The sequence below is a fragment of the Petromyzon marinus genome (assembly GCF_048934315.1).
Source record: "Petromyzon marinus isolate PM22_M1 ecotype Great Lakes invasive population chromosome 84 unlocalized genomic scaffold, UKy_Petmar_22M1.pri1.0 chr84_unloc.4, whole genome shotgun sequence".
NCBI lineage: Eukaryota > Metazoa > Chordata > Hyperoartia > Petromyzontiformes > Petromyzontidae > Petromyzon > Petromyzon marinus.
The window spans coordinates 1,075,753-1,219,931 of record NW_027422641.1 but is presented as its reverse complement, the minus strand read 5'-3'; the positions used below and the strand labels follow the sequence as shown (position 1 = coordinate 1,219,931).

At 46.8% G+C, this 144,179-nt stretch overlaps 5 protein-coding genes across 10 annotated transcripts in view; 4 read left to right on the top strand and 1 right to left on the bottom strand.

The window, feature by feature from the left end:
* LOC142908486 (ribonuclease inhibitor-like) overlaps positions 1-6,652 on the top strand; it is a 223,359-nt gene extending 216,707 nt beyond the window's left edge. For 2 of the 3 annotated variants that reach the window (XM_076059195.1, XM_076059196.1), the window contains 5 exons: positions 538-624; positions 2,610-2,693; positions 3,267-3,353; positions 5,150-5,233; positions 6,018-6,652. In XM_076059195.1, coding sequence (XP_075915310.1) covers positions 538-624; positions 2,610-2,693; positions 3,267-3,353; positions 5,150-5,233; positions 6,018-6,099 — 424 coding nt within the window. In that variant the 3' untranslated portion in view covers positions 6,100-6,652. The remainder of the gene's footprint in view (positions 1-537; positions 625-2,609; positions 2,694-3,266; positions 3,354-5,149; positions 5,234-6,017) is intronic. The other variant, XM_076059197.1, reaches the window with a different exon arrangement.
* A 27,890-nt stretch (positions 6,653-34,542) lies between these two features.
* On the top strand, positions 34,543-41,287 carry LOC142908481 (uncharacterized). Its single transcript, XM_076059187.1, has 2 exons — positions 34,543-34,789; positions 37,969-41,287. Exons 1-2 carry the CDS (start codon positions 34,603-34,605, stop codon positions 38,622-38,624), a joined length of 843 nt encoding a protein of 280 aa, XP_075915302.1. The 5' UTR covers positions 34,543-34,602; the 3' UTR covers positions 38,625-41,287.
* Positions 41,288-63,027: 21,740 nt separating this feature from the next.
* LOC142908480 (uncharacterized) lies at positions 63,028-68,847 on the top strand. Its single transcript, XM_076059186.1, has 2 exons — positions 63,028-63,294; positions 66,339-68,847. The coding sequence occupies exons 1-2, from the start codon at positions 63,111-63,113 to the stop codon at positions 66,989-66,991; spliced, it is 837 nt and encodes a 278-aa protein (XP_075915301.1). The 5' UTR covers positions 63,028-63,110; the 3' UTR covers positions 66,992-68,847.
* A 30,253-nt stretch (positions 68,848-99,100) lies between these two features.
* On the bottom strand, positions 99,101-103,597 carry LOC142908479 (uncharacterized). The gene is made up of 2 exons (XM_076059185.1): positions 103,344-103,597; positions 99,101-101,654 (listed from the first exon to the last, which is right to left on the bottom strand). The coding sequence occupies exons 1-2, from the start codon at positions 103,528-103,530 to the stop codon at positions 100,999-101,001; spliced, it is 843 nt and encodes a 280-aa protein (XP_075915300.1). The 5' UTR covers positions 103,531-103,597; the 3' UTR covers positions 99,101-100,998.
* Positions 103,598-104,012: 415 nt separating this feature from the next.
* LOC142908487 (NACHT, LRR and PYD domains-containing protein 3-like) lies at positions 104,013-139,558 on the top strand. 4 transcript variants are annotated; one of them, XM_076059199.1, is made up of 8 exons: positions 106,484-106,576; positions 107,499-107,594; positions 119,038-119,423; positions 123,152-124,826; positions 135,500-135,583; positions 136,151-136,237; positions 138,054-138,137; positions 138,924-139,558. In XM_076059199.1, the coding sequence occupies exons 3-8, from the start codon at positions 119,060-119,062 to the stop codon at positions 139,003-139,005; spliced, it is 2,376 nt and encodes a 791-aa protein (XP_075915314.1). In that variant the 5' UTR covers positions 106,484-106,576; positions 107,499-107,594; positions 119,038-119,059; the 3' UTR covers positions 139,006-139,558. The 4 variants fall into 4 exon arrangements, 2 of the variants coding, with proteins under 2 accessions (XP_075915314.1, XP_075915315.1); XR_012931806.1 differs by lacking the exons at positions 119,038-119,423; positions 123,152-124,826 and adding an exon at positions 104,013-104,071; XM_076059200.1 differs by lacking the exons at positions 106,484-106,576; positions 107,499-107,594; positions 119,038-119,423 and adding an exon at positions 122,868-122,932.
* Positions 139,559-144,179: the final 4,621 nt, after the last annotated feature.

Sequence of the window (144,179 nt, the reverse complement as noted above, 5' to 3'; positions counted from 1 at the left end):
GATCTCCCGTTGCTGTTTGCTGGTCCTTGTCGTAGCGGTGTTTATTTATTTATTTCAGTTACTATTTTTAAAATATCGGCAAATATTATTATTGATTTTAATTGTGGAAAAATGGCCGTATACAACACCACCCACCACACCCCTCGCGTGCCGTTCCGGCCTTCATAGGTGCTCGCTAACAGCACTTGCCCCTACAGTCTGTTAAGGCTACACGGGGGATCTTTGTCTTTTTTGTAAGATGAGGTCTTGCAAAACAACACCCTTATGAACACAAACACGTTTCAGATTATAAAGGTACAGTGCAGTATGAATGAATGGATGATTGTGAGTAAACTCCTTTTTGTGAATGCCACCTATGATATATAAAATGTCTAACACAGAAGCATTGAACAATGAGCAGCTTTGCTCATGAACGTGTGTGCTCTGGTCATGTTCACCACCATTGTGGGTGTCCCTCACTCACCGCGTGTTTGGCTCCGCGGTTCCCGTGGGCTCAGTGAGTCAGCGCTGTCCCTTCTCCCGTCCACCCGGGTTTAGGCTGAGTGAGAACGAGATCAGAGACAGCGGACTCCGACTTTTAGCCGACGGGATGTTGGGGAGAGAAGGGAGGTTGGAGACGTTAGTGTGAGTAATTTCCTGATGCACACACACTCATATAGGTACACCTAAACAAATATATACACATATACGGACACAAAACACAAATATACTCACTATACCATAATAATGTATTTAAACGTCGATTATAACTTATTTTATATGCACTCATCAATTAAGTTATTAGCCACACTTATTACAACACTGTTAACCACTTAAATAACAATACAATTACATATTGACTTAAAGCTTTCGTGACTGCAGGAATTCATACTCTTTAGGTCTTTCGGTAAAGTCATGTAGATAGAAAATAATATTTGATTATTTTTCTATCTACGTGACTTTACCGAAAGACCCAAAGAATAACAATACAATTACCATTGTCACATTACCTACTATAACCAATGATATTTTTCAAATATATTGTGTTAATACAGTAGATCATCGATTATCCAGCAGCATCGGAGGGGAGGGGTACTGGATTTTCAAAAAACACCAGATGATCACATCATTATTTAAAATAGCTTGTTTTTGCACATTCTTGAATAAGATTATGTTTTTAGGTGTTCTGCATATATATTGACTGTTTCAAATAGTTTACGATATAAAAATCGCTTAACTAAATATACAAAGACAAAATAAATATCTTGCTGTAAATAGTGACTATTTACTGTACCGCACTCAGCACTCCAATATCGAAGACTCTGCATGGGGTGATGTGCGTACAACGCTCTTGTTCAGCAACTTGTGTTAGACATCGACTTGTGTTTGACAACTTGTGTTTGACAACAACTTGTGTTTGACAACAACTTGTGTTAGACATCGACTTGTGTTTGACAACTTGTGTTTGACAACTTGTGTTTGACAACAACAACATGTGTTTGACAACAACATGTTTTTGACAACGCCAGCTTGTGTTTGACAACAACTACTTGTGTTTGACAACAACAACTTGTGGTTGACAACAACAACTTGTGTTTGTGTTTGACAATCGCCGGACTGATGCAGCCTTCAGACCGGTGCTCTGGCGAACGCCGAACTGCACGCAATTTTCGCCGGATCAAGCTGTATATTTACTCTTTCTATTACTGTAGTTGTTAGTCATGAAAATGTATATAAGTGCAGTATTTTCATTGTTTAAGTTATTGTATGTAGTGTATAATGTACTGTATATATTTTTTGATGCGGAAATGGGAGGATGTTCTGAGGAAATTAGGAATGAGAGGCTACTGGAACAGTTGTAGTGGAAATGCCGATATGCAGGCCAGGTGCTAAGTTACCTTGTGCCAGACAGTTGTCACTGGGGGTTTCCTTTAATTACATTGTGATGAGATGTTAAATGAAACGCTTTCATATGTGACCGCTTACAGAATGATGCAATATCGAAGATAAATCATGATTATTTGATCTATATATACATACACAGAGATTCTACAGATAACTTTTAGCAGACTTTTGGTCTATACTGTTCGGGAACACCTAATGAAGACCAGAACGGCACATGAGGGGTGGGAGGCCAGCACCACACTCAGCCAACTGATGTTTACTTACTACACCAGGTACTAATTTATGGCTGAGTCGACCTATGTGAGGTCCGCGGCCGTTTTAGATATTCATCAATGAAGTTAGCCGTAAGCGGCAATCGAGCCATGTTTGTGGCTCACTGTGCTAACCACTGCACCACTACTTCCCACGTGCATGCACACAAATATGCATGCACTAAGATACACATGTACCAAACACGCATAGAGATGGACTTACACAAATGCACACATAGTAGACATTCACACACACATCACATTCAACCCAAAAATCTAAACAGCAGTTGCTATTTGCAAGCTCCTATTAAAGTTGACACGAGGTTAATTTGTGCAGTCTCCACAAACACGACCCTCAACCACTATCCCATCAACCACCACCACCTCTCACCATCCCTCACCATCCCCCACTCTGTGCCCCGACCCTCCACCTATCCCCTCTGCCCCGACTAACCACCTCTTCTCTTCCTGCAGTCTGTATCTTTGTTCACTGACGGACAAGTCGGGTTCCTCTCTCAGTGTCATCCTCAAGGCCAACACAGGTTTGAAGATTCTCAGGTAAGCTCTGCTGTTCGTTTCTCACTTGTGCTCTGTGCACTAACTGCTAATTATTGGTGCAACGCGTTGTGAAGTAAACATTTGAATGTGAACACATTTAATCTTGCTGTCCTGCTTAATCGAGTCCACTTTAAAAAATGTTTACTGTAATCTTAACACATTTGTTTAGTTTAACACATAGGTTAAAGCAATATTCATATTCACAACATTGTTAGCAGATACATTAATTGAAAACATCTTCCTGTGTTCTCGATGAAAATGTACTTCACTTGTGTGTGATCCTCTCTTGTAACTTTGTGTTTATATAAACACAAACACTTCATATTATAAAGGTACAGTGCAGTATAATTGAATGGATGATCGTGAGTAAACTGATATTTGTGAATGCCACCTATTATATATAAAATGTCTAACAGAAGCATTAAACAATGAGCAGCTTTGCTCGTGAACGTGTGTGCTGTGATCACGTGCACCGCCATTGTGAGTGTCCCTCACTCACCGCGTGTTTCACTCCGCGGTTCCCGTGGGCTCAGTGAGTCAGCGCTGTCCCTTCTCCCGTCCACCCGGGTTTAGGCTGCGTCGCAACGAGATCGGAGACAGCGGCCTCCGACTTTTAGCAGACGGTATGTTGGAGAGAGAAGGGAGGTTGGAGACGTTAGCGTGAGTAATGTCCTGATGCACACACACTTATATAAGTACACCTAAACAAATATATACACATATACAGACACAAAACACCAAGATATTCAGTATAGCATAATAATGTTGTATTTTAACGTCGATTATAACTTAATTTTTTATGCACTTATCAATTAAGTTATTAGCCACACTTATTACAGCACTGTTAACCACTATTAAATAACAATACAATTACAATTGTCACATAACCAACTCTAACCAATGATATTGTTTTAAATTATATTATGTTAATATATTAGATCATCGATTATCCGGCAGCCAGATTTTCAAACACAACCAGATAATCGCATAATTATTTAAAATAGCTTATTTTTGCATATTCTTAAATACGATTATATTTTGATTTAAAGCTTTCGTGACTGCAGTAATTCATATTTTTAGCTCTTTCAGTAAAGTCACGTTGAAGGGAAACAATAAAATAATAAAATATATATAAAACAATATATTTTATTGCTTTATATATTTTATTATTTATTGTTTCCCTTCAACGTGACTTTACCGAAAGAGCTAAAAATACGATTATATTTTTAGGTGTTCTGTATATATATTTCATGTTATTAAATAGTTTGCGATCTAAAAATCGCTAAAAGTAAATATACAAAGACAAAATGAATATCCTACTGTAAAAAGTGACTATTTACTCTTCTTGGTTCTTTCGGTAAAGTCACGTAGAATGGAAATAATAAAATAATAAAAATAAAACATTATAAAATTATCACGACGTTTTGGCCACAACATTTACTAACCGCACTCACCACTCCAATATCAAAGACTCTGCATGGGGTGATGTGTGTACTATGCTCTTGTTAAACAACTTGTGTTTGACAACAACAACTTGTGTTTGTCAATAGTTGGACTGATGCAGCCTTCAGACCGGTGCTCTGGTGAATGCCGAATTCCACTCTATGACTAGTTATTAGTCATGAAACATTTATATACGTGCAGTATTTTCATTGTTTAAGTTGTTGTATGTAGTGTGTAATGAACTGTATATATTGTTTGACACTGAAATAAAGCATAGCTGCTTGTTTTGTCACGCACTTTGTGCCGATCGCCGGACTGGTTCAGCCTTTGGAGCGGTTTTACCGGTTTCATCGGATGTTGGAACCCAGATAGGCACGCTCTTGATATAATCAATGATCATCTGTATTTAATGTCATAGATTACAATTAAGAATTTTATATAATGAACGGCTGCAATCTTGACATTAATTGCCCACCCATACGTTTACATTAATAACACCACAACCTGACTCTTATTAAAGCCATAAATCACCAATGGCTCTTATTCGCCAACCCGATACATTTGAACATTATTTGATCCTTACCCAATATACAGTTTAAACTAGCCTTTGCCTCGTGATGGGTTACGTGGACATCTGTGAAAAAGAGCTTTTTAGTTTTTCAGATTCTCAAATATAAATAAATATTCAGATTTATATTCTGGCTCCTCTGCCTGTATCTAGTGGCCTTGCATGGACAAACGCGATTTTTAATACAAAATATTGCAGACCTCGCCAAATGCGGTGGGTTATGTTCCTGTAAAATGCCGTGTTGGACAAAGCCACATTAAACAATTAATAGACAAATAGGATTGCGTTCCTGGGTCCGAAATGATTACTCCCTCTGTTTAGCTGATTCTACGAGATTTCCACCCTTATTGTACTAAAAGGTGTTGAGCTTCTCTCCATTTCTTGTGAGTGTGTACACTTTTATTTTCCAGTTTCACCCCACTCAGTGCCTCTTCTCTCCCTGTAGTCTGATAGAGTGCTCACTGACGGACAAATCGATCCCAGCTCTCCATGACATCATGATCACCAACAAAGCATTGAGGAAGCTCGGGTAAGTTATGCAGCTTGTGTCTCATACGCGCTCTGATTGTTGCTACAAACAAAACAACTTAGATTCGTCAGTAACACTGTGGCCTTAGCAGGAGAAAATATGGAAAAGGCAACGTTTTGGAAATGGACCTTCACAGCATGTTTGTGTGCTATGAGAGCCATTGCCAGAAGTGGAGAGTAGTGGAGTGTATTCCAGTGCATTTAATATTCTCTTTGGTTCTTTCGGTAAAGTCATGTAAAAAATAAAATCAAATAATAATAGAATAGACGTTCCGATTGCAACACAAGCAACCATCATCAGGTAAGAATGAAAAAAAATAGCAAACTTAGAAACACAATGCAACACAACACAGAACCGAACAGCACAACAGCCAACACCCCACCTGGCTGACCCCGCTCCTCCAAATAAATCACAATATTCATTATCAGACCAATGAACATGACCAAACGACTGGAAATGCGCCTGATCTTAAATCTGCAAGATAAGCAGGCTTTAGCCTGGAGTGCTGAGACGGGTGACCACCGCACATGACCACAGGAGTTATAGGCAGCAGAGCTAAGTTGCAGACAACAGACTGCAGTGTGCAGCACAATCCACCGTTGTACTTCACTACGATCCTAGATCTGCAGTCCTTGCCATCACAGGCCTGCACTGACCCGCGTGGTAAAGTATGGTGAAGCAGCTCTCATGGCATGGGGAGACCTTCATCCAGCATGGTTGTTGTGGGGGCTGCGTGGGTCTTTGTGTGAACCCGCGTCAGCGTGAACCTCTCTCTGTGCTGCAGGGTGGATGGCAATCGCTTCAGTGAGGAAGGGAAGCAGGAGTTGAGGAACAGATGGACTCACCGAGGAGGCCTGGATATTTAGATATAAGCTGAGAGGCCGTGCTGGCCCTGCAGCAGATGGAGCTGGTCCACGCACGACTTGAACAGCAGCCCGGCTCATTTTACCTCCACCGCTCCGATCGTCGACCCTGACTCTGAGACGACAATGAGCTGGGAGCTTTCTCTGTGAGCTCCACATGGAGCCAAGGGTGAACGCGACTCCAAGATGCTGATGAGTGTGGTGATTCCAATAATGTGTAATAATGTGTAAGTGGATTTATGAATATGTGGTATAGGGAAGCGATGTTGGTGGCATGTGGAAGGGGTGTCGGTGGCTTTTAAATGGTCTGGCAGCTCACCATTGTTTCACTGAGTAGGAATGTTTGTCATGAATGTGCGTACATAGGGGTGTGTATCACACTCATGCAGATATCCTCGTCTATTTATGTATGACTTCAATATTCACCCTCTATCTTTTTTATATTCATGCATTTTAACTTTCAGTTGCGCTATGATCGGTCTAAAAATAATCTTCCAAGCCGACTTCAGATATAAGAAATGTACTAACGATTGTTATAAAGTTGTTTTACTCTGAATTCTCTTTCATTGCTCTAATTGATTAGTTTTCGATTTTGGTGCCTCGGATCACACTTGCAATTGAAACTATCCAGGTTAAAAACCTGGCTAAACAAATACACTTGATATTTCTTATCTTTGATTATACACATCTGTATACCAAATAACAGCACTTCAGCCTCGAAATGCTTAACAACGTATCAATAATTCAATTTTAATGTATACATTTATTGGCAGACTGTCATTGTCTGGATGTGGTCTGGGAATGTTTATTGCTGTTGTTTTACTGCCTTTCCCAAGCTTGGGAACTGATGCAATTTGAACTTGCATACTTTTAGGTATTTGTTTAAGTAACGCCATGGTGGTGTGATGTCATCTTCCTCGCCTGGTATGCAAGAGTTCAGGGGTTGGATTTCGACCCTGACACCTGCTGTATAGTTGGAGTCTGCATGTTCTCTCCGTGGTCACTTGTTTTTTTTTTCCTCTGGGTTCTCCAGTTTTTCTCTCCATATTTAGAAACATCCGTTTACATGTATTTGCTGCTATAAATTTTCACGTGATAATCCACTTCCTCGAGCTATTATTAGTGGCTTGCTTCTGAAAAATTAGATAATAGCTCTGGGCCTTTCCTGGTAAGATAAAAAAAAGAGTTTAGTTTCATTTGTATATTTTAAGTGATTTGTTCACCTTTACTTTACTGTGCACTCTTATCGTGTTGTATTGTATTGGTTGTTGTAACTTTTGTCCTGTCTCTACTGCACTCATTGCATTACTCCAGTATAAATGTTCAGATTCTGCTATTAAGTGTAGATTTATATTTATATACTCAGCCTTAACTGAGTATCCATCGCAGTGTGTAAACATCAGCACTGGGGAGACAAAGGTGGCCGAGCGTGGCACTGGCCACACCACACCCTCGTGTGCCATGTCAGCCTGAATAGGTGCTAACTAACTGGACTTTCCCATACAGCTTGTGGAGGCTACATGGGGAATCTGTGTATGTTTCCTCGTGTGTGTGTGTGTACTGTATATGGGAGATCTGTGTTGTACTTGTGTGTGGGGGTAGCCGTGGTTTAGATGGTGATGATGAAACACGGGAACAGAGAAGAGACTCCCAGCGACTCCACTCCTCCGCTCCCAGTGTCAGCGCGTTGAGCTTTTGATGCAGGAGGTTTAGGAAATGTCCATTTGTCTGACTCCACTTGCTTCTCTTGCTTGTCAAGCATTCTAACTTCTCGCATGGACTACGTGCTGGAGAATACAAACTCGGTGTAACTCACAAGAGGACTCTCCTGGTTACTCATGCGGCGTTGCCATTTAAATATTTCAATGTTATTGAATAGTTTTGATATTGTGCGCAATGCTATCATCGACCGTACTAATGGTGTCACGAGACTAATAACATAATGTTTGGATATCTCACGGTGCAGTGCAAGCATTTGTGTTCGATAGCGGCCCACAAAAGTGGATATCACAGAGCTACCAGTCAAATGCATTCCACTAACACTCGGTTTCAGACAGACCCATAAACTGAGATATCCGCAGACTCACATTTAGATATAAAGACTCATATAGACACAAAAAGACAAACAGAGAAATGTACTCACACTGAGCTAGAGACTTACAGGGATGCATAGACTCACACAAGGCACACAGTCTCGCTTCGACAAACACACTCACAAAGAGACTCATATCAACTCAAAGCTACAGACTCACGAAAACGTCCAGAGAATCATACAGAGAGCCCCCCCCCCCCCCAACTAGCACCGCCCACTCTACCACTAGGGATGCCCATTCCATCATGAGACCCGCACACTCCCCAACGAGGCCCGCCTACTCCCTCACTTAGCCCAACCCACTTCATCACTAACCCAGCCCACTACCATTAAGATCTGCCAATTTCACAGCTTGCCACGCCCACTATACCACTAATCCCTCCCACTATTATCCCACTCCTAGTTAATTTTCTGATCTTTAACCGTCTGGACCACTGTTATTCTCGTCGTCTTGGTCTCCCTGAATCAACCCTCACTCTCCTCCACAAATACAAAATTCTTCCGCACAAGTTATTTTCAATCTGCCATTTATTTTTTTACATTTTGCCTCTCCTACTTCAACTTCACTGGCTTCCCGTTCACTACCGCTGCCTTTTAAAATGCCTGATGCTCATCTTCAAATCTTTCTAGGGCCTTGCCCTACCTCATCTTGCCCCTCATCTCCTTCCATGTGCCCTCTCGTCCTCTCCGTTCCCAATCTTCCCTGTCCCTCCATCTCCCTACGCCCAATCCTTCTCTCTGGACACCTCCACTGGAATAACTTTCCCCAGCACATTAAGCAGTCCCCCTCCTTAACCTCATTCTGTTCCTCTCTTAAAGCCTCACCGCTTCTCCATTTCCCATTCTCTACCCCTCCCTCCCCTATCATTTTGTCTTCTGTTTTCAGATGGCTGATGTAGATGCAGAGTAACAACTACAATTTCACATTCAGGTGGTCAAGCCAGATAACCACGTCAAGAGTAGCGCAGTGTGTCATTGTCATGTGGATCGGACATTGCTTCATTGTATGTTGATTGGTCTGTTCTGGATGACCACAGTTGAACACTGGAGAGTTTTTAATTTTCCATTTGTGCATCAGCTATCTGCATCTGCCATGGTTTGTGCAGTGGATGCGGTTTAGGGTGGACCATGAGCTTCTTGGAAGATCAAACCCAGGGATCTGCCTTGGGCCTTTCACAAGGTGTTCGTTAACATCTCGCCACCAGATGAAGTGAACACCACTACGGTGTGCTCGGGATGGGTGTTCAGTCGTGATAATTTTAATCCATTCTATCTCACACCTGCCCACCGTGTCGTGGCAGTTTTTCTGTTTTTCCTGCATTGCATTTTTTATTTTAGAAAATATTTAATCTGGAAAATCCATTGCGATAGAATATCTTACGTGCAACGGTGCAAAGGAATATCAGGTGGAGCAGTTGCAGTGCTTAGATGCACCACACGACAAACCCATGGCCTGAAAGCAGTCGAGTGAAGAAGAATCAGTCCTGCCCCCCCTCGCTTCACCAACCCATACAGGGCGTAATGGTGAAATATAGAAAAAAAGCATTTACTCGTTGGTTCTATTCGGTAAAGTCACGTAGGTAAAAAAGAAAATAACAAAAATCACGACGTTTCGGCCACAACACAAGTGGCCTTTCAGGTGAAGGGACCGTGCTGTCATGAGGACAGCGTTGGAGTGAAGACAGCCAAGCCCAGGTCGCGTCCTTTAAGCTATGTGGGAGGAAGCAAAACGCTTGACAAAGGAATTCGCATAAAAATGAGTATGATGTACGTAGGAGGTGCATGGGCCATGATGGACCAGGAGCGGGTGGGGACCATGACGGACCAGCAGCGACCGAATTCGCGAGCACAAATCAGATTTGAAACACGGCAGAACGAATTCTGCCGTAGCTGACCACTGTTACAACGCTGTGGGTGATCACGATATAGTTTTCTCCGATACCAAGGTTCTCTGCAAACCCACGGGTTTTTATCAGAGATTTGTCCACGAGGCAATTCAGATTTACAAACACAGACACAATTTCAACCGAGAGGATGATTTCAAATTAAGCAATCATTGGAAAGATGTTCTAAATCAAACCACACATTAAACAAATTTTCAATGGTACAGTAATTTTTTCTTCAAGTAGTGGTATTCCAAACTTTCACAGCTGCATATTTCACTCCACACACTCACTCCACTCACTCACTCACTCCGCTCACTCACTCACTCCACTCACTCACTCCACTCACTCACTCCACTCACTCCACTCACTCACTCCACTCACTCCACTCACTCACTCCACTCACTCCACTCACTCCACTCACTCCACTCACTCACTCCACTCACTCACTCACTCCACTCACTCCACTCACTAACTCCACTCACTCACTCTACTCCCACCCCCCCCCCCGCTGCTGGTCTGTCATGGTCCCCACCCGCTCCTGGTCCATCATGGCCCATGCACCTCCTACGTACATCATGCTCATTTTTATGCTAATTCCTTTGTCAAGCGTTTTGCTTCCTCCCACATAGCTTAAAGGACACGACCTGGGCTTGGCTGTTTTCACTCCAACGCTGTCCTCATGACAGCACGGTCCCTTCACCTGATGAAGGCCACTTGTGTTGTGGCCGAAACGTCGCGATTTTTGTTATTTTCTTTTTTACCTACGTGACTTTACCGAATAGAACCAAAGAGTATGGATCCTTGCAGTCACGAAAGCTTCAAATCTAGAATTGATAACCTCTACGGGGAGGGCTTTCACCTATCTGTTAGCGCTTTCAACAGACAACGGGACAATAAGTCAAAGCTCATCGAGACGCTGACCTTCCTCAAAAGATGCCGCGACAACAAGGTAATACCCATCGCTTTCACACTAACATCTGCTGCTGTATCCTCACCGAATTCTAAACAGATTCTGTTTAAGGCCAGCCTATCTTTTATCTCAGAGAGGATAAGACTACTCCGTTTTGACTCGATACTTTAGACAAGACTCTCCTACAAGCTCATTTAACGCTAACACAAAAATGTCACCTGCTGATTGGAACCACGTAGACAACATGACTGCTTCTTCTGCCGATTCACTTTCAGTCAAATACAAAGCTAACTTGATTTCTAAATTCAACCACCTATCGAAGAAGAACCCAGTCCCACATATAACAAAACTAGACGTTAACAAAATCGTCATTAATCAGAGTAGCACCCCGATTTCGGACAATCTGAAAACAGTACTGGCTAGAGGGCTAAATTTTGCTGTCACCCCGAAACATTCCTGTAGATATCATCTTTCAGGTCGATGCGGCCCTTAAAGGCATAGGACACATCCAAGCAGACGTTGCGAGAGCTGAAATATCCACTATTCCTAAGAATGCTAAGAAATGTTGATTTAAAGCTTTCGTGACTGCAGTAATTCATATTCTTAGCTCTTTCGGTAAAGTCACATTGAAGGGAAACAATAAAATAATAAAATATATATAAAACAAGAAAAAAATTCTCACGACGTTTCGACCATAACACAAACCATCGTCATCAGGTGTGTCGGTTTGCATACATTTATTTATTTTTAAACGGTGTATTTTAAACGGTGTTCTTTGTAAGCCATCTGGCTACCATGAGAGATTCGTTCATGAGGCTATCCACATATACAAGCACAGAGACAATTTCAACCGAGAAAATGGATTCTGGCTTAGCAATCATTGGAAAGATTTGATAAACCATTTCAGGTCTTAATTGATTGTTCACGCTTACAGTGGCTTTCAGACAGCATACATTAATTTTTCGTCTCCCCCCTCCTCTTTTCAGAACATAGATGGACTAGTCCTTCTAAATAAACTGCCAAATCGCTGCACGTGGCGCTGACGTTTTTTATAAATATATAAATGCACCGTTTAAAAATAAATAAATTTATGCAAACCGACACACCCTGATGACGACCGTTTGTGTTATGGTCGAAACGTGAGAATTTTTTTTATTGTTTTATATATATTTTATTACTTTATTGTTTCCCTTCAACGTGACTTTACCGAAAGAGCTAAGAATAATGCTAAGAAACCCATTAGCAACACAAGCAAAAATGAACGCTCTGAACTCGCGAATTTAAAAACCAGAAGTGATATAGTCATCCTCTCAGCCGACAAAGGCAACGCTACTGTAATTATGGATAAAGATTCGTACAACAACAAAATCCAGAACCTACTCAACGATGGAAGTTACTCAAACATTAAAAATGACCCTACTAATAGCCTAACGAAAAAACCAACAAGATCATCACAAGTTCGACCTCCCTAATCGAACCAACTAAACGTCCCTCCTTAAAACCTTCTGCTGCAAGACCCCCTAGATTCTATGGTCTCCCCAAGATTCATAAAGAAGGCACTCCACTACAACCCATCGTATCCACGATCAACTCCCCTACCTATAAGCTAGCATGTTTTCTGTCAGATACCTTGCTACCTTTCACTGGCAAGACCTCAGCAGTACTTAACTCAGCTCATTTGGTCTCTATGGTCAAAGACGTTGTACTGTCCCCTGACGATATCCTTGTCAAGCTTCGATGTGGTCTCCCTGTTCACCAAGGTCCCGGTACCTGATACCATTGAAATAATTGAAAATTTGGTCCAACATGGACTAGACCCCGATACACCTGCGCTGATTAGACACTGCCTCACCAATACCTACCTACTTTACTTGGAATGGCAGCTTCTACAAACAAAAATGAGGGTATCCCCATGGGTTCTCCATTATCATCAGTGATAGCCAATGTTTTCATGGAGAAATTTGAATCAGACGCCATCCAGACTTCCACCCTCAGACCTTCCCTGTGGAAGAGATATGTGGATGACACTTTCGTCATTTGGCCACATGGCCTCCCAGCTTTGAACCTTTTCCTACACCACATCAATTCTAGACATCCCGCCATCAAATTCACCATGGAAGTGGAGAAAGATGGCAAGCTACCATTCTTGGATGTTCTGTTTGAGAGGAGACCTGATGGCTCACTGGGGCATTCGGTCTACAGGAAACCCACCCACACAGATTCCTACTTGAAACCTGATTCCCACCACCACCCAGCTCAAAATAATTATCTCATCAAAACGTTATACCACAGGGCACATTGCATTTCGGACCAACACCACCTGACCAGTGAATTAAAACATGTACACCTGGCCCTCAAGAGAAACGGATACTCTGACCATACCATCCGCCAAGCTGTTTCTCCCTCCATACAGAAACAACCACTTGATACTCCGGTCAAAACCATCACTCTACCATATATAGCAGGCGTTACTAAAAAGATCTCCAAAATTCCAAACAAACACAAGATCCTGGTCCGGTTCAATACAGTGCACAAAATCCGTGACCTGATCCCATCCGTGAAGGATGTCATTCCTGACTTACAGTACCCCGCGGTTTACAAATTGAGCTGCACTTGTGGTGATTGCTATATCGGGGAGACGAAGCGACATGTCTGACAGAATTCGCGAGCACAAATCAGATTTGAAACACGGCAGAACGAATTATTCTGCCGTAGCTGACCACTGTTACAATGCTGTGGGTGATCACGATGTAGTTTTCTCCGATACCAAGGTTATCTGCAAACCCACGGGTTTTTATCAGAGATTTGTCCACGAGGCAATTCAGATTTACAAACACAGACACAATTTCAACCAAGAGGATGGTTTCAAATTAAGCAATCATTGGAAAGATGTTCTAAAACACTCACTCCACTCACTCACTCCACTCACTCACTCCACTCACTCACTCCACTCACTCACTCCACTCACTCACTCACTTCACTCACTCCACTCACTAACTCCACTCACTCACTCTACTCCCCCCCCCCCCCCCCCGCTGCTGGTCTGTCATGGTCCCCACCCGCTCCTGGTCCATCATGGCCCATGCACCTCCTACGTACATCATGCTCATTTTTATGCTAATTCCTTTGTCAAGCGTTTTGCTTCCTCCCACATAGCTTAAAGGACATGACCTGGGCTTGGCTGTTTTCACTCCAACGCTGTCCTCATGACAGCACGGTCCCTTCACCTGATGAAGGCCACTTGTGTTGTGGCCGAAACGTCGCGATTTTTGTTATTTTCTTTTTTACCTACGTGACTTTACCGAATAGAACCAAAGAGTATGGATCCTTGCAGTCACGAAAGCTTCAAATCTAGAATTGATAACCTCTACGGGGAGGGCTTTCACCTATCTGTTAGCGCTTTCAACAGACAACGGGACAATAAGTCAAAGCTCATCGAGACGCTGACCTTCCTCAAAAGATGCCGCGACAACAAGGTAATACCCATCGCTTTCACACTAACATCTGCTGCTGTATCCTCACCGAATTCTAAACAGATTCTGTTTAAGGCCAGCCTATATTTTATCTCAGAGAGGATAAGACTACTCCGTTTTGACTCGATACTTTAGACAAGACTCTCCTACAAGCTCATTTAACGCTAACACAAAAATGTCACCTGCTGATTGGAACCACGTAGACAACATGACTGCTTCTTCTGCCGATTCACTTTCAGTCAAATACAAAGCTAACTTGATTTCTAAATTCAACCACCTATCGAAGAAGAACCCAGTCCCACATATAACAAAACTAGACGTTAACAAAATCGTCATTAATCAGAGTAGCACCCCGATTTCGGACAATCTGAAAACAGTACTGGCTAGAGGGCTAAATTTTGCTGTCACCCCGAAACATTCCTGTAGATATCATCTTTCAGGTCGATGCGGCCCTTAAAGGCATAGGACACATCCAAGCAGACGTTGCGAGAGCTGAAATATCCACTATTCCTAAGAATGCTAAGAAATGTTGATTTAAAGCTTTCGTGACTGCAGTAATTCATATTCTTAGCTCTTTCGGTAAAGTCACATTGAAGGGAAACAATAAAATAATAAAATATATATAAAACAAGAAAAAAATTCTCACGACGTTTCGACCATAACACAAACCATCGTCATCAGGTGTGTCGGTTTGCATACATTTATTTATTTTTAAACGGTGTATTTTAAACGGTGTTCTTTGTAAGCCATCTGGCTACCATGAGAGATTCGTTCATGAGGCTATCCACATATACAAGCACAGAGACAATTTCAACCGAGAAAATGGATTCTGGCTTAGCAATCATTGGAAAGATTTGATAAACCATTTCAGGTCTTAATTGATTGTTCACGCTTACAGTGGCTTTCAGACAGCATACATTAATTTTTCGTCTCCCCCCTCCTCTTTTCAGAACATAGATGGACTAGTCCTTCTAAATAAACTGCCAAATCGCTGCACGTGGCGCTGACGTTTTTTATAAATATATAAATGCACCGTTTAAAAATAAATAAATTTATGCAAACCGACACACCCTGATGACGACCGTTTGTGTTATGGTCGAAACGTGAGAATTTTTTGTATTGTTTTATATATATTTTATTACTTTATTGTTTCCCTTCAACGTGACTTTACCGAAAGAGCTAAGAATAATGCTAAGAAACCCATTAGCAACACAAGCAAAAATGAACGCTCTGAACTCGCGAATTTAAAAACCAGAAGTGATATAGTCATCCTCTCAGCCGACAAAGGCAACGCTACTGTAATTATGGATAAAGATTCGTACAACAACAAAATCCAGAACCTACTCAACGATGGAAGTTACTCAAACATTAAAAATGACCCTACTAATAGCCTAACTATAAAAACCAACAAGATCATCACAAGTTCGACCTCCCTAATCGAACCAACTAAACGTCCCTCCTTAAAACCTTCTGCTGCAAGACCCCCTAGATTCTATGGTCTCCCCAAGATTCATAAAGAAGGCACTCCACTACAACCCATCGTATCCACGATCAACTCCCCTACCTATAAGCTAGCATGTTTTCTGTCAGATACCTTGCTACCTTTCACTGGCAAGACCTCAGCAGTACTTAACTCAGCTCATTTGGTCTCTATGGTCAAAGACGTTGTACTGTCCCCTGACGATATCCTTGTCAAGCTTCGATGTGGTCTCCCTGTTCACCAAGGTCCCGGTACCTGATACCATTGAAATAATTGAAAATTTGGTCCAACATGGACTAGACCCCGATACACCTGCACTGATTAGACACTGCCTCACCAATACCTACCTACTTTACTTGGAATGGCAGCTTCTACAAACAAAATGAGGGTATCCCCATGGGTTCTCCATTATCACCAGTGATAGCCAATGTTTTCATGGAGAAATTTGAATCAGACGCCATCCAGACTTCCACCCTCAGACCTTCCCTGTGGAAGAGATATGTGGATGACACTTTCGTCATTTGGCCACATGGCCTCCCAGCTTTGAACCTTTTCCTACACCACATCAATTCTAGACATCCCGCCATCAAATTCACCATGGAAGTGGAGAAAGATGGCAAGCTACCATTCTTGGATGTTCTGTTTGAGAGGAGACCTGATGGCTCACTGGGGCATTCGGTCTACAGGAAACCCACCCACACAGATTCCTACTTGAAACCTGATTCCCACCACCACCCAGCTCAAAATCATTATCTCATCAAAACGTTATACCACAGGGCACATTGCATTTCGGACCAACACCACCTGACCAGTGAATTAAAACATGTACACCTGGCCCTCAAGAGAAACGGATACTCTGACCATACCATCCGCCAAGCTGTTTCTCCCTCCATACAGAAACAACCACTTGATACTCCGGTCAAAACCATCACTCTACCATATATAGCAGGCGTTACTAAAAAGATCTCCAAAATTCCAAACAAACACAAGATCCTGGTCCGGTTCAATACAGTGCACAAAATCCGTGACCTGATCCCATCCGTGAAGGATGTCGTTCCTGACTTACAGTACCCCGCGGTTTACAAATTGAGCTGCACTTGTGGTGATTGCTATATCGGGGAGACGAAGCGGCATGTCTGACAGAATTCGCGAGCACAAATCAGATTTGAAACACGGCAGAACGAATTATTCTGCCGTAGCTGACCACTGTTACAATGCTGTGGGTGATCACGATGTAGTTTTCTCCGATACCAAGGTTCTCTGCAAACCCACGGGTTTTTATCAGAGATTTGTCCACGAGGCAATTCAGATTTACAAACACAGACACAATTTCAACCAAGAGGATGGTTTCAAATTAAGCAATCATTGGAAAGATGTTCTAAAACACTCACTCCACTCACTCACTCCACTCACTCACTCCACTCACTCACTCCACTCACTCACTCCACTCACTCACTCACTCCACTCACTCCACTCACTAACTCCACTCACTCACTCTACTCCCCCCCCCCCCCCGCTGCTGGTCTGTCATGGTCCCCACCCGCTCCTGGTCCATCATGGCCCATGCACCTCCTACGTACATCATGCTCATTTTTATGCTAATTCCTTTGTCAAGCGTTTTGCTTCCTCCCACATAGCTTAAAGGACATGACCTGGGCTTGGCTGTTTTCACTCCAACGCTGTCCTCATGACAGCACGGTCCCTTCACCTGATGAAGGCCACTTGTGTTGTGGCCGAAACGTCGCGATTTTTGTTATTTTCTTTTTTACCTACGTGACTTTACCGAATAGAACCAAAGAGTATGGATCCTTGCAATCACGAAAGCTTCAAATCTAGAATTGATAACCTCTACGGGGAGGGCTTTCACCTATCTGTTAGCGCTTTCAACAGACAACGGGACAATAAGTCAAAGCTCATCGAGACGCTGACCTTCCTCAAAAGATGCCGCGACAACAAGGTAATACCCATCGCTTTCACACTAACATCTGCTGCTGTATCCTCACCGAATTCTAAACAGATTCTGTTTAAGGCCAGCCTATATTTTATCTCAGAGAGGATAAGACTACTCCGTTTTGACTCGATACTTTAGACAAGACTCTCCTACAAGCTCATTTAACGCTAACACAAAAATGTCACCTGCTGATTGGAACCACGTAGACAACATGACTGCTTCTTCTGCCGATTCACTTTCAGTCAAATACAAAGCTAACTTGATTTCTAAATTCAACCACCTATCGAAGAAGAACCCAGTCCCACATATAACAAAACTAGACGTTAACAAAATCGTCATTAATCAGAGTAGCACCCCGATTTCGGACAATCTGAAAACAGTACTGGCTAGAGGGCTAAATTTTGCTGTCACCCCGAAACATTCCTGTAGATATCATCTTTCAGGTCGATGCGGCCCTTAAAGGCATAGGACACATCCAAGCAGACGTTGCGAGAGCTGAAATATCCACTATTCCTAAGAATGCTAAGAAATGTTGATTTAAAGCTTTCGTGACTGCAGTAATTCATATTCTTAGCTCTTTCGGTAAAGTCACATTGAAGGGAAACAATAAAATAATAAAATATATATAAAACAAGAAAAAAATTCTCACGACGTTTCGACCATAACACAAACCATCGTCATCAGGTGTGTCGGTTTGCATACATTTATTTATTTTTAAACGGTGTATTTTAAACGGTGTTCTTTGTAAGCCATCTGGCTACCATGAGAGATTCGTTCATGAGGCTATCCACATATACAAGCACAGAGACAATTTCAACCGAGAAAATGGATTCTGGCTTAGCAATCATTGGAAAGATTTGATAAACCATTTCAGGTCTTAATTGATTGTTCACGCTTACAGTGGCTTTCAGACAGCATACATTAATTTTTCGTCTCCCCCCTCCTCTTTTCAGAACATAGATGGACTAGTCCTTCTAAATAAACTGCCAAATCGCTGCACGTGGCGCTGACGTTTTTTATAAATATATAAATGCACCGTTTAAAAATAAATAAATTTATGCAAACCGACACACCCTGATGACGACCGTTTGTGTTATGGTCGAAACGTGAGAATTTTTTTTATTGTTTTATATATATTTTATTACTTTATTGTTTCCCTTCAACGTGACTTTACCGAAAGAGCTAAGAATAATGCTAAGAAACCCATTAGCAACACAAGCAAAAATGAACGCTCTGAACTCGCGAATTTAAAAACCAGAAGTGATATAGTCATCCTCTCAGCCGACAAAGGCAACGCTACTGTAATTATGGATAAAGATTCGTACAACAACAAAATCCAGAACCTACTCAACGATGGAAGTTACTCAAACATTAAAAATGACCCTACTAATAGCCTAACTATAAAAACCAACAAGATCATCACAAGTTCGACCTCCCTAATCGAACCAACTAAACGTCCCTCCTTAAAACCTTCTGCTGCAAGACCCCCTAGATTATATGGTCTCCCCAAGATTCATAAAGAAGGCACTCCACTACAACCCATCGTATCCACGATCAACTCCCCTACCTATAAGCTAGCATGTTTTCTGTCAGATACCTTGCTACCTTTCACTGGCAAGACCTCAGCAGTACTTAACTCAGCTCATTTGGTCTCTATGGTCAAAGACGTTGTACTGTCCCCTGACGATATCCTTGTCAAGCTTCGATGTGGTCTCCCTGTTCACCAAGGTCCCGGTACCTGATACCATTGAAATAATTGAAAATTTGGTCCAACATGGACTAGACCCCGATACACCTGCGCTGATTAGACACTGCCTCACCAATACCTACCTACTTTACTTGGAATGGCAGCTTCTACAAACAAAATGAGGGTATCCCCATGGGTTCTCCATTATCACCAGTGATAGCCAATGTTTTCATGGAGAAATTTGAATCAGACGCCATCCAGACTTCCACCCTCAGACCTTCCCTGTGGAAGAGATATGTGGATGACACTTTCGTCATTTGGCCACATGGCCTCCCAGCTTTGAACCTTTTCCTACACCACATCAATTCTAGACATCCCGCCATCAAATTCACCATGGAAGTGGAGAAAGATGGCAAGCTACCATTCTTGGATGTTCTGTTTGAGAGGAGACCTGATGGCTCACTGGGGCATTCGGTCTACAGGAAACCCACCCACACAGATTCCTACTTGAAACCTGATTCCCACCACCACCCAGCTCAAAATAATTATCTCATCAAAACGTTATACCACAGGGCACATTGCATTTCGGACCAACACCACCTGACCAGTGAATTAAAACATGTACACCTGGCCCTCAAGAGAAACGGATACTCTGACCATACCATCCGCCAAGCTGTTTCTCCCTCCATACAGAAACAACCACTTGATACTCCGGTCAAAACCATCACTCTACCATATATAGCAGGCGTTACTAAAAAGATCTCCAAAATTCCAAACAAACACAAGATCCTGGTCCGGTTCAATACAGTGCACAAAATCCGTGACCTGATCCCATCCGTGAAGGATGTCGTTCCTGACTTACAGTACCCCGTGGTTTACAAATTGAGCTGCACTTGTGGTGATTGCTATATCGGGGAGACGAAGCGACATGTCTGACAGAATTCGCGAGCACAAATCAGATTTGAAACACGGCAGAACGAATTATTCTGCCGTAGCTGACCACTGTTACAATGCTGTGGGTGATCACGATGTAGTTTTCTCCGATACCAAGGTTCTCTGCAAACCCACGGGTTTTTATCAGAGATTTGTCCACGAGGCAATTCAGATTTACAAACACAGACACAATTTCAACCAAGAGGATGGTTTCAAATTAAGCAATCATTGGAAAGATGTTCTAAAACACTCACTCCACTCACTCACTCCACTCACTCACTCCACTCACTCACTCACTCACTCCACTCACTCACTCCATCCACTCACTCACTCCATCCACTCACTCCACTCACTCACTCCACTCACTCACTCCACTCCACTCACTCCACTCACTCACTCTACTCCCCCCCCCCCCCCCCGCTGCTGGTCCATCATGGCCCATGCACCTCCTACGTACATCATGCTCATTTTTATGCTAATTCCTTGGCCAAGCGTTTTGCTTCCACACAGCTTAAATGACGCGACCTGGGCTTGGCTGTTTTCACTCCAACGCTGTCCTAATGACAGCTCGGTCCCTTCACCTGATGAAGGCAACTTGTGTTGTGGTCGAAACGTCGTGATTTTTGTTATTTTCTTTTTTACCTACGTGACTTTACCGAATTGAACCAAAGAGTATGGATCCTTGCAGTCACGAAAGCTTCAAATCTAGAAAAAAAAGCATTACTACAGATAATACATAGGAAGGCCTTTATCTAGCAGTACAGCAAGTGGGTCTGTGAATTCCATCTGGTTGCAGAACTGTGAGTGTTATTCTCTCATGTGCAAGGTGGAGTTTCTCCCGGTACTCCGGTTCCCTCCCACACAAAGCCAAACACCTGTTTCATGGAAATAGTCAGCCGTCCCAGGGCAGGCTTAAAAAAATTAGTCTTGGGATGCCAGTGATGTTATCGCAGATAGATGGACAACATTGTTATTATCATATTTGAAATTCTCTCTCTCTGCTAAGAGCACTCTTTCCCTCTCCTCCACACAAAAAGCTGAGACAAAGAACCCCTAATAGCCATACAGGCTCTAGAGTCAAGTGCTCTTTGGGACAATGGCTCAGCCTATTTCTTATCTCGTAACACCCATGTCCCCAAAATGCAGCTCTCCCTTGAGCGCCGTCTTTAGCAAATACACTCGGCTCCACATTCTCATTTACTGCATCAATCCATCTCTTTTCCAGCCTGTGTGATGTCCGTTTATAATCCTCTATCTGCCCCAACATAAGCTACTTGAGCATGTGGAGGCTGCGTATGTTGGATAGATGACCCAGTCAACTCAAGCATTGCCCGTTGGAAGAGCTCACGTGATGTGAGCTCACAATCCAGCCTGGTTAAACCCAGGATGGATGGGCATAAGTAGGAGAGGGGGACGATGCCAACCCCAACTGCAAGCGATGATGAAATTATTTATTACAACTTTCATCAGCTGGCTGAAACCAGGCCACTGTCGGTTTTAATGGGGTCCGAGATGGACACCCACCACCAGAGTGGAAGACTCTCAAGCACATCTTCCTGTGACCAAGCCACCATTACCTGACTCCCGATAATGGGAGGTGAGCCCACCGTTACTTGAGATTCGCAGCTTCCCACACCGCATTGTTTTATTCAAAAGAAGAGCCACTCCCTGTTTTGCAGTTTCCAATCCCATGTTTAGGACTGTCCATGCCTCAGTGGTTGGTACTATGCAACCTACGACTAAAATGGACATCCAGAACGCAAATGAGAAGAGGCACTCGAGAACAAGGAGACGAGGAAGTATGAAGAGGAAATCTTCAGCAGAATCAGGGGGGGAAAATTTAAAAACCTTAGTATAGCAGGGAGAGAGATCGCGGAGACACGGACTTTGGAGACAACTCGGTGTTTATTTACCAGCTTCACATTCCCTATTGCCATACTAAAACTGAAGGGCCTTTGCTATTGATGCCCGTAGGGTCTGGAATGCTATTGCCAATAAACTGCAACTTGAATCACTACCTATGAGATCTTCACTCAAAACTGCTCTAGAGGAGTTGTACAACCCTAGCTGCCACTGCTATTCAGTGGCCTAAAATATGGCTCTAGATTTTGGTGTTATAATTAATTTATGTAGTTTATTGTAAAAAATTCGGTCACAGTCCCTATGATCACTGTTACATTGGATTTATGGGTTTTATTTTGGTGATTTCGAAAAGGTTTTTTTTTGTTTTGGCCATGTTTTTGTTTATTGTAGTACGGAGTTGACTGATGGCCTTAATCTTAGTTGTCTTGTGGTTGTTGTTATTTTGACTTGCATCCCACTGGGATTTTTGCGCACAGCGTTGGTGTACGGTGCTATTTCAGGAATATTTTGATATTTTTTTCCTGTATTTTTTGTTTGCACAGTCACATAATCACTTTAAGACGTTTTCTTGTTCATGTTTTTTGTTTGTTGCGGTTGCACCCGATTCAAGAGCCGAATGGCTCACAGGGCTATACCAAATAAATGAACTATGAACTTATTATTGGTACTTACAGCACACACGGCGTCGCTAGGCAACCGAGCGCGAGGAAAGGGGGGGGTAGAGATGGTGTTTCTTCATTTGAGTTTAGAAAAAAGTTGATTTGCAACTTGCAGCAACAAAAACATCATCGTCAACATAATGACTCATTCCTATTGGATTCCAGTTATGGTGGTTGCTTTGGTGACGGTGGTTACTACGATGATTGCTGTGGTGATGGTGGTTTGCTGCTAGAGTGAATGTGGTTTCTATGCTGTGATTGCAACTATGTTGATGGTGATTGCTGTATTGTAGTTGCCATATTGGTGGCTGTGGTGATGGTGGTTGTTGCTAGACTGATTGTGGTTGCTACGCTATGGTTGCTGACAGTGATGGTGGTAACTACGGTGATTACTGTGGTGATGGTGGTTGCTGCTATGGCGATGGAAGTTGCTATAATCATGGCGGTCTCTATGGTGACCATCGCGGTGATGTTGGTTGCCGCGATTGCTACGGCGGTTGCCGTGGAGATGCACGCAGTGGTCCTGGCAGTGGGGCAGATCCAGGAGCTCTTGGGCGAAAGACTCCTGGGTGCGAGTCCAGGACAAGACGCGAGACTCTCCGCTGGAGAACTCCGCCTTGAGAGATTCACAGTTACGCGATCAGAGCTGCCTCAACGCATCCAGGGGGTCCTGAGAGAGACACGGAGACTCGGGGACTCGCACAGAGACGCACGCAAAGACTCGCAAATAAACTCACCTCATGATTCACAGACTCGCACAGAGACACGGAGACACACGGAGGCTTACACAGAGACTCACAGAGACTCAGCTTCACGAGCAGCGCTGCCATTCGCTCACAACTCGCCCACCCGCTCACCCACTCACCCTCACACTCACCCACCAGCCAGTTACCCATTCACCACCCAGCCATTCACCTACCCCTTCACCACCCACCCACTCAACCGCCCGCTCACCCACTCGCTCACCCAGCCGCTCATCCACTCGCTCACCCAGCCACTCACTACCTAACCGCTCACCCCCTAACCCACCCACCACTCATCCACCTACCCGCTCACCCACTCACCACTGGCTCACCAACTCGCTCGCCGATTTGCTCACCACTCACTCGTCCACCCATTCACTCGCTCACCCACGCTCTCAACTACTCACCCACTCACCATCCACCCATTCCTTCATTCATTCACACACTCACCACCCACCCACTCACCAACCCATCTGCTCACCTACCCAACTGCTCACCCACCCACCCGCTCACCCACCCACCCGCTCACTCGCCCACTCACCCGCTCACTCACCCACCCTCTCACACACCTGCCATCTGCTTATCCACCCACCTGCTCACCCACCCGCTCACTCGCTCACTCACCCACCTACTCACACACTCACCATCTGCTTACCCACCCGCTCACCCACTCACTCACACTCTCACCCACCCGCCTGCCCACCCGCCCACCAACCATACCCGCTTACCAACCCAAGTGCTCAACCACTCACCTGCTCACTCACCCACCCACTCACACACCTGCCACCCGCTCAACCACCCATTCGCTCACCCACTCACTCACACACCCACCCAACCACTCACCACCCACCCACTCACCACCCACCTGCTCACCCACCCATCCATACACATTCACCCGCTCACTCACCCGCTCTTGGGAGGATAGACTTTTAGTTAGTAAAACATCTGTAAACAAATCAGGATTACTTGTTTTACAGATGATAAAATAGATCAGTAGACAGGGGCTGTATGCGTTTCTACGTTGTAATTTATATTCTGCACAAAGGCGACTCCACAGCAGCTGTGGCGAGGCAAGGCCGGCGATCACGAGAGCCAGATGACAGCAGATAACTCGAGAGAAGCACGCGTTATCGTCTAGCTGTGGGTGTGCTCAACTGCGCGTGTTTGTGGCTAAATGCGAGAATGTGGATCAGTGTGTTATTAAATTACGAGGCTGCAATAAGATCCTTGTATGTATGTCGACCTTCTGTTGCACCGTGCTTAGCCAACCGTGATAATCGGACATTACTCAATTGTATTTTACATCGAGCAATCAGCACCCCTACGTGCAGAGCAAAGCCGCTTGCAGGTGAAATGCTGAGTCGCCTTCTTATTGTGCAAAAAAAAAAGTTGCCACTGGGGGTGCCCTTTAGAAGTGCAAAGGGGATTGCATTCCTCGCAAACCACGTGGCCCAGCTTTGCCCTTGAGAGGCAGTCGCGCCATGCAGGCGTCCCAGTGTCAGCGCTGTCACCACCGTCACCACCATCACCATCGTCACCACCGTCACTATCATCACCACCCACACCATTGTTACCACCGTCACCACTTTCAGCATCGTTACCACCGTCACCAACGTCACCACCCACACCATCGTTACCACCATCACCCTCCACGTGTAGGATTCACGGAATTTGAAGGGACGGGGAGTAATATTAGATGAAAAATCATACATAGGTGTGCAGCATGCATGCACCCACGCTCTCCAACTTATCTAGACCAACAGCTCAGAAAAACTGAATTTGTGACCAAGTTGTCGTTTAGACCGGCGGTCCCCAACCTTTTTGGCACCAGGGACCGGTTTCGTGGAAGACATTTTTTTACGGACTGGAGGGGGGGTCATCATTGGGCCTTTCCTCCTTTTCAAAGAAACTCTCCAGCGACGTTTGTTTTTTGCTCATTTTGGCGAGGGTTAGCTTGTGGGATTTATACCAAAACTGTGACTGAGACAAGTGCGCAGTGCGGGAGAGAGGCGCGGACGGAAGTGGTAAATACAATAATGGGCAGGCCACGCGCAGACTATAATAAGTTACGGATTCCGACTTCTCATAAGGAGCGCGCAACCTAGATCCCTGGCATGCGCAGTTGACAGTAGGGTTCGCGCGCCTATGAGAATCTAATGCCGCCGCTGATCTGACAGGAGGCGGATCTCAGACGCTAATGCAAGCGATGGGGAGCGGCTGTAAATACAGATGAAGCTTCACTCGCTCACCCACCGCTCGCCTCCTGCTGTGCGGCCCGGTTCCTAACAGGCCACGGACCGGTACCGGTCCGCGGCCCGGGGGTTGGCGACCCCTGGTTTAGACCACAGACTCAAAGCGTTGAGAACACGTGGCCGTCCCAGCAACAGGCAGCAGTGAGACAAAGACAACTGTGGACCGGTTTTGTCTAATTAGGACTCATTAGTGCAGGACGGTAATCAATACTTTCTCTTGCCATATGCCTCTGGCAGCCCCATATATGGAGATGACCTTTACACTATGGTGACCCCATAGACAGTTGTCTAAAGGTAACAGTAATCAAATCTGTAAATGATGAGAAAACCAATCACAACAAATATAAATTATGCAGGCTGGAAACAATCGATTTCACAATGGTATCAGTGAAAATAGTATACTTGTTTTTTTTACGGTAAAGTCACGTTTACACGTTCAGATACAAAAACACTCCGCATGAACCCTCCCCGAGCGAATCTAAGTAATTAAAATAAAACAAAAACAGCACCATGCATTACTTCTCTACTTTGTAGTCGCGAAAGTCTAGTGTGACAAGTCTTGATCAAATCGTGTTTATGCATATACACGTGCCTGAGTAAACATTTTAACGATGATAATCCTCTACAATTGAAAAAAACATCGCATTAAGAAGATCTGTGTGTGGGAATATTTACAAGGCCTAAAAGTTGCACAGCGCATACGACTTAGGGGTCTACAGCTGTACGCACTGCCGTGCAGTTGAAATCCTTTAAATTGTGAGAAAAAATCACACGCGGACAGAGTTATTTGTGGTTGGCGCACTGCTTTATGAACCACATATGTATTAGACAGTCACCCACAGAAGTGGATATAACAGAGCTACCTCTAATTACAAATGTAATTTTCTTCTTGAATTCCCTGCATCTGCCCTCATTCCCCTCCACCAAATAAAAAAATCTTCTGCACGAGTTATTTTCAATCTCCCCTTTAATTCTCACACTTTGCCTCTCCTCCTTCAACTCCAATGGCTTCTCATTCACTACCGCTGTCTTTTAAAATACCTGTCGCTGGTCTTTAAACCTCTCCATGGACTTCCATGTCCTCTCTCGTCCTCTTTGTTCCCAATTTTCTGTCTCTGTCCCTCCTCTTTGTGCCAAATCTCATTTATGGTCCCTCTACTTAATCTTCCTCCATTCCTCCCTTAAAGCCCCACCTCTTCTCCATTGCCCATTCTCTACCTCTTCTCTCCCCTTAAGCCTCCACTCCTTCTCGTCCCTACTCTTCTCCGATCCCATTACTGTCTATCGCTGTCACTTATTCCTCAAACTTTGTACACCCATGCCATCTAAATCATTCCATTCTGTCACTGCCTTGTGCTTGTTATGTCAAGAGAGAAGGCACTCTATAAATATACACCAAAGCCACCACCGTCACCAAGAAAAGGAACAGATTTATTTGTTGGGTCTGGAAGTGGCCAAAGTGCAAGTCGGCCATGAAAAAATTTTACATTTAAAATTACACCGCTACCAATTAAAACATTAAACACAAACACAAAGGTTGTCTTTATAACCTCAACGGACTCTTGAGGCAAGTGCTTTTAGCGAGCAACTATGAAAGCCAGCATGGTACACAATGGGGAGGGTGGCCAGCACCATGCCTGGCCGCCTTTATCTCCTGAGTAGTGATGTTTACACACCGCACCAGGTACTCATTGGAGGCTGAGTCGACCTCGGGTTAGCCCAAAACCACTTTAGTTCATCGGTACTGGTGTTTCCAAGTTCATAGCGCAATACGCGAAACACTATACAATTACGGGATAATAAGCATACCCACACAGGCTTGTGCATGTGTGGGTGGGTTATTTATACAGCAGTATGCAGCATGGCAGTCAGTCGGCACCTTCCGCAATGCACGTTTGTTATTCATGAGGGTGCACATCCTGATGTATTCATTGGATGATCACCCGAAGCCACCGTGTGAGCTGAGAGTTTCTCGATCTTACCGGGTACTCGATAGAGCTGAGAAATGCACTGCGGTCAATACTCAGAGTCATCATTTAGAGGTAGAGACCCAGAGATGAAGAGAATCCTTAGCAGCCCGTACATATTAATGGATAGCAGTGATGGTCCCAGCTGCTGACTTGTACACCAGGGGTGAAGAATTGAGACAAGGCTGTGGTCCCAAGATAATTTCACTCCTTCCATTTGTTTTGTATTGAGTGGCATCCTGACGGGCACAACACGGTTCAGACGCGGCCACCAGCTCAAAAAACACGTACAGAACAAACCCTGCGCAGAGAAGCATGCAGAGACGCGTGCTCGAAATCACACCAAGACAGAGGAACGTGCAGATGAGAGAACATACACAGAGGTAAGATCCCTCCTCATGTTGACCATGATGAGAAGGAAAAAGCAACACGCAGATGAAAACGTTTCTGGAAGTGACGATGGCTGATGATCAAGAGTAACTTGGAGGGGAGGAGGTGGGAAGCTCATGCACAGGAGGTGCTGGGGCCGATTGTCACAGCGCAGGCGTCACGAGAAGTGACGTTGGTTTGGGGAGGCCTTCATCAAACAGTGGATTTACCACTGGTGATGATGCCCATAATGATGATGAATGCATGGGCAGTCCACTCACATTCGTGCATAATCAGGTGCACGTCCACTCCCCTAGTCACCCCTCCACTAATCTCACTCCCCGAGTCACCCCTCCACTCACCTCACCCCCATTCCCCGAGTCACTCTCACCTCGACTTCTCCACTCTATCGCCAGTCGCCCTGAAGAGGCCCAACTCCGGAGCCTCCCCCAGTGCCACGTTCACTCTCAGCACGAACATCGTGCGGTGCCACCCCCTCCTCTGCTGCATCCCTCCAACTCTTCCTCCGCCATTGCGAGAATCGGCTCCACGAAGGGTCCCACGCTGTCCCCGTCCCTCAATAGACTCGTGTCCTTTGTTGATGAAGGCCATTTAATAAAATAATGATAATTAATTATGCACACACACAGGTCACCAAAGTAGCCTCAATAGACATGTTAGGGCAAGTTGTGGAGTCTTGTGCTGTGGAACACACGAGGGGGTGGTATGTATTTTGTATGTTGAACTTCTTTTGCACGGTACGTAGCCAACCGTGCTAATCGGAGGTGCAGGGGAAGGGCAACAAAGTAAGCATAAAAAGTAGTTCTAAAGAAATGAGTTTTCAATCTAGATGTAAAAGTGCACAGCTCCAGTGGCTTCTAATATCAGAAGGAAGAGCGTTCGAGACGGCCGCAGAAGCGCTTCTGAAAGTGCGATGCAGCGACCGTCTTTGTTCGATGGTTCGCCAAAATCTGCTGTGGGGATGTGATGTGGCCAACACCATGCACGCGGCCACCTTTGTCTCTCCAAATTGCTGATGTTTATTATAGACTGCACCAAGTACTCTTTAGAGGGTGAGTCGACCGAGGGAAGGTCCAGGACTGGGTCATACAGACACACACAGAAAAAGATGCCCTATGTCAAATCCAGAGGCTTCTAAGAAAATGGAGGTGTAAGACAGACACAGCTATTACATGGATGAAGGTGTAATACAGATATTTGTGTTAAGGTGGTGCTGCTCACCTGAGAACAATAACAAAAAATCCCACCACTCATTCATCTGTTTAATCTTTGATTGGAAAACGCTGGGCGAGACCTGCGACATTCGAGTGAGCTCACCTACTCGCTCACAAACACACAACACTCAACCCAGTCAATCAACATGTTACACACCCTAAATATGACCCGCCTTGTCCTGGGGAAGACCTGCAACATGCTACTGAGCTCACCTCTTCACTCACCTACACACCCACTATTGCTATGTCATCCACACACCCACACACTCGCTTATCTTAACAGACCTCAATAATTGACATTTAGCTCCTGAAGATATTGCTACATGCAATAAAACGCGAGTGTGTGAGTAATTGAGTGATTGATTGAATGTTTAAGTGAGCGTCTGGTTGCATGAATGAGTGAGCATGTGAGTGCGTGTGAGTGTGTAAGGTGAACGGTAGTGTATCGGCGAATGTGCTGTGCTACAAATCTGGTGATCCGAGTTCAAATCTCGCTCACCAGTCTTTGGGTCTCTGTGTAAGTTTTTACCTCTCTGTAAGTCTATGGGTCTCTGTGTAAGTCTATACCTCTCTGTAAGTCTATGCGTCTCTGTGAGTCTACGGGTCTGGTAAGTTTACTGGTCTCTGTGTGAGTCCATGGGTCTCAATGTGAGTTCATGGGTATCTGTTATCATCATCTGTGTTTGAATGAGTCGATGGCTCTGTGTGATTGACTCCAAGTCTCTCTGTTCGAGTGAGTTTATGGCTTTCTGTGCGAGTCTATGTCTACGTGACTTTACCGAAATAACCAAAGAGTAATTCCTGCAGTCACGAAAGTGCCAAATCAAGTTTGAGTCTATGTCTCTCTGTGTAAGTGAGTACAACATATCCTTGCTTAACGAGGGGGTTGCGTTGTCAAAAATTGCTGCTTAAAGCTATTTTACGTCAAGCAGAAAACTTTTCTACAAGGAAAAACGGTAAAGGGGGAGGCTCCGTTTTAGCACAATGTAACTTTTATTATTATTTTTAATTGAGAGTACAGTACACTGTTTTCTATGTTTATTTTAAATGTGTTGTGTATATGTAGAAGATCTATCTTATAATCTTTATTTATACTGGAGGAATCTAAAAAGCCCTTTTTCACAGATTTCCAGTTGGGGTGGTACAGAAAGTTACAAGAACAAACGATGCAAAAACACAATCGAAGTGAAAAGTATAGGAAAGGTAAGCAATCACAAAAAAATAAAAATAAACTATTTTTTATCTTACCTAGTAAAGCCCTCTAAGCTATTAGCTTCTATTTCAGAAGCGAACTGGCCACAAATGATAGATGAATGAAGTAGCTTATGACGTGGACATTTATAGCAGCCAAATAATAATAAAAAAATTGTGTTACATTCATCAATATACATACAAAGGACGTGAAAGGGAGATATGATGAGTGAAAACTATAAGGGAGTGAGTGAGATGACACTACACACAGATGCTGGAACAAAGGCTGAGGAAGAGGATGACACGCCACGTAACACAGTGCGCACCGGTACAGCATCAGCTCCCAGCAATACAGAACAATGCTGCCAACACCCACACCACTCATAAGAGCAGTCCGTCATGTGCTACTCGAGTTATAGTGGGTGTGATGTGCGCTAAGCGAAACACATTACATAAAAGACGAGGATGTACTGCATATAGTCCTCTACGTCAGTGAGTCTATGTCTCTCTGTGTGAATCTGTGCGAGTGACTCTGTGGTTCTCTGTGTGGGTTAATCAATGGTTCTCTGTTTGAGTGAGTCTATGTGTCTCCATGTGAGTGAGTCTATGGCTCTGTGTCAGTGAGACGTTGGCTCTCTGTGTGAGTGCTCTCTCTGAGTGAGTCTATGGCTCTCTGTGGGAGTAAGTGGGTCTCTAAGGCCACCACCATCTTGCTCCCTGCCCAGTGCGTCCACCTGGTTGAGCTGCAGAAGTCTATTGTCCACCGCTCCAGACCGCACAGATATCCGACGTCCACCTACAGCACAAACACCGGCAGATTCTTAAACCTTGTGGTGGAAGTAAGGACACGGGAGGGGTAATAGTCAACCACCATTACCACCATTAATACCACCATTACAACTACCAAAATCACCGCTATCGTTAACACCACCATCAATATCACCACCTCCACCACAACGATCACAATCAAAATTACAATCACAATACTCTTTGGTTATTTCGGTAAAGTCATGTAGGTAGAAAAAATAATAGATCACGACGTTTCGATCGCAACACAAGCAACCATCATCAGGTGAAAAAATATAGCGAGAAAGCTGCTGAAACACGAAGTTATTTTGGCTTGAGATAAGCTCAGCCCAAGGGTAAGTGGGAAGGAGCTAGAGGTAGAATTTGCATGTAAATACAACACCACATCGTGGAAAAGGAAAGAGAGACACAGACACCGAGAGACATCCACACACAGAGAGAGGCACACACAAAGAGACACACGAGAGACGCATATAGAGAAAAACACACCGGCAGAGAGAGACACCCACACAGACAGATGCAGAGAGAGATAGACACAAAGGGAATTACATAATTGCCCATCAATTACTATGGTGTGACAATGCCAATTACCAATGTCAAAGGGAACATCAATGAATGGTAAATGTGGGGTAATATCCCCAGAAGAGCATGTAGACTACATTAAAAAAATAAAATAATCAGGCAATATAATATCACATATGGGTTCAGTTTAAAGTTTACTTATGACAAATAATACTGAAATAATTGTGCTCCATAGATTATCTTAATGGCCAAGTTACATAACCATCACGGAATCACTTAAGCTGACCATTTTAAAAGACATTAATTGCAAGATGTTGAGCAAAGGAAATTGTTTGGAAGTTCATCTCACACTAAGTACATGTTACTATAAATCTAAATCTGCATAGTTCTCGATCAGCAAAGTCGCAAACATGTTTTACCACAAGCAAGGAGTTCGGTGTAAAGCTGTTAAGCAAATTAACCACTGCACACGGTTGTAAAGCTCTCTGCCTCAAAGACAGCACTCTACCAAGTGTCACGACGCAGCTGCACACGCCGCATGACAATAGGCGGAGTGAGTGAATCTAAGTAGACACTGACCCTGTCAAAGGGGATCCCATGTCTAGAGTATTTGTGGCTGGTGCTACACATTTCTATGTGATTAGCCATTTCGCTGATCTATCATTTGTGGACAGGTCGCTTCTGGAAAACAGCCACATAGCTCAGTGGGTCTCACCTGGTAAAATAAAAATAGTTTATAGAGTTCGTTCTGCCTCAACGCGTGTTTTCATAACGCCATTTGGATATAGCACGATGGATGTATTAGGGAACACGTTTTATAACACGGATGCTAAGTGGATATAACGCGATTGAGTCAACAGAACCACGTCGCGCGAGTAGGAATGTGCGGTTGTACGGCTGCCTGGGCACAGCGTCACACGAGGCATTGGGATGCTGCTGGATGCTTCCTGATGCTCCCCACGCGCCTCAGTCTTTGTTCAGCCGACACACGCATCTCACGCTGTTATCACGGACTGTGCTTTACCCTGTATTAGTCATTGTAACGAGGGAGTTTACACAACGCGGTGTTATTCAGCAACGCAACTGCCGCGTTATAGAACACTGCAGTAAATATTGTCGCGGTGTGGAAGGAGCAATGAACGTCATCTTGTGGCATGGAAAGGCATCGCAGCCCTAGCGAGCAGCCAGAGACAAAGCCTGCACGCACGGCAAAGTTGTGATTGACCCGGGGACTATTAGCAAGTGACACGTATGGACTAATGGTTACTCTAAATGACGATGTTGACGATGGTTATAACGTGCTACAAATATGCAAAACGCACATCGCATTAGCTCTGACAAATAGCGGACTTTTTTAAAGTTATCGTTTACAATGGTTAATTTGTATATCATGCCAAGTGAGTAATTTGCGTGTGGACCCTGACAGCGGCACTCAATGTCCAACTCTTGCGAATGCTCTCAGGGGATCTTTACCGTGCGCTGCGTTCACTCACTCAGCCCCAATCTCCCTGTCGTGAACTCACCACTCACCCACTCACTCACCTCACCCTTCAACTCACTCACCCTCCTCACCTATTAATTCTCCTCATTAACTCACTCACCCTGCAATCCCCCCCCCTCCATCACCCGGCACTCACCGCCTGTCCGTGACCACCTCTCCCGTGCCTACAACCACAAACACCACCACCACCTCTCCCGTGCCTACAACCACCACCACCACCTCTCCCGTGCCTACAACCACAAACACCACCACCACCTCTCCCGTGCCTACAACCACAAACACCACCACCACCTCTCCCGTGCCTACAACCACAAACACCACCACCACCTCTCCCGTGCCTACAACCACAAACACCACCACCACCTCTCCCGTGCCTACAACCACAAACACCACCACCACCTCTCCCGTGCCTACAACCACAAACACCACCACCACCACCTCCTGCTGCTGCTGCTGTCGCGGTCTCCGCGTGGCGCCGCGGGTCCAGGGGGAGGCCTCGCGGCCCAAGAGCGGCGCCACGGCTCCCCCCCCTCCCGCCCCTGGCCCCTCCCCCTCGTCCCTCCTGGCCCCTCCCCCTCGTCCTTCCTGGCCCCTCCCCCTCGTCCCTCCTGGCCCCTCCCCCTCGTCAATCCTCCTCCCGTTCGTGACGTGGAGTGAACTCAGCCCCGCCCCCCCCGCCCCCACCGCCCCCCCCCCTGCGCGGCCCCGCTGCCCATTGCAAGAATGGCGGGAAGCGGTCGCGGGGCCTACCGCGCGCCGCCTCTCGCGTGATTGGCTCGCTTCGCGTCACGTGGGGAAGGCGGAAGAAGAGTATGGGGGAGGAGCTGCGCGGTAAGGGGCGGGGCCGTGGAGTCACGTGGTGGGCAATGATTGCCAATAAGTGGGCAGGGATGGCTGTACGTCACATCCGGTGATATAGGACACGCCCCTTCGTGACGTGCCTCACACTTCCTTCCGTCCCGCGTGCCGTCAACACGAGCTCAGCATGGCGCTGTTGACCGTTGGCGTTCCGCTGTTGGCCATGCTTGGGATGGAGATCTTCATTTATCTTCGTTTTAAGCTTTCCATCTCATACTTTTACCGCGAGACCACGACGCTGCAAACGGAGAGGATGGGCCTGCAGAATGTGGAGCTCTGTCAGAAGAACAAGACCATGGAAGTGGAGAAAGATGGTAAGCTACCATTTTCTTTGGTTCTTTCGGTAAAGTCACGTAGAATGAGAATAAAATAATAAATTGATAAAATAAAATAACACAATAATATTCTCACGACGTTTCGGCCACAATACAAGCGGCCTTCATCAGGTGAAGGGGACGAGACTGTCTGGAGGACAGCGCTGGAGTGAGAAAGCCACGCTGAGATCGCGATCTTTAAGCTGTGTGAGAAGAAACAAAGCGCCTTGACAAAGGAATTAACATATAATTTAGCATTGAAATGGCTGAGTGATTAGCTTGTGACTGGTCACAGAAAAGGCTATGTTAAAGTTAAAGCATACACATCCGCAAAGGCACCCCTTGACAAAGGAATTAGCGTAGAATTTAGCATTGAAATAGCTGAGTGATTAGCTTGTAACTGGTCACAGAAATAGCTATGTTAAAGTCAGAGCATATACATTCACCGAGTCACCTAGTACAAATCAAACAGGAGAATTTAGCATTGAAATAACTAGGCGAATTTAGCATTGATATAACTGAGTGATTAGCTTGTGACTGGTCACAGAAATGGCTATGTTGAAGTTAAGGCCTACACATCTGAGCTATTCACAGTAACTGGGTATACAATATATAATGAATACTATATACTGAACCAATAAAAAACACAAAAATTTAAATTACCTCAATGTTATCAATAAACTCTATATTCTCCAATCAGCTAAGCTACCAACAATAAGTCGTTATATATCACAATGCTATATGGCGAAAAATGGGTGGATTCTTACCCTCAACTTTAGCACCACGGATAGCTACGGGTCCCGTTCAGACGGACGAGTTCATCGATGGTCGGAACAGAGGAGGGGGAGAGAGACAGCTGCGAGGCGCTGTTATACTCCATGTTGTAAACCATACCATTAACCACGGTTAAGCTATCCGTGTTGCTAAAGTTGAGGGTAAGAATCCACCCATTTTTCGCCATATAGCATTGTGATATATAACGACTTATTGTTGGTAGCTTAGCTGATTGGAGAATATAGAGTTTATTGATAACATTGAGGTAATTTATATTTTAGTATTTTTTTTGGTTCATGATATAGTATTAATTATATATTGTATTGTATACCCAGTTACAGTGAATAGCTCAGATGTGTAGGCCTTAACTTCAACAGCCATTTCTGTGACCAGTCACAAGCTAATCACTCAGTTATTTCAATGCTAAATTCGCCTAGTTCAATGCTAAATTCTCCTGTTTGATTTGTACTAGGTGCCTCGGTGAATGTATATGCTCTGACTTTAACATAGCTATTTCTGTGACCAGTTACAAGCTAATCATTCAGCTATTTCAATGCTAAATTCTATGCTAATTCCTTTGTCAAGGAGTGCTTCTGCGGATGTGTATACTTTAACTTAGCTATTTCAATGCTAAATTCTATGCTAATTCCTTTGTCAAGGGGTGCCTTTGCGGATGTGTATGCTTTAACTTTAATATAGCCTTTTCTGTGACCAGTCACAAGCTAATCACTCAGCCATTTCAATGCTAAATTAAATGCTAATTCCTTTGTCAGGCGCTTTGTTTCTTCTCACACAGCTTAAAGGTCGTGATCTCAGCGTGGCTTTCTCACTCCAGCGCTGTCCTCCAGACAGTCTCGTCCCCTTCACCTGATGAAGGCCGCTTGTGTTGTGGCCGAAACGTCGTGAGAATATTATTGTGTTATTTTATTTTATCAATTTATTATTTTATTCTCATTCTACGTGACTTTACCGAAAGAACCAAAGAAGATGAATCCTTGCAGTCACGAAAACTTTAAATCGAAATTTTAGCTACCATTCTTAGATGTTCTGTTTGAGAGGAGACCTGATGGCTCATTGGGGCATTCTGTCTACAGGAAACCCACCCACACAGATTCCTACTTGAAACCTGATTCCCACCACCACCCAGCCCAAAAGAATTCTCTCATCAAAACTTCATACCATAGGGCTCATTGCATTTCGGACCAACACCACCTGACCAGTGAATTAAAACATGTGCACCTGGCCCTCAAAAGGAATGGTTACTCTGACCGTACCATCTGCCAAGCTGTTTCTCCCTCCATACAGAAACAACCACTTGATACTCCGGCCAAAACCATCACACTACCATATATAGCAGGCGTTACTAAAAAGATTTCAAAAATTCTAAACAAACACAAGATCCAGGTCCGGTTCAATACAGTACACAAAATTCGTGATCTGATCCCATCCGTGAAGGATGGCATTCCTGACTTACAGTACCCCGGGGTTTACAAATTGAGTTGTACCTGCGGTGATTGCTATATCGGGGAGACAAAGCGACATGTCTCTGACCGAATTCGCGAGCACAAATCAGATTTGAAACACAGCAAAACGAATTCTTTGCTGATCACTGTTACAACCATGTGGGTGATCACGATATAATTTTCTCCGATACCAAGGTTCTTTGCAAACCCACGGGTTTTTATCAGAGATTTGTTCACGAGGCAATTCAGATCTACAAACACAGACACAATTTCAACCGAGAAGTTGGTTTCAAATTAAGCAACCATTGGAAAGATGTTCTAAATCGAACTAAACATAAACTCATTTCTGTGGTACAGTATATTTTTCAAGTAGTGGTACCCCAAACTTTCGCAGCTCTCAGCTCCCCCCCCCTCCCGCTCCTGGCCCCTCCCCCTCGTTCCTCCTGGCCCCTCCCCCTCATCCCTCCTGGCCCCTCCCCCTCGTCCCTCCTCCCGACTCGCGACGTGGAGTGAACTCGCCCCCGCCCCCCGCGCCCCACCCTGAGCGGCCCCGCCGCCCATTGCAAGAATGGCGGGAAGCGGACGCGGGGCCGACCGCGCGCCGCCTCTCGCGTGATTGGCTCGCTTCGCGTCACGTGGGGAAGGCGGAAGAAGAGTATGGGGGAGGAGCTGTGTGGTTAGGGGCAGGGCCGTGGAGTCACGTGGTGGGCAATGATTGACAATAAGTGGGCAGAGATGGCTGTTACGTCATAGTGTACGTCACATCCGGTAATGACGTCACGATAAATAACACGCCCCTTCGTGACGTGTCTCACACTTGCTTATGTCCCGCGTGCCGTCAACTCGAACTGAGCATGGTGCTGCTGATCGTTGGCGTTCTGGTCTTGGCCATGCTTGGGATGGGGATCTTCATATATCTTCTTTTTACGCTTTCCATTTCAGACTTTGACCATGAGACCACGACGCTGTCTACGGAGAGGATGGGCCTGCAGAATGTGGAGCTCTGTCAGAAGAGCAAGATGCTCCGTCTGGAGCTACAGCATCAGCTGGAGGAGTTCATGGAGAACCGAGAGACTCTCCAGAGAGAGATCAGGAGCCTGGTTCAACAGCTTAAAGAGCGCCAGTTGGAGCTGGAGCCCACGAGAGTGCCTTGCAGGGAGAGCAAGTCTCTGCATGCGGATTTTCTCCGAGACTGCAATGCAGCACAGCGGCAAATGTCGCTGCGCTGTGAAAACGAAGATCTCCGGAGGTCGCTGCACGCCCACCTGAGGAAGTTGAACTTCCTGAATCCGCAGAGAGGGCAGGAACAGTTTAGGCTGCGCGGGAAGCTGGTGCGTCACGAGGACATGTGGCATGGGGAAAAGAGGCTGCAAGAAGAGAACCTGCATCTCCGTAGCCAGCTGAAAGAGCTAATATGGACCGTGTCTCAAATGTACAATGATGCCACCACCACCGACGCCACTTCCACCGCCGCTGCCACAGCTTCCACCACCGCAACCGTTTCCACCACCACTTCTGCCACCACCACCAAGCCCAAGAAGATGAAGAGATTTAGCCATTGGTTCCGAAAATTGCTGAAGCGCAAGTCGGCCATTTAAAAATATTGGGGAAATTGTGAAAATGACACCACCCTAATTAAAACATTACTCAGAAAGACAAACATACCCCATAGAACATCAACAAAGTCATATATAAGACAAAATATCGTACATTTGCATGCAACACTCTAATAAATACTGTATTGTGAGCAAAACATAAAGTTACTTAAATGGAAAAAAAATCTGTTATTGTCACTTACCTTTAGTCCGGATGCCGGTCTGCTTGTCGGGAGGGGGCGTAATGAGTCCCTGCACACACGGGGGCGGTGGGAGGGGGGTGAACGTCCATACACACACAACAGCGACAATCATCCGCTGTATAGCCTTACCAGAATGTTGGGGCAAGCGCCTATGAAGCTCTGAATGGCACACGGGGTGAATGGCCAGCACCCTGCCCGGCTGCCTCTCTTTATCTCTCCATACACGAGACTCACAGGCGTGCATGCGTCCGTGCACACACGCACAACAACAACGCAACAACCGTCGTTCACCCCTAAGTGGCGGTGACATCACCACAGCACTTGTGCCATGCTCGGTGCATTTTGAGGCCACGTGAAGTGTCGAAGGCTGGCTGGCAGGAGGTCATGTAATAGACGCAGGTGCCATGGATTGACTTAGGAAGATGATGGGCAGATGCAACAGCCGTGCTCCCCACTGTGCCAACTTTATTTGTGTCAGTTGTTTGGCGCTCTGCTCGTTGTTTTGAGCCTCGCTCCTCTGCCCTATGCTGTTGCTGGAGGGCAACTGCCTCCACTTCCCCAGCAGCACCTTTCATGAACCTCCTCCACAGAAGCCGATCATGACACTGCTGATACCAGTCATCAATAAGTCCAATCAGCTCCACATCCTTCTGCACCACATCAGTCCATCTCTTCTCTATTCTGTACCACGCCCATTTAGCACCATCTATCCAGCCAAATTGAAGCTGCTTGGGGATGCCGTGACTGCATACGGACTGCATGACACAACGCAGCCTCGCTTGCTGGAGGAGCCCACAGATGGGCATTTGTCCAGATATTCTAGGAATCTGTGAGCTTACAAAGTCCAGTCTGGTTAAACCCTGAATAGATCGTGGGCAAGCTAACCTTAATGTTCCTTTCGAGAGAGATAAAGGAGAGTATAACTGTGGCCGAGAAGACATGAAGATTTTTATGGAGTGACATGCCAGGTAGCTTCCACACTGTGTTGAGCAGCTGATGAAAATATAATGCTGCTCGAATTATTTTAAATGAGACCTCGGCTCCCAAAACGGAGTTGATCATCAGCACACTGCCCACTCCACTCTCTCCTCAGGTGCCCCAAATACATGAGGAATTGAGGAAGGGGAGCATTTTTATGATGTCAAATACCCAGGGAGGTGATTTGTTTTCGTGGGGCTGATGGTAACGGCCCATATTTTAGTAGCATGCTTCATGTTTAGCTGTAGTGTCTCCAACTTCTCCTCAGAGTGGGCAGTAATCACCAGATCATCCGCATTCATAATATGGTTTAACAATAGAGAGCCATACCATGACCGGCTCAGGCATCGATCAGCCTCCCATTATATCTATACCAGATAAATTCTACTGGTACATCCATGGAAATCGTCTCAAACAACGTAGTCAAAGAAAATGTTCAGTCGTGTAGGGGCCAGAGGACATCCATGTCACACATTACTCACACATTCTATCATCCCTTAGCTCCATTACGTCGATTTCCCATGAAACAGCAGTTGTCTTTATATTGTTTATATATGCTTTATCGAAAGAAGAAAATAGTATATTTGCTTTAATTACTGTAACTCTGTGTTTTATTTAGCTTTGGTAATTTGGGTGATCCAGGTCTCTCTTGCAAATGAGACTCATCATGGTCGCTTTAGTTCTCGCCTTGCTCAACTCAATAAACTGGTACTCACTCACTCCATTATGAACTCACCCACTTCCTTAAATCTATGACTCACGTAAATACTCCCTCTCTCTCCTCATGAGTCATATATTTACCTGATCACACAATCACCCGATCATTCACTGTGTCAACCTCACGCACTTTTTCATGCTCTCAAGAATGACCCACCCATTCTATCACTACATTAATCACCATCCCCTTCCCTCATTGACCCACTGGTAAAATTAAAATACTCGACAGCAACAACACGTGAGATTGTACTCAGGCTTACACTCACATGTGTAAAGAAGCTCCTTTGCAGGTTCCATTTGATAGATGATTTATTTCACGATAACGTATTTACAACGCAAGAGTACGACTCACACGAACCTTCCCCCGTACAGTAACCTGTACCTGTTTCAACCCATCTCCACTGCCCCCACTATAAACTTTGCCATCCAAGAGAAGTGAAGTAGAAGACAATAGAGTCTGCTGAGAGAATCTACCGGGGAAAACTGCTGGAAGTTACCAGGGCGTGGCCGTGCGGGTATATAAGGGGGAGCGTGGCCCACAAATGGGGTGATGCCTTGGGGACTGAAGAACAACTGCAGGTGGACGACATCGGGGCCGACTGTTGGAAATCAACATGGTGGAAACCATCAAGAAAGACTGTTCGAGATTAATCTACTCTATTAGAAACCACCGGGACTGCAGATAGTCATAGCCTTGTGCAACGTATGAGTCGTACTCTCACCTTGTAAATATGTTATCGTCGGGAATAAATAATCTAGAAAATTAAACCTGCGAAGGAGCTTCTTTACACAAGTAAGAATGCAGGACATGCTTTATCAGCAGGCTGTTGTTTTTGTCTACAACAGACCTATGCACACGATCTTGAAAATGGCATTTGATTAGGATTGTCACCTTCAACCCATTCTGAAATCGTCCAACTACCAAAACCCTTGTCTGCATTATACCTAAAACTTGACCAACGTGGCAATGTTATTTTCTCATTTTATTGACAGTAAACAAAAAACATGGCATAGTTTTTAATTTCCCTGTTAACTTGTACATACGAGTGGAACGGTGGCACAATGGTTTGTGCATTGCACTATGAATCAGGCCACTTGAGTTTGATTCTCGGTTATAGTTAACATCAAACAAACTGGCCATGAGCCTTTTCGTTATCAACCCACGTTGAGAAGCATGATGGCGTATGGTGAAACAATCTCCATGACTGATCCAGTATGGGAAGACTTCACCCATGACAATGGTTATACATTTATTATTGTTTTTGTTGTATATTACCACCAAAGGAGTAACTTCATACCTGTTAGCCAGCCTATATATACTCATAGATAAACTTTCGCCTAAACACCACCATTGGGATGAAGCTGACTTGGTATCTTCCATACTCTTTGGTTCTTTTGGTAAAGTCACGTAGGTATAAAATAAAATAAATCACGACGTTTCGGGTGCAACACAAGCGTCCGTCATGAGATGGCAAAGCATGATCTGCTGTTGAGGCAGAATGTTTAAAAGAGTTTGAAATGGGTGTAGCCAAAGGGCCATAAATAAGTGGGCGGGGCCAGTGATGTTAATGTGAGAAATTAGCATGTAAATGTAAGAACGGAGAGCGGCCTCCTCGTAGAGGGCATCAAAGTGGCTATGTTAATGTGAGAGATTAGCATGTTAAAGTAATATCGAAGAGTGGTGGAATCCAAAGGCATGAGAGTGCAATCCAAAGGACATGTGAGCATGAGAGATCTAAGAGAGAGGCATAGAGAGAGACACAAAGAGTCGGAAATAACAGCTGATATAGGCAGGTAGGATGGAAATATCAGAATCATAAAGAAGGTACACCACTCTGTGCTATCGCCTCCACCAAAGAGTATGAATCCCTGCATTCATGAAAGCTTTAATTTAAGATTATTCTAGCAGACTTTACCGTCTTGTACCTCGAACCTTCCCTCGTACGGTACCATGCACCTGTTTCCACCCATCTCCACTGACACCACTATAACTTTTGCCATGTACAGTACCCTACATCACCCTCTTCTGCCCATAAAAATATCTGTCCCGGCTAAAACTCTAATTTAACAGGTCCCTGCAGGGTGGGCTGGTAGGAACATTGGACTTTTGCGCAATTTTATTTTTACACCCCAATAGCACGAGATTTCACTTCGTTAAAGTATTGAAAGGGGACGGACGGACGGACGCATTAATCTATTGCAAGCTGGTACACTCATCTATTGCAGGCTGGTACACTCAGTTTACAACTTCGTTCCTACCAGTAATAGGGAACTCTATGTGGACATCAATGGGATCGCACACGGGATTCAATGATGTGGGCATGGAGTACAAAACATTTAACCTCTGGGTTAATGCTTAACATAGCCGCTTGAATCAAGGGGGGGAAGACATTACAACCCAACTTGACCATTCAGTATCATCACCAAACTCTTACGTGGGCTGCCCTATTGAAGGTGTACATTCTTAGGCAAACAATACGCAACATCATTAGCCCTACATTTACAACAAGCCATCAATATGTACTGTAGGTGTGGTCGAGCAGCACATTCGACCCGGTGACACTCCTTCTCGGCACCTCTCGAAATTAGTCCGTCGGCCTCCCTCATCGTGGCCATCTTCATTCCGGTCGATCCTGAGAGGAGAGTGCGGGGGCAGTATTTCTGTGAGGAGGATGCTCCCCTCCCTGGCATTCGTCACGACGCCCCTGGACACGGCCTTTTTGAGCCTGAACGATCCCTTGTGACGTCAGTTCTCTATATGGTTTAGGCCGACTCGGATTAACCACCCATCTCTGGCGTCCCATTTGGATGCGAACACTTTGCGGGCAGAGGATTTTAACAATTCCACTGGGCTTTGCAAAGGATGGTGTAGTTTGGCGGATTTTCTAACCCGGACCTCAGGACAGTGTAACCAGGCCCGATCAACCTGTTCAAAGGGTACAGGCGTCTCCGTTCTTTTCCGCAACCGTTTGTTTGCTATTTGCGATCTGCCTGACTCTGCTATCGCGGCTTCACGAGCTTCACAGAGCTTTTTTAGTGGCAGTCTGAGGGAGGTTGGCGACGACACAACTTTAGCAGGGAAAGCCACCAATTGGTCCTCAATAGGTGGCTCAGGGTCTCTCCCATAAATCAAAAAGAAGGGGAAGAGACCGGCCGATGAATGTGGCACTCTACAATATGCCCCTAGGACCCCTGGGATGTGCAAGTCTCAGTCCATCTGATCACCATTTACAACATGGCACAACATTGCGGACAGCGTGCGGTTAAGCCTATCTACTTGTCCATCACACTGCAGGTGGTACGGTGGCGTTCGAATTTTCTTAGTACCCACGATATTACAAACCTCTCGCAACAGATTAGTAGAAAAATTCTGACCCTGGCCTGTTAGACGTTTCTCAGTGGGGCCCTTGTCCAATACATAGCCATGGAGAAAGGCTTCTGCTATTATTGCAGCCGTTTGGTCATGTATTGGCCATGCAACGAGCCAGTGTGTGCAATACTCTATCCCCTCGAGCAAATATTTTTTATCCTTGCTGTTTTAGGAAATGCACCCAGGATATCCAACGTTACTAGTTCGTTTACCCTCACCACTGCGATCGACTGCAGTGGAGGCTGTATAGGATGGGGAGCAGGTTTCCTTTTTGCACACTCCTGACAATGATTACCCGCTCGCGTACATCTTTTGACATCACTGGCCAAAAATATCGAGCCTGCAGTGTGAGCAATGTGTTTCGGTGGCCCAAGTGCATTTGTTGTTTGGCGTGCACTTCTAGTAGCAACTGTTTTTGCAAGGGTTTTTGCACCAAAAGGCAACAACGCTGCATCTTCATGTCCCACCTCATCAGGAGTCCTCACCATGGGATGAATGGCTCCCCCTTTTGACCAGTTTGAGCACATTCAGCTGCCTGTGCAGCCAATGACTAGAATTTCATCCTATTTTTGCAATCGGATTCATTCGGTCCTTATCAGCCCAAGATCATGATCTGCGGGTGATACATCATTTTCTATCGTTGCTGTGTTTATTTACATCACCTGTCTCGGCGAGTCAGGGAGGGTCGGTTTACACCATGCTGTTCCTGTCGCTGCTGCTACGACCGATCTCACTAACTTTTTCCACTTAGCCCGAGATGTTGGCCCAATTTTCCCTGTTGTTTCACTCCAGGTCGATGTGATCGAGTGGTGTGCTAGTGATGTTGGTGATGAGGGTTTTGGAAATGAGGTGCACGTGTGATCTGGCTGGGTGTACAGGCGACACGCCTGGGTGTTTCTTGGTTGTCTCGGGATGACTTCCCCTCGGCAACCTCTCGCGATGTGGCCCGGCCTCCCGCAGTGGTAGCAGTATATCACCGCATGGTCCTGGATTCCTCCGTGGTTGTGCCATGGTCGCTGATGCTGTAGTTGACACCTTGAATCGTTGAACCCCTGGATGGCAACAGCCATCTCTTCCAAGGTCGCCTGCAGATCACCCTCCGTGCTGGGTATTGCGGCGGTCCCTGTTGTTGCTGTCCCTGTTGGCTCCGTTGGTCCTCCTGCTCCTCCATTCTCCATCACCCTTGTCACATGGGCTGCTACTTCACATGGTGCCCTGGGATCTGTGTGTGCCCAGAGGCATTTAGCAAACTACATTGAAGTTTGCTCCCTCTCTGGCACAATCGGCAATGTAATGCCACTTTGATAGAGAAGAGTTTGTAGCCGCTCCACCACTAGCACGTTTCAGGTCGTCATGTCCATCGTTGAAAATGCCACATCTGCAACCGCTTGCAAGGTACTTCTATAAGCCATCAGTGGCTCGCTCTCTCCTCTTCTCCAGGCCGAACATTGCTGCCTTGTGCTGGACGCAGGACAGAAAACATCGGCCATCCCTTGACAACCGTGTTGGGTTGTGGCAGGTTGATTTTCCGGGATCATAAAGAAGGCCAATAGTGCTCTGTCATCCAACACCGTAGGCAGCAATCGTAGCACTTAGTCGTCAATCAATCGGCTGACTCTGACAGCTGCTTCAAATCTTTTGATGAATGCAATCCAATCGCCTCCCGTATTTTTCTGCATGGTGGTTAAGGTCTGTTGAACAGCTTCTAGTTGTGGTTGAGTCATTTGATTGGTTCCCGCCTGCTGCTCGACGGGGGGAAGCGATGGCTGCTGCCCTATGGCGCTTTCTCCTCGCCATTGCGGTCCATGGTGGAGATGGATCTGGCTTAAGCCGTGCACTACCTGTTCCTTCCTTTTCTCTTTTCTTCATCATCGAAATTATCAGTCGATCCACCACTGAGGTAAGGTGGTCCAACCTGTCCAACAGCTGCCGCCAATTTTCTTTGTTCGGCGATGCTGGTTCTTGGGTCTTTGGCGGAGCATCCACTTCCATCGGGAACTTGGCTGCCAACGGGGTCCGGCTCTCACTCCCGCCATTTGCCGAGTTTGAAAAACCTGGAGCGCTTAGGGTTGATAACTCGTTCTCTGCAGGAGCTCTTCGGCGGGTCTTCCTTCTTGAACTTGTAGACTGTATCCCACCACTGCAACCAGAAGCTTCTTTGCAGGTTCCATTTTTGAGAAGAGAGTGCAACTCACACGCTTCACAAGGGTATGGCTATCTGCAGCCCCAGTGTTTTCCACTACATTCATCTCGAACAGTCTTTCTTAATGGTTTCCACCATGTAGATATCCAACAGTCAGCCCCGATGTCAGCCACCTGCAGTCGTCCTTCATTCTCCGAGCTAGCGCCCCAATTGTGGGCCTCGCTCCCCATTTTCTACCTACTCAGCCTCGCCCTGGCAGCTTCCAGCAGTTTTCCCTGGTACATTCTTCCAGCAGACTCAACTGTCTTCTACTTCCTTTCTCTTAGATGGCAAAGGTTATAGTGGTGTCAGTGTTGATGGGTGGAAACAGGTGCAGGGTACTGTACGAGGGAAGGTTCATGTGAGTCGTACTTTTGCGTTGTAAATACGTTATCGTCAAATAAATCATCTAGAAAATCTAACCTGCGAAGGAGCTTCTTTAAACACGTGAGTGTTAGACTGCATATTTCCATTTTACCAGTGGGTCAATGAGGAAAGCGGATGGTGAGTAAGGTAGTGAGTGATGGGATGAGTAGGTCATTGGTGAGATTGTGAAATAGTGCATGAGTGATGTTGGCACAGTGAATGATCAGGTGATTGCCTGGGTTATCAGGTCAATATATGACTCGTGAGGAAGGAGAGGACGTATTTATGTGAGTCATAAAGTAAGGGAAGTGGGTGAGTTCATAATGGAGTGAGTAAGTAGTAATTTATTTAGTTAAAACAGGCGAAAACTAAAGAGACTAGGATGATTCTCATTTGCAAGAGAGACCTGGATCACCAAAATAACAAAAGCTAAATAAAAACACAGAGTTACTGTAATGAAAAGCATATATAAACAATAGAAAAACAACTGCTGTGTCTCATGGGAAATCGATATAATGGAGTTAAGGGATGATAGAATATGTGAGTAATGTGCGACATGGATGTCCTCTGGCCCCAACACGACTTAACATATTTCTTTGACTACTTAGTAATGAGACGATTTCCATGGATGTACCAGGAGAATTTATATCTGGTATAGATATAATGGGAGGCTGATCGATGCACGAGTCCGGTCATGGTATGGCTCTCTATTGTTAAACCATATTATGAATGCGGATGATCTGGTGATTACTGCCCACTCTAAGGAGGAGTTGGAGACACTCCATCTAAACACGGAACATGCTACTAAAATATGGGCCGTTACCATAAGCCCCACCAAAACAAATCACCTCCCTGGGTATTTACATCATCAAAATGTTCCCCTCCCTCAATTCCCCATGTATTTTGAGGGAGTTGTGGAGACAGTGGAGATATTTCCATACTTTGGCAGTGTGCTGATGACCAACTCTGTTTTGGGAGCCGAGGTCTCACTTCGATTAATTCGAGCGGCATTATATTTTCATCAGCTGCGTAACATTGTATGGAAGCTACCTGATCTGTTACTCCATACAAACCTTCATGTCTTCTGGACCACAGTTATGCCTTCCCTTATTTCTCTCTATAGGATTATCTGCAATGGTTTGAAACATTCGGTCTAGCCTGCCTACGATCTATCCAGGGTTTAACCAGACTGGACTGTGTGAGGAGGCCAAAATATCCTGAAATATCTGGACAAAGGCTCATCAGCGGGCCCTTCCGACAAGTCAGGCTCCATTGGCTGGGTCATGAAGTCTATATGCACTGTCACCGCATCCCCAAGCAGCTTCAATTTGGGCAGATAGATCATGCTAAACAGGCGCGGCATGGGCTACAGAAGAGATGGACTGATGTGGTACAGAAGGATGTGGAGCTGATTGAACTTGCTGATGACTGGTAGCAGCAGTGTCGCGATAGGCCTATGTGGAGGAGGTTCATGAAAGACTCTACTGGGGAGGTGGAGGCAGTTGCCCTCCAGCAATAGCGTAGGGCAGCGGAGCGACACTCATAACAATGAGCAGAGCGTTATACGACTGAAACACTGAAAGTTGGCACAGTGGGGAGCACGGCTTTGGCATCTGCCCGTCATCACCTTAAGTCAACCCATGGTACCTGTGTCTATTCATGACTTCCTGCCAGCAAGCCTTCGACACTTCAAGTGACCTCAAAATGCACCAAGCACCGCACAAGCGCTGTGGTGATGTTACTGCCACTTAGGGGCAAACGGCGATTATTGTCTTTTTGTTGTGCGTGTGTGCACGGACGCATATACCCCTGTGAGTGTGTGTGTGGAGAGAGATAGTGCAATGGTGAACACTGTCTACCATCCCACCGATCCCAGTTCGATTCCCACTCACGACCAACACCTTTAACGATTATATTAATGGTTGCTGGGCTTTCCGTCGATCAACTCAGCCTCAAATAAGTGCCTGGTGTGGTGTGTAAATATCACCACTGGGGAGACAAAGGCAGCCGGGCGTGGTGCTGTCCACGCACCCCCTCGTGCGACATTCCAGCCTTCATAGGCGCTGCTGACTAACAGCACTTGCCCCAATATTCTGGTTAGGCTATTCGGGGGATGACTGCCGCTGTTGTGTGTGTGTGTGCTTGCGGGCGTTCACCCCCAACCCCCCCGTGTGCCGTTATGGGGACTCATTATGCCCCCTCTCGACAAACGGGCCCACATCCAGACTCAAGGTAAGTGACAAAAAAACATATTTTTTTCTATTTACGTAACTTTATTTTTTGTTTACCATACAGTATTTATTACAGTATTATTTGCAAATGTATAATATTCCGTGTTATGACTTTAACAATGCTTCCAATTTTTTGTTAAACCGTAATACATTTTACAACACTTCCAGTATGTGAATTTAAATACAGTACACTATTTTATTCAGACTTATGAACTGTTCGACTTACTAACGATTCTCTGTAATGGAATCCAAAAGTTGTACTATTCATTAACAACACCTCCCATTGGTATGGTTGACTACATGTGATGCAAAATAAGTTAAACATAGATAAATATATATTGTACAACTTTCCCCAACAGTGTGTTGAGGCTACATGGGGGACCTTTGTGTTTGTGCTTGTGATTGTATTGTGGAGGCCTTCTTAGGTGCTGCTCCTTGCTAATAGCACTTGCCCCAATAGTCTCTTGATTCTATACGGGGAACGTTTGTCTTTGTGAATAATGTTTTAATTGGGGCGGTGTCATTTTCAAAATTGCCCCAATGTTTTTAAATGGTCGACTTGCGTTTCAGCCATTTTCGGACCCAATTAATACATCTCTTCATTTCTTGAGCTTGGTGGCGGTGGTGGCAGCTGTGGCAGCGGCGGTGGCAGTGGCGTTGGTGGTGGCATCTTTATAAATTTGAGAACTGGCGCATTTCAGCTCTTTCAGCTGTCTACTGAGATGCCGGCACTCTTTGCGCATCTTCTCTTCGCCGTGCCACTTTTCCTCGTGACGCGCCAGCTTCCCGCGCAGCCTAAACTGCTTCTGCCCTCTCTGTGGATTCAGGAAGTTCAACTCCCTCAGGTGGATGCGCAGCGACCTACGGAGACCTTCCTTTTTACAGCGCAGCGACATTTGCCGCTGTGCTGCATTGCAGTCTCGGAGAAAATCCGCACGGAGAGACGCACGCTCGCAGCAAGGCACTCTCGTGGACTCCAGCTCCAACTGGTGCTCTTTAAGCTGTTGAACCAGGCCCCTGTTCTCTCTCTGGAGAGTCTCTCGGTTATCCATCAACTCCTCCTGCTGCTGCTGTAGCTTCAGATGGGGCGTCTTGTTCTTCTGACAGAGCTCCACATTCTGCTGGCCCATCATCTCCCTTTGCAGCGTCGTGGTCTCGCGGTGAAAGTCTGAGATGGAAAGCGTAAAACGAAGATAAATGAAGATCCCCATCCCAAGCAGGGCCAAGAGCAGAACGCCAACGATCAGCAGCGCCATGCTCAGCTAGTGTTGACGGCACGCGGGACAGAAGCAAGTGTGAGACACGTGACGAAGGAGCGTTATTTATATTAACGTAATTACCGGATGTGACGTACACTTTGACGTAACAGTCATCCCTGCCCACTTATTGTCAATCATTGCCAACCACGTGACTCCACGGCCCCGCCCCTAATCGCGCAGCTCCTCCCCCATACTCTTCTTCCGCCTGCCCCACGTGACGCGAAGCGAGCCAATCACGCGAGAGGCGGCGCGCGGTCGGCCCCGCGACCGCTTCCCGCCATTCTTGCAATGGGCGGCGGGGGCGCGCAGGGTGGGGGGGGGCGGTGGGGGCGGGGCCGAGTTCACTCCACGTCGCGAGCGGGAGGAGAGACGAAGGGGAGGGGCCAGGAGGGACGAGGGGGAGGGGCCAGGAGGGACGAGGGGGAGGGGCCAGGAGAGACGAGGGGGAGGGGCCAGGAGGGACGAGGGGGAGGGGCCAGGAGGGACGAGGGGGAGGGGCCAGGAGGGACGAGGGGGAGGGGCCAGGAGCGGGAGGGGGGGAGCCGTGGCGCCGCTCTTGGGCCGCGAGGCCTCCCCCTGGGCCCGCGGCGCCACGCGGAGACCGCGACAGCAGCAGGAGGTGGTGGTGGTGGTGTTTGTGGTTGTAGGCACGGGAGAGGTGGTGGTGGTGTTTGTGGTTGTAGGCACGGGAGAGGTGGTGGTGGTGTTTGTGGTTGTAGGCACGGGAGAGGTGGTGGTGGTGTTTGTGTTTGTAGGCACGGGAGAGGTGGTGGTGGTGTTTGTGGTTGTAGGCACGGGAGAGGTGGTGGTGGTGTTTGTGGTTGTAGGCACGGGAGAGGTGGTGGTGGTGTTTGTGGTTGTAGGCACGGGAGAGGTGGTGGTGGTGTTTGTGGTTGTAGGCACGGGAGAGGTGGTGGTGGTGTTTGTGGTTGTAGGCACGGGAGAGGTGGTGGTGGTGTTTGTGGTTGTAGGCACGGGAGAGGTGGTCACGGACAGGCGGTGAGTGCCGGGTGATGGAGGGGGGTGAGGGAGTGGATTGCAGGGTGAGTGAGTTAATGAGGAGAATTAATAGGTGAGGAGGGTGAGTGAGTTGAAGGGTGAGGTGAGTGAGTGGGTGAGTGGTGAGTTCACGACAGGGAGATTGGGGCTGAGTGAGTGAACGCAGCGCACGGTAAAGATCCCCTGAGAGCATTCGCAAGAGTTGGACATTGAGTGCCGCTGTCAGGGTCCACACGCAAATTACTCACTTGGCATGATATACAAATTAACCATTGTAAACGATAACTTTAAAAAAAGTCCGCTATTTGTCAGAGCTAATGCGATGTGCGTTTACCATATTTGTAGCACGTTATAACCAACGTCAACATCGTCATTTAGAGTAACCATTAGTCCATACGTGTCACTTGCTAATAGTCCCCGGGTCAATCACAACTTTGCCGTGCGTGCAGGCTTTGTCTCTGGCTGCTCGCTAGGGCTGCGATGCCTTTCCATGCCACAAGATGACGTTCATTGCTCCTTCCACACCGCGACAATATTTACTGCAGTGTTCTATAACGCGGTAGTTGCGTTGCTGAATAACACCGCGTTGTGTAAATTCCCTCGTTACAATGACTAATACAGGGTAAAGCACAGTCCGTGATAACAGCGTGAGATGCGTGTGTCGGCTGAACAAAGACTGAGGCGCGTGGGGAGCATCAGGAAGCATCCAGCAGCATCCCAATGCCTCATGTGACGCTGTGCCCAGGCAGCCGTACAACCGCACATTCCTACTCGCGCGACGTGGTTCTGTTAACTCAATCGCGTTATATCCACTTAGCATCCGCGTTATAAAACGTGTTCCCTAATACATCCATCGTGCCATATCCAAATGGCGTTATGAAAACACGCGTTGAGGCAGAACGAACTCTATAAACTATTTTTATTTTACCAGGTGAGACCCACTGAGCTATGTGGCTGTTTTCCAGAAGCGACCTTTCCACAAATGATAGATCAGCTAAATGGCTAATCACGTTAGAAATGTGTAGCACCAGCCACAAATACTCTAGACATGGGATCCCCTTTGACAGGGTCAGTGTCTCCTTAGATTCACTCACTCTGCCTATTGTCACGCGGCGTGCGCAGCTGCGTCGTGACTCTTGGTAGAGTGCTGTCTTTGAGCCAGAGAGCTTTACAACCGTGTGCAGTGGTTAATTTGCTTAACAGCTTTACACCGAACTCCTTGCTTGTGTTAAAACATGTTTGCGACTTTGCTGGTCGAGAACTATGCAGATTTAGATTTATAGTAACATGTACTTGGTGTGAGATGAACTTCCAAACAATTTCCTTTGCTCAACATCTTGGAATTAATGTATTTTTAAATGGTCAGCTTAAGTGATTCCGTGATGTTTATGTAACTTGGCCATTAAGAATATCTATGGAGCACAATTATTTCAGTATTATTTGTCATAAGTAAACTTTAAACTGAACCCATATGTGATATTATATTGCCTGATTTTTTTTTTTAATGTAGTCTACATGCTCTTCTGGGGATATTACCCCACATTTACCATTCATTGATGTTCCCTTTGACATTGGTAATTGGCATTGTCACACCATAGTAATTCATGGGCAATTATGTAATTCTCTCTGTGTATATCTCTCTCTGCATCTGTCTGTGTGGGTATCTCTCTGCCGGTGTGTTCTTCTCTATATGCATCTCTCGTGTGTCTCTTTGTGTGTGCCTCTCTCTGTGTGTGGATGCCTCTCGGTGTCTGTGTCTCTCTTTCCTTTTCCACGATGTGGTGTTGTATTTACATGCAAATTCTACCTCTAGCCCCGCCCACTTACCCTTGGGCTGAGCTTATCTCAAGCCAATATAACTTCGTGTTTCAGCAGCTTTCTCGCTATATTTTTTCACCTGATGATGGTTGCTTGTGTTGCGATAGAAACGTCGTGATCTATTATTTTTTTCTACCTACGTGACTTTACCGAAAGAACCAAAGAGTATTGTGATTGTAATTTTGATAGTGATCGTTGTGGTGGAGGTGGTGATATTGATGGTGGTGTTAACGATAGCGGTGATTTTGGTGGTTGTAATGGTGGTTGACTATTACCCCTCTCGTGTCCTTACTTCCACCACCAGGTTTAAGAATCTGCTGGTGTCTGTGCTGGAGGTGGACGTCGGATATCTGTGCGGTCTGGAGCGGTGGACAATAGACTTCTGCAGCTCAACCAGGTGGACGCACTGGGCAGGCGGCAAGATGGTGGTGGCCTTAGAGACCCACTTACTCCCACAGAGAGCCATAGACTCACTCACAGAGTACACTCACACAGAGAGCCAAAGTCTCACTGACACAGAGCCATAGGCTCACTCACATGGAGACACATAGACTCACTCACACAGAGAACCATTGATTAACTCATTGTTTTTTTCGGTAAAGTCACGTATGTAGAAATACCATAAAATATTAAAAGAAATCAATAAATCAATCTTCATCAGGTGTAAAAACAAATAGCACATAGGGTGACATCAACGCAACACATAGAGAGCGTTAAACTGCACGGAGGTAAATACAACAAGATGAGAGACGAGAATTCAACAAACCTAAGAAAAATTTACGTGATGCAATACCAGTCGGCCAACGACACAGTTAGACACTTGCCTGGCAGACCACGAATTTCAGAAGAGTGCTAAATTTCGTGTTCATCCTCTGGGTTGAACATACCAGCATAGACAGAGTGAACAAATACGAGGTACAAGATAGCAGAAATACATATACAGGGACACAAGAGGTAAGAAGAGGAAAGACGGACAGAGAAGCAAGAAAAAAGGGGCCAGAGGGATGAACAGACAGAGGCTTAAAATAAGTAGCAGAGGTGGGGGGAGGGGGAGGGGCCGAAGAAAGCAAGGGGCACGGCAGCAGCAGAAGAGGGAGGGGCAGGAAAATGTAAGGGGGCGCAATTAGTTTAGTACAGAATTGTAAAGGTAACTGGTCCGTATAAGTGTGTTAATAAAGAATTAAAGCTTTCGTGACTGCATAAATTACTCATTGTTTTTTTCGGTAAAGTCACGTATGTAGAAATACCATAAAATTATATTAAAATAAATCGATCACGACGTTTCTACCGCAACACAAGCGATCTTGTCTTGCAAGATCTTGTGTTGCAAGATCGCTTGTGTTGCGGTCGAAACGTTGAGACTTTGGCTCTCTGTGTGAGTGTACTCTGTGAGTGAGTCTATGGCTCTCTGTCGGATTAATTGGGTCTCTAAGGCCACCACCATCTTGCCCCCTGCCCAGTGCGTCCACCTGGTTGAGCTGCAGAAGTCTATTGTCCACCGCTCCAGACCGCACAGATATCCGACGTCCACCTCCAGCACACACACCAGCAGATTCTGTCTCGGTAAGTGGGCTGGGAGGCGGCTCACGATGGCCGGTAGGATTATGGTGGTAAAGACAGATATATTACCATCCCTAAACTACTTGGCGCAGGTTTTCCCGCCAGGTGGGAGGGAGGCTAAGGCCTTGACCTCGGCGATTTTCAGGTTTATCTGGGGGGGAGGGATGGAGAGGGTGAGGAGGGCCGTGGTGTGTCTGCAGGTCCGGAATGGGGGGAGGGGTGCCCCAAATGTGGGGTATACCCTGCAATCGACTTTTGTCTGCAATGCGCTGCGGCTGTTCTTCTCTACGGAGCCGCGGGGCAAGGCAGCGTGTTATATGAGGTATCGACTGAATTACGGGTTGCGGGGGCTCGGGATGACTGGGATAGGAAGGAGCACTCCTTTGGACTGGCGGGGGCGCTGGGTCAGCGACGTGGTGGGGAGCTACGTCGGGCAGCACGGCCTGAACTGGTGGGGGGGCCGGTGGGCTCCCAGGGAGGTGCGGGCTGCGGCGGAGAAGGAGGAGGCCTGTGACGAGGTGGCCGGTGCGAGGAGGGAGATGCACGGGAAGATTTGGAGGAATGTGTTGTCGGCAGCGCTCACGAAGGAGCAGAGGGACCTGTCATGGCTGGCTGTCCGGGACAGGTTGGAGACGCGGGGTAACTTGTACAGCCGCCAAATGGCGCATACCCCCAAGTGCCTGAGGGGCTGCAACGTGGACGAAACTGCAGCGCATGTGATGGTGGCGTGCCCTTTTGCCCAGGAGGTCTGGAGGAGGAGTAAGCCGTTGCTGGCCCGTTTCGCGCTGTCGAGGGTGACGGCATGGGACGTCATGTGGGGAGAGCTGCGGGGGGTGGGGAGGGAGGACAGGGACCAGGTGTGGGCTGTAATAGGAGCGACGAAGGAGGCACTGTGGAACGCGCGAAAGAAGGAGCTGGAGGGGTCCCCGATGTCCCCGTTGGAGACATGTTATGTTGCGAGGAGATTGTTGGAAAGGGTGGTGGAGGTGGACCGGGTGAAAATGGGGCGCGATGCCGCAAGGGAACGATGGAAGTGGCCGCTACCCAGGGTGGGCTAGGGCGGTCGGGGGGGGGGGGGCAGGGTTGACTCCGGTCCAGAGGATGGGTCGGTGGCCGAGCGGGGCCTTTATGGTGCGAGCGAAGGGGCGGCCCCTCGGTTTTTGCTTTGTTTTGTTTTTGTTGTCTCCGCTGAGATACTGAATAAAATTTTAAAAACCATAATTACCAGCGAAACGTAGTACCCAAACTGTAAATGTTGTGGATTCACTCTTCAACACACCGGTGGGCTAAAGTAGTGAATTATTTGTCTTTTGTCAATGTGACACTTTTTTTGCTGATTGGCCATGTCGGGTGGTGGAGGGTTACGACACATTTAAAAATAACGCGATCTAACCCAAAAACCTTTATTATGAATAATATTGGTCGCGAAAGCCTACGTGTTAAACTGAGAGGCAACTTAGTTTGTAAACACCCGGGTACTGTATGTCTGGAATCGCATCTTTTACAGAAGGAACCAGATCACGGATTTTATGTACTGTGTTGAATCGGACCTGGATCTTGTTTTTATTCAGGATTTTGGAGATCTTTTTTGTGACCCCCGCAATGTAAGGTAAGGTGATGGTTTTGAATGGCTCCTCAAGCGGATCCTTCTTCATGACTGGAGTGATGACTTTGCGGATTGTGTAGTCGGAGTAACCATTACCTTTGAGAGCTTGGTGTACGTGCTTGAGTTCACTGGCAATGTGTTCCTGGTCGGAAATGCATTGGGCTCTATGGTATAGAGTCTTGATGAGGGAGTTCTTCTAGGATGGATGGTGGTGGGAATCCGGTTTTAAGGTAGCATCCGCATGGGTAGGTTTCCTGTAGACAGAGTGGCTCATTGAACCATCAGGTCTCCTTTTAATTAGGACATCCAAAAAGGGTAGCTTGCCTTCTTTTTCGACTTCCATGGTAAATCTGATGGCTGGGTGTATGGAATTGATGTGGTCGAGGAATTGGCCTAGAGCAGGCAGGCCATGTGGGCAGATGACAAAAGTGTCATCCACGTACCTCTTCCATAAGGTCGGGCGTAGAGTGGCAGTCTGGATGGCGTCAGTTTCAATTTTTTCCATGAACACGTTGGCTACAACCGGAGATAGGGGGGAGCCCATTGGGGTGCCCTCAGTTTGTTTGTAGAAAGTTCCATTCCAGGTGAAGTATGTGTTGGTTAAGCAGTGTCTCACCAGGGGTGGTACATCAGTATACAGTCCTTGATGAACCAAGTCTTCAATGATTGTGATGGTGTCAAGTACAGGAACTTTGGTGAATAAGGAAGCCACATCAAAACTGGCAAGCAGGTCGTCTGGGGATAGGGAAATACCCTTGATTGTCGATACCAGGTGAGTAGAGTTTAGTACTGCAGAGGTGGTTTTTCCAGTAAAAGGTCGCAGGATATCAGACAGAAAACGAGCCAGTTTGTAGGTGGGGGAGTTGATAGGGGAGACGATGGGACGAAGGGTGTATCTTCTTTATGTATATTTGGAAGGCCATATAATCTTGGTGGTCTGGCCACAGAAGGTGGATTTACCACTGGTGATGATGCAGATAATGATGATGAATGCATGGGTAGTCCACTCACATTCGTGCATAATCAGGTGCACGCCCACTCCCCTAGTCACCCCTCCACTAATCTCACTCCCCGAGTCACCCCTCGACTCACCTCACCCCCATTCCCCGAGTCACTCTCACCTCGACTTCTCCACTCTATCGCCAGTCGCCCTGAGGAGGCCCAACTCCGGAGCCTCTCCTAGTGCCACGTTCACTCTCAGCATGAACATCGTGCGGTGCCACCCCCTCCTCTGCTGCATCCCTCCAACTCTTCCTCCGCCGTTGTGAGAATCAGCTCCACGAAGGGCCCCACGCTGTCCCCGTCCCTCAATGGACTCGTGTCCTTTGTTGATGAAGGCCATTTCATTAAATAATGAGAATTATGCACCCACACAGGTCACCAAAGTAGCCTCAATAGACGTGTTAAGGCAAGTTGTGGATCCTTGTGCTGTGGAACACACGAGGGGGTGGTATGTATTTTGTATGCTGAACTTCTTTGGCACGGAACGTAGCCAACTGTGCTAATCGGAGGTGCAGGGGAAGGACATCAAACTCAGCACAAAAAGTAGTTCTAAAGAAATTAGTTTTCAATCAAGATGTAAAGGTGCACAGCTCCAGTGGCTTCCTGATATCAGAAGGAAGAGCGTTCGAGACGGCCGCAGAAGCTCTTCTGAAAGCGCGATGCAGCGACCGTCTTTGTTTGATGGTTCACCAAAATCCGCTGTGGGGATGTGATGTGGCCAACACCATGCACGCGGCCACCTTTGTCTCTCCCAATTGCTGATGTTTATTATAGACACTGCACCAGGTACTCTTTAGAGGGTGAGTCGACCGAGGGAAGGTCCAGGACTGGGTCACACAGACACACACACACAGAAATGATGCCCTATGTCAAATCCAGAGGCTTCTAAGAAAATGGAGGTGTAAGACGGACACAGCTATTACATGGATGAAGGTGTAATACAGATATTTGTGTTAAGGTGGTGCTGCTCACCTGAAAACAATAACAAAAATCCCACCACTCATTCATCTGTTTAATCTTTGATTGGAAAACGCTGGGCGAGACCTGCGACATTCGAGTGAGCTCACCTACTCGCTCACAAACACACAACACTCAACCCAGTCAATCAACATGTTACACACCCTAAATATGACCCGCCTTGTCCTGGGGAAGACCTGCAACATGCTACTGAGCTCACCTCTTCACTCACCTACTCACCCACTATTGCTATGTCATCCACACACCCACACACTCGCTTATCTTAACAGACCTCAATAATTGACATTTAGCTCCTGAAGATATTGCTACATGTAATAAAACGCGAATGTGTGAGTGATTGAGTGATTGATTGAATGTGTAAGTGAGCGTCTGGTTGCGTGAATGAGTGAGCATGTGAGTGCGTGTGTGAGTGTGTAAGGTGAACGGTAGTGTATCGGCGAATGTGCTGTGCTACAAATCTGGTGATCCGAGTTCAAATCTCGCTCACCAGTCTATGGGTCTCTGTGTAAGTCTTTACCTCTCTGTAAGTCTATGGGTCTCTGTGTAAGTCTATACCTCTCTGTAAGTCTATGTGTCTCTGTGAGTCTACGGGTCTGGTAAGTTTACTGGTCTCTGTGTGAGTCCATGGGTCTCAATGTGAGTTCATGGGTATCTGTTATCATCATCTGTGTTTGAATGAGTCGATGGCTCTGTGTGATTGACTCCAAGTCTCTCTGTTCGAGTGAGTTTATGGCTTTCTGTGCGAGTCTATGTCTACGTGACTTTACCGAAATAACCAAAGAGTAATTCCTGCAGTCACGAAAGTGCCAAATCAAGTTTGAGTCTATGTCTCTCTGTGTAAGTGAGTACAACATATCCTTGCTTAACGCGGGGGTTGCGTTGTCGAAAATTGCTGCTTAAAGCTATTTTACGTCAAGCAGAAAACTTTTCTACAAGGAAAAACGGTAAAGGGGGAGGCTCCGTTTTAGCACAATATAACTTTTATTATTATTTTTAATTGAGAGTACAGTACACTGTTTTCTATGTTTATTTTAAATGTGTTGTGTATATGTAGAAGATCTATATTATAATCTTTATTTATACTGGAGGAATCTAAAAAGCCCTTTTTCACAGATTTCCAGTTGGGGTGGTACAGAAAGTTACAAGAACAAACGATGCAAAAACACAATCGAAGTGAAAAGTATAGGAAAGGTAAGCAAATCACAAAAAAATGAAAATAAACTATTTTTATCTTACCTAGTAAAGCCCTCTAAGCTATTAGCTTCTATTTCAGAAGCGAACTGGCCACAAATTATAGATGAATGAAGTAGCTTATGACGTGGCAATTTATAGCAGCCAAATAATAATAAAAAAATGTTACATTCATCAATATACATACAAAGGACATGAAATGGAGATATGATGAGTGAAAACTATAAGGGAGTGAGTGAGATGACACTACACACAGATGTTGGAACAAAGGCTGAGGAAGAGGATGACACGCCACGTAACACAGTGCGCACCGGTACAGCAACAGCTCCCAGCAATACAGAACAACGCTGCCAACACCCACACCACTCATAAGAGCAGTCCGTCATGTGCTACTCGAGTTATAGTGGGTGTGGTGTGCGCTAAGCGAAACACATTACATAAAAGACGAGGATGTACTGCATATAGTCCTCTACGTCAGTGAGTCTATGTCTCTCTGTGTGAGTCTGTGCGAGTGACTCTGTGGTTCTCTGTGTGGGTTAATCAATGGTTCTCTGTTTGAGTGAGTCTATGTGTCTCCATGTGAGTGAGTCTATGGCTCTGTGTCAGTGAGACTTTGGCTCTCTGTGTGAGTGCTCTCTCTGAGTGAGTCTATGGCTCTCTGTGGGAGTAAGTGGGTCTCTAAGGCCACCACCATCTTGCTCCCTGCCCAGTGCGTCCACCTGGTTGAGCTGCAGGAGTCTATTGTCCACCGCTCCAGACCGCGCAGATATCCAGACGTCCACCTCCAGCACAGACACCGGCAGATTTCTTAAACCTGGTGGTGGAAGTAAGGACATGAGAGGGGTAATAGTCAACCACCATTACCACCATCAATACCACCATTACAACCACCAAAATCACTGCTATCGTTAACACCACCATCAATATCACCACCTCCACCACAACGATCACTATCAAAATCACAATCACAATACTCTTTGGTTCTTTCGGTAAAGTCACGTAGGTAGAAAAAAATAATAGATCACGACGTTTCGATCGCAACACAAGCAACCATCATCAGGTGAAAAAATATAGCGAGAAAGCTGCTGAAACACGAAGTTATATTGGCTTGAGATAAGCTCAGCCCAAGGGTAAGTGGGTGGGGCTAGAGGTAGAATTTGCATGTAAATACAACACCACATCGTGGAAAAGGAAAGAGAGAGACAGACACCGAGAGACATCCACACACAGAGAGAGGCACACACAAAGAGACACACGAGAGACGCATATAGAGAAAAACACACCGGCAGAGAGAGACACCCACACAGGTAGATGCAGAGAGAGATAGACACAGAGAGAATTACATAATTGCCCATGAATTACTATGGTGTGGCAATGCCAATTACCAATGTCAAAGGGAACATCAATGAATGGTAAATGTGGGGTAATATCCCCAGAAGAGCATGTAGACTACATTAAAAATTAAAATAATCAGGCTATATAATATCACATATGGGTTCAGTTTAAAGTTTACTCATGAAAAATAATCCTGAAATAATTATGCACCATAGATAATCTTAATGGTCAAGTTACATAAACATCACGGAATCACTTAAGCTGACCATTTAAAAAGACATTAATTCCAAGATGTTGAGCAAAGGAAATTGTTTGGAAGTTCATCTCACACCAAGTACATGTTACTATAAATCTAAATCCGCATAGTTCTCGATCAGCAAAGTGGCAAACATGTCTTACCACAAGCAAGGAGTTCGGTGTAAAGCTGTTAAGCAAATTAACCACTGCACACGGTTTTAAAGTTCTCTGCCTCAAAGACAGCACTCTACCAAGTGTCACGACGCAGCTGCGCACGCCGCATGACAATAGGCGGAGTGAGTGAATCTAAGGAGACACTGACCCTGTCAAAGGGGATCCCATGTCTAGAGTATTTGTGGCTGGTGCTACACATTTCTAACGTGATTAGCCATTTAGCTGATCTATCATTTGTGGAAAGGTCGCTTCTGGAAAACAGCCACATAGCTCAGTGGGTCTCACCTGGTAAAATAAAAATAGTTTATAGAGTTCGTTCTGCCTTAACGCGTGTTTTCATAACGCCATTTGGATATAGCACGATGAATGTATTAGGGAACACGTTTTATGACAAGGATGCTAAGTGGATATAACGCGATTGAGTCAACAGAACCACGTCGCGCGAGTAGGAATGTGCGGTTGTACGGATGCCTGGGCACAGCGTCACACGAGGCATTGGGATGCTGCTGGATGCTTCCTGATGCTCCCCACGCGCCTCAGTCTTTGTTCAGCCGACACACGCATCTCACGCTGTTATCACGGACTGTGCTTTACCCTGTATTAGTCATTGTAACGAGGGAGTTTACACAACGCGGTGTTATTCAGCAACGCAACTACCGCGTTATAGAACACTGCAGTAAATATTGTCGCGGTGTGGAAGGAGCAATGAACGTCATCTTGTGGCATGGAAAGGCATCGCAGCCCTAGCGAGCAGCCAGAGACAAAGCCTGCACGCACGGCAAAGTTGTGATTGACCCGGGGACTATTAGCAAGTGACACGTATGGACTAATGGTTACTCTAAATGACGATGTTGACGTTGGTTATAACGTGCTACAAATATGGTAAACGCACATCGCATTAGCTCTGACAAATAGCGGACTTTTTTTAAAGTTATCGTTTACAATGGTTAATTTGTATATCATGCCAAGTGAGTAATTTGCGTGTGGACCCTGACAGCGGCACTCAATGTCCAACTCTTGCGAATGCTCTCAGGGGATCTTTACCGTGCGCTGCGTTCACTCACTCAGCCCCAATCTCCCTGTCGTGAACTCACCACTCACCCACTCACTCACCTCACCCTTCAACTCACTCACCCTCCTCACCTATTAATTCTCCTCATTAACTCACTCACCCTGCAATCCACTCCCTCACCCCCCTCCATCACCCGGCACTCACCGCCTGTCCGTGACCACCTCTCCCGTGCCTACAACCACAAACACCACCACCACCTCTCCCGTGCCTACAACCACAAACACCACCACCTCTCCCGTGCCTACAACCACAAACACCACCACCACCTCTCCCGTGCCTACAACCACAAACACCACCACCACCTCTCCCGTGCCTACAAACACAAACACCACCACCACCTCTCCCGTGCCTACAACCACAAACACCACCACCACCTCTCCCGTGCCTACAACCACAAACACCACCACCACCTCTCCCGTGCCTACAAACACAAACACCACCACCACCTCTCCCGTGCCTACAACCACAAACACCACCACCACCTCTCCCGTGCCTACAAACACAAACACCACCACCACCTCTCCCGTGCCTACAACCACAAACACCACCACCACCTCTCCCGTGCCTACAACCACAAACACCACCACCACCTCTCCCGTGCCTACAACCACAAACACAAACACCACCACCTCTCCCGTGCCTACAACCACAAACACCACCACCACCTCCTGCTGCTGCTGCTGTCGCGGTCTCCGCGTGGCGCCGCGGGTCCAGGGGGAGGCCTCGCGGCCCAAGAGCGGCGCCACGGCTCCCCCCCTCCCGCTCCTGGCCCCTCCCCCTCGTCCCTCCTGGCCCCTCCCCCTCGTCCTTCCTGGCCCCTCCCCCTCGTCCCTCCTGGCCCCTCCCCCTCGTCAATCCTCCTCCCGTTCGCGACGTGGAGTGAACTCAGCCCCGCCCCCCCCGCCCCAACCGCCCCCCCCCCTGCGCGGCCCCGCTGCCCATTGCAAGAATGGCGGGAAGCGGTCGCGGGGCCTACCGCGCGCCGCCTCTCGCGTGATTGGCTCGCTTCGCGTCACGTGGGGAAGGCGGAAGAAGAGTATGGGGGAGGAGCTGCGCGGTAAGGGGCGGGGCCGTGGAGTCACGTGGTGGGCAATGATTGCCAATAAGTGGGCAGGGATGGCTGTACGTCACATCCGGTGATATAGGACACGCCCCTTCGTGACGTCCCTCACACTTCCTTCCGTCCTGCGTGCCGTCAACACGAGCTGATCATGGCCCTGCTGACCGTTGGCGTTCTGTTAGCCATGCTTGGGATGGAGATCTTCATTTATCTTCGTTTTAAGCTTTCCATCTCATACTTTTACCGCGAGACCACGACGCTGCAAACGGAGAGGATGGGCCTGCAGAATGTGGAGCTCTGTCAGAAGAACAAGACCATGGAAGTGGAGAAAGATGGTAAGCTACCATTTTCTTTGGTTCTTTCGGTAAAGTCACGTAGAATGAGAATAAAATAATAAATTGATAAAATAAAATAACACAATAATATTCTCACGACGTTTCGGCCACAATACAAGCGGCCTTCATCAGGTGAAGGGGACGAGACTGTCTGGAGGACAGCGCTGGAGTGAGAAAGCCACGCTGAGATCGCAAAGGCACCCCTTGACAAAGGAATTAGCATACAATTTAGCATTGAAATAGCTGAGTGATTAGCTTGTAACTGGTCACAGAAATAGCTATGTTAAAGTCAGAGCATATACATTCACCGAGGCACCTAGTACAAATCAAACAGGAGAATTTAGCATTGAAATAACTAGGCGAATTTAGCATTGAAATAACTGAGTGATTAGCTTGTGACTGGTCACAGAAATGGCTATGTTGAAGTTAAGGCCTACACATCTGAGCTATTCACAGTAACTGGGTATACAATACAATATATAATGAATACTATATACTGAACCAATAAAAAATACAAACATTTAAATTACCTCAATGTTATCAATAAACTCTATATTCTCCATTCAGCTAAGCTACCAACAATAAGTTGTTATATATCACAATGCTATATGGCGAAAAATGGGTGGATTCTTACCCTCAACTTTAGCAACACGGATAGCTACGGGTCCCGTTCAGACGGATGAGTTCATCGATGGTCGGAACACAGGAGGGGGAGAGAGACAGCTGCGAGGCGCTGTTATACTCCATGTTGTAAACCATACCATTAACCACGGTTAAGCTATCCGTGTTGCTAAAGTTGAGGGTAAGAATCCACCCATTTTTCGCCATATAGCATTGTGATATATAACGACTTATTGTTGGTAGCTTAGCTGATTGGAGAATATAGAGTTTATTGATAACATTGAGGTAATTTATATTTTAGTATTTTTTATTGGTTCATGATATAGTATTCATTATATATTGTATTGTATACCCAGTTACTGTGAATAGCTCATATGTGTAGGCCTTAACTTCAACATAGCCATTTCTGTGACCAGTCACAAGCTAATCACTCAGTTATTTCAATGCTAAATTCGCCTAGTTATTTCAATGCTAAATTCTCCTGTTTGATTTGTACTAAGTGCCTCGGTGAATGTATATGCTCTGACTTTAACATAGCTATTTCTGTGACCAGTTACAAGCTAATCATTCAGCTATTTCAATGCTAAATTCTATGCTAATTCCTTTGTCAAGGAGTGCCTCTGCGGATGTGTATACTTTAACTTAGCTATTTCAATGCTAAGTTCTATGCTAATTCCTTTGTCAAGGGGTGCCTTTGCGGATGTGTATGCTTTAACTTTAATATAGCCTTTTCTGTGACCAGTCACAAGCTAATCACTCAGCCATTTCAATGCTAAATTAAATGCTAATTCCTTTGTCAAGGCACTTTGTTTCTTCTCACACAGCTTAAAGGTCGTGATCTCAGCGTGGCTTTCTCACTCCAGCGCTGTCCTCCAGACAGTCTCGTCCCCTTCACCTGATGAAGGCCGCTTGTGTTGTGGCCGAAACGTCGTGAGAATATTATTGTGTTATTTTATTTTATCAATTTATTATTTTATTCTCATTCTACGTGACTTTACCGAAAGAACCAAAGAAGATGAATCCTTGCAGTCACGCAAACTTTAAATCGAAATTTAAGCTACCATTCTTAGATGTTCTGTTTGAGAGGAGACCTGATGGCTCATTGGGGTATTCTGTCTACAGGAAACCCACCCACACAGATTCCTACTTGAAACCTGATTCCCACCACCACCCAGCCCAAAATAATTATCTCATCAAAACTTCATACCATAGGGCTCATTGCATTTCGGACCAACACCACCTGACCAGTGAATTAAAACATGTACACCTGGCCCTCAAAAGGAATGGTTACTCTGACCGTACCATCCGCCAAGCTGTTTCTCCCTCGATACAGAAACAACCATTTGATACTCCGGCCAAAACCATCACACTACCATATATAGCAGGCGTTACTAAAAAGATTTCCAAAATTCTAAACAAACACAAGATCCAGGTCCAGTTCAATACATTACACAAAATTCGTGATCTGATCCCATCCGTGAAGGATGGCATTCCTGACTTACAGTACCCCGGGGTTTACAAATTGAGTTGTACCTGCGGTGATTGCTATATAGGGGAGACAAAGCGACATGTCTCTGACCGAATTCGCGAGCACAAATCAGATTTGAAACACAGCAAAACGAATTCTTTGCTGATCACTGTTACAACGCTGTGGGTGATCACGATATAATTTTCTCCGATACCAAGGTTCTTTGCAAACCCACGGGTTTTTATCAGAGATTTGTTCACGAGGCAATTCAGATCTACAAACACAGACACAATTTCAACCGAGAAGTTGGTTTCAAATTAAGCAACCATTGGAAAGATGTTCTAAATCGAACTAAACATAAACTAATTTCTGTGGTACAGTATATTTTTCAAGTAGTGGTACCCCAAACTTTCGCAGCTCTCAGCTCCCCCCCCTCCCGCTCCTGGCCCCTCCCCCTCGTCCCTCCTGGCCCCTCGTCCCTCCTGGCCCCTCCCCCTCGTCCCTCCCGACTCGCGACGTGGAGTGAACTCGCCCCCGCCCCCCGCGCCCCACCCTGAGCGGCCCCGCCGCCCATTGCAAGAATGGCGGGAAGCGGACGCGGGGCCGACCGCGCGCCGCCTCTCGCGTGATTGGCTCGCTTCGCGTCACGTGGGGAAGGCGGAAGAAGAGTATGGGGGAGGAGCTGCGTGGTTAGGGGCAGGGCCGTGGAGTCACGTGGTGGGCAATGATTGACAATAAGTGGGCAGGGATGGCTGTTACATCATAGTGTACGTCACATCCGGTAATGACGTCACGATAAATAACACACCCCTTCGTGACGTGTCTCACACTTGCTTCTGTCCGCGTGCCGTCAACTCGAGCTGAGCATGGTGCTGCTGTTCGTTGGCGTTCTGGTCTTGGCCATGCTTGGGATAGGGGATCTTCATATATCTTCTTTTTACGCTTTCCATTTCAGACTTTGACCATGAGACCACGACACTGTCTACGGAGAGGATGGGCCTGCAGAATGTGGAGCTCTGTCAGAAGAGCAAGATGCTCCGTCTGGAGCTACAGCATCAGCTGGAGGAGTTCATGGAGAACCGAGAGACTCTCCAGAGAGAGATCAGGAGCCTGGTTCAACAGCTTAAAGAGCGCCAGTTGGAGCTGGAGCCCACGAGAGTGCCTTGCAGGGAGAGCAAGTCTCTCCATGCGGATTTTCTCCGAGACTGCAATGCAGCACAGCGGCAAATGTCGCTGCGCTGTGAAAACGAAGATCTCCGGAGGTCGCTGCATGCCCACCTGAGGAAGTTGAACTTCCTGAATCCGCAGAGAGGGCAGGAACAGTTTAGGCTGCGCGGGAAGCTGGTGCGTCACGAGGACATGTGGCATGGGGAAAAGAGGCTGCAAGAAGAGAACCTGCATCTCCGTAGCCAGCTGAAAGAGCTAATATGGACCGTGTCTCAAATGTACAATGCCACCACCACCGACGCCACTTCCACCGCCGCTGCCACAGCTTCCACCACCGCAACCGTTTCCACCACCACTTCTGCCACCACCACCAAGCCCAAGAAGATGAAGAGATTTAGCCATTGGTTCCGAAAATTGCTGAAGCGCAAGTCGGCCATTTAAAAATATTGGGAAAATTGTGAAAATGACACCACCCTAATTAAAACATTACTCAGAAAGACAAACATACCCCATAGAACATCAACAAAGTCATATATAAGACAAAATATCGTACATTTGCATGCAACACTCTAATAAATACTGTATTGTGAGCAAAACATAAAGTTACTTAAATGGAAAAAAAATCTGTTATTGTCACTTACCTTTAGTCCGGATGCCGGTCTGCTTGTCGGGAGGGGGCGTAATGAGTCCCTGCACACACGGGGGCGGTGGGAGGGGGGTGAACGTCCATACACACACACAACAGCGACAATCATCCGCTGTATAGCCTTACCAGAATGTTGGGGCAAGCGCCTATGAAGCTCTGAATGGCACACGGGGTGAATGGCCAGCACCCCGCCCGGCTGCCTCTTTATCTCTCCATACACGAGACTCACAGGCGTACATGCGTCCGTGCACACACGCACAACAACAACGCAACAACCGTCGTTCACCCCTAAGTGGCGGTGACATCACCACAGCACTTGTGCCATGCTCGGTGCATTTTGAGGCCACGTGAAGTGTCGAAGGCTGGCTGGCAGGAGGTCATGTAATAGACGCAGGTGCCATGGATTGACTTAGGAAGATGATGGGCAGATGCAACAGCCGTGCTCCCCACTGTGCCAACTTTATTTGTGTCAGTTGTTTGGCGCTCTGCTCGTTGTTTTGAGCCTCGCTCCTCTGCCCTATGCCGTTGCTGGAGGGCAACTGCCTCCACCTCCCCAGCAGCGCCTTTCATGAACCTCCTCCACAGAAGCCGATCGTGACACTGCTGATACCAGTCATCAATAAGACCAATCAGCTCCACATCCTTCTGCACCACATCAGTCCATCTCTTCTCTACCCCGTACCACGCCCATTTAGCACCATCTATCCAGCCAAATTGAAGCTGCTTGGGGATGCCGTGACTGCATACGGACTGCATGACACAATCAACGCAGCCTCGCTTGCTGGAGGAGCCCACAGATGGGCATTTGTCCAGATATTCTAGGAATCTGTGAGCTTACAAAGTCCAGTCTGGTTAAACCCTGAATAGATCGTGGGCAAGCTAACCTTAATGTTCCTTTCGAGAGAGATAAGGGAGGGTATAACTGTGGCCGAGAAGACATGAAGATTTTTATGGAGTGACATGCCAGGTAGCTTCCACACTGTTGAGCAGCTGATGAAAATATAATGCTGCTCGAATTATTTTAAATGAGACCTCGGCTCCCAAAACGGACTTGATCATCAGCACACTGCCCACTCCACTCTCTCCTCAGGTGCCCCAAATACATGAGGAATTGAGGAAGGGAGCATTTTTATGATGTAAAATACCCAGGGAGGTGATTTGTCTTCGTGGGGCTGATGGTCACGGCCCATATTTTAGTAGCATGCTTCATGTTTAGCTGTAGTGTCTCCAACTTCTCCTTAGAGTGGGCAGTAATCACCAGATCATCCGCATTCATAATGTGGTTTAACAATAGAGAGCCATACCATGACCGGCTCAGGCATCGATCAGCCTCCCATTATATCTATACCAGATAAATTCTACTGGTACATCCATGGAAATCGTCTCAAACTACGTAGTCAAAGAAAATGTTCAGTCGTGTAGGGGGCAGAGGACATCCATGTCGCACATTACTCACATTCTATCATCCCTTAGCTCCATTACGTCGATTTTTCATGAGACAGCAGTTGTCTTTCTATTGTTTATATATGCTTTATCGAAAGAAGAAAATAGTATATTTGCTTTAATTACTGTAACTCTGTGTTTTATTTAGCTTTGGTAATTTGGGTGATCCAGGTCTCTCTTGCAAATGAAACTCATCCTGGTCGCTTTAGTTCTCGCCTTGTTCAAAGAGTGGAGGAGTGGGTGGAGAGTGGAGGAGTGGGTGGAGAGTGGAGGAGTGGGTGGAGAGTGGAGAGTGGCTGGAGAGTGGAGAGTGGAGGAGTGGGTGGAGAGTGGAGAGTGGAGGAGTGGGTGGAGAGTGGAGGAGTGGGTGGAGAGTGGAGAGTGGAGGAGTGGGTGGAGAGTGGAGGAGTGGGTGGAGAGTGGAGAGTGGAGGAGTGGGTGGAGAGTGGACAGTGGAGAGTGGAGGAGTGGGTGGAGAGTGGAGAGTGGAGGAGTGGGTGGAGAGTGGAGAGTGGAGGAGTGGGTGGAGAGTGGAGGAGTGGGTGGAGAGTGGAGGAGTGGGTGGAGAGTGGAGAGTGGAGGAGTGGGTTGAGAGTGGAGAGTGGAGGAGTGGGTGGAGAGTGGAGGAGTGGGTGGAGAGTGGAGAGTGGAGGAGTGGGTGGAAAGTGGAGAGTGGAGGAGTGGGTGGAGAGTGGAGAGTGGAGGAGTGGGTGGAGAGTGGAGAGTGGAGGAGTGGGTGGAGAGTGGAGAGTGGAGGAGTGGGTGGAGAGTGGAGAGTGGAGGAGTGGGTGGAGAGTGGAGGAGTGGGTGGAGAGTTGAGAGTGGAGGAGTGGGTGGAGAGTGGAGAGTGGAGGAGTGGGTGGAGAGTGGAGGAGTGGGTGGAGAGTGGAGAGTGGAGGAGTGGGTGGAGAGTGGAGGAGTGGGTGGAGAGTGGAGGAGTGGGTGGAGAGTGGAGAGTGGAGGAGTGGCTGGAGAGTGGAGAGTGGAGGAGTGGGTGGAGAGTGGAGAGTGGAGGAGTGGGTGGAGAGTGGAGAGTGGAGGAGTGGGTGGAGGAGTGGGTGGAGAGTGGAGAGTGGAGGAGTGGGTGGAGAGTGGAGGAGTGGCTGGAGAGTGGAGAGTGGAGGAGTGGGTGGAGAGTGGAGGAGTGGGTGGAGAGTGGAGAGTGGAGGAGTGGGTGGAGAGTGGAGGGTGGAGGAGTGGGTGGAGAGTGGAGGGTGGAAGAGTGGAGGAGTGGGTGGAGAGTGGAGGAGTGGGTGGAGAGTGGAGAGTGGAGGAGTGGGTGGAGAGTGGAGGAGTGGGTGGAGAGTGGAGAGTGGAGGAGTGGGTGGAGAGTGGAGGAGTGGGTGGAGAGTGGAGAGTGGAGGAGTGTGTGGAGAGTGGAGAGTGGAGGAGTGGGTGGAGAGTGGACAGTGGAGAGTGGAGGAGTGGGTGGAGAGTGGAGAGTGGAGGAGTGGGTGGAGAGTGGAGAGTGGAGGAGTTGGTGGAGAGTGGAGGAGTTGGTGGAGAGTGGAGGAGTGGGTGGAGAGTGGAGAGTGGAGGAGTGGGTGGAGAGTGGAGAGTGGAGGAGTGGGTGGAGAGTGGAGGAGTGGGTGGAGAGTGGAGGAGTGGGTGGGTGGAGAGTGGAGCAGTGGGTGGGTGGAGAGTGGAGGAGTGGGTGGGTGGAGAGTGGAGGAGTGGCTGGGTGGAGAGTGGAGGAGTGGGTGGGTGGAGAGTGGAGGAGTGGGTGGGTGGAGAGTGGAGGAGTGGGTGGGTGGAGAGTGGAGGAGTGGGTGGGTGGAGAGTGGAGGAGTGGGTGGAGAGTGGAGGAGTGGGTGGAGAGTGGAGGAGTGGGTGGAGAGTGGAGAGTGGAGGAGTGGGTTGAGAGTGGAGAGTGGAGGAGTGGGTGGAGAGTGGAGGAGTGGGTGGAGAGTGGAGAGTGGAGGAGTGGGTGGAAAGTGGAGAGTGGAGGAGTGGGTGGAGAGTGGAGAGTGGAGGAGTGGGTGGAGAGTGGAGAGTGGAGGAGTGGGTGGAGAGTGGAGAGTGGAGGAGTGGGTGGAGAGTGGAGAGTGGAGGAGTGGGTGGAGAGTGGAGGAGTGGGTGGAGAGTTGAGAGTGGAGGAGTGGGTGGAGAGTGGAGAGTGGAGGAGTGGGTGGAGAGTGGAGGAGTGGGTGGAGAGTGGAGAGTGGAGGAGTGGGTGGAGAGTGGAGGAGTGGGTGGAGAGTGGAGGAGTGGGTGGAGAGTGGAGAGTGGAGGAGTGGCTGGAGAGTGGAGAGTGGAGGAGTGGGTGGAGAGTGGAGAGTGGAGGAGTGGGTGGAGAGTGGAGAGTGGAGGAGTGGGTGGAGGAGTGGGTGGAGAGTGGAGAGTGGAGGAGTGGCTGGAGAGTGGAGAGTGGAGGAGTGGGTGGAGAGTGGAGAGTGGAGGAGTGGCTGGAGAGTGGAGAGTGGAGGAGTGGGTGGAGAGTGGAGGAGTGGGTGGAGAGTGGAGAGTGGAGGAGTGGGTGGAGAGTGGAGGGTGGAGGAGTGGGTGGAGAGTGGAGGGTGGAAGAGTGGAGGAGTGGGTGGAGAGTGGAGGAGTGGGTGGAGAGTGGAGAGTGGAGGAGTGGGTGGAGAGTGGAGGAGTGGGTGGAGAGTGGAGAGTGGAGGAGTGGGTGGAGAGTGGAGGAGTGGGTGGAGAGTGGAGAGTGGAGGAGTGTGTGGAGAGTGGAGAGTGGAGGAGTGGGTGGAGAGTGGACAGTGGAGAGTGGAGGAGTGGGTGGAGAGTGGAGAGTGGAGGAGTGGGTGGAGAGTGGAGAGTGGAGGAGTTGGTGGAGAGTGGAGGAGTTGGTGGAGAGTGGAGGAGTGGGTGGAGAGTGGAGAGTGGAGGAGTGGGTGGAGAGTGGAGAGTGGAGGAGTGGGTGGAGAGTGGAGGAGTGGGTGGAGAGTGGAGGAGTGGGTGGGTGGAGAGTGGAGCAGTGGGTGGGTGGAGAGTGGAGGAGTGGGTGGGTGGAGAGTGGAGGAGTGGCTGGGTGGAGAGTGGAGGAGTGGGTGGGTGGAGAGTGGAGGAGTGGGTGGGTGGAGAGTGGAGGAGTGGGTGGGTGGAGAGTGGAGGAGTGGGTGGGTGGAGAGTGGAGGAGTGGGTGGGTGGAGAGTGGAGGAGTGGGTGGAGAGTGGAGGAGTGGGTGGAGAGTGGAGGAGTGGGTGGAGAGTGGAGTGGGTGGAGAGTGGAGTGGGTGGAGAGTGAGTGGGTGGAGTGAGTGGAGAGATATAAGCAGCTGTGAAAGTTTGGGATACCACTACTTGAAAAAAAAATACTGTACCATTGAAAATTAGTTTAATGTTTGTCTCTGACCGAATTCGCGTGCACAAATCAGATTTGAAACACGGCAGAACGAATTCTGCCATAGCTGTGGGTGATCACGATATAGTTTTCTCCGATACCAAGATTCTCTGCAAACCCACGGGTTTTTATCAGAGATTTGTCCACGAGGCAATTCAGATTTACAAACACAGACACAATTTCAACCGAGAGGATGGTTTCAAATTAAGCAATCATTGGAAAGATGTTCTAAATCAAACCACACATTAAACTAATTTTCAATGGTACAGTAATTTTTTTTCTTCAAGTAGTGGTATTCCAAACTTTCACAGCTGCTTATTTCACTCCACACACTCACTCCGTTCACTCACTCCACTCACTCACTCCACTCACCCCACTAACTCACTCCACTCACTCACTCCACTCACTCCACTCACTCCACTCACTAACTCCACTCACTCACTCTACTCCCCCCCCCCCCTGCTGCTGGTCCGTCATGGCCCCCACCCGCTCCTGGTCCATCATGGCCCATGCACCTCCTACGTACATCATGCTCATTTTTATGCTAATTCCTTTGTCAAGCGTTTTGCTTCCTCCCATATAGCTTAAAGGACGCGACCTGGGCTTGGCTGTTTTCACTCCAACGCTGTCCTCATGACAGCACGGTCCCTTCACCTGATGAAGGCCACTTGTGTTGTGGCCGAAACGTCGTGATTTTTGTTATTTTCTTTTTTACCTACGTGACTTTACCGAATAGAACCAAAGAGTATGGATCCTTGCAGCCACGAAAGCTTCAAATCTAGAATTGATAACCTCTACGGGGAGGGCTTTCACCTATCTGTTAGAGCTTTCAACAGACAACGGGACAATAAGTCAAAGCTCATCGAGACGCTGACCTTCCTCAAAAGATTCCGCGAAAACAAGGTAATACCCATCGCTTTCACACTAACATCTGCTGCTGTATCCTCACCGAATTCTAAACAGATTCTGTTTAAGGCCAGCCTATCTTTAATCTCAGAGAGGATAAGACTACTCCGTTTTGACTCGATACTTTAGACAGGACTCTCCTACAAGCTCATTTAACGCTAACACAAAAAATGTCACCTGCTGATTGGAACCACGTAGACAACATGACTGCTTCTTCTGCCGATTCACTTTCAGTCAAATACAAAGCTAACCTGATTTATTAATTCAACCACCTATCGAAGAAGAACCCAGTCCCACATATAACAAAACTAGACGTTAACAAAATCGTCATTAATCAGAGTAGCACCCCGATTTCGGACAATCTGAAAACAGTACTGGCTAGAGGGCTAAATTTTGCTGTCACCCCGAAACATATTCCTGTAGATATCATCTCTCAGGTCGATGCGGCCCTTAAAGGCATAGGACATATCCAAGCATACGTTGCGAGAGCTGAAATAGCCACTATTCTTAAGAATGCTAAGAAATTTTGATTGAAAGCTTTCGTGCCTGCAGTAATTCATATTCTTAGCTCTTTCGGTAAAGTCACGTTGAAGGGAAACAATAAAATATATAAAACAATAAAAAAAATCTCACGACGTTTCGACCATAACACAAACCGTCGTCATCAGGTGTGTTGGTTTGCATCAATTTATTTATTTTTAAACGGTGTATTTTAAACGGTGTTCTTTGTAAGCCATCTGGCTACCATGAGAGATTCGTTCATGAGGCTATCCACATATACAAGCACAGAGACAATTTCAACCGAGAAAATGGATTATGGCTTAGCAATCATTGGAAAGATTTGATAAACCATTTCAGGTCTTAATTGATTGTTCACGCTTACAGTGGCTTTCAGACAGCATACATTAATTTTTCGTCTCCCCCCTCCTCTTTTCAGAACATAGATGGACTACTCCTTCTAAATAAACTGCTAAATCGCTGCGCGTGGCGCTGACGTTTTTTTATAAATATATAAATGCACCGTTTAAAAATAAATAAATTTATGCAAACCGCCACCCCTGATGACGACCGTTTGTGTTATGGTCAAAACGTCGTGAGAATTTTTTATTGTTATATATATTTTATTATTTATTGTTTCCCTTCAACGTGACTTTACCGAAAGAGCTAAGAATAATGCTAAGAAACCCATTAGCAACATAGGCAAAAATGAACGCTCTGAACTCGCGAATTTAAAAACCAGAAGTGATATAGTCATCCTCTCAGCCGACAAAGGCAACGCTACTGTAATTATAGATAAAGATTGTACAACAACAAAATCCAGAACCTACTCAACGATTGAAGTTACTCAAACATTAAAAATGACCCTACTAATAGCCTAACTATAAAAACCAACAAGATCATCACAAGTTCGACCTCCCTAATCGAACCAACTAAACGTCCCTCCTTAAAACCTTCTGCTGCAAGACCCCCTAGATTCTATGGTCTCCCCAAGATTCATAAAGAATGCACTCCGCTACAACCCATCGTATCCACGATCAACTCCCCTACCTATAAGCTAGATCGTTTTCTGTCAGATACCTTGCTACCTTTCACTGGCAAGACCTCCTCAGCAGTACTTAACTCAGCACATTTGGTCTCTATGGTCAAAGACGTTGTACTGTCCCCTGACGATATCCTTGTCAAGCTTCGGTGTGGTCTCTCTGTTCACCAAGGTCCCGGTACCTGATACTATTGAAATAATTGAAAATTTGGTCCAACATGGACTAGACCCCGATACACCTGCGCTGATTAGACACTGCCTCACCAATACCTACCTACTTTACTTGGAATGGCAGCTTCTACAAACAAAATGAGGGTACCCCCATGGGTTCTCCCTTATCACCAGTGATAGCCAATGTTTTCATGGAGAAATTTGAATCAGACGCCATCCAGACTTCCACCCTCAGACCTTCCCTGTGGAAGAGATATGTGGATGACACTTTCGTCATTTGGCCTCATGGCCTCCCAGCTTTGAACCTTTTTCTACACCACATCAATTCTAGACATCCCGCCATCAAATTCACCATGGAAGTGGAGAAAAATGGCAAGCTACCATTCTTGGATGTTCTGTTTGAGAGGAGACCTGATGGCTCACTGGGGCATTCTGTCTAGAGGAAACCCACCCACACAGATTCCTACTTGAAACCTGATTCCCACCACCACCCAGATCAAAATAATTATCTCATCAAAACGTTATACCACAGGGCACATTGCATTTCGGACCAACAACACCTGACCAGTGAATTAAAACATGTACACCTGTCCCTCAAGAGAAACGGATACTCTGACCATACCATCCGCCAAGCTGTTTCTCCCTCCATACAGAAACAACCACTTGATACTCCGGTCAAAACCATCACTCTACCATATATAGCAGGCGTTACTAAAAAGTTCTCCAAAATTCCAAACAAACACAAGATCCTGGTCCGGTTCAATACAGTGCACAAAATCCGTGACCTGATCCCATCCGTGAAGGATGTCGTTCCTGACTTACAGTACCCCGCGGTTTACAAATTGAGCTGCACTTGTGGTGATTGCTATATCGGGGAGACGAAGCGACATGTCTGACAGAATTCGCGAGTACAAATCAGATTTGAAACACGGCAGAACGCATTATTCTGCCGTAGCTGACCACTGTTACAATGCTGTGGGTGATCACGATATAGTTTTCTCCGATACCAAGGTTCTCTGCAAACCCACGGGTTTTTATCAGAGATTTGTCCACGAGGCAATTCAGATTTACAAACACAGACACAATTTCAACCAAGAGGATGGTTTCAAATTAAGCAATCATTGGAAAGATGTTCTAAATCACTCACTCCACTCACTCACTCCACTCACTCACTCACTCCACTTACTCACTCACTCCACTCACTCACTCACTCCACTCACTCACTCACTACACTCACTCACTCACTCTACTCCCCCCCTCCCCCCCCACGGTGCTGGTCCATCATGGCCCATGCACCTCCTACGTACATCATGCTCATTTTTATGCTAATTCCTTTGTCAAGCGTTTTTCTTCCTCCCACACAGCTTAAATGACGCGACCTGGGCTTGGCTGTTTTCACTCCAACGCTGTCCTCATGACAGCACGGTCCCTTCACCTGATGAAGGCCACTTGTGTTGTGGCCGAAACGTCGTGATTTTTGTTATTTTCTTTTTTACCTACGTGACTTTACCGAATTGAACCAAAGAGTATGGATCCTTGCAGTCACGAAAGCTTCAAATCTAGAAAAAAAGCATTACTACAGATAATACATAGGAAGGCCTTTATCTAGCAGTACAGCAAGTGGGTCTGTGAATTCCATCTGGTTGCAGAACTGTGAGTGTTATTCTCTCATGTGCAAGGTGGAGTTTCTCCCGGTACTCTGGTTCCCTCCCACACAAAGCCAAACACCTGTTTCATGGAAATGGTCAGCCGTTCCAGGGCAGGCTTAAAAAAAAGTCTTGGGATGCCGGTGATGTTATCGCAGATAGATGGACAACATTGTTATTATCATATTTGAAATTCTCTCTCTCTGCTAAGAGCACTCTTTCCCTCTCCTCCACACAAAAAGCTGAGACAAAGAACCCCTAATAGCCATACAGGCTCTAGAGTCAAGTGCTCTTTGGGAAAATGGCTCAGCCTATTTCTTATCTCGTAACACCCATGTCCCCAAAATGCAGCTCTCCCCTGAGCGCCGTCTTTAGCAAATACACTCGGCTCCACATTCTACTTTACTGCATCAATCCATCTCTTTTCCAGCCTGTGTGATGTCCGTTTATAACTCTCTATCTGCCCCAACATAAGCTACTTGAGCATGTGGTGGCTGGGTATGTTGGCTAGATGACCGAGTCAACTCAAGCATTGCCCGTTGGAAGAGCTCACGTGATGTGAGCTCACAATCCAGCCTGGTTAAACCCAGGATGGATGGGCATAAGTAGGGGAGGGGGACGATGCCAACCCCAACTGCAAGCGATGATGAAATTATGTATTACAACTTTCATCAGCTGGCTGAAACCAGGCCACTGTCGGTTTTAATGGGGTCCGAGATGGACACCCACCACCAGAGTGGAAGACTCTCAAGCGCATCTTCCTGTGACCAAGCCACCATTACCTGACTCCTGATAATGGGGAGGTGAGCCCACCGTTACTTGAGATTCGCAGCTTCCCACACCGCATTCATTGTTTTATTCAAAAGAAGAGTTACTCCCTGTTTTGCAGTTTCCAATCCCATGTTTAGGACTGTCCATGCCTCAGTGGTTGGTACTATGCAACCTACGACTAAAATGGACATCCAGAACGCAAATGAGAAGAGGCACTCGAGAACAAGGAGACGAGGAAGTATGAAGAGGAAATCTTCAGCAGAATCAGGGGGGAAAAATTTAAAAACCTTAGTATAGCAGGGAGAGAGATCGCGGAGACACGGACTTTGGAGACAACTCGGTGTTTATTTACCAGCTTCACATTCCCTATTGCCGTACTAAAACTGGAGGAAGGGCCTTTGCTATTGATGCCCGTAGGGTCTGGAATGCTATTGCCAATAAACTGCAACTTGAATCACTACCTATGAGATCTTCACTCAAAACTGCTCTAGAGGAGTTGTACAACCCTAGCTGCCACTGCTATTCAGTGGCCTAAAATATGGCTCTAGATTTTGGTGTTATAATTAATTTATGTAGTTTATTGTAAAAAATTTGGTCACAGTCCCTATGATCACTGTTACATTGGATTTATGGCTTTTATTTTGGTGATTTCGAAATGTTTTTTTTGTTTTGGCCATGTTTTTTATTGTAGTACGGAGTTGACTGATGGCCTTAATCTTAGTTGTCTTGTGGTTGTTGTTGTTATTTTGACTTGCATCCCACTGGGATTTTTGCGCACAGCGTTGGTGTACGGTGCTATTTCAGGAATATTTTGATATTTTTTTCCTGTATTTTCTGTTTGCACAGTCACATAATCACTTTAAGACGTTTTCTTGTTCATGTTTTTTGTTTGTTGCGGTTGCACCCGATTCAAGAGCCGAATGGCTCACAGGGCTATACCAAATAAATGAACTTATTATTGGTACTTACAGCACACACGGCGTCGCTAGGCAACCGAGCGCGAGGAAAGGGGGGTAGAGATGGTGTTTCTTCATTTGAGTTTAGAAAAAAGTTGATTGGCAACTTGCAGCAACAAAAACATCATCGTCAACATCATCAACATAATGACTCATTCCTATTGGGTTCCAGTTATGGTGGTTGCTTTGGTGACGGTGGTTACTACGATGATTGCTGTGGTGATGGTGGTTTGCTGCTAGAGTGAATGTGGTTTATATGCTGTGATTGCAACTATGTTGATGGTGATTGCTGTGTTGTCATTGCCATATTGGTGGCTGTGGTGATGGTGGTTGTTGCTAGACTGATTGTGGTTTCTACGCTGTGGTTGCTGCGACAGTGATGGTGGTAACTACGGTGATTACTGTGGTGATGGTGGTTGCTGCTATGGCGATGGAAGTTGTTATAATCATGGCGGTCTCTACGGTGACCATCGCGGTGATGTTGGTTGCCGCGATTGCTACGGCGGTTGCCGTGGAGATGCACGCAGTGGTCCTGGCAGTGGAGCAGATCCAGGAGCTCCTGGGCGAAGGACTCCTGGGTGCGAGTCCAGGACGAGACGCGAGACTCGCCGCTGGAGAACTCCGCCTTGAGAGATTCACAGTTACGCGATCAGAGCTGCCTCAACGCATCCAGGGGGTCCTGAGAGAGACACGGAGACTCGTGAACTCGCACAAAGACGCACGCTAAGACTCGCAAATAAACTCACCTCATGATTCACAGACTCGCACAGAGACACGGAGGCTTAAACAGAGACACACAGACTCACAGCTTCACGAGCAGCGCTGCCACTCGCTCACAACTCGCCCACCCGCTCATCCACTCACTCACCCTCCCACTCACCCACCAGCCAGTTACCCAATCACCATCCAGCAATTCACCTACCCCTTCACCACCCAACCACTCAACCACCTGCTCACCCACTCGCTCACCCAGCCACTCACCTCCTAACCCACCCACCACTCATACACCTACCCGCTTGCTCGCTCACCCACTCACCACCGGCTCACCAACTCGCTCGCCGATTTGCTCACCACTCACTCGTCCACCAACTCGTCCACCCACTCACTCGGTCACCCACGCTCTCAACCACTCACTCACCATCCACCCATTCCTTCATTCACACACTCACCAACCACCTACTCACCCGCCCATCCACTCACCAACCCACCCGCTCACCTACCCACCCACTCACCCACCCGCTCACTTACCCGCTCACTCACCCACTCACACACCTGCCATCTGCTTACCCACCCACCCACCCGCTCGTCCACCCACCCGCTCACTCGCTCATTCACCTACTCACACGCCCACCATCTTGCTTACCCACCCATCCACTCACCCAATCGCTTACCCACTCACTCACCAACCATACCCGCTCACCAACCCAAGTGCTCAACCACCCACCTGCTCACTCACCCACCCACTCACACACCTGCCACCTGCTCAACCACCCACCCACTCACCCATTCGCTCATCCACTCACTCACACATCCACCCAACCACTCACCACCCACCCATTCATCCACCCACTCACCACCCACCCACATCCACCTGCTCACCCACCCATCCATCCACACATTCACCCACTCACCCATCCACACATTCATCCGCTCACCCACCCACACCCATCCGCTCACTCACCCGCTCTTGGGAGGATAGACTTTTAGTTAGTAAAACATCTGTAAACAAATCAGGATTACTTGTTTTACAGATGATAAAATAGATCAGTAGACAGGGGCTGTATGCGTTTCTACGTTGTAATTTATATTCTGCACAAAGGCGACTCCACAGCAGCTGTGGCGAGGCAAGGCCGGCGATCACGAGAGCCAGATGACAGCAGATAACTCGAGAGAAGCACGCGTTATCGTCTAGCTGTGGGTGTGCTCAACTGCGCGTGTGTTTGTGGCTAAATGCGAGAATGTGGATCGGTGTGTTATTAAATTACGAGGCTGCAATAAGATCCTTGTATGTATGTCGACCTTCTGTTGCACCGTGCTTAGCCAACCGTGATAATCGGACATTACTCAATTGTATTTTACATCGAGCAATCAGCACCCCTACGTGCAGAGCAAAGCCGCTTGCAGGTGAAATGCTGAGTCGCCTTCTTATTGTGCAAAAAAAAAAGTTGCCACTGGGGGTGCCCTTTAGAAGTGCAAAGGGGATTGCATTCCTCGCAAACCACGTGGCCCAGCTTTGCCTTTGAGAGGCAGTCGTGCCGTGCAGGCGTCCCAGTGTCAGCGCTGTCACCACCGTCACCATCGTCACCACCGTGACTATCGTCACCACCGTCACTATCATCACCACCCACACCATCGTTACCACCGTCACCACTTTCACCATGGTTACCACCGTCACCAACGTCACCACCCACACCATCGTTACCACCATCACCCTCCACGTGTAGGATTCACGGAATTTGAAGGGACGGGGAGTAATATTAGATGAAAAATCATACATAGGTGTGCAGCATGCATGCACCCACCCTCTCCAACTTATCTAGACCAACAGCTCAGAAAAACTGAATTTGTGACCAAGTTGTCGTTTAGACCGGCGGTTCCCAACCTTTTTGGCACCAGGGACCGGTTTCGTGGAAGACATTTTTTTACGGACTGGAGGGGGGGTCATCATTGGGCCTTTCCCCCTTTTCAAAGAAACTCTCCAGCGACGTTTGTTTTTTGCTCATTTTGGCGAGGGTTAGCTTGTGGGCTTTATACCAAAACTGTGACTGAGACAAGTGCGCAGTGCGGGAGGGAGGCGCGAACGGAAGTGGTAAATACAATAATGGGCAGGCCACGCGCAGACTAAAATAAGTTACGGATTCCGACTTCTCATAAGGAGCGCGCAACCTAGATCCCTGGCATGCGCAGTTGACAGTAGGGTTCGCGCTCCTATGAGAATCTAATGCCGCCGCTGATCTGACAGGAGGCGGATCTCAGACGGTAATGCAAGCGATGGGGAGCGGCTGTAAATACAGATGAAGCTTCACTCGCTCACCCACCGCTCGCCTCCTGCTGTGCGGCCCGGTTCCTAACAGGCCACGGACCGGTACCGGTCCGCGGCCCGGGGGTTGGCGACCCCTGGTTTAGACCACAGACTCAAAGCGTTGAGAACACGTGGCCGTCCCAGCAACAGGCAGCAGTGAGACAAAGACAACTGTGGACCGGTTTCGTCTAATTAGGACTCATTAGTGCAGGACGGTAATCAATACTTTCTCTTGCCATATGCCTCTGGCAGCCCCATATATGGAGATGACCTTTACACTATGGTGACCCCATAGACAGTTGTCTAAAGGTAACAGTAATCAAATCTGTAAATGATGAGAAAACCAATCACAACAAATATAAATTATGCAGGCTGGAAACAATAGATTTCACAATGGTATCAGTGAAAATAGTATACTTGTTTTTTTACGGTAAAGTCACGTTTACACGTTCAGATACAAAAACACTCCGCATGTACCCTCCCCGAGCGAATCTAAGTAATTAAAATAAAACAAAAACAGCACCATGCATTACTGCTCTACTTTGTAGTCGCGAAAGTCTAGTGTGACAAGTCTTGATCAAATCGTGTTTATGCATATACACGTGCCTGAGTAAACATTTTAACGATAATCCTCTACAATTGAAATAAACATCGCATTAAGAAGATGTGTGTAGGAATATTTACAAGGCCTAAAAGTTGCACAGCGCATACGACTTAGGGGTCTATAGCTGTACGCACTGCCGTGCAGTTGAAATCCTTTAAATTGTGAGAAAAAAATCACACGCGGACAGAGTTATTTGTGGTTGGCGCACTGCTTTATGAACCACATATTGTATTAGACAGTCACCCACAGAAGTTGATATAACAGAGCTACCTCTAATTACAAATGTAATTTTCTTCTTGATTTCCCCGCATCTGCCCTCATTCCCCTCCACCAAATAAAAAAATATTCTGCACGAGTTATTTTCAATCTCCCCTTTAATTCTCACACTTTGCCTCTCCTCCTTCAACTCCAATGGCTTCTCGTTCACTACCACTGTCTTTTAAAATACCTGTCGCTGGTCGTTAAACCTCTCCATGGACTTGCCCTACATAATTTTGCCTCTTTCATCTCCTTCCATGTCCTCTCTCGTCCTCTTTGTTCCCAATCTTCTGTCTCTGTCCCTCCTCTTTGTGCCAAACCTCATTTATGGTCCATCTACTTAACCTTCTTCCATTCCTCCCATAAAGCCCCACCTCTTCTCCATTGCCCATTCTCTACCTCTTCTCTCCCCTTAAGCCTCAACTCCTTCTCGTATCTACTCTTCTCCGATCCCATTGCTGTCTATCGCTGTCACTTATTCCTCAAACTTTGTACACCCCTGCCATCTAAATCATTCCATTCTGTCACCGCCTTGTGCTTGTTATGTCAAGAGAGAAGGCACTCTATAAATATACACCAAAGCCACCACCGCCACCACCGCCACCAAGAAAAGGAACAGATTTATTTGTTGGGTCTGGAAGTGGCCAAAGTGCAAGTCGGCCATGAAAAAATTTTACATTTAAAATTACACCGCCACCAATTAAAACATTAAACACAAACACAAAGGTTGTCTGTATAACCTCAACGGACTCTTGAGGCAAGTGCTTTTAGCGAGCAACTATGAAAGCCAGCATGGTACACAATGGGGAGGGTGGCCAGCACCATGCCTGGCCGCCTTTATCTCCCGAGTAGTGATGTTTACACACCGCACCAGGTACTCATTGGAGGCTGAGTCGATCTCGGGTTAGCCCAAAACCACTTTAGTTCATCGGTACTGGTGTTGCCAAGTTCATCGCGCAATACGCGAAACACTATACAATTACCGGATAATACGCATACCCACACAGGCGTATGCATGTGTGGGTGGGTTATTTATACAGCAGTATGCAGCATGGCAGTCAGTCGGCACCTTCCGCAATGCACGTTTGTTATTCATGAGGGTGCACATCCTGATGTATTCATTGGCTGATCACCCGAAGCCACCGTGTGAGCTGAGAGTTTCTCGATCTTACCGGGTACTCGATAGAGCTGAGAAATGCACTGCGGTCAATACTCAGAGTCATCATTTAGACGTAGAGACCCAGAGATGAAGAGAATCCCTAGCAGCCCGTACATATTAATGGATAGCAGTGATGGTCCCAGCTGCTGACTTGTACACCAGGGGTGAAGAATTGAGACAAGGCTGTGGTCCCAAGATAATTTCACTCCTTCCATTTGTTTTGTATTGAGTGGCATCCTGACGGGTACGACACGGTTCAGACGCGGCCACCAGCTCAAAAAACACGTACAGAACAAACCCTGCGCAGAGAAGCATGCAGAGACGCGTGCTCGAAATCACACCAAGACAGAGGAACGCGCAGATGAGAGAACATACACAGAGGTAAGATCCCTCCTCATGTTGACCATGATGAGAAGGAAAGAGCAACACGCAGATGAAAACGTTTCTGGAAGTGACGATGGCTGATGATCAAGAGTAACTTGGAGGGGAGGAGGTGGGAAGCTCATTCACAGGAGGTGCTGGGGCCCATTGTCACAGCGCAGGCGTCACGAGAAGTGACGTTGGTTTGGGGAGGCCTTCATCAAACAGTGGATTTACCACTGGTGATGATGCCCATAATGATGATGAATGCATGGGCAGTCCACTCACATTCGTGCATAATCAGGTGCACGTCCACTCCCCTAGTCACCCCTCCACTAATCTCACTCCCCGAGTCACCCCTCCACTCACCTCACCCCCATTCCCCGAGTCACTCTCACCTCGACTTCTCCACTCTATCGCCAGTCGCCCTGAAGAGGCCCAACTCCGGAGCCTCCCCCAGTGCCACGTTCACTCTCAGCACGAACATCGTGTGGTGCCACCCCCTCCTCTGCTGCATCCCTCCAACTCTTCCTCCGCCATTGCGAGAATCGGCTCCACGAAGGGTCCCACGCTGTCCCCGTCCCTCAATGGACTCGTGTCCTTTGTTGATGAAGGCCATTTAATAAAATAATGACAATTAATTATGCACACACACAGGTCACCAAAGTAGCCTCAATAGACATGTTAGGGCAAGTTGTGGAGCCTTGTGCTGTGGAACACACGAGGGGGTGGTATGTATTTTGTATGTTGAACTTCTTTTGCACGGTACGTAGCCAACCGTGCTAATCGGAGGTGCAGGGGAAGGGCAACAAAGAAAGCACAAAAAGTAGTTCTAAAGAAATTAGTTTTCAATCTAGATGTAAAAGTGCACAGCTCCAGTGGCTTCTAATATCAGAAGGAAGAGCGTTCGAGACGGCCGCAGAAGCGCTTCTGAAAGTGCGATGCAGCGACCGTCTTTGTTCGATGGTTCGCCAAAATCTGCTGTGGGGATGTGATGTGGCCAACACCATGCACGCGGCCACCTTTGTCTCTCCCAATTGCTGATGTTTATTATAGACACTGCACCAGGTACTCTTTAGAGGGTGAGTCGACCGAGGGAAGGTCGAGGACTGGGTCACACAGACACACACACAGAAAAAGATGCCCTATGTCAAATCCAGAGGCTTCTAAGAAAATGGAGGTGTAAGACGGACACAGCTATTACATGGATGAAGGTGTAATACAGATATTTGTGTTAAGGTGGTGCTGCTCACCTGAGAACAATAACAAAAATCCCAACACTCATTCATCTTTTTAATCTTTGATTGGAAAACGCTGGGCGAGACCTGCGACATTCGAGTGAGCTCACCTACTCGCTCACAAACACACAACACTCAACCCAGTCAATCAACATGTTACACACCCTAAATATGACCCGCCTTGTCCTGGGGAAGACCTGCAACATGCTACTGAGCTCACCTCTTCACTCACCTACTCACCCACTATTGCTATGTCATCCACACACACTCGCTTATCTTAACAGACCTCAATAATTGACATTTAGCTCCTGAAGATATTGCTACATGCAATAAAACGCGAGTGTGTGAGTGATTGAGTGATTGATTGAATGTGTAAGTGAGCGTCTGGTTGCGTGAATGAGTGAGCATGTGAGTGCGTGTGAGTGTGTAAGGTGAACGGTAGTGTATCGGCGAATGTGCTGTGCTACAAATCTGGTGATCCGAGTTCAAATCTCGCTCACCAGTCTTTGGGTCTCTGTGTAAGTTTTTACCTCTCTGTAAGTCTATGGGTCTCTGTGTAAGTCTATACCTCTCTGTAAGTCTATGCGTCTCTGTGAGTCTACGGTTCTGGTAAGTTTACTGGTCTCTGTGTGAGTCCATGGGTCTCAATGTGAGTTCATGGGTATCTATTATCATCATCTGTGTTTGAATGAGTCGATGGCTCTGTGTGATTGACTCCAAGTCTCTCTGTTCTAGTGAGTTTATGGCTTTCTGTGCGAGTCTATGTCTGCGTGACTTTACCGAAATGACCAAAGAGTAATTCCTGCAGTCACGAAAGTGCCAAATCAAGTTTGAGTCTATATCTCTCTGTGTAAGTGAGTACAACATATCCTTGCTTAACGTGGGGGTTGCGTTGTCGAAAATTGCTGCTTAAAGCTATTTTACGTCAAGCAGAAAACTTTTCTAAAAGGAAAAACGGTAAAGGGGGAGGCTCCGTCTTAGCACAATGTAACTTTTATTATTATTTTTAATTGAGAGTACAGTACACTGTTTTCTATGTTTATTTTAAATGTGTTGTGTACATGTAGAAGATCTATCTTATAATCTTTATTTATACTGGAGGAATCTAAAAAGCCCTTTTTCACAGATTTCCAGTTGGGGTGATACAGAAAGTTACAAGAACAAACGATGCAAAAACACAATCGAAGTGAAAAGTATAGGAAAGGTTAGCAAATCACAAAAAAATAAAAATAAACTATTTTTATCTTACCTAGTAAAGCCCTCTAAGCTATTAGCTTCTATTTCAGAAGCGAACTGGCCACAAATGATAGATGAAGTAGCTTATGACGTGGAAATTTATAGCAGCCAAATAATAATAAAAAAATGTGTTACATTCATCAATATACATACAAAGGACATGAAAGAGAGATATGATGAGTGAAAACTATAAGGGAGTGAGTGAGATGACACTACACACAGATGCTGGAACAAAGGCTGAGGAAGAGGATGACACGCCACGTAACACAGTGCGCACCGGTACAGCAACAGCTCCCAGCAATACAGAACAACGCTGCCAACACCCACACCACTCATAAGAGCAGTCCGTCATGTGCTACTCGAGTTATAGTGGGTGTGGTGTGCGCTAAGCGAAACACATTACATAAAAGACGAGGATGTACTGCATATAGTCCTCTACGTGAGTGAGTCTATGTCTCTCTGTGTGAGTCTGTGCGAGTGACTCTGTGGTTCTCTGTGTGGGTTAATCAATGGTTCTCTGTTTGAGTGAGTCTATGTGTCTCCATGTGAGTGAGTCTATGGCTCTGTGTCAGTGAGACGTTGGCTCTCTGTGTGAGTGCTCTCTCTGAGTGAGTCTATGGCTCTCTGTGGGAGTAAGTGGGTCTCTAAGGCCACCACCATCTTGCTCCCTGCCCAGTGCGTCCACCTGGTTGAGCTGCAGGAGTCTATTGTCCACCGCTCCAGACTGCACAGATATCCGACGTCCACCTCCAGCACAGACACCGGCAGATTCTTAAACCTGGTAGTGGAAGTAAGAACACGAGAGGGGTAATAGTCAACCACCATTACCACCATCAATACCACCATTACAACCACCAAAATCACCGCTATCGTTAACACCACCATCAATATCACCACCTCCACCACAACGATCACAATCAAAATTACAATCACAATACTCTTTGGTTCTTTCGGTAAAGTCACGTAGGTAGAAAAAATTAATAGATCACGACGTTTCGATCGCAACACAAGCAACCATCATCAGGTGAATAAATATAGCGAGAAAGCTGCTGATAGACGAAGTTATATTGGCTTGAGATAAGCTCAGCCCAAGGGTAAGTGGGCGGGGCTAGAGGTAGAATTTGCATGTAAAAACAACACCACATCGTGGAAAAGGAAAGAGAGACACAGACACCGAGAGACATCCACACACAGAGAGAGGCACACACAAAGAGACACACGAGAGATGCATATAGAGAAAAACACACCGGCAGAGAGAGACACCCACACAGACAGATGCAGAGAGAGATAGACACAGAGAGAATTACATAATTGCCCATGAATTACTATGGTGTGACAATGCCAATTACCAATGTCAAAGGGAACATCAATGAATGGTAAATGTGGGGTAATATCCCCAGAAGAGCATGTAGACTACATTAAAAAATAAAATAATCAGGCAATATAATATCACATATGGGTTCATTTTAAAGTTTACTTATGACAAATAATATTGAAATAATTGTGCTCCATAGATTATCTTAATGGTCAAGTTACATAAACATCACGGAATCACTTAAGCTGACCATTTAAAAAGACATTAATTCCAAGATGTTGAGGAAAGGAAATTGTTTGGAAGTTCATCTCACACCAAGTACATGTTACTATAAATCTAAATCTGCATAGTTCTCAATCAGCAAAGTCGCAAACATGTTTTACCACAAGCAAGGAGTTCAGTGTAAAGCTGTTAAGCAAATTAACCACTGCACACGGTTTTAAAGCGCTCTGCCTCAAAGACAGCACTCTACCAAGTGTCACGACGCAGCTGCACACGCCACATGACAATAGGCGGAGTGAGTGAATCTAAGTAGACACTGACCCTGTCAAAGGGGATCCCATGTCTAGAGTATTTGTGGCTGGTGCTACACATTTCTAACGTGATTAGCCATTTAGCTGATCTATCATTTGTGGACAGGTCGCTTCTGAAAAACAGCCACATAGCTCACTGGGTCTCACCTGGTAAAATAAAAATCGTTTACAGAGTTCGTTCTGCCTCAACGCGTGTTTTCATAACGCCATTTGGATATGGCACGATGGATGTATTAGGGAACACGTTTTATAACGCGGATGCTAAGTGGATATAACGCGATTGAGTTAACAGAACCACGTCGCGCGAGTAGGAATGTGCGGTTGTACGGCTTCCTGGGCACAGCGTCACACGAGGCATTGGGATGCTGCTGGATGCTTCCTGATGCTCCCCACGCGCCTCAGTCTTTGTTCAGCCGACACACGCATCTCACGCTGTTATCACGGACTGTGCTTTACCCTGTATTAGTCATTGTAACGAGGGAGTTTACACAACGCGGTGTTATTCAGCAACGCAACTACCGCGTTATAGAACACTGCAGTAAATATTGTCGCGGTGTGGAAGGAGCAATGAACGTCATCTTGTGGCATGGAAAGGCATCGCAGCCCTAGCGAGCAGCCAGAGACAAAGCCTGCACGCACGGCAAAGTTGTGATTGACCCGGGGACTATTAGCAAGTGACACGTATGGACTAATGGTTACTCTAAATGACGATGTTGACGTTGGTTAACGTGCTACAAATATACTGAACGCACATCGCATTAGTTCTGACTAATAGCGGACTTTTTTAAAAGTTATCGTTTACAATGGTTAATTTGTATATCATGCCAAGTGAGCAATTTGCGTGTGGACCCTGACAGCGGCACTCAATGTCCAACTCTTGCGAATGCTCTCAGGGGATCTTTACCGTGCGCTGCGTTCACTCACTCAGCCCCAATCTCCCTATCGTGAACTCACCACTCACCCACTCACTCACCTCACCCTTCAACTCACTCACCCTCCTCACCTATTAATTCTCCTCATTAACTCACTCACCCTGCAATCCACTCCCTCACCCCCCCCCCCTCCATCACCCGGCACTCACCGCCTGTCCGTGACCACCTCTCCCGTGCCTACAACCACAAACACCACCACCACCTCTCCCGTGCCTACAACCACAAACACCACCACCACCTCTCCCGTGCCTACAACCACAAACACCACCACCACCTCTCCCGTGCCTACAACCACAAACACCACCACCTCTCCCGTGCCTACAACCACAAACACCACCACCACCTCCTCCTGCTGCTGCTGTCGCGGTCTCCGCGTGGCGCCGCGGGCCCAGGGGGAGGCCTCGCGGCCCAAGAGCGGCGCCACGGCTCCCCCCTCCCGCTCCTGGCCCCTCCCCCTCGTCCCTCCTGGCTCCTCCCCCTAGTCCCTCCTGGCCCCTCCCCCTCGTCCCTCCTGGCCCCTCCCCCTCGTCCCTCCTGGCCCCTCCCCCTCGTCCATCCTGGCCCCTCCCCCTCGTCCCTCCTGGCCCCTCCCCCTCGTCCCTCCTGGCCCCTCCCCCTCGTCCATCCTGGCCCCTCCCCCTAGTCCCTCCTGGCCCCTCTCCCTCGTCCTTCCTGGCCCCTCCCCCTCGTCCCTCCTGGCCCCTCCCCCTCGTCAATCCTCCTCCCGTTCGCGACGTGGAGTGAACTCAGCCCCGCCCCCCCCGCCCCCACCGCCCCCCCCCCTGCGCAGCCCCGCTGCCCATTGCAAGAATGGCGGGAAGCGGTCGCGGGGCCTACCGCGCGTCGCCTCTCGCGTGATTGGCTCGCTTCGCGTCACGTGGGGAAGGCGGAAGAGGAGTATGGGGGAGGAGCTGCGCAGTTAGGGGCGGGGCCGTGGAGTCACGTGGTTGGCAATGATTGACAATAAGAGGGCAGGGATGGCTGTACGTCAACGCGTACGTCACATCCGGTAAAGAAGTTATATAAATAACGCCCCTTCGTGACGTGCCTCACACTTGCTTCTGTCCCGCGTGCCATCAACGAGCTGAGCATGGCGCTGCTGATCGTTGGCGTTCTGGTCTTGGCCATGCTTGGGATGGAGATCTTCATTTATCTTCGTTTTACGCTTTCCATCTCAGACTTTCACCGCGAGACCACGACGCTGCAAACGGAGAGGATGGGCCAGCAGAATGTGGAGCTCTGTCAGGGGAACAAGACGCCCCATCTGAAGCTACAGCAGCAGGAGGAGTTGATGGAGAACCGAGAGGCTCTCCAGAGAGAAAACAGGGGCCTGGTTCAACAGCTTAAAGAGCGCCAGTTGGAGCTGGAGTCCACGAGAGTGCCTTACTGCGAGCGTGCGTCTCTCCGTGCGGATTTTCTCCGAGACTGCAATGCAGCACAGCGGCAAATGTCGCTGCGCTGTAAAAAGGAAGGTCTCCGTAGGTCGCTGCGCATCCACCTGAGGGAGTTGAACTTCCTGAATCCACAGAGAGGGCAGGAGCAGTTTAGGCTGCGCGGGAAGCTGGCGCGTCACGAGGAAAAGTGGCACGGCGAAGTGCAGATGCGCAAAGAGTGCCGGCATCTCAGTAGACAGCTGAAAGAGCTGAAATGCGCCATTTCTCAAATTTACAAAGATGCCACCACCACCAACGCCACTGCCACCGCCGCTGCCACAGCTGCCACCACCGCCACCAAGCCCAAGAAATGAAGAGATGTATTAATTGGGTCCGAAAATGGCTGAAACGCAAGTCAACCATTTAAAAACATTGGGGCAATTTAGAAAATGACACCGCCCCAATTAAAACATTATTCACAAAGACAAACGTTCCCCGTATAGATTCAAGAGACTATTGGGGCAAGTGCTATTAGCAAGGAGCAGCACCTAAGAAGGCCTCCACAATACAATCACAAGCACAAACACAAAGGTCCCCCATGTAGCCTCAACACACTGTTGGGGAAAGTGTTGTACAATATATATTTATCTATGTTTAACTTATTTTGCATCACATGTAGTCAACCATACCAATGGGAGATGTTGTTAATGAATAGTACAACTTTTGGATTCCATTACAGAGAATCGTTAGTGAGTCGAACAATTCATAAGTCTGAATAAAATAGTGTACTGTATTTAAATTCACATACTGGAAGTGTTGTAAAATGTATTACGGTTTAACAAAAATTTTGAAGCATTGTTAAAGTCATAACACGGAATATTATACATTTGCAAATAATACTGTAATAAATACTGTATGGTAAACAAAAAATAAAGTTACATAAATAGGACAAAAAATATGTTTTTAATGTCACTTACCTTGAGTCTGGATGTGGGACCGTTTGTCGGGAGGGGGCATAATGAGTCCCCATAACTGCACACGGGAGGGTTGGGGGTGAACGCCCGCAAGCACACACACACAACAGCGACAGTCATCCCCCCGAATAGCCTAACCAGAATGTTGGGGCAAGTGCTGTTAGCCAGCAGCGCCTATGAAGGCTGGAATGTCGCACGAGGGGGTGCGTGGACAGCACCACGCCCGGCTGCCTTTGTCTCGCCAGTGGTGATATTTACACACCACACCAGGCACTTATTTGAGGCTGAGTCGATCGACGGAAAGCCCAGCAACCATTAATATAATCGTTAAAGGTGTTGGTCGTGAGTGGGAATCGAACTGGGATCGGTAGGATGGTAGACAGTGTTCACCATTGCACTATCTCTCCCCACACACACACTCACAGGGGTATATGCGTCCGTGCACACACGCACAACAAGAAGACAATAATCGCCGTTTGCCCCTAAGTGGCAGTGACATCACCACAGCGCTTTTGTGCGGTGCTTGGTGCATTTTGAGGTCACTTGAAGTGTCGAAGGATGGCTGGCAGGAAGTCATGAATAGACACAGGTACCATGGGTTGACTTAAGGTGATGACGGGCAGATGCAAAAGCCGTGCTCCCCACTGTGCCAAATTTCAGTGTTTCAGTCGTATAGCACTCTGCTCATTGTTATGAGTGTCGCTCCGCTGCCCTACGTTATTGCTGGAGGGCAACTGCCTCCACCTCCCCAGTAGAGTCTTTCATGAACCTCCTCCACATAGGCCTATCGCGACACTGCTGCTACCAGTCATCAGCAAGTTCAATCAGCTCCACATCCTTCTGTACCACATCAGTCCATCTCTACTGTAGCCCATGCCGCGCCTGTTTAGTATGATCTATCCGCCCAAATTGAAGCTGCTTGGGGATGCGGTGACAGTGCATATAGACTTCATGACCCAGCCAATGGAGCCTGACTTGCCGGAAGAGCCCACTGATGAGCCTTTGTCCAGATATTTCAGGAAATTTTGGCCTCCTCACAAAGTCCAGTCTGGTTAAACCCTGGATAGATCGTAGGCAGGCTAGACCAAATGTTTCAAACCATTGCAGATAATCCTATAGAGAGAAATAAGGGAAGGCATAACTGTGGTCCAGAAGACATGAAGGTTTGTATGGAGTAACAGATCAGGTAGCTTCCATACAATGTTACACACCTGATGAAAATATAATGCCGCTCGAAGGAATCGAAGTGAGACCTCGGCTCCCAAAACAGAGTTGGTCATGAGCACACTGCCCAAGTACGGAAATATCTCCACTCTCTCCACAACTGCCTCAAAATACCTGGGAAATTGAGGGAGGGGAGCATTTTGATGATGTAAAATACCCAGGGAGGTGATTTGATTTTGTGGGGCTGATGGTAACGGCCCATATTTTAGTAGCATGTTCCGTGTTTAGATGGAGTGTCTCCAACTCCTTAGAGTGGGCAGTAATCACCAGATCATCCGCATTCATAATATGGTTTAACTATAGAGAGCCATACCATGACTGGACTCGTGCATCGATCAGCCTCCCATTATATCTATACCAGATATAAATTCTACTGGTACATCCATGGAAATCGTCTCATTACTAAGTAGTCAAAGAAAATGTTAAGTCGTGTAGGGGCCAGAGGACATCCATGTCGCACATTACTCACATATTCTATCATCCCTTAACTCCATTATATCGATTTCCCATGAGACACAGCAGTTGTTTTTCTATTGTTTATATATGCTTTTCATTACTGTAACTCTGTGTTTTTATTTAGCTTTTGTTATTTTGGTGATCCAGGTCTCTCTTGCAAATGAGAATCATCCTAGTCTCTTTAGTTCTCGCCTGTTTTAACTAAATAAATTACTACTTACTCCATTATGAACTCACTCACTTCCCTTACTTTATGACTCACATAAATACGTCCTCTCCTTCCTCATGAGTCATATATTGACCTGATAACCCAGGCAACCACCTGAGCATTCACTGTGCCAACATCACTCACGCACTATTTCACAATCTCACCAATGACCTACTCATCCCATCACTCACTACCTTACTCACCATCCGCTTCCCTCATTGACCCACTGGTAAAATGGAAATACGCAGTCTAACACTCACGTGTTTAAAGAAGCTCCTTCGCAGGTTAGATTGTCTAGATGATTTATTTCACGATAACGTATTTACAACGCAAAAGTACGACTCACATGAACCTTCCCTCGTACAGTACCCTGCATCTGTTTCCACCCATCAACGCTGACACCACTATATCCTTTGCCATCTAAGAGAAAGGAAGTAGAGACGGTTGAGTCTGCTGGAAGAATGTACCAAGGAAACTGCTGGAAGCTGCCAGGGCGAGGCTGAGTGGGTAGAAAAGGGAGAGCGAGTCCCGCAATTGGGGCGCTAGCTCGGAGACTGAAGGACGACTGCAGGTGGATGACATCGGGGCCGACTGTTGTACATGGTGGAAACCATTAAGAAAGATTGTTCGAGATGAATGTAGTGGAAAACACTGGGGCTGCAGATAGTCATACCCTTGTGAAGCGTGTGAGTTGCACTCTCTTCTCAAAAATGGAACCTGCAAAGAAGCTTCTGGTGGCAGTGGTGGGATACAGTCTACAAGTTCAAGAAGGAAGACCCGCCGAAGAGCTCCTGCAGAGAACGAGTTATCAACCCTAAGCGCTCCAGGTTTTTCAGACTCGGCAAATGGCGGGAGTGAGAGCCGGACCCCGTTGGCAGCCAAGTTCCCGATGGAAGTGGATGCTCCGCCAAAGACCCAAGAACCAGCATCGCCGAACAAAGAAAATTGGCGGCAGCTGTTGGACAGGTTGGACCACCTTACCTCAGTGGTGGATCGACTGATAATTTCGATGATGAAGAAAAGAGAAGAGGAAGGAACTGGTAGTGCGCGGCTGAAGCCAGATCCATCTCCACCATGGACCGCAATGGCGAGGAGAAAGCGCCATAGGGCAGCAGCCATCGCTTCCCCCCGTCGAGCAGCAGGCGGGAACCAATCAAATGACTCAACCACAACTAGAAGCTGTTCAACAGACCTTGACCACCATGCATAAAAATACGGGAGGCGATTGTATTGCATTCATCAAAAGATTTGAAGCAGCTGTTAGAGTAAGCCGATTGATTGACGATGAAGTGCTACGACTGCTGCCTACGGTGTTGGATGACAGAGCACTATTGGCCTTCTTTATGATCCCGGAAAATCAACCTGCCACAACCCAACAAGGTTGTCAAGGGATGGCCGATTTTTCTGTCCTGCGTCCAGCGCAAGGCAGCAATTTTCATCCTGGAGAAGAGGAGATAGCGAGCCACTGATGGCTTATAGAAGTACCTTGCATGCGGTTGCAGATGTGGCATTTCCAAGGATGGACATGACAACCTGAGACGTGCTAGTGGCGGAGCGGCTACAAACTCTCCTCTATCAAAGTGGCATTACATTGCCGATTTTGCCAGAGAGTGAGCAAACTTCAATGTAGTTTGCTAAATGCCTCTGGGCACACACAGATCCCAGGGCACCATGTGAAGTAGCAGCCCATGTGACAAGGGTGATGGAGAATGGAGGAGCAGGAGGACCAATGGAGCCAACAGGGACAGCAACAACAGGGACCGCCGCAATGCCCAGCATGGAGGGTGATCTGCAGGCGACCTTGGAAGAGATGGCTGTGGCCATCCAGGGGTTCAACGATTCAAGGTGTCAACTACAGCATCAGCGACCATGGCACAACCACGGAGGAATTCAGGACCATGCGGTGATGTACTGCTACCACTGCGGGAGGTCGGGCCACATCGCGAGAGGTTGCCGAGGGGAAGTCATCCCGAGACAACCAAGAAACACCCAGGCGTGTCGCCTGTACACCCAGCCAGATCACACGTGCACCTCATTTCCAAAACCCTCATCACCAACATCACTAGCACACCACTCGATCACATCGACCTGGAGTGAAACAACAGGGAAAATTCGGCCAACATCTCGGGCTAAGTGGAAAAAGTTAGTGAGATCGGTCGTAGCAGCAGCGACAGGAGCAGCATGGTGTAAACCGACCCTCCCTGACTCGCCGAGACAGGTGATGTCAATAAACACAGCAACGATAGAAAATGATGTACCACCCACAGATCATGATCTTGGGCTGATAAGGACCGAATGAATCCGATTGCAAAAACAGGATGAAATTATACAGTCATTGGCTGCACAGGCAGCTGAATGTGCTCAAACTGGTCAAAATGGGGAGCCATTCATCCCATGGCGAGGACTCCTGATGAGGTGGGACATGAAGATGCAGCGTTGTTGCCTAGTGGTGCAAAAACCCTTGCAAAAACAGTTGCTACTAGAAGTGCACGCCAAACAACAAATCCACTTGGGCCACCGAAACACATTGCTCACACTGCAGGCTCGATATTTTTGGCCAGTGATGTGAAAAGATGTACGCGAGCGGGTAATCATTGTCAGGAGTGTGCAAAAAGGAAACCTGCTCCCCATCCTATACAGCCTCCACTGCAGTCGATCGCAGTGGTGAGGGTAAACGAACTAGTAGCGTTGGATATCCTGGGTGCATTTCCTAAAACAGCAAGGATAAAATAAATATTTGCTCGAGGGGATGGAGTATTGCACACACTGGCTCGTTGCATGGCCGATACATGACCAAACGGCTGCAATAATAGCAGAAGCCTTTCTCCATGGCTATGTATTGGACAAGGGCCCCACTGAGAAACGTCTAGCAGGCCAGGGTCAGAATTTTTCTACTAACCTGTTGCGAGAGGTTTGTAATATCGTGGGCACTAAAAAAAATTCGAACGCCACCATACCACCTGCATTGTGATGGACAAGTAGATAGGCTTAACCGCACGCTGTCCGCAATGTTGTGCCATGTTGTAAATGGTGATCAGATGGACTGGGACTTGCACATCCCAGGGGTCCTAGGGGCATATTGTAGAGTGCCACATGCATCGGCCGGGCTCTTCCCCTTCTTTTTGATGTATGGGAGAGACCCTGAGCCACCTATTGAGAACCAACTGGTGGCTTTCCCTGATAAAGTTGTGTCGTCACCAGCCTCCCTCAGACTGCCACTAAAAAAGCTCTGTGAAGCTCGTGAAGCCGCGATAGCAGAGTCAGGCAGATCGCAAATAGCAAACAAACGGTTGCGGAAATGAACAGAGACGCCTGTACCCTTTGAACAGGGTGATCGGGCCTGGTTACACTGTCCTGAGGTCCGGGTTAGAAAATCCGCCAAACTACACCATCCTTGGCAAAGCCCAGTGGAATTGTTAAAATCCTCTGCCCGCAAAGTGTTCGCATCCAAATGGGACGCCAGAGATGGGTGGTTAATCCGAGTCGCCCTAAACCATATAGAGAACTGACGTCACAAGGGATCGTTCAGGCTCACAAAGCGGTGTCCAGGGGCGTCGTGATGAATGCCAGGGAGGGGAGCATCCTCCTCACAGAAATACTGCCCCCGCACTCTCCTCTCAGGATCGACCGGAATGAAGATGGCCACGATGAGGGAGGCCGACGGACTAATTTAGAGAGGTGCCGAGAAGGAGTGTCACCGGGTCGAATGTGCTGCTCGACCACACCTACAGTACATATTGATGGCTTGTTGTAAATGTAGGGCTAATGATGTTGCGTATTGTTTGCCTAAGAATGTACACCTTCAATAGGGCAGCCCACGTAAGAGTTTGGTGATGATACTGAATGGTCAAGTTGGGTTGTAATGCCTTCCCCCCCTTGATTCAAGCGCCTATGTTAAGCAATAACCCAGAGGTTAAATGTGTTGTACTCCATGCCCACATCACTGAATCCCGTGTGCGATCCCATTGATTCCCACATAGAGTTCCCTATTACTGGTAGGAACGAAGTTGTAAACTGAGTGTACCAGCCTGCAATAGATGAGTGTACCAGCTTGCAATAGATTAATGCGTCCGTCCGTCCCCTTTCAATACTTTAACGAAGTGAAATCTCGTGCTATTGGGGTGTAAAAATAAAATTGCGCAAAATTCCAATGTTCCTACCAGCCCACCCTGCAGGGACCTGTTAAATTAGAGTTTTAGCCGGGACAGGTATTTTTATGGGCAGAAGAGGGTGATGTAGGGTACTGTACATGGCAAAAGTTATAGTGGTGTCAGTGGAGATGGGTGGAAACAGGTGTATGGTACCGTACGAGGGAAGGTTCGAGGTAGAAGACGGTAAAGTTTGCTGGAATAATCTTAAATTAAAGCTTTCATGAATGCAGGGATTCATACTCTTTGGTGGAGACGATAGCACAGAGTGGTGTACCTCCTTTATGATTCTGATATTTCCATCCTACCTGCCTATGTCAGCTGTTATTTCCGACTCTTTATGTCTCTCTCTATGCCTCTCTCTTAGCTCTCTCATGCTTACATGTCCTTTGGATTGCACTCTCATGCCTTTGGATTCCACCACTCTTCGATATTACTTTAACATGCTAATCTCTCACATTAACATGGCCACTTTGATGCCCTCTACGAGGAGGCCGCTCTCCGTTCTTACATTTACATGCTAATTTCTCACATTAACATCACTGGCCCCGCCCACTTATTTATGGCCCTTGGGCTACACCCATTTCAAACTATTTTAAACATTCTGCCTCAACAGCAGATCATGCTTTGCCATCTCATGACGGACGCTTGTGTTGCACCCAAAACGTCGTGATTTATTTTATTTTATACCTACGTGACTTTACCGAAAGAACCAAAGAGTATGGAAGATACCAAGTCAGCTTCATCCCCATGGTGGTGTTTAGGCGAAAGTTTATCTATGAGTATATATAGGCTGGCTAACAGGTATGAAGTTACTCCTTGGTGGTAATATACAACAAAAACAATAATAAATGTATAACCATTGTCATGGGTGAAGTCTTCCCATACTGGATCAGTCATGGAGATTGTTTCACCATACGCCATCATGCTTCTCAACGTGGGTTGATAACGAAAAGGCTCATGGCCAGTTTGTTTGATGTTAACTATAACCGAGAATCAAACTCAAGTGGACTGATTCATAGTGCAATGCACAAACCATTGTGACACCGTTCCACTCGTATGTACAAGTTAACAGGGAAATTAAAAAAACTATGCCATGTTTTTTGTTTACTGTCAATAAAATGAGAAATTAACATTGCCACGTTGGTCAACCCGTCGTCTGAAAATTACGAGATGTACAAGTCAAAAGTCTTAGGTATAATGCAGACAAGGGTTTTGGTAGTTGGACGATTTCAGAATGGGTTGCAGGTGACAATCCTAATCAAATGCCATTTTCAAGATCGTGTGCATAGGTCTGTTGTAGACAAAAACAACGGCCTGCTGATAAAGCATGTCCTGCATTCTTACATGTGTAAAGAAGCTCCTTCGCAGGTTTCATTTTCTAGATGATTTATTCCCGACAATAACATATTTACAAGGTGAGAGTACGACTCACACGTTGCACAAGGCTATGACTATCTGCAGTCCCGGTGGTTTCTAATAGAGTAGATTAATCTCGAACAGTCTTTCTTGATGGTTTCCACCATGTTGATTTCCAACAGTCGGCCCCGATGTCGTCCACCTGCAGTTGTTCTTCAGTCCCCAAGGCATCACCCCATTTGCGGGCCATGCTCCCCCTTATATACCCGCACGGCCACGCCCTGGTAACTTCCAGCAGTTTTCCCCGGTAGATTCTCTCAGCAGACTCTATTGTCTTCTACTTCACTTCTCTTGGATGGCAAAGTTTATAGTGGGGGCAGTGGAGATGGGTTGAAACAGGTACAGGTTACTGTACGGGGGAAGGTTCGTGTGAGTCATACTCTTGCGTTGTAAATACGTTATCGTGAAATAAATCATCTATCAAATGGAACCTGCAAAGGAGCTTCTTTACACATGTGAGTGTAAGCCTGAGTACAATCTCACGTGTTGGTGCTGTCGAGTATTTTAATTTTACCAGTGGGTCAATGAGGGAAGGGGATGATGATTTACGTAGTGATAGAATGGGTGGGTCATTCTTGAGAGCATGAAAAAGTGCGTGAGTGAGGTTGACACAGTAAATGATCGGGTGATTGTGTGATCAGGTAAATATATGACTCATGAGGAGAGAGAGGGAGTATTTACGTGAGTCATAGATTTAAGGAAGTGGGTGAGTTCATAATGGAGTGAGTACCAGTTTATTGAGTTGAACAAGGCGAGAACTAAAGCGACCAGGATGAGTCTCATTTGCAAGAGAGACCTGGATCACCCAAATTACCAAAGCTAAATAAAACACAGAGTTACAGTAATTAAAGCAAACATACTATTTTCTTCTTTCGATAAAGCATATATAAACAATAGAAAGACAACTGCCGTCTCATGAAAAATCGACGTAATGGAGCTAAGGGATGATAGAATGTGTGAGTAATGTGCGACATGGATGTCCTCTGCCCCCTACACGACTGAACATTTTCTTTGACTACGTAGTTTGAGACGATTTCCATGGATGTACCAGTAGAATTTATCTGGTATAGATATAATGGGAGGCTGATCGATGCCTGAGCCGGTCATGGTATGGCTCTCTATTGTTAAACCATATTATGAATGCGGATGATCTGGTGATTACTGCCCACTCTAAGGAGAAGTTGGAGACACTACAGCTAAACATGAAGCATGCTACTAAAATATGGGCCGTTACCATCAGCCCCACGAAAACAAATCACCTCCCTGGGTATTTTACATCATAAAAATGCTCCCTTCCTCAATTCCTCATGTATTTGGGGCACCTGAGGAGAGAGTGGAGTGGGCAGTGTGCTGATGATCAAGTCCGTTTTGGGAGCCGAGGTCTCATTTAAAATAATTCGAGCATTATATTTTCATCAACTGCTCAACAGTGTGGAAGCTACCTGGCATGTCACTCCATAAAAATCTTCATGTCTTCTCGGCCACAGTTATACCCTTCCTTATCTCTCTCGAAAGGAACATTAAGGTTAGCTTGCCCACGATCTATTCAGAGTTTAACCAGACTGGACTTTGTAAGCTCACAGATTCCTAGAATATCTGGACAAATGCCCATCTGTGGGCTCCTCCAGCAAGCGAGGCTGCGTTGATTGTGTCATGCAGTCCGTATGCAGTCACGGCATCCCCAAGCAGCTTCAATTTGGCTGGATAGATGGTGCTAAATGGGCGTGGTACGGGGTAGAGAAGAGATGGACTGATGTGGTGCAGAAGGATGTGGAGCTGATTGGACTTATTGATGACTGGTATCAGCAGTGTCATGATCGGCTTCTGTGGAGGAGGTTCATGAAAGGTGCTGCTGGGGAAGTGGAGGCAGTTGCCCTCCAGCAACAGCATAGGGCAGAGGAGCGAGGCTCAAAACAACGAGCAGAGCGCCAAACAACTGACACAAATAAAGTTGGCACAGTGGGGAGCACGGCTGTTGCATCTGCCCATCATCTTCCTAAGTCAATCCATGGCACCTGCGTCTATTACATGACCTCCTGCCAGCCAGCCTTCGACACTTCACGTGGCCTCAAAATGCACCGAGCATGGCACAAGTGCTGTGGTGATGTCACCGCCACTTAGGGGTGAACGACGGTTGTTGCGTTGTTGTTGTGCGTGTGTGCACGGACGCATGTACGCCTGTGAGTCTCGTGTATGGAGAGATAAAGAGAGGCAGCCGGGCAGGGTGCTGGCCATTCACCCCGTGTGCCATTCAGAGCTTCATAGGCGCTTGCCCCAACATTCTGGTAAGGCTATACAGCGGATGATTGTCGCTGTTGTGTGTGTGTATGGACGTTCACCCCCCTCCCACCGCCCCCGTGTGTGCAGGGACTCATTACGCCCCCTCCCGACAAGCAGACCGGCATCCGGACTAAAGGTAAGTGACAATAACAGATTTTTTTTCCACTTAAGTAACTTTATGTTTTGCTCACAATACAGTATTTATTAGAGTGTTGCATGCAAATGTACGATATTTTGTCTTATATATGACTTTGTTGATGTTCTATGGGGTATGTTTGTCTTTCTGAGTAATGTTTTAATTAGGGTGGTGTCATTTTCACAATTTCCCCAATATTTTTAAATGGCCGACTTGCGCTTCAGCAATTTTCGGAACCAATGGCTAAATCTCTTCATCTTCTTGGGCTTGGTGGTGGTGGCAGAAGTGGTGGTGGAAACGGTTGCGGTGGTGGAAGCTGTGGCAGCGGCGGTGGAAGTGGCGTCGGTGGTGGTGGCATCATTGTACATTTGAGACACGGTCCATATTAGCTCTTTCAGCTGGCTACGGAGATGCAGGTTCTCTTCTTGCAGCCTCTTTTCCCCATGCCACATGTCCTCGTGACGCACCAGCTTCCCGCGCAGCCTAAACTGTTCCTGCCCTCTCTGCGGATTCAGGAAGTTCAACTTCCTCAGGTGGGCGTGCAGCGACCTCCGGAGATCTTCGTTTTCACAGCGCAGCGACATTTGCCGCTGTGCTGCATTGCAGTCTCGGAGAAAATCCGCATGCAGAGACTTGCTCTCCCTGCAAGGCACTCTCGTGGGCTCCAGCTCCAACTGGCGCTCTTTAAGCTGTTGAACCAGGCTCCTGATCTCTCTCTGGAGAGTCTCTCGGTTCTCCATGAACTCCTCCAGCTGATGCTGTAGCTCCAGACGGAGCATCTTGCTCTTCTGACAGAGCTCCACATTCTGCAGGCCCATCCTCTCCGTAGACAGCGTCGTGGTCTCATGGTCAAAGTCTGAAATGGAAAGCGTAAAAAGAAGATATATGAAGATCCCCATCCCAAGCATGGCCAAGACCAGAACGCCAACGATCAGCAGCACCATGCTCAGTTCGAGTTGACGGCACGCGGGACAGAAGCAAGTGTGAGACACGTCACGAAGGGGAGTATTATTTATCGTGACGTCATTACCGGATGTGACGTACACTATGACGTAACAGCCATCTCTGCCCACTTATTGTCAATCATTGCCCACCACGTGACTCCACGGCCCTGCCCCTAACCACACAGCTCCTCCCCCATACTCTTCTTCCGCCTTCCCCACGTGACGCGAGCCAATCACGCGAGAGGCGGCGCGCGGTCGGCCCCGCGTCCGCTTCCCGCCATTCTTGCAATGGGCGGCGGGGCCGCTCAGGGTGGGGCGCGGGGCGCGGGGGCGAGTTCACTCCACGTCGCGAGTCGGGAGGAGGGACGAGGGGGAGGGGCCAGGAGGGACGAGGGGGAGGGGCCAGGAGGGACGAGGGGGAGGGGCCAGGAGCGGGAGGGGGGGGGAGCTGAGAGCTGCGAAAGTTTGGGGTACCACTACTTGAAAAATATACTGTACCACAGAAATGAGTTTATGTTTAGTTCGATTTAGAACATCTTTCCAATGGTTGCTTAATTTGAAACCAACTTCTCGGTTGAAATTGTGTCTGTGTTTGTAGATCTGAATTGCCTCGTGAACAAATCTCTGATAAAAACCCGTGGGTTTGCAAAGAACCTTGGTATCGGAGAAAATTATATCGTGATCACCCACATGGTTGTAACAGTGATCAGCAAAGAATTCGTTTTGCTGTGTTTCAAATCTGATTTGTGCTCGCGAATTCGGTCAGAGACATGTCGCTTTGTCTCCCCGATATAGCAATCACCGCAGGTACAACTCAATTTGTAAACCCCGGGGTACTGTAAGTCAGGAATGACATCCTTCACGGATGGGATCAGATCACGAATTTTGTGTACTGTATTGAACCGGACCTGGATCTTGTGTTTGTTTAGAATTTTTGAAATCTTTTTAGTAACGCCTGCTATATATGGTAGTGTGATGGTTTTGGCCGGAGTATCAAGTGGTTGTTTCTGTATGGAGGGAGAAACAGCTTGGCGGATGGTACGGTCAGAGTAACCATTCCTTTTGAGGGCCAGGTGTACATGTTTTAATTCACTGGTCAGGTGGTGTTGGTCCGAAATGCAATGAGCCCTATGGTATGAAGTTTTGATGAGAGAATTCTTTTGGGCTGGGTGGTGGTGGGAATCAGGTTTCAAGTAGGAATCTGTGTGGGTGGGTTTCCTGTAGACAGAATGCCCCAATGAGCCATCAGGTCTCCTCTCAAACAGAACATCTAAGAATGGTAGCTTTAACTTTAACATAGCCTTTTCTGTGACCAGTCACAAGCTAATCACTCAGCCATTTCAATGCTAAATTATATGTTAATTCCTTTGTCAAGGCGCTTTGTTTCTTCTCACACAGCTTAAAGATCGCGATCTCAGCGTGGCTTTCTCACTCCAGCGCTGTCCTCCAGACAGTCTCGTCCCCTTCACCTGATGAAGGCCGCTTGTATTGTGGCCGAAACGTCGTGAGAATATTATTGTGTTATTTTATTTTATCAATTTATTATTTTATTCTCATTCTACGTGACTTTACCGAAAGAACCAAAGAAAATGGTAGCTTACCATCTTTCTCCACTTCCATGGTCTTGTTCTTCTGACAGAGCTCCACATTCTGCAGGCCCATCCTCTCCGTTTGCAGCGTCGTGGTCTCGCGGTAAAAGTATGAGATGGAAAGCTTAAAACGAAGATAAATGAAGATCTCCATCCCAAGCATGGCCAAGAGCGGAACGCCAACGGTCAACAGCGCCATGCTGAGCTCGTGTTGACGGCACGCGGGACGGAAGGAAGTGTGAGGCACGTCACGAAGGGGCGTGTCCTATATCACCGGATGTGACGTACAGCCATCCCTGCCCACTTATTGGCAATCATTGCCCACCACGTGACTCCACGGCCCCGCCCCTTACCGCGCAGCTCCTCCCCCATACTCTTCTTCCGCCTTCCCCACGTGACGCGAAGCGAGCCAATCACGCGAGAGGCGGCGCGCGGTAGGCCCCGCGACCGCTTCCCGCCATTCTTGCAATGGGCAGCGGGGCCGCGCAGGGGGGGGCGGTGGGGGCGGGGGGGGCGGGGCTGAGTTCACTCCACGTCGCGAACGGGAGGAGGATTGACGAGGGGGAGGGGCCAGGAGGGACGAGGGGGAGGGGCCAGGAAGGACGAGGGGGAGGGGCCTGGAGGGACGAGGGGGAGGGGCCAGGAGCGGGAGGGGGGGAGCCGTGGCGCCACTCTTGGGCCGCGAGGCCTCCCCCTGGACCCGCGGCGCCACGCGGAGACCGCGACAGCAGCAGTAGCAGGTGGTGGTGGTGGTGTTTGTGGTTGTAGGCACGGGAGAGGTGGTGGTGTTTGTGGTTGTAGGCACGGGAGAGGTGGTGGTGGTGTTTGTGGTTGTAGGCACGGGAGAGGTGGTGGTGGTGTTTGTGGTTGTAGGCACGGGAGAGGTGGTGGTGGTGTTTGTGGTTGTAGGCACGGGAGAGGTGGTGGTGGTGTTTGTGGTTGTAGGCACGGGAGAGGTGGTGGTGGTGTTTGTGGTTGTAGGCACGGGAGAGGTGGTCACGGACAGGCGGTGAGTGCCGGGTGATGGAGGGGGGGGTGAGGGAGTGGATTGCAGGGTGAGTGAGTTAATGAGGAGAATTAATAGGTGAGGAGGGTGAGTGAGTTGAAGGGTGAGGTGAGTGAGTGGGTGAGTGGTGAGTTCACGACAGGGAGATTGGGGCTGAGTGAGTGAACGCAGCGCACGGTAAAGATCCCCTGAGAGCATTCGCAAGAGTTGGACATTGAGTGCCGCTGTCAGGGTCCACACGCAAATTACTCACTTGGCATGATATACAAATTAACCATTGTAAACGATAACTTTAAAAAAGTCCGCTATTTGTCAGAGCTAATGCGATGTGCGTTTTGCATATTTGTAGCACGTTATAACCATCGTCAACATCGTCATTTAGAGTAACCATTAGTCCATACGTGTCACTTGCTAATAGTCCCCGGGTCAATCACAACTTTGCCGTGCGTGCAGGCTTTGTCTCTGGCTGCTCGCTAGGGCTGCGATGCCTTTCCATGCCACAAGATGACGTTCATTGCTCCTTCCACACCGCGACAATATTTACTGCAGTGTTCTATAACGCGGCAGTTGCGTTGCTGAATAACACCGCGTTGTGTAAACTCCCTCGTTACAATGACTAATACAGGGTAAAGCACAGTCCGTGATAACAGCGTGAGATGCGTGTGTCGGCTGAACAAAGACTGAGGCGCGTGGGGAGCATCAGGAAGCATCCAGCAGCATCCCAATGCCTCGTGTGACGCTGTGCCCAGGCAGCCGTACAACCGCACATTCCTACTCGCGCGACGTGGTTCTGTTGACTCAATCGCGTTATATCCATTTAGCATCTGCGTTATAAAACGTGTTCCCTATTACATCCATCGTGCCATATCCAAATGGCGTTATGAAAACACGCGTTGAGGCAGAACGAACTCTATAAACTATTTTTATTTTACCAGGTGAGACCCACTGAGCTATGTGGCTGTTTTCCAGAAGCGACCTTTCCACAAATGATAGATCAGCTAAATGGCTAATCACGTTAGAAATGTGTAGCACCAGCCACAAATACTCTAGACATGGGATCCCCTTTGACAGGGTCAGTGTCTACTTAGATTCACTCACTCCGCCTATTGTCATGCGGCATCCGCAGCTGCGTCGCGACACTTGGTAGAGTGCTGTCTTTGAGGCAGAGAGCTTTACAACCGTGTGCAGTGGTTAATTTGCTTAACAGCTTTACACCGAACTCCTTGCTTGTGGTAAAACATGTTTGCGACTTTGCTGATCGAGAACTATGCAGATTTAGATTTATAGTAACATGTACTTAGTGTGAGATGAACTTCCAAACAATTTCCTTTGCTCAACATCTTGCAATTAATGTCTTTTTAAATGGTCAGCTTAAGTGATTCCGTGATGGTTATGTAACTTGACCATTAAGATAATCTATGGAGCACAATTATTTCAGTATTATTTGTCATAAGTAAACTTTAAACTGAACCCATATGTGATATTATATTGATTGATTATTTTATTTTTTAATGTAGTCTACATGCTCTTCTGGGGATATTACCCCACATTTACCATTCATTGATGTTCCCTTTGACATTGGTAATTGGCATTGTCACACCATAGTAATTCATGGGCAATTATGTAATTCCCTCTGTGTCTATCTCTCTCTGCATCTGTCTGTGTGGGTGTCTCTCTCTGCCGGTGTGTTTTTCTCTATATGCGTCTCTCGTGTGTCTCTTTGTGTGTGCCTCTCTCTGTGTGTGGATGTCTCTCGGTGTCTGTGTCTCTCTTTCCTTTTCCACGATGTGGTGTTGTATTTACATGCAAATTCTACCTCTAGCCCCGCCCACTTACCCTTGGGCTGAGCTTATCTCAAGCCAATATAACTTTGTGTTTCAGCAGCTTTCTCGCTATATTTTTTCACCTGATGATGGTTGCTTGTGTTGCGATCGAAACGTCGTGATCTATTATTTTTTTCTACCTACGTGACTTTACCTAAAGAACCAAAGAGTATTGTGATTTTGATAGTGATCGTTGTGGTGGAGGTGGTGATATTGATGGTGGTGTTAACGATAGCGGTGATTTTGGTGGTTGTAATGGTGGTATTGATGGTGGTAATGGTGGTTGACTATTACCCCTCTCGTGTCCTTACTTCCACAACCAGGTTTAAGAATCTGCTGGTGTCTGTGCTGGAGGTGGACGTCGGATATCTGTGCGGTCTGGAGCGGTGGACAATAGACTCCTGCAGCTCAACCAGGTGGACGCACTGGGCAGGGGGCAAGATGGTTGTGGCCTTAGAGACCCACTTACTCCCACAGAGAGCCATAGACTCACTCACAGAGTACACTCACACAGAGAGCCAAAGTCTCACTGACACAGAGCCATAGGCTCACTCACATGGAGACACATAGACTCACTCACACAGAGAACCATTGATTAACTCATTGGTTTTTTCGGTAAAGTCACGTATGTAGAAATACCATAAAATTATATTAAAATAAATCAATCACGACGTTTCGACCGCAACACAAGCGATCTTCATCAGGTGTAAAAACAAATAGCACATAGGGTGACATCAGCGCAACACATAGAGAGCGTTAAACTGCACGGAGGTAAATACAACAAGAAGATGAGAGACGAGAATTCAAAAAACCTAAGAAAAATTTACGTGATGCAAAACCAGTCGGCCAACGACACAGTTAGACACCTGCCTGGCAGACCACGAATTTCAGAAGAGTGCTAAATTTCGTGTTCATCCTCTGGGTTGAACATACCAGCATAGACAGAGTGAACAAATACGAGGTATAAGATAGCAGAAATACATATACAGGGACACAAGAGGTAAGAAGAGGAAAGACGGACAGAGAAGCAAGAAAAAAGGGGCCGGAGGGATGAACAGACAGAGGCTTAAAATAAGTAGTAGAGGTGGGGGGAGGGGCGGAAGAAAGCAAGGGGCACCCCACCCACCCCACCCACCCCACCCACCCATCCCACCCATCCCCACCCATCCCCACCCATCCCCACCTCACCCACCCACCCCACCCCACCCACCCACCCCACCCCACCCACCCCACCCCACCCCTCCCACCCCTCCCACCGATCCTCCCCCCAACCCTCCCCTCAACGCTCCTTTCACTCCTCCCGTCACCCCTCCACCCCTCTCCTTTCTGCTGCGTCAGGGCCAGAGGCTGAGAGCACGGGAGAGGAGGCTACACGGGGAACTGGGCCGCGTCAGGGGCGAGAGACGCGGGGCGACTCGACACTTCACAGCGTGGGTGAGTGTGGGGAGTTCGTGGTGCATGGGGGACGGTGGGTGGTGTGGTCCAGAATATAAACCACCTGTGTAGGATACACGGGGGATTTTTGATTGGTGCTTAAATGTGTGTGTGTGGAAAACGGTGTAGTGTGTGAGTGTGTGTGCGGTGGGGGGTAGGGAGGTAAATGTGTGTGTAACGCAAATTAGTATCTGGGGCGGTGTGTAAACATCACACATTGGGGAGACAAAGGCGGTCCGGCGTGGTTCTGACCACTTACCATTTCGTGTACTATGCCAGCCTTCATAGGAGCTCAATAACAGCACTTGCCCCACCAGTCTGTGGAGCTCCATGGGGGATGTTTGTGTTGGAGCTCGTGCTGTAGGTGTAGACGACGCACGACCGTGGATCCTCTGTAGGGAGCGCGCGTCTGCTGTGGGTCGCATGGAGCTGCACAAGCGGACACCGCCGCAGCGATTCCCATACCGAGTCACGAGATAGGCGCTGGGAAACACCACCATGGTGTGCTTGCCTTGTATGGTCAGTCGTGTGACTGATTATTATAATATATTAATTCACACCTGTGCACCGTGTCATGGCAGTTTCTCTGTTTTTCCTTCATTGCATTTTTATTTCAGAAATATTTCACCTGCAAAATAGATTGAGTTTGAATATCTCATGCGAAAGGGTGCCCAGGGCATGTGGGGTCATCCAATTGCACAGTGTTTAGCGCACATCACTACACACCCATGGACTAAATCCAGAGGCGAGTGACAAATGAATCAGTTCTGCCCCCCTCGCTTCACCAACCCGCACTAGTCAGCGTGGTGAAATATGGTAAAAAATCAACACGACCGACAGGGCATAGGGTGCCCATTATCCAGAAGTGCTTTACTTTATGATCACATCCACATCTAATGTGGATTTGGTTATTTTTCTTTAGTTTTCTTTGTTGCATAAATACAACTTGACAAGATGTGTACTGCTTCATTCTGGTACATTTACTGTTTTTCAGTGCATTTCAGCACTGGGTGTGTTTGTTGGATTTATTGTTTGTCACGTGAGGTTAAACACTAACAAAATATTTTATGAACCAGGCAAAGTTCACTAAGCTATTAGATTTTTCATTGAACTGACAGATGCTGTAACCTGGTCCCTTGGGTACCCAGGCCTTCCTATAGTATAACTCCAGGAATCGGCAGATTTTTATTTTATTGTACCAAGTAAGGTCCACTGAGCTATATAGCTGTTTTTCAAAAGCAACCTGGCCACAAATCGTAGCTCAACGAAGTGGCTTATCACGTGGAAATTTGTAGCAGCCAAATACTGTAAACGCATATTTCTAAATGTGGAGGGAAAAAAACTCGAGGATCCAGAGAAAAACCCACGCCACCACGGGGAGAATATGCAAACTCCAAATATCCAGGCGTCGGGGTTGGAATCGAACCCACGACCTCCTGCATTCCAGGCGAAGGGGATAACTTGTTGCCACCACTGAGCCCCTTGTTAATCTGATGTGGTATACTGGTACAGCCCCTGGTGGCCTCGGTCACTTTACTGACCTTTGCACCATTGTGTAGTCGGTTCAATTGAGTCGCAGACATACTCTTTGGAGGCAACAAATTTATTTATACCAACACGAAGGGGTAACTTCCCTTTTACCAGATAACAACCTATGGTGGTGGACCACCAGGCTATCTGCGCTAACACTCTGGGATAGCTACAATGAGCAGGACTCCAGCTTGAGTCCTGCCCATGTGTTGGTGACTCTTCACGGACGTTGAATGTAGATCTTTCAGAAGACAACAGCAAAGCTGAACCCCGGTCCCTCTGGGGACCCGGTTTATATGCTCACCAGTCGTGGCCGGCTCTGCCCTTGGCCACGACTACCTTCTCGATTCCTATTGCAAGATCTCGCCCTGATACGTGACTACCCACTAGCCCCAACTTGGGGCCCCTGTGTAGACTTTACCCGTCATGTACCTTCCAGGGTCAACCAGAGTGCAATGGCCCACATTAACCTCATTCATGGTTGACACTTTCACACCCCTCCTATAGAGAACAGCACTGCACGCCACACGTGGTGCCACTCAGCGCCATGACTCAGCGCTCACCAAGCCCCACTAGGGCTGGTACTACACCCACATATATGGGGTGTCGGTGATGTAATTACATCGCACGCCGTGCCTCTCAGGCCGGCACTACACAGTGGCATTCCCGATGTCACTACATTACCCCCCCCCCCCCCATTCGTAGCATTCAGCCGTCCTGGCTGTCAACTCCCCCTTAAAACTAACCAAGTGAATAAGTTCTAGATTTGAAGCTTTCGTGACTGCAAGGATCCATACTCTTTGGTTCTATTCGGTAAAGTCACGTAGGTAAAAAATAAAACAACAAAAATCATGACGTTTCTTCCACAACACAAGTGGCCTTCATCAGGTGAAGGGGACCGTACTGTCATGAGGACAGCGTTGGAGTGAAGACAGTCCATCCCAGGTCGCGTCCTTTTAAGCTGTGTGGGAGGAAACAAAATGCTTTGACAAAGGAATTAGCATAAAATGACCGTAACGCACAAGAGGACCGGCACGGAGGGGGGGAGGGGGTGTGAATTGGAACGTAGAGGACCGGCACGGGGCGGGGGAGGAGTTTACAAATGTAGGTGTGAAGTGAAATAAGCTTCTATGAAAGTTTGGTATATCACTATTTGGATAAATACCATTGAAAATTAGTTTAATGTTTGGTATGATTTAGAACATCTTTCCAATGGTTGCTTAAGTGAATAAGGTGAAAAAAGCGAGTAAAAGTGACTAAACGCTATGTGTGCCTCAATAACAATAACAAATAGCATATAAATAACCAAGCCCACCTATACAATATATACACTAGCTGCAAATGTACAGAACAACACGAGAAAATATAAAACGCGAATGCACGGAATCCCCTCCATCACCAACAACTCCCATCCTCACCGTGTAACAATACCCATAAGCACAACAAAGGCTAGGTTCAGCCAATAACCGATATGGCCTACTGAGTGTGACAAGCAACTGATGGTGTGGGAGTGTGTGTGCATGGGTGTCACAAAATCCGAAGAGTTTTTGAGCGAGTCCTCGTGGCTGGGCCTCCAGTGGAGGTGGGCTCACTCTCCCTGGAGGTCCCAGGGGGAATATGCAACTGTCCAGTCGAATCCGGCTCCTCACGAAGAGCAGTAGGCCGGGTCGACGGGTTCTCCTCTCTCGAATCAAGTGAAGACAGCGCAGGCGGCGGCTCGGGGGACATCAGGCGCGCGGCACCTGAGGGAGGAAGCACACGACTCCGCTGAGGACCAACCTCAACGTGCACACATGCCAGCTCGCCGGACACATCTGTCCCTCGGCGCCCACAGTGTGGAGATGGAACAAACTCACAGGGAGCAATAAAGGGCTTAGGGCAAGAGGAGTGTACAAATCAACTCCGCCGCCCCAAGCGGATCTGGACACACTGCGGTCGAATGACCAGAATCACATCAACCAGCCCTCTCCAGGGTTTGAGCAATTTGGGCGATGTACCCACCGGTACCTGTGGACAGTGCAACCAAGCTCTGTCCCCAGGTGCCCATTCATGTTTTTGAAGTACGGAAGCCCCTCAGCCATTCATTGGCCAATCGGCACGAATCAGAATTTACCCTGGAAGTCTCCCGCACTTCTGAAAGCTTTTGAAGGGTACAGCACACGGAGTCAGAGATTTAAGATTTAGCCTTGTTGGGTGCGGCTTGTAACTGAACATGAATCTGGGGGTCGTGTTCTCGCTGACCTGATGACTCAACATGGAGGTCAGAGTTCTGTGCAGCCACCTCAACCATACCATCCATCTGCGGATTGTGCGGTGACATGCGTACTTTCTTGGTTCACAACTAACGCACACCTCTTGCAATAATTTTGAAGAAAATGTTTTGCCCTGATTGTTCAGAAGATGTTCGGGAGCACTCTTGTCCATTATGTAGTGGGTAATAAACTGGAGGAAGCTTACTCTGAGGCAACACATTTATTATAACATTAACAGGTTATTACACAATGGGGTAATGGCCCCTTTCACCCGATACTCTATGGAGGTAGTCCTTCCAGACTAGCTTGCCTCTCACTGGCTATCACGACATCTATACTGCTGGGGCTTGAGTCTTCGCTTGAGTCTTCACTGGTTATCAGCTGGAGCTTTCACTGGTACAAGCTCGAGCCGACCCTAGCCAGGGGTTCGGCTCTGCCCATTGGGCTCTACTCTTCAGGGCTCCAGGATGCTCTTCAGTCTTCGGCCGGACAACAACTGCTGGGACCGCTCAGGGACCTGACTTATATATAGGCTCCTGGCTCACTCCGCCCCTGGCCACGCCTTCCTTCTAGGACCGTCTCCGAGGGTCTGGAGAATGACATCATCTCCCCAGCCCCCTTCCCGGGATCTGGGGTCCTGACCGTTGGTCACGATGCTCCCCCAGGGATTGCCTTGGCCAACGGCCCGTCATCATTAATCCAGCAGGTTCAGCCTCCCCTCTGCTCCCTACTGACACAAGCTAGTACTGCCGGCTATGATTAGTGGCGATCATGTTCAACCATGCCACTACAATTACATAGCCATTGAGGAATGCCTCAGTGATCTTTGCCGCCAACTGTTTGGGAAGCGGCCAGGCCACAGGCCATCATGAGAAATACTCGACTCCCACCAGAAAATATTTATTCCCACGAGCGGCTTCTACCGCGTGTACTGCACACACCCCTTCAACAAATTAGCAGCATCCTCAGCCATGCCAGGCCAGAAGAAATCCGACTTACGTGTGGCCAATGCTAGTTTATGCACACCCAAGTGCAACAGACGCTCGTGCACCGCCCAAATGACCTTACCCCGCAGGGCGGTGGGCACAACAATGTTGGAACATCGCATCTCTCCGTCCCAATGCATGAGCAATCCACCTCTGAGAATGAAAGAGGCGACACCCCATCGATCCTCGCCCCCATCAGTCTCTCTGACTCCGCATCGCAATTTAAGCAGGGAAGCGTCCTCAACCTGGAGGCGCCCCCATTCTTCGTGGTCCAATCCAATGACAGCATCACGCGCCACTGGATCCCCAGCTCCCTCAGATGTTACAACCTCGGCCGATGCCGTAAGGGTAGGGGGCGAGTGTTCGTTGCGCGGCTTACAGCGACCGGAGCCCGAAAAACTTGCGCAACTCTCGTTCGTGGGTAATCGCGAGAGGGCGTCCGCGTTCGTGTGATGGGAGCCTTTGCGATAGGTAACCTGAAAAGAGTAGTCACGGAGGACCTCCAACCAGCGTGAAAGTTCGCCAGATGGCTGGTCAACCTGCAGCGCGTACTGCAGCGCCGCGTGGTCCGAGCGCACCTCAAAGTCTCTCCCATACAAATATGGAAGATACTGTTGCAAGAAAAACACGATAGCTAACAGTTATCAGCGTGTGACACAGTACCGCTGTTCAGCCGGAGACAGCACTCTGCTTCCTTATGCGATAACACTCTCGATGCCATTGACAACTAGAGACAGAACAGCTCCAATGCCAGTGTTACTAGCATCTGTATCAAGGACAAACGGCAAGGAAAAGTCGGGGTAGTGGAGGGGAGGGGCGTTCACCAAGCCATCTTGGAGTGCAACAAATGCGGCCTCCTCATGGGTGGTGCCGATGTCACAAGTCGAGGAGACTGAAGTGCTGTGACAAAAGGGCCATTGCCTGAATCGTCTCTTACTATAAACATTTCATTTCAAAGCGGTGTTATCGAAGAAGTTTTTTTGGAAGATAAATAACATCGCGATGGGGGGAGGGGGAGATAGCGGGATTGAGGGGGAGCGATTAGGGGGGTTATAGAGGTGGGTGTTGAGTAAAATAGTATCAGTGTCTTGTGCTTGAGCCTAGGGGCTATGCCAAGGGGCTAGGACATTGAGAACACGGATTCGAATGAACGTCTCATCTTGCCACATGCTTTTTTTACTATCTCCATCAGTAACAAAATCAATCTACAAAGCAACGCTGCTTCTAAAATGGGTATAGTACTCTGAAGCATGTAAAAATGGTAATGTACTGTCAATCGTACTTTAACAGGAGCATTGTCTCTTTAAAGGTCACGGTTTTTGTTGTTGACATGAACTCTATTGGCTTCCACCTCCCTGTTCACAGAGATCGTCAATAGAGGCTGAAGTCTGTTACTCGCGCACAGTCAGTCGAGGGAGTGATAGCCCTCACTGTGCCCTTCAGCCCGTGGCGTTGCCTATGGGACTCATTGTCCCGTAACATCCCGAGTTCACAATGTCGATTAAAGCGACACCTTTGTTTAATAACGATCCATGAAATTAGTGGGACTTTATATAGTGTGACAGTCTTGTTTTTGGTAATACTGTACTCATGTTTGTTTCTGTTGCCTGGTTTTTAATTGGTAAAGCTGTGATCGTGTTTGATCCCTCCACTGGTATCCGATTAATTTCTGCATCAAGCACAATATCCCCTTTGCTGTCTTCAAGTTCCACCATGGACACGCTCCTGCTTGCCTCTCCCATCATCTTATTCCCCTCCCAATGTTCTCCTATATCGTCCCTACCATCTCGCTTTACTCCCCTTCACTCATTCTCCGCCCAGCAACCAAGGCTTCCTGTTGGAACTTCTAATCAACCTTTACTCATTCGGAGGTCACTCATTCCCTTTTCTTTTGATGCAATTATTTGGGCCTGTCACTTACCATCCACAGATTTCTCCTGTGATCATCACTTTATGTTCTCTCTTTAGAAATGTAGGCTGAATGTACACCTCCTTGTTCCCAATGATGATTGTATCTCACTGATGTGCACATCACCTTGACAGAGGCTCTTTTTAAAGGCACTCTAATTGATTATTTCTCATTTCACAGCCTCCACTACACTACTCAGCAGATTATACCCCACTTTGTTCGTCAAGACTTGCTTGAGGCAAATATAAGTATGGTCCAACAACTTCTATGACTGACACGGCACGAGTAAGACTGCCTGCAGTCCAACCAAAAAGGCTGCATCATTGAAAGCTGGTTTCAAGCCTGCCCTCCACGTGTGTTAAAAGATCTTACTCACCCATGTGATGATAGTTGAGCCTCTGGGTGTCAGCATTTCTGCTCTGATATTGCAAGTGTTGGATACTAGTGATTTCTTTCATTTTTCTTAGGGTACCTCTCACTTTATACTCAAATGGCTCAATGCAGAAGGTGTAGGGTCTTTGGTTGCTGTGGCTTGCATGAGCTCTTCAAAGGGATATGACGAAGAGCGATTCTGCATTTGGGAGCATAATTACTTCTAGCATGCTAGTTTCCGCCTTCAACTGCTGAGGAGCTTGCCACTGGCATTTGTAATTGCGCAGGAAATATTAAAGTAGGCTCCCCTGAGCTGACTGAAGTTTGCAAAGTCATCCTTTATTTGACTGAGAGTTATTATTCAACTGCTGCAGCTTTTCCATCAGGCCCCCTCTGTTCATGCCAGATCTGAGTTTTGCATTGCCTTCTTAGGCCCTTGTAGCAGTTTTTACGTTCGTTTTTCAATTAAACACCACGTTTAATCACTAATCCATTCATTTCCAATATTGCAACAGGTTGTTGGGCTGGTCTTGGCGGCGTTGTTTACATAATCTTGAAATTGTCCCAAACTGTTGGTTCCTCATTAGACAGGAGCGTGCATTACCACTGCCCACCTCCACATTACAACCATCCCCACCATAAGAATTATATCCAGTATGAGCTGGAGAAGCTTTTGTTGAACTTCGAGAGTACTACTAAGAAATGGGGTTTACGTTCATCCCCACATAAAACAAAGCACCTGCCTGGGTATTCTGTCATCGTATTCTCCCATCCCTCCACTCCCCATGAGCAGTGGGGCAGTTTTGGACAGAGCAGAACAATTTTCCATACCTGGAAAGGGTGCATGTGACTAGCTCCAGTTTGGCAGCAGAGGTCATGCTCCGAATCGGTTGAACATAATTATCTCAGCTGCGTAACACACTGTGAATGCTACATTGCCTGTCGCTCCATGTAAAGCTCTGGGTCTTCTCAGCCAGATATCCCCTCCCTTCTCTACATTTGAGAAATTTGGATCCCTTTTAAAGGAACATCCACACTGGTTTTGCATATTCAAGTTGTCTACGATCCACCGTGGGCTTAACAAACTAGATTATGTGAGCAGCTTAGATCCTTGAATGATCTGGACAAATGCCCATCAGTGAGATACTAAGGCAGGTGAGGCAGCATTGGCTGGGTCATGTAGCCCAAATGCCCAGTCACTGTGTACCCAAACAGCTTCTGTTTGTCCAGATATAAGGGGCTTATCGCTATAGGCAAGAGTTTGACTGCAGTGTAACAGAAGGATGGTGGAGCTGTTTGGGCTTGCCAACAGCTCGACCAGTGGTTTCAAGATCAGCGTCTCTGGAGGAGTTTTGTGAAGGATGTCCGCCTCCAGCAATAACGGAGGGCGGAGGAGTGATGCTCACAACAACGAGCGGAGTGCAGAATGAGTAAAATGCAGCAAGGTGGAACAGTAGGGAGCACAGGTGGTAGATCTGCCAGTCATCCCTGTCACTCAACCCATGACACCTTTATCTATCCTGTAACCTACTGCCCATGAGCCTTCGACAGTCCACATGACCTCAATGTGCACTTAGCCTGGCACAAACACTTTTTTGACGTCACCAATTTTGAGTGGCGAATGGCTTTTATTGTTATTGTGTTTATGTATCCACCCCTTCATGTGTCGTACTGGCCTTCTTAGGTGCTCGCTAGCAGAACTAATCCCAATAATGTAAAAAACGATATGGGAGATTTTTCTCATTTGTATCTTGTATGTTTGTGTACATCGCCTATGTGTGTTTGTGGCGAGCCATGCTGCACAACAAACTAAGCCACAGTTATCAATAGCACGTGATATCTACACTGGTTTTGGGTCCTCTAGGTTGTGTCTGCATTAAATGAGTGCCTGGTACAATGGGTAATCAGTATAACCTATGAGACAAACGTGGCCAGGTGTGGTGCTGGCCATTTCTACCCCACTTTGCGTGCAGGTCTTCAAAGGGGCTCACTAACAGCACTTGACCCACCAGTCTGTGGAGCTACATGGGGGATGTTTGTGTTGAAGCTCGTTCTGTTGGCGTAGAAGACGCTCGACAGTTTATCCTCTGTAGGGAGCACGCGTCTGCTGTGTGTAGCGTGGAGCTGCACGATAGTGAAACCAATAGAGTTGTTGCGCCTTGGGCGTAAACATCAATGTATGTCCATTTGCCAGGTGTTATTTTTTTCATTTCCTGTGGAGATGTGTGCTGTATGAGAGAAAAAGCGACTAAGCCCACGCCCTCACCCCCTTCTCCCTATTGCATTATCTCCTCGTACTATTTGACTACTCATAAAATCATACGTATATAGTGACACCCCAGGGATAAATTAATATTGCTTGTTATAGCACCTTCTTGTAGAAAGAACGCTGGTTAAGTCAGACCGGCCTGTATATGTACAGTATAGATATTTAGTTTGCAGCAATGCAATACACACAGCTCAATACACAAAGAGTTAAATGTATAAATATCTCATACTAAAGAATGGATTACTTGGGTTTACAAACATGATGTACAAAACTCGTTATAGTCTCATGCTCTGCATGCTGTTGTAAATGCACGTGGTGCATACTCACTGACCAGATGCTTCGTTATTATTGATACTAATAAAAAATGTTAAATTAAGAATTTTCTTCATCAATTTCTCACGTTAAACAAATATAGGGAGGCGTTCATCCAGCGGTAGAGAGACAATGGCTGCTGATGATGATGTAACGTGCCGCTAATTTTGAAGAATTCCTAAGAGACAGTGCAAGTGGAGATTCAAAGGCATAGGAAGGTGGTTGCACAGACACCTGGACCACTGCTGTCCTGTATAAGTGATTTATTTAACATAATGAACATTACAGTAACATTGACGTTGCCTCATGTGTGTACTTTAAGTTTTGGCTTCCCCACACAAACACACTACCTCCACAAAAGGTCATGTTTACTCATTTCTGTGAAGCGTATTCAAGTTTAATTTATTAGGTATAGCCCTGTGAGCCATGCGGCTCTTAAGTCGGGTGCAAACGCAACAAACAAAATATGAATCTACATTGCAGAAAACTATTGAACCACAACCAGACCAAAATAAAGCTACAAAAACAATGTAACAGCAGTAATCATAGGAACTGTGATTTTTAAATTAACAAACGATAAACATAACATGTACGACAAAACCTGCAGCCATAGCTGGCAGCACGACACTCCCAGTGTATGATGTGTGAGTGAGTCAGCAGCAGCGTGAGTGAGTGTATGATGTGCGAGTCAACGTATGATGTGCGAGTCAGCGTATGATGATCGAGTCAGTATTAGGTTGAGTGAGTACATGATGTGTGAGCCAGCGCATGATGAGTGAGTCAGTGTATGATGTGTGAGCGAGTCAGCGGCAGAGTGAGTGTATGATGTGCGAGTGAGCCAGCACACGATGAGTGAACCTGTGTATGATGAGTGAATGGGTCAGTGGTTGTTCGAGTGTATGATGTGTGAGTGAGTAAGCGCATGATGAGCGAGTCAGTGCATGATGTGTGAGCGAGTCAGTGCATGATGTGTGAGTGAGTCAGTGCATGATGTGTGAGTGAGTCAGTGCATGGTGTGAATGAGTCAGTGTATGATGTATGAGAAAGTCAGTGTCGGCTCCCTCTGCCCGCGCTGTCGCCCCCCCCTCCCCCCGGCTCCGTCGCCCCCCCCCCCCGGCTCCCCCGCCCCGTCGGCCTCCTGGCTCCATCGGCTCCCTCCGTCGGCTCCCCCGGCCCCCTCACAAATGGCCCCGCCAGCCGCTGCTGGGAGCGCGGTATGTGACGTCATACCACTGCTAGACAACCTCAGAGCACCCTCTACCCATACATTGAGAGCATGGGAGTGCCCACTACATAGGGACTACCCAAGATCAAACCTGGCTCCCACCCTCTAATCGTCACTCAACTAGAGGTGACGCTATCCCGATCATTGCACATTACAACGCAATTTGCCGTCTGCGTGGCATCACGATGGTCGAGGCAGTGAGCACGTGGTGTCACGCAGCTGCTTAATCTGCTAAACCTGTGTGGTGTTTTGAATTAGGTTTACATTTTACTTTTCTTTATCGTAGTGTTGTGTTCATGTGAATGTTCAAATGCTTGCACTGAAGAGTGTTTTGAGATGCCTAAAGTGTTTCGATGCAATTGTATGTATTTCTATATATTCCAATGACAATTTTTAAGCTTTCATTACAATTTAAATAACTCAATGTATTCACAATCAAATACCTAAAGTCACAATTGTACCTAACCGAGACCTCTCAGATTTTAGTAGCAACATTTTATTTTTATAATTATTATTCTTTCCCGTACCTGTCTAAAATTACACGACTATGCTTACAGGTGACACATGGTTTGTTTTCATTTTCTTCAGGTGACTCGATGCATTTGTCGTGATGGCATCAAAAGTTTCTGCATGTGAGAGCATTAAAACCAACAAAGTGAATCTGCAGAAATACCTCCAGGCGAAGTCTTCAGAAGTGCTTGACTATTCCTATCAAACAGGGATAGTCCTGGACAGTGTATATGCGTCCCTCAAAAGCGAGAATAACCCCATGGCACGAACACGGGACCTGGTTGACCTGGTGCTCAACAATGGAGAAGAAGTGTGCATGAGATTCCTTAAAGATGTGCTGGTGCCACTGAGATCCGAGATCCCTCTCTTGGGTCAGTGGATATCACAGCATGAGCAGCAGCTCAACGTGATGGGTGTCGATCTGAGCACAACTGCGGGTAAAGCCATCCCTGGAGCAGCTTCTCGTGAGTGATGCTAAACTTCATGTAACCATTCGCATGTCTCTGGCAAGTTTAAGTGAAGGAATTGCTTTGAACTGATATGAACTGTCATTTGATATTCGCAAACTGCACCACTCTTGCATAACAACATCCCTCTCAGGAGGAGGACATTCATATTCCATTCCATAGCAGGGTATGTACAAGGGATCAGAAATTTGGAGGAAAGGATGGATGGATAATGGAAATGTGTGTCAGTATCAAAACATTGCATCCACACTGTACCCCAACATTCCTGAATTTCTGTCCTATCCTACACCTCCCTTTCCTTGCAAATGACTTAAACATGGTGATTTTCTCTCACCTCTTCAGACACAGGCATTTTATTTGAGCTGGAAGAATATAATGAGCTATGAAGCTCTCTTTCAAGTGTCAAGCCCAATATGTTTGGCCATGGCAGCAAACCCATCAGCTGCCTTGGTCTCCATGACTTGGTACAATCTGGATTCCACCAAGGCCATTTCGTTGAAACTGTTTCCCTATTGAGGGTGAATGACCACCTCTCTTAAATTATGGAAGCTGCTTCTAGTTCTTGACTTTTGGGCTGCTTTGGATACCACACACCACTCCATCCTATTGAATCGGCATGGCTACGCAGGCATCTCTCACACTTCCCCATTGCTTCTGCTTCCCCTCTAAAAGTGAGCCCTATTTTTGCAAGCAAGGACTGCCTTCTGTTCAGAAGTCCCAATTATATGGTGTTCCACGTGGCTCGGTCCTTGGCTATCTGCTCTTCTCAGTATAATGTCTCCTCCTTTGTGGACATTTTTTACTCCTAATTTTTTTATATTGACTAGCTATGACTGCTATTCTCTTTGGTTCTATTCAGTAAAGTCACGTAGGTAAAAAATAAAACAACAAAAATCACGACGTTTCGGCCACAACACAAGTGGCCTTCATCAGGTGAAGGGACCAGGCTGTCTCGAGGACAGCGCTGGAGTGAAACACAGCCACGCTCAGACCGCGACCTTTAAGCTGTGTGCGAGGAAACAAGGTGCCTTGACAAAGGAATTAGCATAAAAATTTGCATTTGATTGGCCGACTTAGCATGATGAACGGCGTAGAGGTGGTGTACATGCGGGTGCACATGCCGGTTGGCGCGGAGGGGGAGTTTACCTATTGATGGTGTGAAAAAGGAATTTTTAAGAGCTCATTGCATTTCGGACCAACACCACCTGACCCGTGAATTAAAACATGTACACCTGGCCCTCAAAAGGAATGGATACTCTGACCGTACCATCCGCCAAGCTGTTTCTCCCTCCATACAGAAACAACCACTTGATACTCCGGTGAAAACCATCACACTACCATATATAGCAGGCGTTACTAAAAAGATTTCCAAAATTCTAAACAAACACAAGATCCAGGTCCGGTTCAATACAGTACACAAAATTCGTGATCTGATCCCATCCGTGAAGGATGTCATTCCTGACTTACAGTACCCCGGGGTTTACAAATTGAGTTTTACCTGCGGTGCTTGCTATATCGGGGAGACAAAGCGACATGTCTCTGACCGAATTCGCGAGCACAAATCAGATTTGAAACACGGCAGAACGAATTATTCTGCCGTAGCTGATCACTGTTACAACGCTGTGGGTGATCACGATATAATTTTCTCCGATACCAAGGTTCTTTGCAAACCCACGGGTTTTTATCAGAAATTTGTTTACGAGGCAATTCAGATCTACAAACACAGACACAATTTCAACCGAGAAGATGGTTTCAAATTAAGCAACCATTGGAAAGATGTTGTAAATCGAACCAAACATTAAACTAATTTTCAATGGTACAGTATATTTTTCAAGTAGTGGTACCCCAAACTTTCGCAGCTCTTAAAAATTCCTTTTTCACACCATCAATAGGTAAACTCCCCCTCCCCCCCCACGCCAACCGGAATGTGCACCCGCATGTAAACCACCTCTACACCGTTCATCATGCTAAGTCGGCCAATCAAATGCTAATTTTTATGCTAATTCCTTTGTCAAGGCACCTTGTTCCCTTGCACACAGCTTAAAGGTCGCGGTCTGAGCGTGGCTGTGTTTCACTCCAGCGCTGTCCTCGAGACAGCCTGGTCCCTTCACCTGATGAAGGCCGCTTGTGTTGTGGCCGAAACGTCGTGATTTTTGTTGTTTTATTTTTTACTAACGTGACTTTACCGAATAGAACCAGAATATGGATCCTTGCAGTCACGAAAGCTTTAAATCTAGAAATGACTGCTATTTCTAATGACACCCCGCCTTTTAATGCCATTGACTCATGAAACGGAACCTACTCTCTCCTCTTAACTCTTGAAAAATGTTGATACTCCTACTGATACTCCTGCTGTTATGGAGTGACTCATGCAGCAAGCTATGGCTGCAAAGTTTGGTAGTACATGTTATGTGTATCTTTTATTGTAAAATTTAAATTAGTTCCTATGATCACTGTTACATTGCTTTTATAGCTTTATTTTAGTGATTTCTAAAACGTTTTGGTTTAGCCATATTTATTTGTTGTAGTACAGAGTTAGACTGATAACTTTAATCTAAATTGTCTTATGGTTGTAATTGTTTGGCTTGCATCCCACTGGGATGTTTGCACACAGCATTGATATACGGTGCTTTTTCCGGAAGACTTTGCTGTTTTTTCCTGGATTTTTCTGTTTGCGCGTAGTCACTTTAAGATGTTTCTTGTTCCTGGTTTTGTTTGTTGCAGTTGCACCCGATTCAAGAGCCGAATGGCTCACAGGGCTATACAAAATAAATGAAACTGAAACTGGATTGGTTATACTTCACTCCAGATTCAACGTCAAATTTGTAGACCTCGTCATTTGTAAAAAAGTCCACGGGAGATAATGACTCCGAATATATGATTCCCGAGAAATTTAAATAAGATCAGATACAGAGGGATCAGGCTACTCATGGTCACCATTGCCCAAGTGGTGAGAGACTGGGTTCAATGTTTCCTTGGAAAGCTGATGGAAGTTGTTGAGCAAATTTGTCATTGGAAATCGACACTCTCCACAATGTAGTGGCTGCCACAGTGTTTGCTGATGATGCAGTAGCCAGATTAGTTGAAGTTCAAGTGAACCTACGATGTATCACGTGGGATGCTACGAGTGTTGTGATTCATGTGTCTGTTCTTGTGGAAGTGACAGCACTTCATCTTCTCTGCTGCTAGGACCGTGGCTGGTGTACTGCACTCCACCAGTGTAGCCCCCGTGCTACGTGATGTAGGCCAGCTTGAGATGGGAGAGGAAACACAGCCCCAATACCAGTGAAATATAAAAAAAAAATCAACATCCTAGACAAAAAAAAATCGATAATTGTAGGATAAGGCAAGCAGTGCATTTTACACACAGATTGATAGAATTAGGTTCTGATGATGCTGATGTACACGGTAATGCTAAATGTGGTACTATCTTTTTCACAGGCAAAACAAACAAGACACATGGTGGTAGCATTTTTGTTATGATAAAACATATTTTTTTACAAAAGGTACAGTGTTTATAAAAATTGCATTTGGAGAATATACACATCGTGAAAACTTCCACACAATAATTCATGATGTACATGATGTTGCTGCATTATCCATGGTGAATGAATTCGCTACGCTTTTTTTACATAGTTTATTTTAAACATATTTGTCTGCTATAGGAATATGTTTTTTATTGTAAGTGAAACTGATCTGCTCGTTAAATTATTTGTGTCATTTAGATAAGCCTGGTGATGATTTCAGAGAATTATTGCTGAAGCTGACATCATTAACACGAAACTACGACGCACGACCTGGAGAACCTGCAGTGTTTTTGCTGGAGAGGATGGTGAAGCCAATTCTGGTTCCCTACTACCGCCATCAAGAAACCAAGGAGCACGAGTTACTAGCGAGAGGCAAGCAGCACGAGGAGCTGATGAAGAGAGCACAGAGAGAAGGGATTACTTACAAGAAGCTCTTTGATCACATTGGAAAAAAAACACACCCCCGACTGGTTATTGTAGTGGGGACTCCAGGCAGCGGTAAAACCATGTTGAGCAAATTCATTGTGCACAGCTTGCTGTCAGGTGAGAAAGAATTTGCACGACGCTTTGAGCACATCGTGCTCATAAGGTTCAGGGAGATAAATGATATTGGAGAGGTGTCACTGGCAGAGCTGTTTTCTAAGCTGCACTCATGTTTGGGAAACAAAGCGGATGAGGTTTTCGCAAACCAAGAGAGAACCCATTTTGTTATGGACGGGTTGGACGAGTTTGGAAAGCGCCTTGACTATGCCAATGCGTGCACCGATCCACGTAAGACGGCAACAGTAGAAGCCATCATTGCTGCCCTAGTGAATGAAAATCTCTTGCCCAAGGCCTCGGTCTTGATAACGACCAGACCCATTGCCATGGAACAACTGAGTCAAGTGAATGTTGATCGAGCTGTTGAAATCACTGGGTTTTCCAACAAAGATAAAATAGCATTTTTTAACAAATTTTACCAAGATAGGAGTCTAGCAGAAAGGGCACTCAAGCTCCTGCAGGAAAATGAAACAGTGAATACATTGTCCCAGAACCCTTCATTCTGCCATATAGCAGCCATTACACTGAAGGAACATTTACAAAAGTCTGAACATTCTGAGATTATCCTCAAATCAATGACCGACCTCTTCACACAATACGTGTTTGGGCTCATAGTACACCATGGACGTGGCAGCTGCTGTGCCAAGGAAATTGTATCGTCTCTTGGCAATATGGCTCTGAAGGGGGTTCAGCAAAACATCCAGATGTTCAGCCAAAAAGATCTAGAAGAGTTTGTTGTTAGTTCTTCTGAACTAGGAAGTACATTCATCAACAAAGTGTTCACATGTGAGGGCATTAAACAAGGGAGTTGTTATTCATTTTCACACTTGACAATGCAGGAATTCTTTGCAGCGATAGCTCTGCATCTGTCACATTCAACATGGCCAGTGAATGACGTCATCAAGGCTATTAAGGACAGCAAAGATGGGAGGTTTGATGTGTTTCAGAGGTTTTTTTGTGGACTGGCATCAAGCACTCCATGGAAGTTCTTTGAGGGTATCTTGGATCCTCCATCTGCAGATTATCAAAAGGAAATAATCGAGTGGCTCAATCGCAGCATGAAGAATCGGATGGTTGACAAACACAGGCTCAACAGTCTCCTGCACTGCGTGCACGAGCTGCACGACCGCAAGTCCCTGAGTGATGTCACTCGGTCCATGACTGAGATAGACCTGTCATTCACAAGGCTGTCCCTGCCAGACTGCGCTGCCATCTCCTGGATCCTGCTGCAGCGAGAAGAACCTGTGGAGACACTCAACCTGTTCGGCTGTGGCATCGGCACCGAGGAAATGAAGAGGCTTCAGCGTGGACTGCACAGATGTAAACATCTAGTGTAAGACTGGCACACCTTGCATTCACTACTTCACAAATTGTGTGTGCATAATTGTGCGTGATATCAACTCAGTTTCAATTGAGCACCAGGTGCAGTGTGTAAAACATCGCTACTCGGGAGACAAAAGCAGCCGGGCGTGATACTGGCCACCCACTCCATCATATGCCATGCCGGCTTTCATAGGTGCTCCCTAACGGCACTTTCCCCAGCAGTCTGTTAAGGCTATACGGCAGATCTTTGTCTATAAGAATCCTCACTTATTAACTGTGCATACAGTACAATGTAACTCCATTCTCACGTAAACACTCGGTCTTGCGTAGCCCAAGCATGAACACAAATTTTGACAAATTCTTCCCCTTGCCACTGCCATCATTGTCCTCACTCACTTCACTCCTCTCCCCGCACGCCACGCTCACCCCTCCCTTGATACCTCCCATTAACCCCCAATCTGCTCCTGCCTTCACTTTTTCCATAACCCATCCCCCACCCTTGCCCATACCTTCACTCTCCAGCCGCATACCCACTCCCACTCATCCACTGAGGGATGAGGTTCGGTGAGTGAGTGCGTGCCTGCTTGAGTTGGTGGGTGACTTGGTGGGTGGATCGATGAGTGAATATGTGGAGTTAAGTGAGGATGTGAGTGGCGTGTAAGTGGGTTGGTGAATTAGTGAATTAGTGTGTGAGTGGGTTGGTGAATGAGTGAATTAGTGTGAGTGGGTAAGTAAATGTACAGTGAGTAGGTGGGTCCACAGTGAATGCTGCACTCACTGTACGTTAAAGTACAAAAGGAAAAAAAAGTTATGCATATTCATGGATGCTGTAAAGTTTTCCATCATCTTCAGCAACATTTAATTAGCGATAATGATAGCCCTCACACTATATGCAGGGAGTGAGGTGACCTTAGGCCATACTGAGAAAATGTAGCCCTGATTGCGACTGCGGTGGAGAGTGAGGGTAACGGTTTGATCCACGTGTCCGATTCAAGCCCCTGGTTCACAGTGGATCATGGTCAGTGATTGTGCTCACCACTACAGAGACAGCTAATTGGTAATGGGTGTTAATCTTAGTTGTAAAGCATTAAAGAGACAATGATCCCCCAAGTAGCCCATATAAACTGGTGGGGAAAGTGAAGCCAGTGACAGGGAACAAGCACACACTATTACACTGCACTTTAGAGCACAAAGACAATCTCCCCGTGGAGCCTGCATACACTTTTGAGGCAAGTGCTGATCGCACTTCCCTGACCAGCACCGTCCTTGGCTGTCTTTCTCTCCCCATTGCTGATGTTGACACACCACCAGGTACTCATTTAAGGCAGAGTCACCCTACGGGAGTTCCAGGACCAGAATTTTTTTCATCACTCACCACTGATGCTGTTTACGGATATTGAACCCAGGTCACTTCGTTTGTAATGTAATGTGCCAACGACTTTCCCACCATTCCCCTAAACGCATATAAATACACAATCAAAGACACTCGTATATACACACAGACATGTACACACACAAACGTACACATAGTGTACATATAAACTCACACACTCCTACACATGTACAAGTACAGCCTTTGGTCAGTCTACTGCTGGATAAGGCACTCCCACACCATGCAGGTCTTGGGGGTTATTTGACCAGACATCACCAATCTTGTCAGTGTGGGTTGGTGTAGAGCATAGAGATGAATGTTGTTCCATTGCCATAACGCAGCTCCGCAGGCTACAACAACTGTTGTTATACATGTTAGTCTTGGGTAGAAGCACCATCCAGCCTCGAGCCTATTTAGATTTTCAGATTTATTAGACCTTACATGTGTAGTGTTCGATTTCACTCGGACAACTTTTGTCTTTCTTTGAACACCGTTTTATTTACAACTCTCAGCATGTCCTCAATATTTTACAGTATCCATGTCGCCACGGCTCGCTCGTTGTGCTTCACTCGACTCGCTCGCCACCTTGGTCTCTCCACTCCCCCACGATTACTTCGCTTACTCAGCCGCTAACTTCTTCATCTCTGCTCTCCTATATCACCGTCACTATGCTCTCTCCACTGCTAACTGCTTCGTCTCTGTTCAGCTTCGCTATCGCTACGCTCTCTCCACTGCTGGCTGCTTCTCTTCTTCAGCTCCGCTATCGCTACGCTCTCTCCACTGCTGGCTGCTTCTCTTCTTCAGCTCCGCTATCGCTACGCTGTTTCCAAGCTCCGTCTCCAACTCTGTCTCCCAAACTCTGTCTCTCCAACTCTCTGTCTCCAAGCTCTCCACACTTCAATTCCCCACTGTTCACTCCAAGCTCTCCAACTTCAACAACCTTGCTCCAATTGCCGACCCCCCAATTTATCCCCGCTCTCATTACTCCCCAATTAATTAGTCCGTGTCCCAACGACGCTCCGCATCGTTCGAACCTGTTTCTCCTCCAGACCTTTAGGTGCCACTCTAGCCTTGGCAACAGCTCCAGCCAATCACAGCCGTCCTTGGTTCACCCAGCTTAATTGCCCTAATATAACCTGCACTGTATTTGCCTTCGCTACAGGCTGACCCAACATAACCCGTAGTGTCTGTGTTATCATGTAATCACGCTGAACACATCTTTGAATTCAAAGGGAAACCCATGGAGACGCGACCGCTGCACAGGCGTTAGTTCAGGGTTTTGCATATATAGATCTCGCAACCAGTCCGGATCATCTCCATCACCCGGCAACATCTCACTCTGTCCCGTTGCCAAACACGCCTCCCCTTCCGGACCCGGCGCTGCCGTTGCATGCGCCAACGTTGTACCCTCCAGAATGACGACCGATTCGTGTCCCACGTTTACAATTTGTATTAAAGGGTCGCAATTTGCCGGTACAATAGTCAAAGCCCCTACCAAAGTGGGCATCCGTGATACAGCATTTGAGGGCGTCAGCAATATACCCTCCTGTTGCTCGCCGAAAGGCAACTGTTTTTTAAAGCGCAGCGGCACAAGCATCTGCGTGCCAGGCGGAACGCGAACGGTGCGGCTCACCACGGCCTGCACCACGGCATTCGCAACCGCAAGCTTAAAAGACGTTCCCAAAAATTTTAGACATTTTTCCGATGGCAATTCCAAACACCCCTTTCTCTATAGAAATTCTAAGTGGCATCCTTTGCAAATAATCCGTTCCCAACAAACACGGTACCGCCAAGGCCTTGGAAACCAAAATATTCCCCGTAACGCTCACTTCGCCAATTTGATTCGTCGCGACCATACAACCCATAATACCGAGACTGCCACCATTTGCTACTATGCACGGCCCATCAACCGGTTCTAGGGCCTGGGGCAAAGTTGGCAATAAGCAAAAAGTTTGTAACGAGATAAGGGTCCCAGAAGCCCCCGTGTCAACAATAACTCTGACCATCATCCCTTGAATAAGTGCCATCACATCCGACGACCCCGGCGCAGCTCCCAAAACACGATGCACCAACGCGCCCCACACGTCCTGACCGTGCGCAACATACGAATGAGATGTGAATGGGTGAGATGACGCAGATTGGTGATGTGGAAAGAGCGGCCGTGTATTGAATGTATCGCGACTCACCCGGAATCCTCGGTCCTGGGAGAATCCTCGGTTGTAGCTGGTCGGCGCCCTTGGAAGGCCGCCCCTGCGCCACCAGCAGTCGCGGGCAACATGTCCTCTCCGTCCGCACTCGTAGTACATCCATACACCGCGGGGCGACGCAGCATGCCCGCGGGTGGCACCCCGGCCGCCGCTGCAATCGGCGGTGCCTCGCCCACCGCCACCGCGCTCTCGGACGCGGCAGCGCTCAGCAACAGCAGCTGCGCACCCACCACCGCTGGCTCATCGCGGAGGTCCAGGTTGACTTTGATGTTCCTGGCGATCTGTAGAGACATGTCATCGTCGTTGTTGCTGTCAGGAAGCGAAAGGACGACTCGTAGCTCCTTGGCCAACTGCAAAAGCTTCTCCTGCAGCAAGGAATCCAGGGCCTCCTGGTCCATCGCCAGGTATGCTACTTGAGCGAGGGCCAACAGCGCGCTGCGGAATGCAAGAGGGGATTCCGTGTCCTCCCGCTTCCTTTGCTGGAATCTACGTTTGGCGACCGACCGCGGCTCGTACACCTTGCTCATTGCCGCGAATGCCCCATCCAGTGTTGACCTGACGGTGGCAGGGAATCCATTAAATGTCGCCAAGGTATCATCATCGAGGGCCGTCGGCAGTGCCCGCAGAGCGGCACCCTCAGTCCACTCCAGAGATTGATAAGCTGCTCGGAACCGTCTTGTAAATGCCGTCCAATCCCCAACTTTGGCCTCGAACCGCTGCACATGAAGTCGCCGTGCTGTTCCCGATGGTGGTGCTTCATCGTCGTCGGATTTCTCCAATCGCTCCGACCCCGCGGCAACATCTGCTGGTCGACTTGACACCGTCGGTTGCATCTGGTCCGATGTCACAAAGCAGTTAAACGCCTCCGTCAATGTCGCCATCCTGGCCTCCCACTGGGCCATGAGGACTCTCCAATCACTCGACGGTGCGGGGGTCTCGGCCTCGCTCGAACCGCTGTCTCATTCTCTAGACTCTCGTTCAACCAGGCCCTCCGGAGGAGTATCGGCCACTTGGCAGGACACGGGCAAGCACGTCCTCGTCGTTGCTGTCGTCGGATGAGTCCACCGGCACGTTCTTCTTCTTGGCCGCCTTCCTTGACATCTCGGCATGGTTCGTAGTCACTCTGACACGAAATGTAGTGTTCGATTTCACTCGGACAACTTTTGTCTTTCTTCGAACACCGCTTTATTTACAACTTTCAGCATGTCCTCAATATTTTACAGTATCCATGTCGTCACGGCTCGCTCACCGTGCTTCACTCGACTCGCTCGCCACCTTTGTCTTTCCACTCCCCATGATTACTTCGCTTACTCCGTCGCTAACTTCTTTGTCTCCGCTCTCCGCTATCACCGTCGCTATGCTCACTCCACTGCTAATTGCTTTGTCTCTGTTCACCGCTATCACCATCACTATGCTCTCTCCACTGCTAACTGCTTCGTCTCTGTTCAGCTTCGCTATCGCTATGCTCTCTCCACTGCTGGCTGCTTCTCTTCTTCAGCTCCGCCATCGCTACGCTCTCTCCACTGCTGGCTGCTTCTCTTCTTCAGCTCTGCTATCGCTATGCTGTTTCCATGCTCCATCTCCAACTCTGTCTCTCAAACTCTGTCTCTCCACTCTCTGTCTCCAAGCTCTCCACACTTCAATTCCCTGCTGTTGACTCCAACTTCAATTCCCCGCTGTTCACTCCAAGCTCTCCAACTTCAACAACCTCGCTCCAATTGCCGACCCCCCAATTTATCCCCGCTCTCATTACTCCCCAATTAATTAGTCCGCGTCCCAACCACGCTCCTCGTCGTTCGCACCTGCTTCTCCTCCAGACCTTTAGGCGCGACTCTAGACTTGGCAACAGCTCCAGCCAATCACAGCCGTCCTTGGCTCACCCAGCTTAATTGCCCTAATATAACCTGCACTGTATTTGCCTTCGCTACAGGCTGACCCAACATAACCCGTACTGTCTGTGTTATGTAATCACGCTGTTTCCACTATGCACCTTCCTACTCCACTACACATGTACACTAATATACACACTCTCATATATGAATATACACACACTCACTCACATGTACACACTTTACACACCCCTGTTTGAGTCTGCAGTTTTAATGTGACAGTATTTTTTTACATGAAAATGAATGCAAGGAATCTTCATATAATAAGGATTCACATTCATGAGGCGCAATTCATCCAGTGATATGAGTGCGCCATGGACAAATTAGTGAATATACGCATGTATGTGCGTTATTTACTTTCGTTACTGTGTGTGTATGTAGGTGTGTAGACGAGGAGTAGTAGTGTCGTGATTAGCGCTACGCTACGCTATGAACCCGGCGTCCCGGGTTCGATTCCCGCTCACGACCAACACCGGTGACGATTATCTGAACCGGACCTGGGCCTCCCTCTAGGTCGACTCAGCCTCAAATGAGGACCTGGTGCGGTGTGTAAACATTGCCACTAAGGATACAAAGGCGGTCGGGGTGGTGTAGGTCACTGTTGTATATGTTGGTTGTGAAAATTTTGATGAAAATAATAAAAATTAAATGAAATTTGGAATTTGCGTAATTATCCGCAATTATGTTAGGTGATGCAATTATGCGCATAAATTATGCTAATTCGAGATATAATCATATTCATTAATGCTCGTGTGTGTGATTATGCTATTGCAATCCGTTATTATGATTAGGCCCCGCCTCGCTGACGAGGGTCGGATTATCAATCGGAATAATACAATTCTTCGTATGAAGTTATACAGGTGCTGTGAGCATGCCAGAGTCAGCTCGGCTTCCTTGTTTAACTTCGTATTATCGATCGGTATAATACAATTATTCTCGTTTTAACATTTACTGAGTGTATTAGTGTGTTTATGTCAGGTCTCCAAATTGAGATCTCAACGCAGAATACAGTTCTTATAAATAAGATTATTACGCACAAAATCAGGAAGGACACACGCAACCACTTCTGCGTTAATCAATTTTATTCTAAACAAAACTTTAACATAAGGATATGCGAACTCTCAAGCTCGGAATTTTCAACACAGCATCAACACAGTAAACATCAACGATTGCGTTGTTTCACTTTGACAACTGCACATATCATTAATTCCACTGCGTAACGCGAGCTTAATTGGTGATAGGGAGAGTCGTTAAAACATGCAGGCACGCTATTCTACACAAAAACCTTAACACTCTAATATGGAAATTTTTGTACTTGAAATTGTCAGCATAGTACTACAGGCAATGTTCATTTCATTGATCCATCTCTTCAACCCTCAATAATCACGTTGTTAATTGGGTAACGGAACAATTGATTGCTTCCTCTGGGTACCACGAGCATATGGAAAATACGAATAAAAAGTCCTTAGTAGTTCATCCGACGATATTCATGCGAAAAGGCAGTCAAAACAATTATTATTCTCAAAGGCAAAAGTATACGTCAATAAATTCATCGGCAAGATTATGCCATTAAAAGAAAACGAACGACTGAGATACTTCTAAATGACCGTATCCACGTAACTCAATAGGCAGCAATGTTCTTCACGATCAGCACCTTGGAATGTCACTCTTCTTGATTGTCCCGATATGCGTGTTGTGTGTCTTCGTGAAACAGACGCAGGGTGATGCGTCGTGAGGGTGAGAGTGTGGGGGGAGGGTTATACGAACTGCTTTGTTCTCTTGCTCGGGGCGTCGGCTTGGCTGCTCGTGCTGGCAGATACGGTCTCTTTCCACTGATGTAGTAGCTGCGCCGCACGTGCTCTCTGTGGAGATGCTCGAACGCGCTCTTTGCTGGTTCGCTGACTCTTTTGCTCATGGGCGGCTGGTCAGGCTCTTTCCATTGCTGGATGAGCCAAGTCAGCACACGCTTGGCTGCTGGCAGCTGGCACTCAATGTAGAATAAAAGTCTTTTAGCGATATTTCTTTCAGCTCTGAACTCACACTCGGTGGCACATCGCTACTCTGCCAGCCTCACATCCTCGGTTGATCGCGGGGCCCCCTTGGAGCCTGCCGCTCGCCACCCTCTTCTGGCGCTTGCTGAGCTGTTGTCTTGTTGAACTGTCGAGTGTGCTATTGTCGCTCACTCTCAAAACTTGAAAATTGTATTTGCACACCTCTTACACAACTCTGATAGCTTAGTATGATACAGCTTATCGCAATCCTCGATTCTGCAAGCGACTCAAAACATCAGGATGAATGTATAATAACTTTCAGCGATACTCTGTCTGCCCATGCCGAACTCAGCACCTAACGTCCCCTCGCCCCTCTTCTCTGCGGGACACAGCACCCATAGCTAATGTCTCGAGGCCATGCCTCGGAGCTGGCTTGATGTCTTCTTCCGAACGCTGTCTCGCTGTCCTTTGCGGAGCTTAAATGTGAAATTCCCTCTCCTCTCTCCGCGTCTCTTGCGAGAGAGAGAAAAAACAGATGCCCTCCCCGTCCGCTGTCTCACCGCGGTCGCGCGCGTGATTGCCCCCCTCCCCTCTTGGTGACCCCGGGCGGCTGTGTTACATCAAACAGGTTTGTTTGTGAATTGTCCTTTGGCAATCTGGAGATTTTGCAGATAGTCGCTAACCTCTCTTTGCCCCGGAGGTTATTATTTATTTATTTAAACGAACTTTTTACGATCTCCCGTTGCTGTTTGCTGGTCCTTGTCGTAGCGGTGTTTATTTATTTATTTCAGTTACTATTTTAAAAATATCGGCAAATATTATTATTGATTTTAATTGTGGAAAAAGGGCCATATACAACACCACCCACCCCCTCGTGTGCCGTTCCGGCCTTCATAGGTGCTCGCTAACAGCACTTGCCCCTACAGTCTGTTAAGGCTACACGGGGGATCTTTGTCTTTTTTGTAAGATGAGGTCTTGCAAAACAACACCCTTATGAACACAAACACGTTTCAGATTATAAAGGTACAGTGCAGTATAAATGAATGGATGATTGTGAGTAAACTCCTTTTTGTGAATGCCACCTATGATATATAAAATGTCTAACACAGAAGCATTGAACAATGAGCAGCTTTGCTCATGAACGTGTGTGCTCTGGTCACGTGCACCGCCATTGTGAGTGTCCCTCACTCACCGCGTGTTTGACTCCGCGGTTCCCGTGGGCTCAGTGAGTCAGCGCTGTCCCTTCCCCTGTCCACCCGGGTTTAGGCTGAGTGAGAACGAGATTAGAGACAGGGGACTCCAACTTTTAGCCGACGGGATGTTGGAGAGAGAAGGGAGTTTGGAGACGTTAGTGTTGAGTAATTTCCTGATGCACACACACTAATATAGGTACACCTAAACAAATATATACACATATACGGACACAAAACACAAATATACTCACTATACCATAATAATGTATTTAAACGTCGATTACAACTTAATTTATATGCACTCATCAATTAAGTTATTAGCCACACTTATTACAGCACTGTTAACCACTTAAATAACAATACAATTACATATTGACTTAAAGCTTTCGTGACTGCAGGAATTCATACTCTTTAGGTCTTTCGGTAAAGTCATGTAGATAGAAAATAATATTTGATTATTTTTCTATCTACGTGACTTTACCGAAAGACCCAAAGAATAACAATGCAATTACCATTGTCACATTACCTACTATAACCAATGATATTGTTTCAACTATATTGTGTTAATACAGTAGATCATCGATTATCCAGCAGCATCGGAGGGGAGGGGTACTGGATTTTCAAAAAACACCAGATGATCACATCATTATTTAAAATAGCTTGTTTTTGCACATTCTTGAATAAGATTATGTTTTTAGGTGTTCTGCATATATATTGACTGTTTCAAATAGTTTACGATATAAAAATCGCTTAACTAAATATACAAAGACAAAATAAATATCTTGCTGTAAATAGTGACTATTTACTGTACCGCACTCAGCACTCCAATATCGAAGACTCTGCATGGGGTGATGTGCGTACAACGCTCTTGTTCAACAACTTGTGTTAGACATCGACTTGTGTTTGGCAACTTGTGTTTGACAACTTGTGTTTGACAACAACAACAACATGTGTTTGACAACAACATGTTTTTGACAACAACAACTTGTGGTTGACAACAACAACTTGTGTTTGACAATCGCCGGACTGATGCAGCCTTCAGACCGGTGCTCTGGCGAACGCCGAACTGCACGCAATTTTCGCCGGATCAAGCTGTATATTTACTCTTTCTATTACTGTAGTTGTTAGTCATGAAAATGTATATAAGTGCAGTATTTTCATTGTTTAAGTTGTATGTAGTGTATAATGTACTGTATATATTTTTTGATGCGGAAATGGGAGGATGTTCTGAGGAAATTAGGAATGAGAGGCTACTGGAAGAGCTGTTGTGGAAATGCCGATATGCAGGCCAGGTGCTAAGTTACCTTGTGCCAGACAGTTGTCACTGGGGGTTTCCTTTAATTACATTGTGATGAGATGTTACATGAAACGCTTTCAGATGTGACCGCTTACAGAATGATGCAATATCGAAGATAAATCATGATTATTTGATCTATATATACATACACAGAGATTCTACAGATAACTTTTAGCAGACTTTTGGGTCATGTACTGTTCGGGAACACCTAATGAAGACCAGAACGACACATGAGGGGTTGGGAGGCCAGCACCACACTCAGCCAACTGATGTTTACTTACTACACCAGGTAGTAATTTAAGGCTGAGTCGACCTAGGTGAGGTCCATGGCCGTTTTAGATATTCATCAATGAAGTTCGCCGTGAGCGGCAATCGAACCAGGTTTGTGGCTCACTGTGCTAACCACTGCACCACTACTTCCCACGTGCATGCACACAAATATGCATGCACTAAGATACACATGTACCAAACACGTATAGAGATGGACTTACACAAATGCACACATAGTAGACATTCACACACACATCACATTCAACCCAAAAATCTAAACAGCAGTTGCTATTTGCAAGCTCCTATTAAAGTTGACACGAGGTTCATTTGTGCACAGTAGCCACAAACACGACCCTCAACCACTGTCCCATCAACCACCACCACCCCTCACCATCCCCCACTCTGTGCCCAGACCCTCCACCCATCCCCTCTGCCCCGACTAACCACCTCTTCTCTTCCTGCAGTCTGTATCTTTGTTCACTGACGGACAAGTCGGGTTCCTCTCTCAGTGTCATCCTCAAGGCCAACACAGGTTTGAAGATTCTCAGGTAAGCTCTGCTGTTCGTTTCTCACTTGTGCTGTGTGCACTAACTGCTAATTATTGGTGCAACGCGTTGTCAAGTAAACATTTGAATGTGAACACATTTAATCTTGCTGTCCTGCTTAATCGAGTCCACTTTAAAAATGTTTTACTGTAATCTTAACACATTTGTTTAGTTTAACACATAGGTTAAAGCAATATTCACAACATTGTTAGCAGATACATTAATTGAAAACATCTCCCTGTGTTCTCGATGAAAATGTACTTCACTTGTGTGTGATCCTCTCTTGTAACTTTGTGTTTATATAAACACAAACACTTCATATTATAAAGGTACAGTGCAGTATAATTGAATGGATGATCGTGAGTAAACTGATATTTGTGAATGCCACCTATTATATATAAAATGTCTAACAGAAGCATTAAACAATGAGCAGCTTTGCTCATGACGGTGTGTGCTGTGATCACGTGCACCGCCATTGTGAGTGTCCCTCACTCACCGCGTGTTTCACTCCGCGGTTCCCGTGGGCTCAGTGAGTCAGCGCTGTCTCTTCTCCCGTCCACCCGGGTTTAGGCTGCGTCGCAACGAGATCGGAGACAGCGGCCTCCGACTTTTAGCAGACGGGATGTTGGAGAGAGAAGGGAGGTTGGAGACGTTAGTGTGAGTAATGTCCTGATGCACACACACTTATATAAGTACGCCTAAACAAATATATACACATATACAGACACAAAACACAAAGATATTCAGTAGCATAATAATGTTGTATTTTAACGTCGATTTTAACATAATTTTTATGCACTTATCAATTAAGTTATTTGCCACACTTATTACAGCACTGTTAACCACTATTAAATAACAATACAATTACAATTGTCACATAACCAACTCTAACCAATGATATTGTTTTAAATTATATTATGTTAATATATTAGATCATCGATTATCCGGCAGCCAGATTTTCAAACACAACCAGATAATCGCATAATTATTTAAAATATCTTATTTTTGCATATTCTTAAATACGATTACATTTTGATTTAAAGCTTTCGTGACTGCAGTAATTCATATTTTTAGCTCTTTCAGTAAAGTCACGTTGAAGGGAAACAATAAAATAATAAAATATATATAATGTATTTTTTATTGTTTTATATATTTTATTATTTATTGTTTCCCTTCAACGTGACTTTACCGAAAGAGCTAAAAATACGATTAGATTTTTAGGTGTTCTGTATATATATTTAGTGTTATTAAATAGTTTGTGATCTAAAAATCGCTAAAAGTAAATATACAAAGACAAAATGAATATTCTGCTGTAAAAAGTGACTATTTACTCTTATTGGTTCTTTCGGTAAAGTCACGTAGGATAGAAATAATAAAATAATAAAAATAAAACATAAAATTATCACGACGTTTCGGCCACAACATTTACTAACCGCACTCACCACTCCAATATCAAAGACTCTGCATGGGGTGTACTATGCTCTTGTTAAACAACTTGTGCTTGACAACAACAACTTGTGTTTGTCAATAGTTGGACTGATGCAGCCTTCAGACCGGTGCTCTGGTGAATGCCGAATTCCACTCAATTTTCGCCAGATCGCACTTTATATTTTCTGTTTCTATGACTAGTTATTAGTCATGAAACATGTATATACGTGGAGTATTTTCATTGTTTAAGTTGTTGTATGTAGTGTGTAATGAACTGTATATATTATTTGACACTGAAATAAAGCATAGCTGCTTGTTTTGTCACGCACTTTGTGCCGATCGCCGGACTGGTTCAGCCTTTGGAGCGGTTTTACCGGTTTCATCGGATGTTGGAACCCAGATAGGCACGCTCTGGATATAATCAATGATCATCTGTATTTAATGTCATAGATTACAATTAAGAATTTTATATAATGAACGGCTGCAATCTTGACATTAATTGCCCACCCATACGTTTACATTAATAACACCACAACCTGACTCTTATTAAAGCCATAAATCACCAATGGCTCTTATTCGCCAACCCGATACATTTGAACATTATTTGATCCTTACCCAATATACAGTTTAAACTAGCCTTTGCCTCGTGATGGGTTACGTGGACATCTGTGAAAAAGAGCTTTTTAGCTTTTCAGATTCTCTAATATAAATAAATATTCAGATTTATATTCTGGCTCCTCTGCCTGTATCTAGTGGCCTTGCATGGACAAACGCGATTTTTAATACAAAATATTGCAGACCTCGCCAAATGCGGTGGGTTACGTTCCTGTAAAATGCCGTGTTGGACAAAGCCACATTAAACAATTAATAGACAAATAGGATTGCGTTCCTGGGTCCGAAATGATTACTCCCTCTGTTTAGCTGATTCTACGAGATTTCCACCCTTATTGTACTAAAAGGTGTTGAGTTGCTCTCCATTTCTTGTGAGTGTGTACACTTTTATTTTCCAGTTTCACCCCACTCAGTGCCTCTTCTCTCCCTGTAGTCTGATAGAGTGCTCACTGACGGACAAATCGATCCCAGCTCTCCATGACATCATGATCACCAACAAAGCATTGAGGAAGCTCGGGTAAGTTATGCAGCTTGTGTCTCATACGCGCTCTGATTGTTGCTACAAACAAAACAACTGAGATTCGTCAGTAACACTGTGGCCTTAGCAGGAGAAAATATGGAAAAGGCAACGTTTTGGAAATTGACCTTCACACCATGTTTGTGTGCTAAGAGAGCCATTGCCAGAAGTGGAGTGAGTAGTGGAGTGTATTCCAGTGCATTTAATATTCTCTTTGGTTCTTTCGGTAAAGTCACGTAGAAAATCAAATCAAATAATAATAATAGAATAGACGTTCCGATTGCAACACAAGCAACCATCATCAGGTAAGAATGAAAAAAATGGCAAACTTAGAAACACAATGCAACACAACACAGAACCGAACAGCACAACAGCCAACACCCCACCTGGTTGACCCCGCTCCTCCAAATAATGACAATATTCATTATCAGACCAATGAACATGACCAAACGACTGGAAATGCGCCTGATCTTAAATCTGCAAGATAAGCAGGCTTTAGCCTGGAGTGCTGAGACGGGTGACCACCGCACATAACCACAGGAGTTATAGGCAGCAGAGCTAAGTTGCAGACAACAGACTGCAGTGTGCAGCACAATCCACCGTTGTACTTCACTACGATCCTAGATCTGCAGTCCTTGCCATCACAGGCCTGCACTGACCCGCGTGGTGAAGTATGGTGAAACAGCTCTCATGGCATGGGGAGACCTTCATCCAGCATGGTTGTTGTGGGGGCTGCGTGGGTCTTTGTGTGAACCCGCGTCAGCGTGAACCTCTCTCTTGCTGCAGGGTGGATGGCACTCGCTTCAGTGAGGAAGGGAAGCAGGAGTTGAGGAGCAGATGGACTCACCGAGGAGGCCTGGATATTTAGATATAAGCTGAGAGGCCGTGCTGGCCCTGCAGCAGATGGAGCTGGTCCACGCACGACTTGAACAGCAGCCCGGCTCATTTTACCTCCATCGCTCCGATCGTCGACCCTGACTCTGAGACGACAATGAGCTGGGAGCTTTCTCTGTGAGCTCCACATGGAGCCAAGGGTGAACGCGACTCCAAGATGCTGATGAGTGTGGTGATTCCAATAATGTGTAATAATGTGTAAGTGTATTTATGAATGTGTGGTATAGGGAAGCGATGTTGGTGGCATGTGGAAGGGGTGTCGGTGGCTTTTAAATGGTCTGGCAGCTCACCATTGTTTCACTGAGTAGGAATGTTTGTCATGAATGTGCGTACATAGGGGTGTGTATCACACTCATGCAGATATCCTCGTCTATTTATGTATGACTTCAATATTCACCCTCTATCTTTTTTATATTCATGCATTTTAACTTTCAGTTGCGCTATGATCGGTCTAAAAATAATCTTCCAAGCCGACTTCAGATATAAGAAATGTACTAACGATTGTTATAAAGTTGTTTTACTCTGAATTCTCTTTCATTGCTCTAATTGATTAGTTTTCGATTTTGGTGCCTCGGATCACACTTGCAATTGAAACTATCCAGGTTAAAAACCTGGCTAAACAAATACACTTGATATTTCTTATCTTTGATTATACACATCTGTATACCAAATAACAGCACTTCAGCCTCGAAATGCTTAACAACGTATCAATAATTCAATTTTAATGTATACATTTATTGGCAGACTGTCATTGTCTGGATGTGGTCTGGGAATGTTTATTGCTGTTGTTTTACTGCCTTTCCCAAGCTTGGGAACTGATGCAATTTGAACTTGCATACTTTTAGGTATTTGTTTAAGTAACGCCATGGTGGTGTGATGTCATCTTCCTCGCCTGGTATGCAAGAGTTCAGGGGTTGGATTTCGACCCTGACACCTGCTGTATAGTTGGAGTCTGCATGTTCTCTCCGTGGTCACTTGTTTTTTTTTTCCTCTGGGTTCTCCAGTTTTTCTCTCCATATTTAGAAACATCCGTTTACATGTATTTGCTGCTATAAATTTTCACGTGATAATCCACTTCCTCGAGCTATTATTAGTGGCTTGCTTCTGAAAAATTAGATAATAGCTCTGGGCCTTTCCTGGTAAGATAAAAAAAAGAGTTTAGTTTCATTTGTATATTTTAAGTGATTTGTTCACCTTTACTTTACTGTGCACTCTTATCGTGTTGTATTGTATTGGTTGTTGTAACTTTTGTCCTGTCTCTACTGCACTCATTGCATTACTCCAGTATACATGTTCAGATTCTGCTATTAAGTGTAGATTTATATTTATATACTCAGCCTTAACTGAGTATCCATCGCAGTGTGTAAACATCAGCACTGGGGAGACAAAGGTGGCCGAGCGTGGCACTGGCCACACCACACCCTCGTGTGCCATGTCAGCCTGAATAGGTGCTAACTAACTGGACTTTCCCATACAGCTTGTGGAGGCTACATGGGGAATCTGTGTATGTTTCCTCGTGTGTGTGTGTGTGTGTACTGTATATGGGGGATCTGTGTTGTACTTGTGTGTGGGGGTAGCCGTGGTTTAGATGGTGATGATGAAACACGGGAACAGAGAAGAGACTCCCAGCGACTCCACTCCTCCGCTCCCAGTGTCAGCGCGTTGAGCTTTTGATGCAGGAGGTTTAGGAAATGTCCATTTGTCTGACTCCACTTGCTTCTCTTGCTTGTCAAGCATTCTAACTTCTCGCATGGACTACGTGCTGGAGAATACAAACTCGGTGTAACTCACAAGAGGACTCTCCTGGTTACTCATGCGGCGTTGCCATTTAAATATTTCAATGTTATTGAATAGTTTTGATATTGTGCGCAATGCTATCATCGACCGTACTAATGGTGTCACGAGACTAATAACATAATGTTTGGATATCTCACGGTGCAGTGCAAGCATTTGTGTTCGATAGCGGCCCACAAAAGTGGATATCACAGAGCTACCAGTCAAATGCATTCCACTAACACTCGGTTTCAGACAGACCCATAAACTGAGATATCCGCAGACTCACATTTAGATATAAAGACTCATATAGACACAAAAAGACAGAGAAATGTACTCACACTGAGCTAGAGACTTACAGGGATGCATAGACTCACACAAGGCACACAGTCTCGCTTCGACAAACACACTCACAAAGAGACTCATATCAACTCAAAGCTACAGACTCACGAAAACGTCCAGAGAATCATACAGAGAGCCCCCCCCCCCCAACTAGCACCGCCCACTCTACCACTAGGGATGCCCATTCCATCATGAGACCCGCACACTCCCCAACGAGGCCCGCCTACTCCCTCACTTAGCCCAACCCACTTCATCACTAACCCAGCCCACTACCATTAAGATCTGCCAATTTCACAGCTTGCCACGCCCACTATACCACTAATCCCTCCCACTATTATCCCACTCCTAGTTAATTTTCTGATCTTTAACCGTCTGGACCACTGTTATTCTCGTCGTCTTGGTCTCCCTGAATCAACCCTCACTCTCCTCCACAAATACAAAATTCTTCCGCACAAGTTATTTTCAATCTGCCATTTATTTTTTTACATTTTACCTCTCCTACTTCAACTTCACTGGCTTCCCGTTCACTACCGCTGCCTTTTAAAATGCCTGATGCTCATCTTCAAATCTTTCTAGGGCCTTGCCCTACCTCATCTTGCCCCTCATCTCCTTCCATGTGCCCTCTCGTCCTCTCCGTTCCCAATCTTCCCTGTCCCTCCATCTCCCTACGCCCAATCCTTCTCTCTGGACACCTCCACTGGAATAACTTTCCCCAGCACATTAAGCAGTCCCCCTCCTTAACCTCATTCTGTTCCTCTCTTAAAGCCTCACCGCTTCTCCATTTCCCATTCTCTACCCCTCCCTCCCCTATCATTTTGTCTTCTGTTTTCAGATGGCTGATGTAGATGCAGAGTAACAACTACAATTTCACATTCAGGTGGTCAAGCCAGCTAACCACGTCAAGAGTAGCGCAGTGTGTCATTGTCATGTGGATCGGACATTGCTTCATTGTATGTTGATTGGTCTGTTCTGGATGACCACAGTTGAACACTGGAGAGTTTTTAATTTTCCATTTGTGCATCAGCTATCTGCATCTGCCATGGTTTGTGCAGTGGATGCGGTTTAGGGTGGACCATGAGCTTCTTGGAAGATCAAACCCAGGGATCTGCCTTGGGCCTTTCACAAGGTGTTCGTTAACATCTCGCCACCAGATGAAGTGAACACCACTACGGTGTGCTCGGGATGGGTGTTCAGTCGTGATAATTTTAATCCATTCTATCTCACACCTGCCCACCGTGTCGTGGCAGTTTTTCTGTTTTTCCTGCATTGCATTTTTTATTTTAGAAAATATTTAATCTGGAAAATCCATTGCGATAGAATATCTTACGTGCAACGGTGCAAAGGAATATCAGGTGGAGCAGTTGCAGTGCTTAGATGCACCACACGACAAACCCATGGCCTGAAAGCAGTCGAGTGAAGAAGAATCAGTCCTGCCCCCCCTCGCTTCACCAACCCATACAGGGCGTAATGGTGAAATATAGAAAAAAAGCATTTACTCGTTGGTTCTATTCGGTAAAGTCACGTAGGTAAAAAAGAAAATAACAAAAATCACGACGTTTCGGCCACAACACAAGTGGCCTTTCAGGTGAAGGGACCGTGCTGTCATGAGGACAGCGTTGGAGTGAAGACAGCCAAGCCCAGGTCGTGTCCTTTAAGCTATGTGGGAGGAAGCAAAACGCTTGACAAAGGAATTCGCATAAAAATGAGTATGATGTACGTAGGAGGTGCATGGGCCATGATGGACCAGGAGCTGGTGGGGACCATGACGGACCAGCAGCGACCGAATTCGCGAGCACAAATCAGATTTGAAACACGGCAGAACGAATTCTGCCGTAGCTGACCACTGTTACAACGCTGTGGGTGATCATCGATATAGTTTTCTCCGATACCAAGGTTCTCTGCAAACCCACGGGTTTTTATCAGAGATTTGTCCACGAGGCAATTCAGATTTACAAACACAGACACAATTTCAACCGAGAGGATGATTTCAAATTAAGCAATCATTGGAAAGATGTTCTAAATCAAACCACACATTAAACAAATTTTCAATGGTACAGTAATTTTTTCTTCAAGTAGTGGTATTCCAAACTTTCACAGCTGCATATTTCACTCCACACACTCACTCCACTCACTCACTCACTCCGCTCACTCACTCACTCCACTCACTCACTCCACTCACTCACTCCACTCACTCCACTCACTCACTCCACTCACTCCACTCACTCACTCCACTCACTCCACTCACTCCACTCACTCCACTCACTCACTCCACTCACTCACTCCACTCACTCACTCACTCCACTCACTCCACTCACTAACTCCACTCACTCACTCTACTCCCCCCCCCCCCCCCCCCCGCTGCTGGTCTGTCATGGTCCCCACCCGCTCCTGGTCCATCATGGCCCATGCACCTCCTACGTACATCATGCTCATTTTTATGCTAATTCCTTTGTCAAGCGTTTTGCTTCCTCCCACATAGCTTAAAGGACACGACCTGGGCTTGGCTGTTTTCACTCCAACGCTGTCCTCATGACAGCACGGTCCCTTCACCTGATGAAGGCCACTTGTGTTGTGGCCGAAACGTCGCGATTTTTGTTATTTTCTTTTTTACCTACGTGACTTTACCGAATAGAACCAAAGAGTATGGATCCTTGCAGTCACGAAAGCTTCAAATCTAGAATTGATAACCTCTACGGGGAGGGCTTTCACCTATCTGTTAGCGCTTTCAACAGACAACGGGACAATAAGTCAAAGCTCATCGAGACGCTGACCTTCCTCAAAAGATGCCGCGACAACAAGGTAATACCCATCGCTTTCACACTAACATCTGCTGCTGTATCCTCACCGAATTCTAAACAGATTCTGTTTAAGGCCAGCCTATCTTTTATCTCAGAGAGGATAAGACTACTCCGTTTTGACTCGATACTTTAGACAAGACTCTCCTACAAGCTCATTTAACGCTAACACAAAAATGTCACCTGCTGATTGGAACCACGTAGACAACATGACTGCTTCTTCTGCCGATTCACTTTC

What these genes read in the sequence shown, in the direction of transcription:
- LOC142908480 (XM_076059186.1), top strand. Translation starts at nt 63,111, where the DNA reads ATGGCCCTGCTGACCGTTGGCGTTCTGTTAGCCATGCTTGGGATGGAG. An exon ending in CATGGAAGTGGAGAAAGATG is followed by an intron (nt 63,295 to 66,338) that starts GTAAGCTACCAT and finishes TTTCCATTTCAG; the next exon opens with ACTTTGACCATGAGACCACG.
- LOC142908487 (XM_076059199.1), top strand. Translation starts at nt 119,060, where the DNA reads ATGGCATCAAAAGTTTCTGCATGTGAGAGCATTAAAACCAACAAAGTG. An exon ending in ACAGGTTTGAAGATTCTCAG is followed by an intron (nt 135,584 to 136,150) that starts GTAAGCTCTGCT and finishes ACCCGGGTTTAG; the next exon opens with GCTGCGTCGCAACGAGATCG. An exon ending in GGGAGGTTGGAGACGTTAGT is followed by an intron (nt 136,238 to 138,053) that starts GTGAGTAATGTC and finishes CTCTCCCTGTAG; the next exon opens with TCTGATAGAGTGCTCACTGA.
- LOC142908481 (XM_076059187.1), top strand. Translation starts at nt 34,603, where the DNA reads ATGGCGCTGTTGACCGTTGGCGTTCCGCTGTTGGCCATGCTTGGGATG. An exon ending in CATGGAAGTGGAGAAAGATG is followed by an intron (nt 34,790 to 37,968) that starts GTAAGCTACCAT and finishes TTTCCATTTCAG; the next exon opens with ACTTTGACCATGAGACCACG.
- LOC142908479 (XM_076059185.1), bottom strand. Translation starts at nt 103,530, where the DNA reads ATGGCGCTGTTGACCGTTGGCGTTCCGCTCTTGGCCATGCTTGGGATG. An exon ending in CATGGAAGTGGAGAAAGATG is followed by an intron (nt 101,655 to 103,343) that starts GTAAGCTACCAT and finishes TTTCCATTTCAG; the next exon opens with ACTTTGACCATGAGACCACG.